General features: G+C 48.9%; 1 protein-coding gene across 1 annotated transcript; it reads right to left on the bottom strand.

Moving 5' to 3' along the window:
- Positions 1-794: 794 nt before the first annotated feature.
- On the bottom strand, positions 795-111,578 carry LOC140386465 (alpha-tectorin-like). Its single transcript, XM_072468834.1, has 20 exons — positions 111,536-111,578; positions 110,327-110,365; positions 104,069-104,199; positions 102,040-102,321; positions 86,018-86,155; positions 62,515-62,674; positions 61,537-61,946; positions 58,941-59,511; positions 54,224-54,822; positions 48,945-49,515; positions 29,144-29,742; positions 26,820-27,390; positions 25,433-25,632; positions 24,925-25,305; positions 16,373-16,659; positions 13,279-13,547; positions 12,360-12,479; positions 11,376-11,560; positions 2,639-2,799; positions 795-1,093 (listed from the first exon to the last, which is right to left on the bottom strand). The coding sequence occupies exons 1-20, from the start codon at positions 111,573-111,575 to the stop codon at positions 1,081-1,083; spliced, it is 5,727 nt and encodes a 1,908-aa protein (XP_072324935.1). The 5' UTR covers positions 111,576-111,578; the 3' UTR covers positions 795-1,080.
- Positions 111,579-121,896: the final 10,318 nt, after the last annotated feature.

Genomic DNA, 121,896 nt, shown 5'->3' with positions numbered 1-121,896 from the left:
AGATTCAAAAGCAGCTTCTTCCCCGCTGTTACCAGATTCCTGTATGACCCTCTTATGGACTGAACTGATCTCTTCACACATCTCTCCTGAGTGGTACTACACTCCGCATGCTTCACCTGTTGCCTGTGCCTATGTGTATTTATGTATGTCCTATGATTTTTATCATGTATGGAATGATCAGTCTGAACTGGACGCAGAACAATACTTCTCATTGTATCTCGGTACATGTGACAATAATAAAATTTAAACAAATCAAAGTAGGACTCGCATTGAATGTATACGGTGAATATCACACATATCACAATTGTATTGAAGAACCTCAGAGTGCAAATTGATCTGGGTAGATAACATAGATACTTTTGCACCATTTGTAATGACCATTTTGAATTGTCTGTAATGTTCCTTTGACTGTATCGAAGCACTTCAGAGAGCAACGTGACTTATGTAGAAAACCTGAATATAATTGCACTTTGTGTAACGGCCATTTTGAAATGTTTGTAATGCTCTTTCAGATACATGACGATTAAAGTATATTTTTTACAAAACAAAATAATTTCTGTTATTTACGACCAAAATGGAAACAAAATCACAATGACAGACATTGATTTTCATTCATTACTTTTATTCCCATCCTACCAATATCACCTTGTATTTCTGTTGCGAGAAGCATTGACTCTGACCTAGTTTTCTGTTGAATGTGATGAGTTTGAAAATCAATCATTTCCAGCGAATAACATTGAAAGTAAGTTGAAATGTCTGTAATCTGAGTGTTAATTCATAAAACGAAGACACAATTCTCTGGTTGAATTATATTTATTGAGGAGAATAATTATTCGAGAGGAAATCACAATAAAGTTTATACCATGTTTGAAACCACAAGCCTTTTTAACGATTATATCAATATGAAAACAAAGTGGATTGTTGCATTAATGATTGTTGCAGTAGTTGATCGTAACGACATGCAGTTTTGGTTTATTCGCAAAGAAGCCAATGGCATTGCAGCAACGTTACTGCAGTAATAGGGCACTCAGGAAAAAGCAGATGATTGTAACTGTAGAGATTGAAATCTGTTGGCTGGAATCAGAAACCTCCGCTGCAGAGGAGAGGAAAGTGAAATGTTAGGAGCTGCGCAGAGAGAAAGTCACCATAACAACACAGATGATTAATTAACTGGAGAATACATGAAGTATCAGCAGGGGAAGGTTATTCGGCCCCTCGATTCTTGTCGCCAGTGGAGGGGATTGTAGCTTCAGCATCATTTCCCCTCTGCACCCTCCCCACTTCCCTCCCATCAACCCTCGTTGATCAAAAATGTCGCTACTCCAGTCTCGAATGATCCAACATCCACTTTAATCTGGATACATGTGAGTTTGTCCATTTGGGTGACAAAAACAGGAATCATAGAATCCCTGCCGTGCAAGAGGCCTTTTGGCCCATCGAGTCTGCACCAACCCTCTGAACGAGCACTCTATCTAGGCACAACCCCCTCACCCTCCCACTGGCCCATCCCCTGATCCCCACCCAACCAGCACAACATTGGACACCAAAGGGTAATTTTACCACAGCCAATCCACTTAACGTGCACATCTTTGGACTGAGAGGGGAAATTGAAGCACCCGGGGAAAGCCCACATAGACGCGGGGGAATGTGCAAACTCCACAGCAAGTCACCCGAGGCCGGAATCAATCCAGGTCCCTGGCACTGTGAGGCAGCAATGCTAACCACTGTGACACCTTGCTTTGTTTTCTTTTCGCCAAGATATTTGTAATAAATATTCCATAAGGCCATAAGACATTGGAGTAGAAGTACACAAGGCGGCTCATCGAGTCTGTTCTGCCATTCAATGAGATCATGACTATCTGATACCATAATCCTATATCTGACCCATGAAACTCACAACAAACCCAATTTGCTTTAATGTTCACAACCAGTCGGTAGAAGTCAGATCAAGTTGGAACAGCAGACGTCAGAAGAGCAGCGATGTTTAGAAGGGTGGACCGGAGGGTAATGGAGGAAGAGACGGGAGAAACATACAATTTGGGCAATGTTTCTAGTGAATCAATGCAGTCGTCACTCATGCAGGCAGAAAAGCGATTCGCACCAGAAGGATCAAAGTGATGAACATGTGTCCAATCAATTTACCCATGGATATAGGGAGACCGTGCTCACACGTGCTACATACGTGTTCTTTAATCCTCAGGTAGTTAGAATCAACAATATGTCAAAAGTCCGCTCTGCCATTCAATGAGATCATGAACAATCCCATCTGATAACCCTCAACTCCCACTTTCCCACCTTATCCCTATAACCCTCTATTCCCTGACTGATTAAAAACCTGTCTATCTCAGCCTTGCAAATTTGATTTGATGTTTTCCATTGTCAAGGAGGAAAGCACCATTTACAGCTGATATCTGGCGGAGTGATATCATTCCTGCAGCATGTAATGGGGACTGGCTGCTCAAGCCTAGTGTGAGCTGGCTGAAGACAAGTCCACCTGGTTAGATGGGATTCTGCCTCCAGTCTGTATTATCCACCCTAATGGGGGAAAGTTATCTGATTTCATGCTGCTCTTACATAATGGGGTACCTATCAACATTTAGGTGATTTGTTTGTGGATTAAAGATGGTAAAGTCCTTACCTTTGCAGCACATTGTCCGAGGCAAAAAAGGATATGTTCGTAGTCAGAGGGAGCGCGCATGAGAATTCTAAAGAAATGGTCCGATTGCGAGAGACAATCCCATAACCTTCAATAATCGACGCTCGAATAGTGTTTGAATGATTAAAGTGGGTATTGTTCACCTAAATATAAAAAAATAACATTCATCAATCAGGTGAACGAGCATCGGAAAAAAGTCAGCACGGTAGCACAAGTGGATAGCACTGTGGCTTCACAGCGCCAGGGTCCCAGGTTCGATTCCCCGCTGGGTCACTGTCTGTGCGGAATCTTCACGTTCTCCCCGTGTCTGCGTGGGTTTCCTCCGGGTGCTCCGGTTTCTTCCCACAGTCCAAAGACGTGCAGGTAGGTGGATTGGTCATGATAAATTGCCCTTCGTGACCAAAAATGTTAGGAGAGGTTATTGAGTTACGGGGATAGGGTAGAAGTGAGGGCTTAAGTGGGTTGGTGCAGACTCGATGGGTCAAATGGCCTCCTTCTGCACTGTTTTTCTATGTAACTATGTCAGCTGTCATCAATTCCCTCAGATGGTGCACAAGGCATTTCTGGGAGGTAAGTTTTTCCTTTAAAAAACACTTCCCTTCACAGGAGCAGGCCGTTGGATTTCCGCGGGAGCAGTGCGCAAGGCATTTCTGGGAGGTAAGTTTTTCCTTTAAAAAACACTTACCTCCACAGGAGCAGGCTGTTGGATTTCGGCGGGAGCGGTGCGCAAGGCATTTCTGGGAGGTAAGTTTTTCCTTTAAAAAACACTTTTCTGTTTTATTTTTTTTGACCCGCGGACTTCTGGGAAGGCCCCCAAACCAATAAATTCTGGTGGCGAGGATACCCGAGGCACTACACGTGTAGTGTCTCCCACCCACCCTCCTCCTCTAACCTAATAATAAGATCCATTGGTGTGAGGTAAGTGCCATATTATATTATTATTAGCATTATTATATTTATATTATTAGCATTGCGCAGGTCAAGGAGACACAACCGGAGTGAGAGAGATACAGACAGTGAGAATTTGGTAGTTTGGTGCAGTAAGGTAACCAGGAAAGGTAAGTGGTTAATCTAATTGTGCTGTTTTTCAGTTAAAAGTGCAGGGTAGTGTCTGATTGGCTGAAGCTGCCCCCACCATAAACTTAAATTAAACTAATTAATTAGTGATGGCTGGTCAGGTGATGTGCTTGAGCTGCTTGATGTGGGAGCTGGCAGATCCCATTGCGAGCTGCAGCGACCACATCTGCAGTAAGTGTTGGCTGCTCGAAGAGCTCCGGCTCAGAGTTGATGAGCTGGTGTCTGAGCTTCAAACACTGCGGCACATCCGGGAGGGGGAGACTTACCTGGACACTGTGTTTCAGGAGGCAGTCACACCTGTCAGAGTAAGTAGTTTAAATCCTGCCAGTGGCCAGGGACAGCAGGGTGTGACTGCAAGTCAGGTAGGTAAAGGGAACCAGCAGTCAGGAACTCAGGAGCCTCAGCCCTTGACTCTGTCCAACAGGTATGAGGCACTTGCTCCCTGTGGATGGCGAACAGGGTTGCAGGAAGGAGGAGTCAGCTGACCAAGGCACCATGGTTCAGCAGGCCATTCAAGGGGAGGGAGTAAATAGGCAAGTTGTAGTTGTAGGGGATTCTATTATCAGGGGGATAGATAGTATCCTTTGTGAGCAGGATAAAGAGTCCCGCATGGTATGTTGCCTGCCCGGTGCAAGGGTGCAGGACATCGCTGACCGGCTTGAAAGGATACTGGAGAGGGAGGGGGAGGATCCAGTTGTTGTGGTCCATGTCGGTATCAACAACATAGGCAAGTCTAGGAAAGAGGACCTGTTTAGAGATTATAAAGAGCTAGGATTCAAATTAAAAAACAGGTCCTCAAGGGTCATAATCTCCGGATTACTGCCCGACCCACGTGCAAATTGGCATAGGGAGGCAAGAATAAGGGAAGTTAACACGTGGCTGAAAGAGTGGTGTGGGAATGAGGGGTTCCTTTTCATGGGACACTGGCATCAGTTTTGGGACAGGGGGGACCTATACCGTTGGGATGGTCTCCACCTGAACCGAGCTGGGACCAGTGTTCTGGCGAAAAGAGTAAATAGGGTGGTCAATAGGACTTTAAACTAAAGATTGGGGGGGAAGGGAAAGTCAGGGAACCAAGAGGTGAAGTAATCAGCGGGGAGCGTAGCTGCTTAGGAATACAAAAAAACACAAACAGACAAACTCAAGAGTGGTTACGATAGTCCCCATCCCACAAAATATGACACAGTGTATGGAAAGGCTCAGTAAACCAAGGTCCACCACACTAAGAAAACAAAAAGGGACGGTCAATAGAGAATTAATGGTGCTATATTTAAATGCGCGCAGTGTACGGAACAAGGTAGATGAGCTGTGGCCCAGATTGTGACTGGCAGGTATTATGTGGTAGGCATCACAGAGACATGGTTGCAGGGGGTTCAGGACTGGCATTTAAACATCCAGGGATTCACAACCTATCGAAAAGACAGAGAGGTGGGCAGAGGGGGCGGGGTTGCCTTGTTAATTAGGAATGAAATTAAATCAATAGCACTAAACGACATAGGGTCAGATGATGTGGAGTCTGTGTGGGTAGAGTTGAGGAACCACAAAGGCAAAAAAACCATAATGGGAGTTATGTACAGGCCTCCTAACAGTGGTCAGGACCAGGGGCACAAAATGCGCCACAAAATAGAAAGTGCATGTCAGAAAGGCAAGGTCACAGTGATCATGGGGGACTTTAATATGCAGGTGTACTGGGTAAATAATACTGCCAGTGGACCGAAGGAAAGGGAATTCATTGAATGTTTACAGGAGGGCTTTTGGAACAGCTTGTGATGGAGCTCACGAGGGAACAGGCCATTCTGGACTTAGTGTTATGTAATGAGCCAGACTTGATTAAAGATCTTAAAGTAAGGGAGCACTTAGGAGGCAGTGATCATAATATGGTAGAATTCAATCTCCAATTTGAAAGAAAGAAGGTAGAATCAGATGTAAAGGTGTTACAGTTAAATAAAGGTAACTACAGGGGCATGAGGGAGGAACTGATGAAAATCAACTGGGAGCAGAGCCTAGTGGGAAAGACAGTAGAACAGCAATGGCAGGAGTTTCTGGGAGTAATTGAGGACACAGTACAGAGGTTCATCCCAAAGAAAAGAAAGGTTATCAGAGGGGGGATTAAGCAGCCATGGCTGACAAAGGAAGTTAGGGAATGCATCAAAGCAAAAGAGAAAGCCTATAATGTGGCAAAGAGTAGTGGGAAGTCAGAAGATTTGGAAGGCTACAAAAACAAAACAAAAACAAAGAGAGAGATAAGGAAAGAGAGGATCAAATTTGAAGGTAGGCTAGCCAGCAACATTAGGAATGATAGTTAAAGTTTCTTTAAATACATTAAAAACAAACGGGAGGCAAAAGTTGACATTGGGCCGCTCCAAAATGACGCTGGTAATTTTGTGATGGGAGACAAGGAAATAGCTGAGGAACTGATTAAGTACTTTACGTCAGTCTTCACAGTAGAAGACATGAGTAATATCCCAACAATTCCAGAGAGTCAGGGGGCAGAGTTGAATATGGTAGCCATCACAAAGGAGAAAGTGCTAGAGAAACTAAGAGATCTAAAAATTGATAAATCTCCGGGCCCAGGTGGGCTACATCCTAGAGTTCTAAAGGTGATAGCTGAAGAAATAGTGGAGGCGTTAGTTATGATCTTTCAAAAGTCACTGGAGTCAGGGAAAGTCCCAGAGGATTGGAAAATCGCTGTTGTAACCCCCCTGTTCAAGAAGGGAACAAGGAAAAAGATGGAAAATCATAGGCCAATTAGCCTAACCTCGGTTGTTGGCAAGATTCTAGAATCCATTGTTAAGGATGAGATTTCTAAATTCTTGGAAGTGCAGGGTCGGATTAGGACAAGTCAGCATGGGTTTAGTAAGGGGAGGTCGTGCCTGACAGACCTGTTAGAGTTCTTTGAAGAGATAACAAATAGATTAGACCAAGGAGAGCCAATGGATGTTATCTATCTTGACTTCCAAAAGGCCTTTGATAAGGTGCCTCACGGGAGACTGCTGAGTAAAATAAGGGCCCATGGTATTCGAGGCAAGGTACTAACATGGATTGACGATTGGCTGTCAGGCAGAAGGCAGAGAGTTGGGATAAAAGGTTCTTTTTCGGAATGGCAACCGGTGACGAGTGGTGTCCCGCAGGGTTCAGTGTTGGGGCCACAGCTGTTCTCTTTATATATTAACGATCTAGATGACGGGACTGAGGGCATTCTGGCTAAGTTTGCCGATGATACAAAGATAGGTGGAGGGGCAGGTAGTATGGAGGAGGTGGGGAGGCTGCAGAAAGATTTAGACAGTTTAGGAGAGTGGTCCAAGAAATGGCTAATGAAATTCAACGTGGGCAAGTGCGAGGTCTTGCACTTTGGAAAAAAGAATAGAGGCATGGACTATTTTCTAAACGGTGACAAAATTCATAATGCTGAAGTGCAAAGGGACTTGGGAGTCCTAGTCCAGGATTCTCTAAAGGTAAACTTGCAGGTTGAGTCCGTAATTAAGAAAGCAAATGCAATGTTGTCATTTATCTCAAGAGGCTTGGAATATAAAAGCAGGGATGTACTTCTGAAGCTTTATAAAGCATTAGTTAGGCCCCATTTAGAATACTGTGAACAATTTTGGGCCCCACACCTCAGGAAGGACATACTGGCACTGGAGCGGGTCCAGCGGAGATTCACACGGATGATCCCAGGAATGGTAGGCCTAACATACAATGAACGTCTGAGGATCCTGGGATTATATTCATTGGAGTTTAGGAGGTTGAGGGGAGATCTAATAGAAGCTTACAAGATAATGCATGGCTTAGATAGGGTGGATGTAGGGAAGTTGTTTCCATTAGCAGGGGAGACTAGGACCCGGGGGCACAGCCTTAGAATAAAAGGGAGTCACTTTAGAACAGAGATGAGGAGAAATTTCTTCAGCCAGAGAGTGGTGGGTCTGTGGAATGCATTGCCACAGAGGGCGGTGGAGGCTGGGACGTTGAGTGTCTTTAAGACAGAAGTTGATAAATTCTTGATTTCTTAAGGAATTAAGGGCTATGGAGAGAGCGGGTAAATGGAGTTGAAATCAGCCATCATTGAATGGTGGAGTGGACTCGATGGGCCGAATGGCCTTACTTCCGCTCCTATGTCTTATGGTCTTATGGTTTAAGAAGCTAAAGGGGTGTGGTTTCCCCCTCCCAGGGAAAGGCTTCATTATCATTACACCCCCCACAAGGTCAGATGGAGGACAGTGAGCTGAACAATATAAGTGGCCCATCTTGGAGCAACAAGGAGGCTGTGGAAATTTGCCTCACGAGGAGCGTAAATCAGGTGCAGAGAGCATCGATGGTCTGTTGTTATACCCTCCATCCCTTTCCATTCATTTATAGAAACATATACATACACTGAAAATAACAGCAGCAGGAGGCCATTCGGCCCTTCGAGCCTGCTCTGTCATTCATTATGATTATGGCTGATTATCAAGTTCAGTACCCTGATCCCACCTTCCCCCCATATCCCTGGATCTCTTTAGCCTTAAGAGCTAAATCCAATTCCTACTTGAAATTACACAACATTTTGGCCTCAACTACTTTTTGTGGTAGTGAATTCCACAGATTTACCACTCTCTGGGTGAAGAAATTTCCCCTCATCTCAGTCCTAAAAGATTTACCCACTGTAGGACATCTGTGCATCCTCCTCACAGCTCATCCTCCCACCCAACTTTGTATCATCTGCAAATTTGGATCATAGAATCATAGAAGTTTACAGCATGGAAACAGGCCCTTCGGCCCAACCAGTCCATGCCGCCCAGTTTTTACCATTAAGCTAGTCCCAGTTGCCCGCACTTGGCCCATAACCCTCTATACCCATCTTACCCATGTAACTATCTAAATGTTTTTTAAAAGACACAATTGTACCCGCCTCTACTACTACCTCTGGCAGCCCATTCCAGACACACACTACCCTCTGAGTGAAGAAATTGCCCCTCTGGGCCCTTCTGAATCTCTCCCCTCTCACCTTAAACCTATGCCCTCTAGTTTTAGACTCCCCTACCTTTGGGAAAAGGTAGATAATACATTTAGTTCACTCGTCCAAAACATCAATATATAATGTGAACAGGTGTATTTTCCTTTCTGGGGACTAAGTCCCCACGCTGGCAGGAAAACCGGCGCCAATGACTCCGGCGTCAACGGGCCCCCAAGGTAAGGAATTCTCACCTGTCTCAGGGGCTAGGTGGACACCGGAGGGGTTGGTGCCGCTGCAGCCGGCACCGAAGGGACTGTGCGAGTTCGCGCATGCGCCAAACGGCCGGCGTGATCTCGCCCATGCGCGGAACTGCCGACATGTTTTGCTGCATGCATGGGGGGTTCGCTCCTCCATGCCAGCCATGGCGGAGCCCTACAGGGGCCGGCGCAGAAGGAAGGAGTGCCCCGACGGCAGAGACCCGCCCGCAGATCTGTGGGCCCCGATCGGAGGCCAGGCCACCATGCCCCCCCCCCCACACCCCGGGGTTGGATCCCCTCGCGCACCCCCGAGGACCGACCCAGCCGACTTACCTACCAGGTTCCGCCGTGTGGGACCATACATAACCCACGTCGGCGGGATTGGCCAAAAATGGACGGCTGCTCGGCCCATCGGGGCCCGCAGAAATGCCGGGGGGGCCGTCGCAAATGGCCCCCGACTGGCACGGCGTGAATCCCGTCCCTGCCCGAAAAACAGCGCCAGGGAATACGGCAGCCGGCGTCAGGGCGGAATTCGCGCTGCCCCCTGGGGATTCTCCGACCCGGCGGGGCGATGGAGAATTTGCCTCTCATCCCTGCGGTACCCCACTCGTCACTGCCTGCCAATCGGAAAAGAAACCATTTATTCCAACTTTCTGCTTCCTGTCTGCTAACTAGCTTTCTATCCATATAAAGGCACTACCCGCAATCCCACACATTTTAACTTTACTTGGTAACCTATTATGTGAGACCTTGTCGAAAGCCTTCTGAAAGTCTAAAGAAACCACATCCACCGGGTCTCCCTGGTCAACTCTACTTGTTCGATCTTTAAAGAATTCTAGTAGATTTGTCGAGCATGATTTCCCTTTGGTAAATCCATGCTGACTTTGTCTGATTATAGCACTGCTTTCCAAATCCTGCATGAGGAAATCCTCGATAATGGATTCCAGGAACTTCCCTACTACTGACGTTACGCTCACTGGTCTATACTCTCCAATCTGTAGGAACCATTCCACAGTCCAAATAAGTTTGGAAAATGACCACCAATGGATCCACTATTTCTAGGGCCACTTCTGTAAATACTCTGGAATGAAGATTATCAGGCCTTGGAGATTTGTCTGCCTTTAATCCCATTAATCGCCACAAAATCATTTCTCTACTGATGCTAATTTCCTTCAGCTCCTCGCCGAAACTTTTCCACCCCCATCCCCATGATCCCATCAGCATAAGATGTAGGAGCGGAAGTAGGCCACTAGGCCCATCGAGTCTGCTCCACCATTCAGTAAGACCATGACTAATCTGATGTGATAATCCTCAACTGAACTTTCCTGCCTTATCCCCACAAGCCTTGATGCCCTTACTGATTAAATATCTGTCTATCACAGCCTTGAACATAATTAGCGACCCAACCTCTGCACAGAAATATAGAAAATAGGAGTGGGAGGAGACCTTTCGAGGCTTCTCCGCCAATCATTATCATGGCTGATCACCCATCTCAATAGCCAAATCCCGCTTTCCCCCCACATCCTTTGATCCCCTTCGTCCCAAGAGCTAAATCTAACTGCTTCTTGAAAACACACAATGTTTTAGAGTCAACTACTTCCTGTGGTAACAAATTTCACGGACAACCAATCTCTGGGTGAAGAAATTTCTCCTAATCTCTGTCCTAAACCTGTTTACCCCGTATCATCAGAAGAGGGAGAAATTCCTCTTCATCTCTACCTTAAATGGGCTACTCTGAGATTATACCCTCTGGTCCTAGACTCTCCCACAAGGGGAGGAGACATCCTCTCAGCAACTATCCTGTTAAGCCCCCAGGTACACGATATGGCTCAATAAGGTTGCCTCTCATTTTTCTAAACTCCAATGAGTACAGGCCCAACCTACGTAATCTCTCCTCATCTCTCCATACCTGGGATCGATCCACTGAACCTTCTGTGGACTGCCTCCAATGTCAGTATATCTTTCCTTAGATAATGGGACCAGAACTGTTCACAGTATTCCAGGTGTGACCAACACTGTTCACATTATTCCAGATGTGACCAATAGTGTTCACAGTATTCCAGAAGTGCATTCTCCATCTGCCTGTGACTCCAGCTCCCTGTTCCCACCCAACGGGATCTCATTGGTTCATTTTGGGCGATGCTTCCGGAGTGAAATTGCAGCGTCATTGCAAGATGACGAACTGGCGTTAAGGTTAAACTCTCTGACTGAAAGGCTTTCAACATGAATATTCTCTGCAAATCAGTCCTGAAAAGGTTCAGAAAAACATTTCTTGCATCTTGTCTGACTGGTGAAATAAATGTACGAATTGAGAAGGAAGTGACACAAGGACAGCCTGCGCTTTGATTCTGGAGTTTTGGAAGACTGGTTTCACTTTACCCGATATGCGAGTAATAGACAAAATGTTTTTACAAAGTCTCCACTTTTCACTCTGAGCAGCTGCCCACATAGATACCTTGAGATTGGAGCCGCAAAATCGCCTGCTTGAATCAAAGTGAAAGACCAGCCTTCCATTGGTGACTTGTCCGACACAACTGGGGTCATTGAGATGGAAGTAACGGGAATGCCAGCCATCATTGAACAACAAGCAGCGCGATAACGAGATTTCACTGTTGTTGCCGTTACACGTCAGTCTGTAGTCTGTAATCAGAACACAATTGCCATCAACAAATTACAAATTGGAGCCGTGATCTGTAATAATTTTGTCCACATGGCAGGCGGGTTTCCCTTGGCTGAGACAGAGGGCAGACCAGACCAGAGTGATGGTGAGGATGGAACAAGAATTAATTACCGATCTCACACGGACAGGAACATCTTGAACAGAATGGCACAATGTGATTGAAGTCACTGTTTGACATTGGAGGAGGCAGAAAAGTTGTCATAGAATTTGAAAGCAACTTCCAAATTCGGTGCCTCCATGGCCGACAAATTGCACCTTTGGGTGACGAGGTACTATGTCAACTGCTACCCCTTTTTATCATCATTCTAATTTTAAAAATATGCACTAAAATATTGGACAAGGGATGGTGGAAGTTTTACCCCAAGCCGCACTCCATCCCGACTTGAAAATATATCGGCTGTTCCTTCGCTGTCGCTGGGACAAAATCTTGGAACTGTCTCCCTAACAGCACTGTGGATGTACCTATACCACAGGGATAGGTTCAAGAAAGCAGCTCACCACCACCTTCTAAAGGAGCAATTAGGGTTGGGCAATAAATGCTGTGCCAGCCATGGCTCCGACATCCCGCAAATAAATAAAAATAAAACAATAAGATTTAATGCAGAGTTTGATATGTTGTTAAATGACCTGTGGCAGGATTTTTGTCCATTGTATTAACCCATGGACATGGGAAAGTTTACCCATTTATTGTATAAAAAACCTGCTGTAGCAATAAAAGTGAGAGCGGTTTACAGGCCATGTTTGTTGCAATATTCTTACCGTAGATCTTGTCCTGCGTGGTGCCACTTCCATCCTCACAAAAACATCCGAAAACCCCTCTTTGTTCTCCGCACCACTCATGCCCCCGACACAACTGCTCTTCACATGGGTGCTGTGAGGCTGGAATAAAGAACAATCTGTATTGTTACGGCGGTGGAGGCCGGGACGTTGAGTGTCTTTAAGACAGAAGTTGATAAATTCTTGATTTCTCGAGGAATTAAGGGCTATGGAGAGAGAGTGGGTAAATGGAGTTGAAATCAGCCATGATTGAATGGTGGAGTGGACTCGATGGGCCGAATGGCCTTACTTCCGCTCCTATGTCTTATGGTCTTATTGTTACACAATCCATCCACTCGCCAGTGCGCTCATTCAAACAGATCAGGCAAGAGGGCTCTCGCCATTGGCCAAACACAAATTTTAATTGGAATTGTGCAATTAATATTAACCAAGACATTGTGCCTCCTGCTGCAGGTTGAGAGCTTTAATTGCTGACAAATGGGCAATGGATAATGGAGGTTCTGTTCCAGGTCACACACAATCCTGACTTGGAAATATATTGGCCGTTCCTTCACTGTCGTTTGGTCAAAATTTTGGAATCCTCTGGTGGCATGGTGGCACAGTGGTTAGCACTACTGCCTCACAGTACCAGGGATCCGAGTTTGATTCTGGCCTGGGTGACTATCTGTGTGGAGTTTGCACGTTCTCCCCGTGTCTGCGTGGGTTTCCCCCAGGTGCTCCGGTTTCCTCCCACAATCCATGTGCAGGTTAGCTGGGGTTACAGGGATAGGGCGGGAGTGTGGAACAAGGCAGGGTGCTCTTTCAGAGGGTTAGTGTAGACCCAATGGGCCAAATTGCCTCCTTCTGCACTGTAGGGGGTGCTATGATTCTATGAATATCAAGTCGCAAAATGTATCCTTACGACAGTTTTGGCTGGCCTGCCAGGAGGGGATTGACACCCCTTGAACATTGCAAGCCTTTTCATAAGCTTTGATGGCTCCACACAGCATCAGGTTGTTTGTCCCGTATAGATACAGATCATACACACAAGCTGTGTAATAATTCATGGGATCCAGGTGCAGGTGACAAACAGCAAAGGGTCCAGTCTGATTGAGGATTATTGAACAGAGCGATTGAAACTGGGCAGTCCGGGAACCATCGACTTCCACATTTCTATTGTCATCTTCACATCTACAAAGAGAAATCCAATAAACAAGATGACAATAAACAAAATGTCGCGGCATTTATCACACTCTCATTCAGACACTTACACTTTCTCGGAAATGTAACATTTACCAACTGTTACTAATAACGAGTATCTCCAGCACCATCAACAAGGACAATACCTGAACACAGTGTTCACCATTCCCACAGTGTCTGCGGCTCACTGCAAAGATTAGATGCTCAATTTAGAGGCAATATTACTCTGTATTTAACCCCGTGTTGTACCTGTCCTGGGAGTTTTTGATGGGGACAGTGTAGAGGGAGCTTTACTCTATATCTAACCCTGTGCTGTACCTGCACTGGAAATGTTTGATGGGAACAGTGTAGAGGGAGCTTTACTCTATATCTAACCCCGTGCTGTACATGACCAAGGAGTGTTTGATGGGGACAGTGCAGAGGGAGATTTACTCAGTATCTAATCCCGTGCCGTACCTGTCCTGTTTGTTGGATCGGGACAGTGCAGAGGGAGCTTTACTCTGTATCTAACCCTGTGCTATACCTGTCCTGGGAGTGTTTGATGGGGTAAGTATAGAGGGAGCTTCACTATGTATCTGACCCGGTATTGTACCTGTCCTGAGACTGTTTGACAGGGACAGTGTAGAGGGAGCTTTACTCTGTATCTAACCCCGTGCTGTACATGTCCTGGGAGTGTTTGATGGGGACTGTACTGAGGGAGCCTTACTCTGTATCTCATCCCGTGCTGTACTTGTCCTGGGAATGTTTGATGGAGACAGTGTAGAGGGCGATTTACTCTGTATCTAACCCCGTGCTGTACCTGTCCTGGGAGTGTTTGACAAACACAGGATTGTTTGGTTTATTATTGGGGCCACCCAGCTTTTTTAGGATTTGACGAACTAAACTGTGGTCCTGTATCCTGCTCTCAGTCAAGTATGAGGAAAGAATCCAATTAGGTTTGTTGCTCTTCTAACCGAATATTGCAGCCAAAGAACTCACCTCGGGTTTTGGTGACATGTTGTCCAATGGCAATGGAAGTCCTGCCCTTTTTTTACTCATTTACGGGATGTGGATGTCGCCGGCTGGGCCAGCATTTGTTGCCCATCCCTAATTGCCCCTTGAGAAGGTGGTGGTGAGCTGCCTACTTGAACCTCTGCAGTTCCTGTGGTGTAGGTACACCCACAGTGCTGTTAGGGAGGGAGTTCCAGGATTCTGACCTACCGCCAGTGAAGGAACAGCCAATTTATTTCCAAGTCAGGGTGGTGAGTGACTTGGAGGGGAATCTCTCGGTGGTGGGATTCCACCTATCTGCTGCTCGTGTCCTTCCAGATGGTAGTAGTCACAAGTTTGGAAGGCGCTGCCTAAGGAGCCTTGTGTATCTTGTAGATGGTACACATGGCTGCTACTGCTTTGTGGTGGAGGGTTTGAATGTTTGTGGAAGGGGTGCCAATGTACTGGGCTGCTTTGTCTTGGATGATAAGCACGGTAGCCTTGTGGATAGCACAATTGCTTCACAGCTCCAGGGTCCCAGGTTCGATTCTGGCTTGGGTCACTGTCTGTGCGGAGTCTGCACATCCTCCCCGTGTATGCGTGGGTTTCCTCCGGGGGCTCCGGTTTCCTCCCACAGTCCAAAGATGTGCAGGTTAGGTGGATTGGCCATGATAAATTGCCCTTAATGTCCAAAATTGCCCTTAGTGTTGGGTGGGGTTACTGGGTTATGGGGATAGGGTGGCGGTGTTGACCTTGGGTAGGGTGCTCTTTCCAAGAGCCGGTGCAGACTCGATGGGCTGAATGGCCTCCTTCTGCTCTGTAAATTCTATGATACTGTCCTTCTTGAGTATTGTTGGAGCTGCACTCATCCAGACAATTGGGAAAGTATTCCATTATACTCCTGATTGTGCCTTACAAATAAATGTTGGACAGGCTTTGGGGGGTCAGTAGTTGAGTTACTCGCCACAGGATTGCCAGCCTGTGACCTGCTTTGTGGCCACAGTATTTATATGGTTCGTCCAGTTCTAATCCCCAGGATGTTGATAGTGGGGGATTTAGCGATGGTAATACATTGAATGTCAAGGGACGATCATTTGATTCTCTCTGATTGAGATGGTCATTGCCTGGCACTTGTGTTGCGCAAATATTATGCACCACTGTCCAGCCCAAACCTGGATATTATCCAGGTCTTGCTGCATTTGGACATGGACTGTTTCTGAGGAGTCACGAATGGTGCTGCCCATTGCACGGACGTCCTCACTTATGACCTTACGATGAAGGAAGGTCATTGATGAAGCAGCTGAAGGTGATTGGACCTAGAACACGCCCCTGAGGAACTCCTGCAGTGATGTCATGGAACTGAGATGATTGACCTCTAAGCACCACAACCACCTTCCTTCGTGCCAGGTATGACTCCAACCAGCGGAGAATTTTCCCCCTGATTCCCATTGACTCCAGTTTTACTGGGGCGTCTTGATTTCATACTTGGTCAAATGCTGCCTTCTTGTCAAGGGCAGTCACTCTCGCCTCACCTCTGGAGTTCAGCTCTTTTGTCCATGTTTGAATCAAGGCTGTAATGAGGTGAGGAGCTGGGTGACCCTGGCGGAATATTGAGGTTGCCGATATTTGGGAAGCCTCCTCCGCCATTGAGTTGTTCAATTGTCCACCGCCATTTACTACTGGATGTGGCGGGACTGCAGAGCTTAGATCTGATGCGATGGCTGTGGGAATGTTTAGCCCAAAGCACTCTTCAAGCTAACAGGTAGGTCACAGCCTCCGATGAGTGTGCTCAAACATCCCTTGATCCCTGAGAATTGGGTATCTACTGGTGCACGCCAAACTCTTACCTCAAATCACTGTTTTCTGTTTTCCAAGAATTTCCAAATTCATTGTCGCTCCTCGCTCTTTGACCTGTGGGCAGGACCTTGTCATCCATCAGATTGCCATTAAAATTCCCACACATCCCACACAATCTGTTGGCGTACTCTGGCCCGACTCTCACCAGCACAGTGCTCCGTCCATCGTAATGCACCTCGACATTGTTCACTGCGTCGACCACAATAAAACCATCCACGTGGGAGATTGTGGCCAAAGAGGGGATATTGTGGGGGGTCAAAACAGTTGTTCCATTGACCTGATAACACAAAAGTGAGGCCAGCCTCGGTTGACTTGTGCTTTTCTGAAAACTGCAACAGACTTAATTCAAAGAGGCCATCACCTCCTGCCCAAACTGCAGCTAATCCCATGACAGTGGAGAAAATGTTTCTGCAACAAATTATAGTTAGTGGAGGATAGTTATGAAGAAATAATGGGCGGGATTCTCCGGTCTGCCAGCTGCATTTCCCTGCGGCATGCGCCCCCGCAGGCACCGGGATTCACCGGTCTGCCAGCTGCATTTCCCTGCGGCATGCGCCCCCGCCGGCACTCTCCGGTCTGCCAGCTGCATTTCCCTGCGGCATGCGCCCCCGCAGGCACCGGGATTCTCTGGTTTGCCAGCTGCATTTCCCTGCGGCATGCGCCCCCGCCGGCACTGGGATTCACCGGTCTGCCAGCTGCATTTCCCTGCGGCATGCGCCCCCGCAGGCACCGGGATTCACCGGTCTGCCAGCTGCATTTCCCTGCGCCCTGTGCCCCCGCAGACACCGGGATTCTCCGGTCTGCCAGCTGCATTTCCCTGCGGCATGCGCCCCCGCAGGCACCGGGATTCACCGGTCTGCCAGCTGCATTTCCCTGCGGCATGCGCCCCCGCCGGCACTCTCCGGTCTGCCAGCTGCATTTCCCTGCGGCATGCGCCCCCGCAGGCACTGGGATTCACCGGTCTGCCAGCTGCATTTCCCTGCGGCATGCGCCCCCGCCGGCACCGGGATTCTCCGGTCTGCCAGCTGCATTTCCCTGCGGCATGCGCCCCCGCAGGCACCGGGATTCACCGGTCTGCCAGCTGCATTTCCCTGCGGCATGCGCCCCCGCCGGCACTCTCCGGTCTGCCAGCTGCATTTCCCTGCGGCATGCGCCCCCGCAGGCACCGGGATTCTCCCTTCCTGCAGCCGGCCAATGGGATTTCCCATTGTGGCCACCCCACGACGTTGGGAAACCCCCGAGCAATGCCGGCGGATCAGAGGATCCCGCCGATGGAGAATATCGCTGAATGTATCCGGATATCTCTGACCCCGACACGTTTCCAACGATATTGTGACCTTGGAGAGAGCACACTGTCGATTAACCAGAGTGAAACCGGGACTGCAGGGGTTAATTCACATCAATGCCTTGCGAGGGAGATATTAGGAACTTGGGTATAGAAATCGGGTCCAAGATGTAGCAGGCAATTTAGAAGTTAAACAGAATTTTTTTTTTTTTTTTAAAAGGCTGCTCGCAGCAGAGATATGTCTAAAGCCTGAGTTACCTTGCCCCATTAAGACTTAACCTCATTAACCCTAACAGAGTGATTCACTTGAGATCCATTATTTCAGTCTGGACACTCCAGAAGAAAAAACTTTGTTGAAAGGGCTGGGTGGAGCTGTGGGAGAGAAGAAAGAGAGCAAGAGCGAGAGCCAATTTGGAACAGGAAAAAGGAAGAATGTTGTGAGCAACCATGGAACAGGTCATGAAAGCTGCCGCAGAGGGAAGGTGGTGAGAAAACGTATTCTAACAAAAGAAAGAGTCCTTCTTAAATGCAAGTATTTCCTTTACCTGTATGTGTAAATGGAACAAGAGCTGTATTTTCATGCACAAAGTATCATTTTGTTAAAAATAAATTTAGAGTACCCCATTCATTTTTTCCAATTAAGGGGCAATTTAGCGTGTTCAATCCACCTACCTTGCATATCTTTTGTGTTGTGGGGGCGAAATGCATGCAAACATGGGGAGAATGTGCAAACTCCACACGGACAGTGACCCAGAGCCGGGATCGAGCCTGGGATCTCGGCGCCGTGAGACTGCAGTGCTACCACTGCGCCACCGTGCTGCCCTCACGAAGTATCATTTTAATGGGAATTAGTAAATTAAGGTTAAGAAAATGCATGCAATCTGTTTGTGTTAGAATTTTAAAAGTTTAAATATTGTTTTCTTTTCTTTTGTCTGAATAAAGTTTGTTTATAAAATTACCACGCCTATTTCTTATATTCACACTCCTGGAACGATCTTTCTGCATAGTCTTAAAAATGTTATGCGTCTGGCTCAGCCTTTTAGCCATTGTTGAGGGCTGATCAGGCGTTCGTAACACTCGCCTCGTTTCCCAGGCTTTTTAGAAGCTTGGGAAGGGGAGGGAAACGGGAAAATAGATAGGGGTTGATAGACAAAAACGATTTACACTTGTTGCCAAGAGTTTCAGACCAGGGAGCGGAGTCTAAAAATGAGTGGCAGCTCTTTCAGCAGTGGAATCAGGAAACATTTCTGCACACACACAGGCAAGGGGAAAGGTTGGAGTTCTCTTCCACAAACAACTGATGGATTGTTAATTTTAAATCTGAGATTGAGAGATTTTTGTTTTCAAAGGTTCAAGTTGAATGGTAAACAGACAGGAGGGGCTAAAGGCGTCTCCTCCTGTTCCTGTGTAACATGCTCATGTGGGGGGGGGGGGGGGAGAATGAATGGGCCTCCTCATGTTCCTGTGTGACATGCTCGAGGGCCAACTGAATGGGACTCCTTCTGTTCCTGTGTAACAGGATCAAGGGGAGTTCAATGGTCTCCTCCTGTTCCTGTGTAACAGGTTCGAAGGGCTGAATGGGACTCCTCCTGTTACTGTGTACCAGGCTCATTGGGACTGAATGGGCCTCCTCCTGTTCCTGTGTAACAGGCTCGAGGGGGCTGAATGGGCCTCCTCTTGTACCTGTGTATCAGGCTCGAGGGGGAGCTGAATGGCCTCCTCCTGTTACTGTAGAACGGGTTTGAGGGGGCTGAATTGGCCTGTTCCTGTATAACAGGCTCAAGGGGGACTGAATGGGCCTCCTCCTATTCCTGTGTGTCAAGCTCGAGGGCGCTGAATGGGCCTCCTCCTGATCCTTTGTCCAATCTTGCAGGATTGGTAGAATTGCTGGTCATAAACCTGTTGGTAATCTGATGAATGTAGGAATTTCATATATGTTGTATCATATGTATTTAGTGTGGTAAAGGTTTAAAGCCTGGGTTAGTGTGTGTATGACTGCTGAAGTCATTTTTCCCCCCCCCCAAAAGTCCTGGTTTAAAAGAGACACATTGGCTGCGAGAGATAATTAAAGCAATGTAAAAATTGGAGCTAATGGAATCTTGGGTGGGATTTACCGGCTGTTCATGCCGGCGGAATATTCTGGTCCCATGGCATTGCATGGGTTTCCTGGCAATGAGGGGACCAGGGGGACCAGTCAATCCCGCTGGCGGGCCGCCTCCGCAACCAAAACACGTGTGGCGGGGTTGATCGGTAAATCCCGCCTACCCTTTGTTTATATAAAGAGGGTTCCCTAGGGAGTTGATCATTAAAGACATTGGGCGGGATTCTCTAAAACTGGGGGGATGTCCCCACGCCGACGGGAAAACCAGCGGCAACAACTCCGGCGTCAACGGTCCCCGAAAGTGAGGAAATCTCACCTATCTAAGGGGCTAGGTTGCCGCCGGAGTCATCCCCGCAGCTCCAGCTGCCGGGGAACGGCCCGCGCGAGTCTACGCATACGCGGAACGGCCGGCGTAATTCCACGCATGCGCGGGGGTTCTTTTCTCCACGCCGGCCCCCGAGCAATATGGCGGAGCCCTACAATGGTCTGGCGTGGAGTAAAGTAGGCCCCGATCGCGGGCCAGGCCACCATGGGGCCCCCTCCCCGGGGTCGGATCAACCCCGCCCCCCGCCCCCTCCCCAGGATGGCGTTCCTCGGGGCCCGGAGAATCGCCGGGGGGGGCCGCGATCAATGGCCCCTGACCGGCGTGTGGCGATCCCGCCGGCACCTGATAAACGGCGCCGGAGAATAGGGAGGCCGGTGTCGTGGCGATGGGGCGCGATTCTCACGCGACCCCGGGGATTCTCTGACCCCGGCGCCGGGTTGGAGAATCCCGGCCATTGTGTTTGATCTTAGTAAGGTGATATAGTTCATGGGAGGAACTAGGGTTGAAGGTGTTACGTTTCAGTTCAGTTAAACATTTGACTGTGGACAGACCAGCAGCTTTTCCCAAAGCAGTTTGTTAAAAACATCTTGCCTGTGAACAGAATGGCAATTTCTGAAAAGGTTGGCAGGTTAAACAGTAGTTTGACACTGGCAAGAATCTGCAGCTGGTTTCTGAAGGCTTGCTCTCTCTCTGTAAGTGATTTATACATCGAAACATACACATCGAGAATAGAACGAGGAGGCCATTCAGCCATTTGAGTCTTCTCCGCCATTCATTATGGTCATGGTTAATTATCAAGTTCAATACCCTGATCCAGCCTTCCCCCCATATCCCTTTAGCCCCAACAGCTGTATCAAATTTCATCCTGAAATTACACAACATTTTGGCCTCAACTACTTTCTGTGGTAGTGAATTCCACAGATTCACCACACTCTGGGGGAAGACATTTTTCTTCACCTCAGTCCTCAAAGGTTTACCCCTTATCGTCTTGGGTTGACTAACTGTATTTAAAAGTGGATTTTGACCAGAGATGGGTTTTGCTTGAGTGGAGATTAAAATATAGCCGTTAGGAGTTAGTGTTTCATCTTATTGGTCAGCATTGTTTAAGTGGTAATTGTAAGCTATTTTCTTTATGAGGTTAAAGTTAGTAATACTGTGTAAGTTGAAATGTTTGTATTAATACACCATGCCCCAGTTTGTGTGTGCAATCACTGCTAGAGCGAAGTATCTTGTAAATTAAATTATATATTGGGCTTTCTGCCCAGTATCCTAGCAACTGTTGGGGTCAGGACTGGGATCATAATAGTGCCCAAATGTCAAATCAAAGATTATTTGATTTGAACAAGATGACAGTTCTAAACTGGGGGAAGGGCTATTTTAATAAGATCCGATATAATTTGGCAAGAGTGGGCTGGCAGCAGACACATTTAGGTAAATCTGTGACAGAACAGGAGGATGCATTCAAGAAGGAATTAGGGAGAGTGCCTGGCCAATATGTTCCAATAAAGAAAAAGGGTGGGACCAGCAAATCGAGTGAACTCTTGTTAGGATACAGTTGTAAAACGTTTATCTCTTTGGTGTTTCCATTTAATTCCTGTGCTGCCGACTTCCTTTAATCTACAGTTCTTGCTGGCTGCTGCCACATTGAGATTTTTGCTTGAACTACAGACTTTAGGCAAACCAAATCACCCCTGGTGGAATGGACTAGACCAGGACTTCCCTTTTAGGTCTGTGGCAGAGCCCATGATGTCAGTTTGATAGACTTGGCAAGCAACCAACTGGCTCCATTGCAATCCTGGGACTAAGCAGATTCCCCATGCGGATTGGTCCGGATTATTATAGCCTGTCCTACCGGTCTCTGTGTTTTTGCTCTCAACTTTGCTTTGGGGACTGCAGAGCTCCGCTGAATCTTTTTGAGTCTCTCTCCCAGAAGAGGGTAATTCTGTCTCAAATCATAGCTGGAACTCCCTTCGGGTATACAGAGTAGTCTGTGGGTACTCAAAGCCTGAAGGCAGAGCTGGGAGAAGGGGAACATTCCGGATTCCTCTCCCATTAAAGGTACCAGACCCCACCCGAAGGCCTCATGAAAACTGCTGCACTGATATTCTGTTTAACTGAGACAAGCTGTTGGTGAGCTTGCTGAAGTTGACCACATCTCAGAAGCTGTGCAGTCCTGAAGTGCATCTTCTGAGTCGGTAAGGCTCAGCCCAACAAGTTAGAGGGGATCGCACAGTCTGAGAGTCTGGCCTGAGTGGTCCAGCCTGAAGATCCAAACAAAACCCATGGTTCAACATTGCGCCTTCTGAAGGGATCATCGCCACAAGGTCATCAATCCCAGCAGCAAAGATCCTCAAATCTCTCAAACCTGTTATTTTTTAAACCCCTCCTACACCTTTATCATGTGTCTGTCTTTGATGGGGAAGGGGAAAGGGGGCATGGTTTGGGGGAATAGGTAGCCTAGCAGACCATCGTTCTATTATATATTCACCTTTTACTCGTTATAAATAAAATTTGTTAACGCTTTACTTTCAATCTGATGCCTGTAACTCATTGGAGCAGTCAAGGGTTAAAGATCTCAGGAAAACACACATCACTTACTATGGGACTCCAGGGGTCCCAGGGTGGTGTAACCTGGATAAGAGAGCAAAAAAGGGAATGAAAGGATACTGGCAGGTCAAGCACATTAAGGCTAAAAGGATAACTACGGAAAGAGTCGGGCCCACTAAGGACCACGGGGTAATTTGTGTGTGGAGCCAGAGGATGTATAAAGGGTTCTAAATAAATTGTGTCCGTGTTCACTCATGAGAGGGACAGTGTGGGTATAGAAATCAGGGAGAAAGACTGTGATAACATTAAATAAATTAACAAAGGCAGAGAGAAGGTTCTGAGTGTTCTGGCAGGCTTAAAAGTAGACACATCTCTAGGACCAGATGAAATGTATCCCAGGCTGGCGAGTGAGGCAAGGGAGGAAGTAGCAGAGGGTCTGGCAATATTTTTCAATTCCTCTCTAGCCACAGAAGAGGTGCCAGAGGATTGGAGGATAGCCAATGTGGTACCATTATTCAAGAAGGAAGGCAGGGATAAACCAGGAAACTATAAGCCAATCAGTGATGGGGAAACTATTGGAAGCAACTCTGACAGACGCATTTGGAGAGGCAGGGATTAATCAGGAACAGTCAGCATGGATTTGTTAAGGGGAGGTCATGTCTGACCAACTTGATTGAATTTTGCAACAAGGTGGCCAGGTGTTTAGATGAGGGAAATATTTACTTGGACATTTGCAAGGCTTTTGATAAGGTTCCTGTGGGGAGACTAAAAGCGAAGGTAAGAGCCCATGTAATTCAAGCAAATTGTATCTAAATTTGGCTGAGTGGCAGGAAGCAGAGGGTGACAGTCAAGGGGTGTTATTCTGACTGGAAGCCTGTGTTGAATGGGGTCCAACATGGATCAGAGTTGGGGGCCCTTGCTGTTTGTGGTTTATATAAGTGATTTAGATATGAATGTAGGAGGGTTGATCAGTGAGGTGGTAAATAGTGAAGGGGATAGCCTTCGATTACGAGAGGATATAGATGGGCTGATCAGATGGGCTCATCAGTGGCAAATAGAATTCACCCCAGGTAAGTGTGAGGTGATGCACTTGGGCAGGACAAAGAAGGCAAGGGAACACATGATATCAGAGGGATCTTAATCTGCATGTACACCAGTCCCTTAAGGTAGCAGAGCAGGTGGATACAATAGTTAAGAAGGCATATGGTAATCTTGCCTTTATTAGCTGAAGCATAGAGTTTAAGAGCAGGGAGGTTATGGTGGAACTATACAAAATGTTGGTTAGGCCACAGCTAGAGTATTGTGTGCAGTTCTGGGATCCACATTATAGGAGGGATGTGATAGCACCGGAAAGGATGTAGAGGATGTTGCCTGGCTGGAGTGTTTTAGTTATGAAGAAAGATTAAATAGACTGGGGTTGTTTTCCTTGGGGCAGAGAAGACTGAGGGGGGACATGATTGAGAGACGTGCTTGTTAGGTGAATATGACATTCTGAATTCTGCCTCAGTGTATCCGAACAGGCGCCGAAATGTGGCAACTAGAGGCCTTTCACAGTAACTTTACTGCAGTGTTAATGGAAGCCTATTTGTGACAATAAAGATTAATATTATTAAAATTATGAGGGGTGTAGATAGAGTAGACGGGAAGAAATCTTTCCCCTTGGTGGAGGGATCAATGACCAAGGGACATGGATATTAAGCTAAGGGGCAGGGTGTTTAGAGGGGATGTCAGGAAAAACATTTTCACCCAGAGGGTGGTGGGAATTTGGAACACATTGCCTGAAAGGGTGGTGGAGGCAGAGACCCTCATAACATTTAAGTAGTATTTAGATGTGCACTTGCGATCCCAAGGCATACAAAGCTATGGATGAAGTGATGGGAATAGAATAGGTGCTTGTTTTTGACCGGCGCAGATGCGATGGGTCGAAGAGCCTTTTCCGTGCTGTGTGACTCTCTAACTCGATCACTCAATGACTCTAAATCTGCATCCCCTCCCCCTCACCCCACAGTCTCAGGCAGCGTCTTCCCAATCTTAACCATTTGCTGTGACAAAGTTTCTCCTCGTGTCACACATCATCTAAAATGTGTGTCCCTCTGGGTCCCCATCCTTCCACCAATGGGAAAAGATTCTCCCTCTATCCCGGACCCCCCTCGGGATGTTGAATACCTCGATCAAACCTCTTCTCGACCTTCTTGCCTCCAATTTGAACAACCCAGCTCCATCCCGAGAATTAATGTAAATTGTCATATCAATGAATAGTTACTGCAACTGGAACAAAACTCACCAGTACACCTCTTCCGTTCTCTATGGTGATATGAACACCCAGGAGGTAGACATGTACACGGGACACAAAGGACACCAGGTTCTTGCGGCGGTGCCGTTTCTCCACAGTCACTCGGAACCAGGGAACCGATGAAGGGTTAGAAACTTTGGCAATGTCATAGTCACCAGTTCCCTGGAAATGAGCCAACGCACCGTCAAAGGTCAGATAGTGCGGGTCACCAGTCACGGTGCAACTTCGGAAAGAGCTGAAGCAGCCTCGCTGACCCTTCCTGGTGGTACATTCCTCAGTCCGACCGCAGCCTGCAGGGACACATCTGACATCGCCCCTCGCAAAACACTGGCATCTGGATCTGCAGTTGTCTGTCAACACTGCCTCTCCTACCTGCAAAGGAAATCCAGCTCTCGGTTAAATATTCTCCAGTTTCGCATCATTCCCTCCCCCCCCCCCCCCCCCCCACCTCAGCTCCTCACCATCACCAGCGCCACCTTGCGGTCAGCTGTGAACCTACCTTCAGGTACACACCATTGTGGAAACATCCGCACTGGTTGGGGGAGACACAACTGTCTCCGCTCCTCAGGTAGCCATTGTTGCAGAAACAGCCCTCAGAACATCTCAGATCACAGGATGACGAGACAGAGACATTGACACAATTCCCATGACATGGATTCCCACAAACCTCGAAATGACTGTTTTCAGGGCACCGGACATCTGGAGATAAAGACGGGAAGAAGAAAACATGGACATGAGATCATAGACTTATTACGGTGCAGAAGGAGGCCATTCGGCCCATCGTGTCTGCATCAGCTTTCCAATTGAGCATCAAGTCTTAGTGCCAGTCTCCCGCCTTTTCCCCATACCCCTGCACATTGTTTGAAAAGAAACAATCATTCAAATCCCACTCGAATGCCTTGATTGAACCTCCCTCTACCACACTTCCAAGAAGCACAATCCAGAACCTAGCCACTCACTATTTGAAAATATCTATTCCCACATCACATTTGCTCCTCTTGCAAATTACTTTAAATCTGTGCCCCCTCATTCTTGATCCTTTTATGAGCGGGAACAGTTCTCCTACTCTGACCAGCATCCCCATGATTTTGAACATCTCTATCAAATCTCCTTTCGCCTCCTCTCCGCCTCCTTCTCTCCAAGGAGAATAGTCCCAACTGAGACAATATGTGTATTGTAAGAATAATGAAGGATTAACAATTTACTGTAACTACATCCAAACACTAGATGGCATTCGAGCACATACATGTGGACCATGCAATATTCTTGATTCGGGAAGTAGGTGGTTAGGCGAGATAGTGAATAGTCGTGTTCTCAGGAGCTATGTAGTTAGAATCAGAGTTTTAGTCAATCAGTTAGCTTTTATATCTTAGCAAGCAAGTCAAATCTATTTAGTTGTAGTGTAAATAAATTAGCTTTGTTCAATACATCACTTGATGTTCTTTGTGAGACACTACACTTCAAAGCCATTCTCATTCAGAAATAAAAGAACATCCCACCAACCTCTCCAATCTATCCTGATAGCTGAAGTTTCTCATCCCTGGAATCATTCTTGTAAACATTTTCTGAATTTTTTCCAATCCTATAGGGTGGAGCCCAGAACTGTGCACAATATTCCAGCTGAGGTCTAACTGGTGTCTTTTATAGATTCAGTATAACCTCCTTGGTCCTGTACTCTGTGTCCCTATTAATAAATCCCAGAATACTATCTGCTTCATCAATTGCTCTCTCCACCTTTCCTGCTACCATCAATAATCTGCAGATACACACAGGTCCCTCTGCACCTGCTCCATTTAAGGTTGTTACAGGCTGAATAGTGTTACCCGGACATTGAACAGAAACTTGTGACACTGATTAGGTTGATCTCTCCAAACATATTTTCTCACCACAGCCTGTTGCATTTCTCCAATCTTCGATTGAGACACCTCTTCTCTGACACTCAGCTACGTAAGATTCAATGGCCTGACAGAGTGTCTCGTGCTTTCCGGCCAATACGCACAGATCAAAGACACAGTTTTCAGAGTACGTTGTTGGGCTCAGCACCGAGTGACATTGGCGGAAAGGCCCACGGGTGTTGGTCAAAACCCCGCAGGAACGTTCTGAGGTGTAGCCACGGCGATCAGCTTCGGTGCACAAGGGGCTGGGCAAGCCGGGATCACCCCCACACGAAGCTCCAGAGGTTGCTGTTTTCCAGCTGTTCCCAAATGCCGAGGCTGTAGACATTGTGGTGCCATTGGGGGAGAGGAAATCATCAACCCCGTCTCCATTGAAGTTTCCGCATAGTCCACACAGAGAGCCGGAGTAGATGCCGGGAACCGACACCACCGCGTAATGGTTCCAGTCATAGGAGACACGGAGGCCAAAATCTGTCTGCAGTAACGCCGCTGATCCGCTTTGGGAAAGGGTAATTTTCCCAGATTCTAACCTCACTGGTAAATTAAAGGCCTCACCATTTACCTGTTAACATGGAGACACAATGAGAAACTGAGTCAGATATGGAAATATAAGATCAACTAATTAATCCCCTGCAGAGAAATGTCTGTGTCAATCATCCTGAAATCTACCATTTTCCTGGTCGGACTTTCAGACAGAACAATCTCTCCAAATCTATACTGCCTCATTTATAGACATAGAAACTGTACAAAGAAACATAGAAAATAGGAGCAGGAGGAGACCATTCTGCCCTTTGAGCCTGCTCCACCAATTAATGTGATCATGGCTGATAGGAGAGGCAGTGCGTAGTGGTATTATCGCAGGACCAGTAATCCAGAGACGCAGAGTCATGCTCTGGGGACCCGGGTTCGAATTCCGCCATGGCAGATGCTGAGATTTGAATTCAAATTAAATCTGCGTAAAAGTCTAAAAAAGGTGACCATGAAACCATTGTCGATTGTCGTAAAAACCGAACCGGTTCACCTATGACCTGGTTCACTAATGTCCATTCGGGGAAGAAATCTGCCGTCCTTACCTGGTCTGGCCTACATGTGACTCCAGATCCACAGCAATGTTGTTGACTCAAGTGCCCTCAGGGATGGTCAATGAATGCTGGCTCCTCCAACGACACCCACATCCCATTAATTGATAAAAAACAAATCCAACTCAATAGCCTAATCCTCGCCTTACACCCATACACTTTGATTCCCTTCATCCCAAGTGCTACATCTAGTTCCTTCTGGAAAACATGTTATGGTCTCAAGTGCTTTCGGAATTCCACAGGCTCACCACTCTCTGGTTGAAGAAATTTGTCTTCATCTCTGTCCTCAGGCGGTAACCCTTGTTCTAGGTCCCGGGAAAATCTTCTTGCATCTATCCTGTCTAGTCCTGTTAGAATTTTAGAAGTTTCTATGAAAGCCTTCAATGCATGAGTCACAAATGTCACCCTGCGCTTTCCATTCGAATAACCATGATCATGGGTACATCGAACATCGGGAAAGTCTCCATCGAGTTCTCTATGCCAAACCCACGTGCTCTCATTTCCTTACTATCACTTTGTGTGTGATCTTATTGGAAGACATGAGAAAATACAACTGCGCCGCATTCAGTATTAATATTATTTATACAGCCAGTTACATCCTCAAAAATCTCCAATTCAATCATAAATCCATGTTCACGCTATCCAATCGTACCATTATGTTCAAAGTGTTCATTTATCACATCCTTTGTTGTAGGTTCTGGGGTAGAGTCATGCCTGCTAATCCACATTTTCTTGTTTTTATAAATATTGGGATACATTGGGTTCCTCTCCATTTGTGACATGGGGGTCACTGACTGAGCTTGTGCTCATCACCCATCACCAATTACATTTGAATGCACTGATATGCTGGAACATTTCAGAGGGATCAGCCCCCATTAGAGCACGGTACGGGCAACATCCATCTGAAGAGAGTTGCAGGTCCCATGCCCTGCATGGGGCAAATGTTTAACACCCCGAGGCCCACACCTTGCTCATCTGCCTCTCTCCATGACTCTACCCCAGCAGCCAGGGCTGATCATGTTGTAATCAGGATTCAGGCTTCAGCTCAGCACCATCAAACTCACAAACCCAGAGAGCGACAGCACTGTGCAACCCCTGAACTAGGAACCTCTCACTCAGGTGAGGAGGTCCCCAAGGACATTTAATTCAACCTGTATATCGCCCAACCAGATTTTTCTCTACCAGCTCATTGTTATCGTCTAAAACTCAGGATTTACATATCTTGCTTCTATTTACCTGAACTCTGCCAGTTTGACCTCGCGACATCTGGATTTGGTATCCGTACACCTGGATCTCCACTAATCGTGTCCAGGACACGGCACTGGAGCCTCGGTGATCGTTCTCCACCTCAATGTTGAACATGGTGAGATTCCCAGCTGCTCCGCAGTACTTACTGAAGGTGTATTTACAAGTTCCTTGGAAATCAAATGCTCTCCTGTCAAAAGTGAAATAATGGGGGTCACCGGAGGCCGAGCAGGTGCCACGTTCTTTGGGATAGCAGCCACGCGCTCCGTCCACAAGGCGGCAGTCTTCATGGACACTGCACCTGAAATCTTCACAATTCATGCCAATGGTGGCGTTCCAGCAGGTACATTTCCTACTGCAGCTTTCCGTTAGGATGACACTCTCACCTTTGCTGTAATAATGACCTTGGAATGAGCAGCCACACTGACTCAGAGCCACGCACCTACTGCCGCTCAGGATGTAGCCATCATCGCACTGACAGCTCTCTGTACAAGGCTGGCTACAACGTAAATGTGCCGTTGTATCGGCGCAACTGGCGGGACAAGCGGAGCTACAGCTGTTATAGTGACTGTGCGACGGGCAGGAGATTTCTGAAACACACAAAGACAGGAGTGACTGTACCTTCCAACAGAGTGGCCAACGGAACAAGACACACGAGTTAATCAAAATGAAAATTGTGCGTACATTAAAACCTTACCGACCGCTATTGCCCTTCTTGCTCATCTAGATTGAACAGTAATTCACCCGTAACCTGTTTGTTTTTGGACCAATCCTTATTAAACTCATGAGCGTTTTAGATAACATTCCAATCACCCAACATACACACCTCAGACACTGGCCATTCAGCCCATCCTGTTACTACTTGTGTTCACGCTCCAAGCTTCCCCCCCCCAACCACCACCATATCCTTCTATTCCTTGCTCCCCCAGTAGTACTCTAATTGGTAGGATGTGACTAGCAGTGTACCACAGGGATCTGTGTTGGGGCCTCAATTATTCATTAATGACTTGGATGATGGCATAGAAAGTCATATATCCAAATTTGCTGATGATTAAAGTAAGCATGTAGACAGTCGAGATGATAGCATAAAATTGTAAGGAGATATTGGAAGACGAGGTGAATGGGCAAAATTGTGGCAGATGGAATTCAATGTAAGCAAGTGTGAGGTGATCCATTTTGGATGAAATAAGGATAGAGTAGATGAATTTCTAAATTGGAAGAGTACTGGTTTAGCTCAGTGGGCTATAAAGTGGGCTAGCTCAGTGGTATAAAGACACAGGGGTTATGCTGCAGCTTTACAAAACCCTGGTTGGACCCCACTTGGAGTCACTGTGAGAGGTTCTGGGCATCACACCTTAGGAAGGATATATTGGCCTTGGAGGGGGTGCAATGTAGGTTAGGTTATGAGGAGAGATTACACAAATTAGGCCTATTTTGACCAGAATTTAGATGGGTAAGGGGTGACCCGATCAAAGTATTCAAGATGTTAACAGGGCAAGACAGGGTAAATAAAGACAAAGATTGGGGTTCTTCTGGGCGGAGAATCAGTTTAGACTCCAAAATTGTGGCGGCCGCAGGTTTCACTCCAAATCGCAATTCTCCAGTGCCTCGACAGCGGACAATGCATTCCATAGCGCATCTCTATCAAATCTCCTCTCAGCCTCCTTCTCTCCAAGGAGAATAGTCCCAACTGAGACAATATGTATATTGTAAGAATAATGAAGGATTAACAATTTACTGTAACCACATCCAACCACTACATGGCGATCAAGAGCATACATGTGGGAGTAGGTTGTTCGGTGAGGGAGTGAATAGTCGTATTCCCAAGGGCTCTGTAGTTAGAATCATAGTTTCAGTCAATCTGTTATCTTTTATATCTTAGCAAGCAAATCAAATCTATTTAGTTGCAGTGTCAATAATTTAGCTTTGTTGAATACATCGCTTGATGTTCTTTGTGAGACACTACACTTCGAAGCCAACCTCATTCAGAAATCAAAGAACATCACATGATACCACGAGTAGACATTATGTTATTCTCTAAGTCTGAATAACGATTGTAGACTTCCAGTTAACACAAATACTTTATTCAATGGGTTTGTCCTGTTTCCAGTGCTTAACTAGATATAATACAGTCAAGAGGTATGACCAGTGAAGCTAAGGTAAGCTGCCTATGCTGAGCTGTCTCTGTCTGCTGCTACTTCCTAGCCCTGTGCTTCTGAAAGAAGCGGATCCTGCCTTGAGCTGGACCCTTTATACCCATTTCTGATGCCCTCTAGTGATGCTGTGGCTGTTACATCTGTCTGCAGTCCCTGGTGTATGGGCAGATGTATGTACAGATGTACAGATCACTACATCCCCCCCTTTTATTAGACATGTTTTCTAGATTGGCCTCAAGAAAACTGTACAAAACAAGTGGTGAGAATATGCAAACCTGCACACTGTGAAAATTATAAAAGTAATACAGAAACAATTAACTGTGTTGTGAGTCCATCGTGAGAAATGTCCATATCCGTCTTGTGCGCGTGTTGAAGTCTCATCACAAATCTAGCCGGTCGGGTGCCTTACGGCTTCTGCTGGAGCGTCTTAATGGTGGTAGTAGGGATGATGGTTTGATGTCATCAAGAGTACTGTCTGGCGTTATGTGGCGAGGAATGTCCTGTGGACAAATGGACTCGGTCAAGTCCAGTGTGGGAAATACTGGCGTTGTAGGTCGAATCTCTAATAGATCCTGGCGGTTACGGTGAAAAAGTACTCCCGCAGACGATTTGACAATGTAGGACCACGGTGCCTCCTGCCTGATCACCGCAGCTGACTCAGACCATCCGCCTTCCGGGTCCCTGATTCTGATGGCGTCACCTATTGTCAGTGGCTTGAGTGGGATAGCATGTTGGTCGTAGTATAGTTTTTGTTTGGAGCATAGTGCCCGCATGTCGTCGAGAACCGGTACGTTTCCGGGGTCTCGGAATTGCTTTGCCGGTAAGGTTGTCCGGATGTCGCTGCCGAAGAGCCTTTGCGCTGGCAACAGTCCTGAGCTCAATGGGGTTGCTCGGTAAGATAACAGCTAGGTTGATGTCGGAACGTGACTCGGCTGATTTACTGATGAGTTGTTTAATGATGTGGACACCTTTTTCCCCTGTTCCATTTGATTGCGGGTAGCGATTCTGTGTCGCACCGTTGTCTGACCTCGACTTTTTCCTGTGTTTGTGGTATTGATTCTGTATGTCATCGTTCGTGAAAGCTGTTTTGCTTGTTTGTTCTGGAGCAGATGTGAATTCGTGAGATTCTTTATCATGCCATGGCATGTTTGTAGTCTTGTCATTGTTTCGCAGTGTGCTGTGGCATTGTCCCTCACGTGCAGAGTTGTACAATGTTGTACAGGTCGTTGTTTCATTGTTGTTGTTTGTGTCGTTTCTGTCTTGGTTGTTTTCGTTGTCGTTCTTGTTGTTGTCGTTCTTGTTGTTCTTTTTGTCGCGCTTGTTGATTCCGTTGTTGTTGTTTTCACTTTTATTCTTGTTCTTGTTCTTGTCGTGCTTGTTGTTTCTGGAATGCTTCTTATTGCTTATTGTGCTGCATGTTGTTTTTGTTGTTGCTGTTGTTCTTGTTTCTGCTGTGCTTCTTGTGGTTTTTGTTGTTCTTGTTGCGCTCAATGAGTGTGCCATGTGGATGATTTGAGTCATTGTCACTGTTAGTGGTGTCAGTGTCCTTTGTGGTATCTGCTACATTGAACGTTTCTTCTTGAGAATTGTGAGAATGATCTGATGTTGCATTGATGTTGGTGACATCAGTCATTTGTGGTGGATTCGATTCCTCTTCTTTGCTTTCTTGGTACTCCTCTTCCCGAGTCATTTCTGGTTCACTTGAACCATCATTGATTTCTAGGTGCTCATCTTTTGGAGTCATTTCAGGGTCACTTGAATTATCATTGATTTCTTGGTGCTCCTCTTTTGGAGTCATTTCAGGTTCATTTGAATCATCTGTGATCTCTTTGTGCTCCTTTTCTGGAGTCAAAATCTTCAAGATTTCAATTGACGTGGTCTCTATGGACTCTTGGTGCTCCTCTTCTGGAGTCAAAATCTTCAAGATTTCAATTGACGTGGTCTCTCTGGATTCATGGGTGGCCGTCCTCTGATTGTTGAGTGCTTCTGTGCAGACGAGCTGAGATATGTCAGTCTCACTGTGATCCTGCACATCCTAAATGGGAATTGTGATTTCTTCGTCACTTGTCTCACATACAGTGTCTTCTTCTGTGACTCAAATAAGCTTGATAGATCTTCATGGTCTTGTACATGCATGGCGTTCGCTATGGAGTGTTTGCTTGCATCCATTTTTGAGTCTGTCACCTAGCTGTCTGTGGAGGCTTGCATCGCCCTCTTTGTGGAGGCTTGTGTCGCTCTCTTTGTGGAGTCCTTCATCGCTCTCTCTGTGGAGTCCTTCATCGCTCTCTCTGTGGAGTTTGTCATCGCTCTCTCTGTGGAGTCCTTCATCGCTCTCTCTGTGGAGTCCTTCATCGCTCTCCCTGTGGAGTCTGTCATCGCTCTCTTTGTGGAGTCGTGCAGTGTTCTTGCTGTAGAGTCGATCTGTGCTCTCTCAACGGATTAGTTCTGTGCTCTCTGTGTGGCATCGTCTTCATCTTGGGTATTGCTGTCATCCAATGTACCGACCTACTGCCATGGCACCATGGTATTGGATTCATCTACCATGAGAAGTGTCGTATTGAGCTTTTCAACCGTGTTGCTGATGCTGTGATCAGGATCGCCTAATAACTCCGCCATGTCTGAGTAGTATTATGTGTATTGCTTGATGGACAAATCATCGCTTTTTGTTTCGGAGTTGTGATCGTTCTCTTCATGGTTCAATGAACAAATCATCTTCTTGTGTGGAGGCTGGGACCCTTTGTGGTGCGTGGACCACTCTCTGTTTCTTGGCGTCAGGCCGCAGCATAATCCTTCACTCACGAATCGGGATGTCATATATGCTGGGCTGGAGATTCCCCATTCCGAAGAGCTCATGGTCGGGGTCTTCCCGGTACAACTCCTCTAGTTGCGGTTCGGATTTGGTACTGGGATAGCCGTCTCCCAAGATGAAATCTTCGTCTGAGTCGTAGTCTACAGAGACCATATCATCTTGTAGGGCGGTGCTATCTGCTTGTTCCAGGGTGTTGTGAAAGTTATTTTCAACTGCTGGTGTAAGTCCAGGCATTGTTCTGTCTTTTGAGGCAAGAAAATTGGGTTTTGCAGCTTTAAATTTATTTTTGTTCATTTTCGTGCATTTCCCTTTTAAGTGGGCGTGGTCCTGGTCCTCTGACGTCATGATGCTCGTGACATCATGCGTAGGACTTGATTACCCATGCGCACTCCGAGTTTCCTGTACTGTACCCTCTTTTCGCAACTGAGTATGTGCGGCTCCTTTCTCAAGATGGCTGCCGCTCAGAACTTCCTTTAGTCCTGCCTCTGCCTCGTGGTAAGTTTTGGCGCCGTTTTTTTCCGATTTTCTTTTCTAGACACTGATTCTGTGTTTGTAAAGACTGACAGGATTGATTTTGTTTTTGTTCATAAGCAAGGCATTTTTGTATAGCAGTTTCTAGAGTTAGATGCTTATTTTGTGATAGTTCTTCCCTCAAATGTTTATCAGATAGTCCAGAAATTAATTGATGCATTATCACAGTGTCTCTGAAATCAGCACAATCACAGCCTTGTGATATTAACTTGAGATTTGTAATAAAATCAGAGATGGGCCCTCCGTTTCTCTGACAAGAGTTAAATCATTCCAGCATCTCACCAGACAGACTCTTACTGTTCATCACATTTTTTGAGTACAACTTCTAATTTGGATTTGTCCCCACCTTCTTAGTAATTAAAGCAATTATAGATTTCTCTAGCTTCATGCCCTCCTGTTGAGAGTAGTAGGGCTATTTCCGTTGCGTCAGAGGCAGTGCTTAAATCATTAGCTGTAATAAATATTTGGAACAGCTGTTCAAACATTTTCCAGTTATAACTTAAATTACCGGCTGTTTCCAGCTGCCATGGAGTTCCAACAAGTTCCATCAAATCAGTTAGTCGTCGAGGATCCATTTCCTGTGAAGTCTTCCACAGTCGAATATCCGGTTTAAGTTTTTCTTCTCTTGCTGGTGTCTAGCTAACTTTCTGAAATCACTCCAGGTACTATATGTTATTCTCTAAGTCTGAATAAAGATTGTAGACTTCCAGTTAACACAAATACTTTATTCAATGGGTTTGTTCTGTTTCCAGAGCTTAACTAGATATAATACAGTCAAGAGGTATGACCAGTGAAGCTAAGGTAAGCTGCCTTTGCTGAACTGTCTGTGTGTGCTGCTGCTCCCTAGCCCTATGCTTCTGGACGAGACGGATCCTGCCATGGGCTGACCCTTTATACCCGTCTCTGATGCCCTCTATTGGTGCTGTGCCTGTTACATCTGTCTGCAGTCCCTGGTGGATGTGCAGATGTATGTACAGATGTACAGATCACTACAGACATCATAAGGTACCAGGTGTGCTTGCTAAAGATCAGTGGAAAGGTACAGAGGGAAAAGAGATGTTTGCAAGAAATATCCGTGAAACAAAACTAAGAAAACATTTCTAATCAGAGACAGACTTCAACGACGACGTTGAAGTAAATCCCAGTTGAGGCGAGATGGAAGGTCTACAAACTCCATGGCAATTTCGTTCTTCGGGTAAAGTGGACGTTACTTGGCCCAATTTCAAGAAACAATTTGAATTGAATATCTCTGACCTAGACCTAGAAGCGGCCAGCGCAAAATAGCACTGTTCTTAGCAGTGGCTGGCTCACAAGTCATTGAAATCTTTAACTCATTCCGGTTTGAGGATGAGGCAGATAAAAAAAAAATACAATAAAGTTATTAAGAAGTTTGACAAGCACTGCCAGTTGCAACAAAACAAAACCTTTGAACGGTATGTGTTCAGGCAAAGAGTGCAAAAAGCAGGTGAAATGCTTGACTGCTTCACAATGAATCTGAGACTAAAAGTGCAGACAAGTAATTTTTTGATTCTCCTAGACTCACTTTTGCAAGATCAGATAGTTTACGGAGTAAAAAGTGACAAACTGCGAGAAAGGCTATTGCGACAGTCTGATTTGACATTAGAAGGCATAATCAGTATGTGTAGAGCAAGCGAACTTGCTAGAATTCTATTTTCCAAAATGATTGTTGGAGAAAGTGATGCGGAAACTAACAACTTGGCAGATGCCATTAATGCAGTGACGCACCTAAAATAGAAACGTGCTCCAGATGGCAGCCATTTTAAGAATGACAGCAGCCATTTTACGCATTACATCCTGACGTGTAAAAGTTGTAGTAACACGCATAAGATTAAAAAATGCCCTGCATATGGAAAAACCTGTGCTAAATATCACAAGCTCAAACACTACACATCTTAATGTAGATTGGGAACAAATTCACAGCAGTTTAAAAAGCTTAGCACAGCAAACAAAGGAAGAGCTGTGCAAGAAGTAAGTATAAAATAAATTGCAAACAAGCGATCAAACCTGATTCAGAGGAAGATGAATTTGACTAGAGGATCCCTTCTTTGTTGAAATAGTGGAAAGCATAGAAAATGCACATCAAAAAATTACCAATTCGGAAGCTTTAAAACAAATTTTCATCGTTCAGAATGAGGAATTCAACAAAAGAGCATCGTGTTAGAACGGGATAAATAGCTATAAGTAGTTAGGCAAAGTTAGGAGCAGATCCTAATACAGGAGAATAGAGGATTAGGGTAGCGGACTTTTAAACATCTCCAGCTTAGGCTGGAGAAAATGGGTAGCAGTCTGTAATTGCATGTAACTGGGATTTCGCAAAGCATGAAGAAGGGGATGGGCAGCCACTGGGACCATTTCTTTGTTGCAGGGGATACTGGGAGAAAGGGGCCTCAAGGTTAAGGAATGTGAGATGAACCTATTGGGGTCAGTAATTGCAAAGATCATCTTATATGGCTGGGTCAAGGAATGTGGGAAAATCTATGAAAATCTTGCATTTGCCATCGTTACCTTATTTGGTTGTGTGTGTGTGTAACTTGATGCTACATTGACGTATATGAAACAAGATGCTTTGTGTCTTTGTTCTCACTTGCTCTGGGAATCTCAGGAACTCTGGTGTGGTGTCCTGCTGTTATCAGAGTGAGTCAGGCTTGCAAGCTGTTTAGAATAAAATAGATTTTACCTACAATCCGACTTGGTATATTTACTGAGACCAGACTGAGGGGAAAAACCCAAAATCATCATTTGGTGTCAGCGGTGGTATTTCAAGAGCGAATTCCAGACTATCCGCGAAATCAGAATCAAACGAGCCTTGGACGGAGAGAGGGGAAATAGGCCCCCGGTGTGAGTAGATGATAAAGGACCACATCGGTTTCCCCTGCCTCGTAGTCCAATGCGGGTTTGATCGCTCGCCTATGGGCGGGTAAGATCGTCTCGACAAAATCAAAGTTCTGTCTGGCGGATTAGAGAAATTAATTTTCAGTTGATTAGGTACGACTAGCACGGTAGCATTGTGGACAGCACAATTGCTTCACAGCTCCAGGGTCCCAGGTTCGATTCCGGCTTGGGTCACTGTCTGTGCGGAGTCTGCACATCCTCCCTGTGTGTGTGTGGGTTTCCTCCGGGTGCTCCGGTTTCCTCCCACAGTCCAAAGATGTGCAGGTTAGGTGGATTGGCCATGATAAATTGCCCTTAGTGTCCAAACTTGCCCATAGTGTTGGGTGGGGTTACTGGGTTATGGGGATAGGGTGGAGGTGTTGACCTTGGGTAGGGTGCTCTTTCCAAGAGCCGGTGCAGACTCGATGGGCCGAATGGCCTCCTTCTGCACTGTAAATTCTATGATAATCTATGATGACTGAGGGTTAAAAGAGAACTGAGGGAATATCGAGCGATAATTCAGTTACATGTGGGTTGAAAATTAAAATTGGCTACATTAAATTACACTGTAATTCGGTTAAGGTCTTTAACGGGCTGAGGGAATGTCGCAGCGATAATTCAGTTAAGACCGCTGATGGAATGTCCTGGAGATAATTCAGTTCCGTACAATTACAATTGGTTAAGTTAAATTTTGTTCTTGGACTGTAGGGACGAACACAGACCGAGGACTAGTTCGATTATGGGGAATTGTTCAGACCACACGAGTGACCCGGGTTGCTTGCTACAAGTATTATGTGATAGATATCCAGACAAAGGAAAAGATTCAGGCAGCTCTCAGCTGCACTAAATAAAAAGTTGGGAGATGAATGGCCACTAGGGGGAACCAAAGACTTGGAAAGGATTAGGAAATTTCAGGAAAGTATCTGGAAAAAGAGTGGAGCTAAATTAACAACTCAGAAATGGTTGGAATCAGCTTCTGACTGCATATGGGAAGTAAATTTGGGAATTATTAGTTTTAAGGAATATAAGGTTAAGGAGCAGGATAAGCTGTAAAGCAATTGTTCAAGTGCGAGCATGGTGATTCTGGGGTAGTGGAAAAGCACCTGTGGCTTCAGGAGAGTTTAAATTTACTTTATATTTTTGGGAGAGAATTTACCTTTTCTTTGAGTTTTATTTACAGTTTTGAAGAAAGGAAAATGGAGACCACCGTCCTTTACAATTTCTTTGCAAATTCAAACTTTTATTGTCCGGTTGGTTGAGATGAATGAAAGTATAATGCTTTGAATTCCTTTTGTTTGAGTGGAGATCTTGGTGGATGAATGAGTGTGTGTGTGTTTAATAAAAAGTTGTGAACTTCCTCTGGTGTTTCTAGTTTTAAAAAAGTTGCGTTTTGCAAAACAAAGTTGCACAGGAGGTATACACGGCAGTTAAAGTGAGATTTAAAACGGGGTAAGTATTTGAAAGTTCTTTAAAAAATCAGTAATAATGATTAATATTGTGGAAGTTATTTAAAACACAATTCTCAGGAAGTAAACAAAAAGTAAAATCAAAATGTATAAATTGGGATTTGTAAATGGTTAGTTGAACTCGGCATAGTCTTGGCTGCTCTTAAGAAAAAAGGAGAGAACAAAGGAATCTAAATGGAAATGCGAAGACTAGGCATTCGGTGTGGACTGAGCCCATGTGCTCCTTTGTTAGAGGCAGCCATGATGTACCTACATTTAAAAACTTTGATCTGTGTGTTCCAAATTTGTAGAGATTTCAGTATTTTCTCTGTAAACTCACTACACATCAAATTTACTGATCGGGATTTTCATATAGCGAAGACTATTGATTATTAACTTTATTTTAAGATTAAGGAAGATCCAGTAGAAAGGAAGAAAGCCATTTTAGAGATGCCCAAACCCCAGACCGTAAGAGGGGTTAGGCAAGCACTAGGGACTATTTGACTACTGTAGGGCCTTTGTGTACAAGTACTCAGAACGTGAGGTTGATGCTGCAAGCACTGACCCCAGGGGGGGGTAGGCAGTCCCGGGAGCAGGTAGAATAGGGACCATAGCAGGATACCACTTTCAAGAAAAAATGTATTAAAACATGCCCTCACGTTATATTGGGATAGTGGAGAGGGGCATTGCGGCAGTAAGGGGCCAGAAACACGGCGACCGAATGTGACCAGTATTAAGAGGTAGTCGGTGGAATTGACACGGCAGAGCTCCACCGGGGTCCTAGTGCCCGAAGACTCACAAAATAGTCACTCGTGGGAAAAATGATGTTGAAATATTTTAGATGAAGTAAATAAGAACTGTATTTGGAGGGGAAAATCTGGTGTAAAGAAAAACCATTCGGTAGCTCCACAATGTATAAAACAAACCATAGTAAAAGCCTTAGGATAGCGCCGATCAAGGGAGATAACAAGATTAAGCAAATGTGAAAGGTGTATGGTCTGTGGAGGACAGCGAGGGGATAAAGCATATGGGAGCATAAAAACTAAGAAACCAATGCAAGAATGGTCATTAGATTATGCAGGACCTCTTTTTCCTAGAAGCAGCAAAGGTAATTTGTACTTTTTAGTCAAAACTGATAGCTGCACAGAAGAAATTGACCTTAGAGCAACCAGCAAAGCGAATGGAGCCACTACCAAAAAGGTATTGGCAGAGATGGTGACCTCAGAATCAATCCGGATGGACAATGCGTCGCACTTTAGAAATAATACCGTTATTAACTTTTGTGCTGACAGAGGCCTAAAAATCAATTGGGCCGTGAAATATGCGCCTGAAAGTAATGGGGTGGCTGAGAGATCAGTGAGAAGAGTGAAAGATTAGATTTTTTTTAAAAATCAGAATGATAAAGGCTGGGATAAAGACATTGAGAGGATAGTTTTGATCTTAATAGTAATCTCGGAGCCTCTGTCTCCCAGGAACAAGGAGACCCTAGTGTATCTGGTAATTATCGAGTAGGAGAGGAAGTGTGGGTGAAGCTACCAACTAAAACTGCAGGCAAAATAATCAGTGAAGCTGTGAAATGTAAAGATAAGATCATTCAGAATCTGGGTAAACATACAGTTGAATTAGAGAAGCATGGTGTCTGGAGCAAAATAAATTATATCTCAATTAAAACACATGACCCAATTGGTGGGAGGACAGTGAATTAAAACCTGTTAGCAGCATTGATTGGACAGATGATAAAGTTACAATGTCATGGTTGGAAATTACCTTCATAAAAATCCGGTCGTAATCAAAAATAAAGAAATTAAAGTAAATGCGGTAGCAATACCCGGAATGTATCGGGGTAAGGTTTCGACCTGCTTGGATCACTGAGTGAGCAAAAGAGGAGGAGTTTGAGATTCTTCAAATCTCACTCAGGGGTGCAATGACAGATGGAGGAGGCTTAACAGGCCTTAATTGTATGATGTACATCAAGGATAAGGAAAAGAAACCAGTTAAAAAAAAAAAAGGAACAGTGGCAACGGAAATCCGGAAGTCCTGGAGAGGGCACTTCTGGAGTATCCAAACAAAAATAGTAAGTATAAATTAAAGAATAGGGCCCTCTCCACCTTTGACCTGTTCATTTGGTTTTCAGATGAAGCAAAAATAATACAGACGAAGAACGAGAACTACACTCCAGAGAAGAATGTTTTCGACGGAATGGGGTGAAAACTAATGATACAATTGGCTACATATTTGAAGGAATTAAATGACAAAGCCCAGAGAAAAAACCTTACGGGTTAGAAACAAATCAAAATATCAAATTATTACTGAACAGTGAAACCTCCGGTCAGACATCTCTAACTGGACATCAGCTGATGGATGACCTGTCGTCTCCATGGGGTATGTACTAAGCGGTGGAGTTATTAAGGGTCTCGGCAAACAGCAGCGACTGACGAGGAACCCCCACATTCTAAATGACAATAGTTTAAGAATCTTGGTAGCTTGATGGCACAGCGTGAAATTTGTAACCAATGCAGCAAACAATATTGCATTGGAGAGTTACATAGTTATTACGGACGAAATGTCCTGTAAATTGTTAGGGGCTGTTATGTATGGACTGAATTGGGTTGTAACCCCAAAAGTTGATTGTATTAAATGTGCAAGTGGTGTTATTGCAAAGTTAAAAAAAGAATAATGGCAAGTATACACTTCATGCTGTAAGGGAAATGATAACGGATAAAAGGGATTTGAAAAAAACTGAGTTTTTGTCTCATGTAAGCCAGGGCTGGCAGACTACATGTATAATGTTAGACGTTAGTGTGAGGAAGTCAGGAATAGAAACAGGATCGATTGAAGCTTCTGAAATTAATGAAGCAAGATAATCAGTGGATAGTACATGACATCATAATTTACCATTCCAATGAGAAACGGAAAGCAATTTGAATGACGGAAAAATGCGACACTAAACAGCCAGTGATGGACAAACGACCTTTTTGGTCGCTGATGGACTGAGTTGTGTGCTGTTTCTAAGGGACATGAGGAAGCTTCTACTGTGCTGCTATCCCAAGGCAGTCAGATGCTTTGGTGGTAGTGGAACACACGGATATAGCTATTGCATTACCTTCCTGAGCAGCGACAGCTATGGTTCACGGTGATTGGACTTGAGGAAAGAACAATAAAAAGAGTCTACCAACACTGGTCTGTGAGGTGAATACATTTACAATTATTTCCGTGCACAGTTTACAAATCACGACATGTACATACAAATGCCAAGGATCATGGATATTTGCTAGTCAGTACAACTAGAAGGGGAATATAAACCCTAAAGCAGGATTCAGCTCAGAGTCATCTCTCCTAGCTCTCATAGCTCGGTCATGGGGTTTTACCTGATGCCTTATTATGATTGTATACTGTATAATCATTGGATGCCTTAATATGTGTTGTAAGATGACTATGGCTCGGATGATGCCGATAGACTCGGCCCATCACCAATCACCAAGATGACATCCCGTTACTAGCGACCATCAAACCAAAAGGAACCCGGACGGAGAGCCAGTGGCTGTAAAAGTGTGATGAGGTGTTTATGTACGAAATGTATTGAATTGCAGGACGGTCTTTCAGACCAGACATCGATACAGGTTATTAACCCGGGGATGTTTATAACGGGCACTGGAAGTTGTATGCCTAACCAAAATCCAAATTTGGACCAAGACAGCAACAGGACTATTGTTGGTCTGGCGAATTGTTAGCACACTTTTTGACCATCAGGGGGAATACCTACCCAAACATTTCTCTACCAATGGAGACCCCCGTGGCAGAGGTGAAAGAAAATATAACATGTCTGTTCTCCACCTGCACTGAACGGAGGTGTAGCGTCACCCAGACGTCAGGCTAATGCATCTGCCACAACGCCACCTGTGTCCCGTTGTCAGCAGGTAGCAAAAGGGAATGTTGGTTAGGAGGTGGAATAGTTACAATAAAATGATAAAAGGAGGGAATGAGGAATTGAACAAAAGAGCATGGTGTTAGAATGGGATAAGTAGTTAGGCAAAGTTAGGAGCAGATCCTAATACAGGAGAATAGAGGATTAGGGTAGCGGACTTTTAAACATCTCTAGCTTAGGCTGGAGAAAATGGGTAGCAGTCTGTAATTGCATGTAACTGGGATTTTGCAAAGCATGAAGAGGGGGATAGGCAGCCACTGGGACCATTTCTTTGTTGCAGGGGATACTGGGAGAAAGGGGCCTCAAGTTTAAGGAATGTGAGATGAACCTATTGTGGTCAGTAATTGCAAAGATCACCTTATATGGCTAGGTCAAGGAATGTGGGAAAGCCTATAAAAACCTTACATTTGCCATCGTTACCTTATTTGGTTGCGTGTGTGTGTGTAACTTGATGCTACATTGATGTATATGAAATGAGATGCTTTGTGTCTTTGTTCTCACTTGCTCTGGGAATCTCAGAAACTCTGGTGTGGTGTCCTGCTGTTATCAGAGTGAGTCAGGCTTGCAAGCTGTTTAGAATAAAATAGATTTTACCTACAATCCGACTTGGTATATTTACTGAGACCAGACTGAGGGGAAAACCACAAAATCATCAAGAATACAGATGAATGGACGATTCCTTTAATAATAAATGGAACCAACACCAAGGTTAAATTGGATACTGGAGCAAAAGCCAATCGTATTAATCAAATAGATATAATCAGATTAAGGATAAAAACATTGATTGACGAAAATGATTGTCAACTGCGAGATTATAATGGCAACTTGATAACCACAATGGGTACCTGCTATTTAACTGTCGAAGTTAAAGAGAAAACAATTCCAATTAAATTCTAGATTGTTGAACCAAAGAGATTATCGTTACTTGGTGTTCAGGCATGTGAGATTCTGCAGCTCGTGAAATGCTTTTAAACTTGGACAGGGTTTCATCCAATTGCAATGACCAGATTGAGGAGATTATTCAGAAATATCCTCATGTCTTTCATGGTATGGGAACACTACCATTTGAATACAAAATCCAAACCAGCAATTCATCCATCTAGGAGGATACCGGCTCCTTTGAGGGAACGTTTAAAAGTGGAACTTGATCGTATGCAGCAGTTGGGAACAATCACCAAAGTGGGAAAACCAACTGACTGGGTTAGTTCTCTGGTTTCTGTGAAGAACGCCAATGGTGACCTGAGAATCTGTATCAATCCCAAGGTTCTGAATCAGAATATTAAACAGGAACACTACCCGATTCCTAAAAGGGAGGAAATTACCAGGGAAATGTCAGGTACCAAGATCTTTACCAAGCTAGACGCGTCCAGGGGCTTCTGGCAACTAAAATTAGATGTTGCAAGTAAAAAAACTCTGCACGTTTAAGACACCATACGGGAGAGACTGTTTCAACAGAATGCCTTTCGGGATTATTTCAGCTTCCAAAATCTTTCATCGGGCTATGGAACAGATGGTTGAAGGTATCACAGGCGTACGAGTGTACATAGATGACACAATCATTTGGTCATCCAATGAAGAGGAACAGATTGCATGACTGCTGCAAGTCATGAAGCACATTGAAAAGTTTGAAAGGTCTCAAACTGAACAGAGCCAAATGCAAATTTGGCATCTCCAGGCTAATTTTCTTGGGTGATCAACTATCAGCTTAAGGAGTCCAGCCAGACAGTGAAAATATAGCAGCCATTACCAGAATGTCAAATCCAAAAGACAAAAAGGCAGTCGTAAGGATGCTAGGTGTGGTCACTTTTTTTGGAAAATTCATTTCAAACTTGGCATCACGCACCACGGCACTAAGACAGCTTATCTGAAAGAATGTGACGTTCAATTGGTCTGATGAACACAACAGAGAGTGGTCTGATCTGAAAAGAGCATTCACTATAGCACCTGTCTGTCGTTCTTCGATCCCAAAAGCAATACGAAGATCCTGACAGATGTCAGCAAAGACGGCATAGACGCAGTGCTATTACAACAGACAAGTGAAGGGCTATGGCAACCAGTTGCATTTGCCTCGAGAGCGATGACACCAACTGAGCAGCGCTACGTGAGAATTGAAAAGGAGTGTTTGGGTGTACTCATGGGTATGGACAGATTCCATGACTACGTGTCTGGGTTACCCACATTCACAGTCAAAATCGATCATCATCCTCTTGTCTCAATTATAGAAAGGAATTTAAACGAGATGTCTCCACGACTACAGAGAATGGTCATGAAACTTCAAAGGTACGATTTTGAGTTAGTCTACACATCAGGAAAGGAAGTAGTTATAGCTGATGTGCTATCACGCGCAACTGATGATCCAGGGACGACAGATATCGTGCAGATCATTGAAGCTCAAGCAACCCTCATTGAAGAACCTACCTGTGTCTGACAACAAGTCGAAATTAATCAAAGAGGAAACAAGGAAGGGCAAAACTATCCAACGAATGTTAAAATACAGGCGGGATGGTGGCACAAAGTAACATGTTCCAACTACCAAAACATACAAACAGAGTTAAGCAGTGTCAATGGGTTCCTGCTCAGGCAAAATCGTACCGTAATATTGACTTCTTTACGACAAATGATCTTCAGCAAGGTGCACGAAGTGCATGTGGGGATGACAAAATGTAAAGGAAGAGCTCGTGAGTCCGTGTACTGGCTGGGAATCAACAACGACATTAGCATGGGCAGCACGGGCACATTGTGGTTAGCACAATTGCTCACAGCTCCAGGGTCCCAGGTTCGATTCCCGGCTTGGGTCACTGTCTGTGCGGAGTCTGCACATTCTCCCCGTGTGTGCGTGGGTTTTCTCCGGGTGCTCCGGTTTCCTCCCACAGTCCAAAGATGTGTAGGTTAGGTGAATTGGCCATGCTAAATTGCCCTTAGTGTCAAAAATTGCCCTTAGTGTTGGGTGAGGGTACTGGGTTATGGGGATTGGGTGGAGGTGTGAACCTTGGGTAGGGTGCTTTTCCAAGAGCCGGTGCAGACTCGATGGGCCGAATGGCCTCCTTTTGCACTGTAAATTCTATGAACCTAGTTGCACAATGTGAAATGTGTCTGAAGAACCAGTCCCATCAACAGAAGGAAGCACTGACTATGCACAAAGTCATCACAACTCTGTGGTCGAAAGTAGGCATTGATCTGTTTTCTTTCAAGGCAGTAAATACTTGTTAGTCAGTGACTATTTTTCGAATTATCCTGAGGTAATCAAGCTACCCAACTCAAGTTTGAAGGCAGTCATCAAGGCTACAAAATAAATATTCGCCAGACATGGTATCCCATTCACCGTAATGAGTGACAATGGACCATGTTTTGATAGCATCAAATGGACTGAGTTTTCCAGACAGTATGGCTTCCATCATGTAACCTACACTCTGCATCATCCATAGTGCAATGGAAAGGCGAAGAAGGGAGTGCATATTGGCAAGAATTTACCAATGAAAGCTTGGGATTCAAACAAAGACCCAAACTTAGCTTTGTTAAGCTACAGAGCGGCACCACTTGCGACCGGATACTCACTAGCACAATTGCTGATGAATCGAAAGATACGTACCACGTTACCGTGTCTTACAACAAACCCTGAAAACGAAGACGAAATCAAAGCAATCAAACGGAAACAATAAAAGTACTGTGATAGAACAGCAAAATATCTATCACCGTTAGAGCAAGGTGATACTGTCAGAGTACAACTGCCAAATGGATGGTCGAGCATGGCACATCTCATACGCCAGGCAGCTCGACAATCCTAGGTGGTAGTAACGGAAGAGGGTTCTATCTTAAGGAGAAACCGCAGAGCACTTCTGAAGGTAAAGATGACTCAACCCACATTTCCAAACATTACAATAGATACAGAGCTACTCAAAGCAACTCCAACAGTATGTCAGGAAGCCATCAGTCCAGCAGAGAACACAATAACAGCACCATTGGAATAACACCAAGGAGAAGCTTTGCAGGATAGCCAAACACAACTGCAAGACCAAGGTTGCACTGAGAAGATCTACACGTCTCAGGAAAAAAACAGAGAGACTTAATTTGTAAAAAAAGGGATAAATTGTTAACCAGATGGATAATAATATTGTGAAATCATGTATCGCCTCAACAAGCATCATGTACTGTAAATATGTTTGAATGCATATCGAAACAACTTCAAAGAATGGGGAATGTGACAATATGAGTATTGTAAGAATAATGAAGGGTTAACAATTTACTGTAACTAAATCCAACCATTAGATGGCGATCAAGGGCATACACGTGGATCACGTGATGCTCTTGATTCGAGGAGTAGGTTGTCAGGCGGGATAGTGAACAGCCGTGTTTTCAGGAGCTATGTAGTTAGAATCAGAGTTTTAGTCAACCTGTTATCTTTTATACCTTAGCAAGCAAGTCAAATCTATTTAGTTGTCGTGTAAATAAATTAGCTTTGTTCAATACATCACTTGATGTTCTTTGTGAGACACTACATTTCAAAGCCATCCTCATTCAGGAATAAAAGAACATCCCACCAACCTCTCCAATCTATCCTCATAACTGAAGTTTCTCATCCCTGGAATCATTCTTGTAAACGTCCTCTAAACACTCTCCAATCAACGTCCTACCTATAGGGTGGAGCCCAGAACTGTACATAATATTCCAGCTGACGTCACTTATAGGTTCAGTACAACCTCCTTGCTCCTGTACTCTGTGTCCCTATTAGTACATCCCAGAATACTATCTGCTTCATCAAAATCTTGGAAAGGTTTATAAGAGATAGGATGTATAATCATCTGGAAAGGAATAATTTGATTAGAGATAGTCAACACGGTTTTGTGAAGGGTAGGATGTGCCTCACAAACCTTATTGAGTTCTTTGAGAAGGTGACCAAACAGGTGGATGACCTGGAGGAGGGCGTAGAAGGATGGGTGAGTAAATTTGCAGATGACACTAAAGTCGGTGGAGTTGTGGACAGTGCGGAAGGATGTTACAAGTTATAGAGGGACATAGATAAGCTGCAGCGCTGGGCTGAGAGGTGGCAAATGGAGTTTAATGCAGAAAAGTGTGAGGTGATTCATTTTGGAAGGAATAACAGGAAGATAGAGTACTGGGCTAATGGTAAGATTTTTGGCAGTGTGGATGAGCAGAGAGATCTCGGTGTCCATGTACATACATCCCTGAAAGTTGCCACCCAGGTTGAGAGGGTTGTTAAGAAGGCGTACGGTGTGTTAGCTTTTATTGGTAGAGGGATTGAGTATCGGAGCCATGAGGTCATGTTGCAGCTGTACAAAACTCTGGTGCGGCCGCATTTGGAGTATTGCGTGCAATTCTGGTCGCCGCATTATAGGAAGGATGTGGAAGCATTGGAAAGGGAGCAGAGGAGATTTACCAGAATGTTGCCTGGTATGGAGGGAAGATCTTATGAGAAAAGGCTGAAGGACTTATGAGAAAAGGCTGAGGGACTTGAGGCTGTTTTCGTTAGAGAGAAGAAGGTTATGAGGTGACGTAATTGAGGCATACAAGATGATCAGAGGATTGGATAGGGTAGACAGTGAGAGCCTTTTTCCTTGGATGGTGATGTCTAGCACGAGGGGACATAGCTTTAAATTGAGGGGAGATAGATATAAGACAGATGTCAGAGGTAGGTTCTTTACTCAGAGAGTAGTAACGGCGTGGAATACCCTGCCTGCAACAGCAGTGGACTCGCCAATACTAAGGGCATTCAAATGGTCATTGGATAGACATATGGACGATAAGGGAATAGTGTAGATGGGCTTCAGAGTGGTTTCACTGGTCGGCGCAACATCGAGGGCCGAAGGGCCTGTACTGCGCTGTAATGTTCTATGTTCTATGTTCTAACTGCTCTCTCCACCTTTCCTGCCACCATCAATAATCTCTGCACAGATGCACCCAGGTTCCTCTGCTCCTGCGCCATTTAAGGATGTTACAGGCTGAATAGTGTTACCAAGACATTGAACAGAAACTTGTGACACTGATTAGGTTGATCTCTCCAAACACATTTTCTCACCACAGCCTGTTGCATTTCTCCAATCTTCGATTGATACATCTCTTCTCTGACACTCGGCTACGTAAGATTCAATGGCCTGACAGAGTGTCTCGTGCTTTCCGGCCAATGCGCACAGATCAAAGACACAGTTTTCAGAGTACGTTGTTGGGCTCAGCACCGAGTGACATTGGCGGAAAGGCCCACGGGTGTTGGTTAAAACCCCACAGGAACTTTCCGTGGTGTAGACACGGCGATCAGCTTCGGTGCACAAGGGGCTGGGCAAGCCGGGATCATCCCCACACGAAGCTCCAGAGGTTGTGGTTTTCCAGCTGTTCCCAAATGCCGAGGCTGTAGACAATGTGGTGCCATTGGGGGAGAGGAAGTCGTCAACCCCGTCTCCGTTGAAGTTTCCGCATAGTCCACACAGAGAGCCGGAGTAGATGCCGGGTACCGACACCACCACGTAATGGTTCCAGTCATAGGAGACACGGAGGCCAAAATCTGTCTGCAGTAACGCCGCTGATCCACTTTGGGAAAGGGTAATTTTCCCAGATTCTAACCTCACTGGTAAATTAAAGGCCTCACCATTTACCTGTTAACATGGAGACACAATGAGAAACTGAGTCAGATATGGAAATACAAGATCAACTAATTAATCCCCTGCAGAGAAATGTCTGTGCAAATCATCCTGAAATCTACCATTAGCCTGGTCAGAGATTCAGACAGAACAATCTCTCCAAACCTATACTGCAGTGAGGAGAGGCAGTGCATAATGTATTATCGCAGGACCAGTAATCCGGAGACCAAGAGAGGGGGGGTTAGTGGCCCTGATTAGCAAAAGAGTACGGTTCTAGTTGGAGAAAGTGATGCAGACTAGAGAGGCAGGTAGTGACAGGGGCATTGGAGGGGAGGCTGCTGGTGCCAGTAAGCGTGTATGGTCCCAACTGGGATGATGTAGGATTTATAAAGATGTGCAAAGAATCCCTGACTTGGATTCACAAGAATTGTTAATGGGTGGAGACTGGAACTTGGTGCAGGAGCCGAGGTTGGACATGTCACGGCCGCGCTTGCTTGTCCTGTCAGGGAGGTGCCAAAGGTGTTGACTGGGCTAATGGCGGAAATGGGAGGGCTGGACCCTTGGAGGTCTCTGCACCCGGGGGAACGGGAGTATTCTTTTTTCTCCTCGGTCCATAAAGTTTATTCGCGGATTGACTCTTTTATGGTGCGGAAGGCGCTGTTGGCTGGGGTCAAGGAATATTTGGCAATTGCGATATCGGATCATGCGCTGCATTGGGTGGATATGGTGTTGGAGAGGGGGCAGTGCAGGGGCCGGGGTGGAGATTAGATGTGGAGCTGTTGGGGGACCCAGGGTTCTGTGATAAGATTGGGAAAGTACTTGAGGAATACGTGGGGTTTAATTGTATGGGGGAGGTTTTGCAGGCGGTTGTTTGGAAAGCTCTAAAGGCTGTGGTGAGGGGGGAGATCATCTTGTTTAAGACAAAGCTGGGTAAGGAGGAGAGGGTGGAGTGCCAAAGGGTAATAGATGAGATGTTGGAGGTACACAGGAGGTATGCAAAAGACAGGGACCCAGCGAAGTTGGAAAAGAGGAAGGAGTTACAGGCGAGTTTTGACCGGCTGCCCACAGGGAAGGCGATTTGCCAACTGAGGCAAGCAAGGGGAGCAGTTTACGAATATGGAGAGAATTCTCCATATTCGCATGTTGGCAGGCCAGCTTCGGAGGGAGGCTGCGGCGAGGGAAATTGTTCAGCTGCAGGATAGGGCAGGGACGTTGGTGGTGGCTCTGGATCAGACCAATAGCGTGTTTGAGGAGTTCTACGAGAGATTGTATAGGTCGGAGCCACCGGGGGAGGAGCGGGAGATGCAGGAATTCCTGTATGGTTTGGAATACCCGAGGTTGAGGGATGGGTATAGGGCCATGTTGGAGGGGGCAACAGTAGAGCAGGAGATAAAAGATGTGATTGGGAGGATGCAGGCGGGGAAGGTAGCAGGGCCAGATGGGTTTCCGCTGGAGTACTATCAAGAAATTTAATGATAAGTTGGCGCCGCTGATGGTGGGGATGTTTGAGGAGGCGATAGAGAAGGGGGTGTTGCCACAGACTTGGGGCAGGCATTGATCTCCCTGTTGCTCAAGAAGGACAAGGATCAGACAGAATGCGGGTCGTATAGACCCATATCACTTTTGAATGTGGACGCAAAAGTGTTGGCCAAGTTATTAGCGGGTAGGTTGGAGGAGTGCCTCCCGAAGGTGACAGGGGAAGATCAGACAGTGTTTGTGAAGGGGAGGGAGCTCTTTTTGAACATTAGGAGGGTATTAAACGTGGTTATGGTGCCGGCAGAGGGGAGGGAGACAAAAGGTGGTTGTGGCGTTGGACGCTGACAAGGCGTTTGACTGAGTAGAGTGGGGGTATTTAATGGCAGTTTTGGAGTGGTTTGGGATTGGGTCACGATTTGTAAATTGGGTAAGACTGCTGCAGAGGGAGCCGAGGGCACGAAAAACATGAATTTGGGATATTATGTTCTGCACCGTGGGACCAGGCGGGGATGTCCTATTCCCCCCTGTTGTTCGTGCTTGTGATTGAGCCTTTGGCCATCACGTTGAGGAGTTGAGAGGTGTGGAGAGGGATAGTGCAGCTATGTGCGGGGGCGGGGGGGAGGGGGGGGTAGAGCATAGGGTCTCTTTGTATGCGGACGACTTGCTGTTGTATGTATTGGGACTGAGTATGTCGCTGGGTGGCATATAGCAGCTGCTTCGCTGGTGTTTGGTTTTTTTTTCGGGGTATAAACTAAATTTCGATAAAAGTGAATATTTTGTGGTGTCTCAGCCAGGGGTGGGGGCAGGGGTGGTGGTTCTACCATTCCGTAGGGCGATGACACACTTTAGATATCTGGGGGGGGCAGGTGGCACGGGATTGAGGTGGGCTCCATAGGTACAATGTTACCAGTTTGGTGGGGAGGGTGAACGCAGACCTGACAAGGTGGGATGATCTCCGCTGTATCTGTCGCTGGCAGGTCGGGTACAGGCAATTAAAATTAATGTGTTTCCGCGATTTTTGTTTATTTTTCAGTGCCTGCCGATCTTCCTGCCAAAAGGTATTTTTCAAGGAGGTTGAAAAGATGATTACCTCGTTTATATGGGGGGGGGGGGGGCAGGATTAGGAAGGTGCTGTTGCAGAGAGGACGGCAGTCAGGGGGGTTGGGTCTCTCCAATTTACTGTATTATTACTGGGCGGTGAATACTGGGGGTGGGGGGGACTCCCAGTGGATTAGAATGGAGGAGAGTCTATGCAGGGGGTCAGGGCTGAGGACGCTGGCAACAACGCCGCTCCCAATGGCCCCGGGAAAATACTCGGGGAGTCAGGTGGTAGTAGAGGCGTTGAAACTCTGGAGGCAGTTGCGCCAGCACTTTAAGCTGGGGCGGGGTCAAGGGAAATGCCGATTTGGGGGGGATCATAGATTTGAGCCAAGGAAGTGGGATGGGAGTTTTCGGAGATGGGAATCAAGGCACTAAAGGATTTGTTTCTGGGGGGCCGGCTTGCGGGACTGGAGGAGCTGGGGGCGAAATATGGATTGTGGCAGAGGGAGATGTTTATGTATATGCAGGTCCGGGATTTTGCTAAGAAGGAGATACAGAGCTTTCTGGTGGCGCCGGCCTCCATAATGTTGGAGGAGGTGCTGACGACAGGAGTAGGAGAGGGGGTGGTGTCACCGATTTATGGGGTAATTCTGGGAGAAGAGAAGGCACTGCTGGAGGGGATTAAGACAAAATGCGAGGAAGGGTTGGGAGAGGGCATGGAGGAGGGGTTGTGGTGTGAGGTGCTCCGGAGGGTGAATGCTTCAATTTTGCGCGCGAGGTTGGGGCTGATGCAGCTGAAGGTTATGCATAGGGCGCAGCTCACAAAGGTGAGGATGAGACGATTCTTTGAGGGGTAGAGGATGTTTCTGGACGTTGTGGGGCGGCCCCGCAAATCATGTTCATATGTTTTGGTCCGCTCCAAAGCTGGAGGGGTATTGGAGGGAGGTGTTCAGGGTAATTCTGAAGGTGGTACATGTAAGACTTGAGCCGGGTCCTCTGGAGGCCATATCCGGGGTATCGGATTGGCCGGGGTTGGAAGCAGGTGCGGAGGCAGATGTTTTAGCCTTCGCCTCATTGATCGCCCAAAGGCGGGTCATGTTGGGGTGGAGGTCAGTCTCTCCACCCTGTGCCCTGGTGTGGCGGGGGGATCTGTTGGAGTTTTTAAACACTTGAGAAAGTGAAGTTTGAGTTGCGGGGAAGGATGGAAGAGTTCTACAATTCATGGGCTTTGTTCATTATGCACTTTCAAGAATTGGATGACACCGAACAATGGGCGGGGGGGTGCATTGGGGAGTGGGGTTTGGACTGTATATGTTGGTGACTATGTACAGGGTGATGGTTGATTCCAGATTCTTTTTCTTTGATGTTTGTATTTAAAATGTTGAGGGTTGTTTGGGGGTTGGTGTGAGGAAGGGATTGTTGGCCAGGGGGGTTGACATTGTAATTGTTACCGTTAATTGTTTGTTGGTGGGTGTAGACTTGGATGAAAATGTGAAAAAGGAGAATAAAAATATTTTTTAAAAATTATATTATCTATACAGCCTAGTTACATCCTCAAAAATCTCCAATCAATCCATGTTTGCTCTATCCAATTGTACCATTATGTTCAAAGTGTTAATTTATCACATCCTTTGTTGTAAGTTCTGGGGGAGAGTCATGCCTGCTATTGAGGTCAGGCTAACAGGTCTGTTGTTTCACATTTTCTTGTTTTATAAATATTGGGATACATTGGGTTCCTCTTCACTTGTGACATGGGTGACACTGACTCAGCCTGTGCTCATCACCCATCACTAATTAGACTTGAATCCACTGATATGCTGGACCATTTCAGAGGGATCATCCCCATTAGAGCACGGTACGGGCAACATCCATCTGAAGAGAGTTGCAGGGCCCATGCCCTGCATGGGGCAAATGTTTAACACCCCGAGGCCCACACCTTGCTCATCTGCCTCTCTCCATGACTCTACCCCAGCAGCCAGAGCTGATCATGTTGTAATCAGGATTCAGGCTTCAGCTCAGCACCATCAAACTCACAAACCCAGAGAGCATCAACACTGTGCAGCCCCTGAACTAGGAGCCTCTCACTCAGGTGAGGAGGTCCTCGAGGACATTTATTTCAACCTGCATATCGCCCAACCAGATCTTAGTTCACCAGCTCAGTTTAATCGTCTAAAACTCAGGATTTACAGATGTTGCTTCTATTTACCTGAACTCTGCCAGTTTGACCTCTCGACACCTGGATCTGGTATCCGTACACCTGGATCTCAACTAGACGTGTCCAGGATACCACGTTGGAACCGCGGTGATCGTTCTCCACCTCAATGTTGAACATGGTGAGATTCCCAGCTGCTCCGCAGTACTTACTGAAGGTGTATTTACAAGTTCCTTGGAAATCAAATGCTCTCCTGTCAAAAGTGAAATAATGGGGGTCACCGGAGGCCGAGCAGGTGCCACGTTCTTTGGGATAGCAGCCACGCACTCCGTCCACAAGGCGGCAGTCTTCATGGACACTGCACCTGAAATCTTCACAATTCATGCCAATGGTGGCGTTCCAGCAGGTACATTTCCTACTGCAGCTTTCCGTTAGGATGACACTCTCACCTTTGCTGTAATAATGACCTTGGAATGAGCAGCCACACTGACTCAGAGCCACACACCGACTGCCGCTCAGGATGTAGCCATCATCGCATTTGCAGCTTTCTGTACAAGGCTGGCTACAATATAGCGGGGCTGTTGTATCGGCGCAACTGGCGGGACAAGCGGAGCTACAGCTGTCAAAGTGGCTGTGCGACGGGCAGGAGATTTCTGAAACACACAAAGACAGGAGTGGCTGTACCTTCCAACCGAGTGGCCAACGGAACAAGACAGACACGAGTTAATCAAAATGAAAATTATGCATACATTAAAACCTTACCGACCACTATTGCCCTTCCTGCTCATCTGGTTCGAAAAGCAATTCACCCATAACCTGTTTGTTTTTGGCCCAATCCTTATTAAACTCATGAGCGCTTTAGATAACATTCCAATCACACGGCATACGCTCCTCAGACACTGGCCATTCAGCCCATCCTGTTACTTGTGTTCACGCTCCACAGCTTCTTCCCACCACCATATCCTTCCGCTCCTTGCTCCCCCAGTAGTACTCTAATCGGCAGGATGTGACTAGCAGTGTACTACAGGGATCTGTGTTGGGGCCTCAATTATTCATTAATGACTTGGATGAATACATAGAAAGTCATATATTCAAATTTGCGGATGGTTAACATTAGGAACATGGTAGACAGTCGAGATGATAGCATAAAATTGTAAGGAGATATTGAAAGACGAGGTGAATGGGCAAAATTGTGGCAGATGGAATTCAATGTGAGGTGATCCATTTTGGACCAATAAAGGTTGGAGCAGATTAATTTCTAAATGGGAAGAGTACAGTGTGTCCAAAGAGACTTGGGGGTTCATGTGCATAGATCCTTAAAATACCAGGAACAAGTGAAGGAAATAATCAACAAGGCTAATGGAATGCAACCTTTATATCTAGTGGATTGGAATATAAAGAATATAAGCTGCAGCTTTACAAAGCCCTGGTCAGACCCCATTTGGAGTCACTGTGAGCAGTTCTGGGCGCAACACCTCAGGAAGTATATATTGGCCATGGAGGGGGTGCAATGTAGGTTTACAAAAATGATATCTGGTCTACAGGTGTTAGGTTATGAGGAAAGACAATACAAATTAGACTATTTTCACCAGAATTTAGATGGGTAAGGGGGTGACCTGATCGAAGTATTCAAGATATTAACAGGGCAAGACAGGATAGATAAATACAAAGGTTGGGATTCTATGTCGGCTGACGCTGGAATTGGGAAACGCGATTGGGCGGAGAATCAGTTTTGACGCCAAAACCGTGGCGGCCGCAGGTTTCACTCCAAATCGCAATTCTCCAATGCCGACAGCAGCGCCATTGCGTTCCAGAGCACACGTACAGTAAACGGCACTGGCATATTATTAACGGGCCTGTCCCGATATTCTCTGGGGCCTCCGCTATGCTCCGCCTCCTGTGGGGTGAATTCCCAATGGCGAGGACAACTTGTGCTTTTACAAAATTGTGAAACAGGCGCAGTGGCTGCTGATGGAGAGAGAGGAGGTACGGAAAGTGTCCAACATCGCCATAGTTTGCTGACAGTCATGCTGCTGGTCGGGGGTCTTCTGCCAGAGCCGGGGGAAGTAGTGGTGGGTGGCTAGCAGGTGGACTGTGGGGTCTGGGTGAGTGGGCATGGAGCACCATTGCAAGGCAGCCATGCAGGTGCGCACACCGCTGACTGCCCACTGGTGAACTTAGGGCCACAGGTCATATGAGTGTACCCCAGTGCATCCCCCTGGGTGCAGCTAGTCAGCTTCCCGAGAGTCAGTCACGGACCCAGCGAATCCTGCACCATTTCTCATTGGAATCGATCGTGTTCCACATGGTGCCAGTGCTAGCCCCTTCACGGTCGCTGAATCGGTCCAGGTGCGGCTCCAGTTTTGCTGTCATGGAAGTCCATGAAACCTGCCCCAGCGTCAACACTTAGTCTCGGAATGGAGAATCCTGCCTGAACTATTTCCCCTGGTTGGAGATTCTAAAACTAGGTGGCATAGTCTAAAAATTAGGGCTTGACCGTCCAGGAGAGATTTCCGGAAGAACCTCTTCATTCAAAGAGTGGTAGAGGTGTGGAACTCTCTACCACAAACCGCAGTTGAAGCTAGAACAGTTGTTAATTTTAAAACAGAGATAGATTTCTGTTCAGCAAACATATCAAGGGAAATAGGCCAAAGACAGGTATATTGAGTTCGGTCATGGCTCAGCCATGATCTCACTCAATTACAAGATAGGCTTGAGGGGCTGATTGGTCACCTCTTGTTATTATAATCTTTATTATTGTCACAAGTAGGCTTACATGCAATGAAGTTACTGTGAAAATCCCCTAGTCGCCACACTCCAGCGCCTGTTCAGGTACAGTGACGGAGAATTCAGAATGTCCAAATTACCTAACAGCACATCTTTCGGGACTTTGTGGGAGGAAACCGGAGCACCCGGAGGAAACCCACGCAGACACGGGGAGAACGCACAGGCTCCACACAGACAGTGACCCAAGCCAGAAATCGAACTTGGGACACTGGCACTATGAAGCAACAGTGCTAACCACTGTGCTACCATGCCACCCATACCTATGTTCCATGTATTTATCCAGCTTCCCCTGAAATGCATCAATATTATTCACCTCAACCAGACCCTGTGGGGGCGAGTCCCACATTCTCCCCACTCCCTGTGGAGGTGGGTCCCACATTCCCCCCTCTCTGTGGGGGTGAGTCCCACATTATCCCCACTTCCTGTGGGGGCAAGTCCCACATTCCCCCCCTCTCTGTGGGGGTGAGTCCCACATTCCCCATGCTCTCTGCGCGGGCGAGTCCCACATTCTCCCCATTCCCTGTGGGGGCGATTCCCACATTCCCCATGCTCTCTGCGCGGGGGAGTCCCATATTCCCCCCACTCCCTGTGGGGGCGAGTCCTACATTCTCCTAATTTTGGGTAAAGAAGTTTCTTTTCATTCATTTCTCACTGTCGGATAGACACTGACTCTCAATTTGATCTTAGATACAACTGAAACTCTATCAAAACCTTTCCTTGTTTATATATCTCCAACGTAATCTTTTCTTTTTGATATCCTGTTAATCTCTGCGGGTAGACACCAGCTCGCAATCCCGAAATTAATAAATCTCTGATGCACCTTCTCCGATGTCACCTCACCGTATTCATAATCCAGAGACCAGGACAGTTCAAAGTGCTCCAAGCCTTGTCAACGCAAGGTTTCACACTATTTTAACATTATCTCTGTTATTTTTTCATCTCTGCCTCCGGAAATGAGATGCAGTGTTGTTGATATGAGGTGGGGTGTGTGTGGGGGTCAAAAGGGATGGGCAGGAAAGGGAGGTGAGGCCACAATCTTATCAAAGGGCAGGCGTGGGGCGCGGGGGGCAGAATGGCCGAATCCTGTCCCTGATTCGCTTGTTCTTCAGTGTGATTTTTATTGCCTTGCTAATCTGCCTCCCAGATTCCTCTGTCTCACTACTCCATTTACACCTTCAATCTCCCGATCAGTTTATGCCACCTCGCACTGATCAATATTGAGGCCCATTTCCCAATTACATTTGCCCATTCCGCCGGCTCCCATTTGCCAATTCCAAGCCCATTCCGCCGGCTCCCATTTGCCAATTCCAAGCCCATTCCGCCGGCTCCCATTTGCCAATTCCAAGCCCATTCCGCCGGCTCCCATTTCCCAATTACAAGCCCATTCCGCCGGCTCCCATTTGCCAATTCCAAGACCATTCCGCCGGCTCCCATTTCCCAATTCCAAGCCCATTCCGCCGGCTCCCATTTCCCAATTCCAAGCCCATTCCGCCAGCTCCCATTTCCCAATTCCAAGCCCACTCTGCCGGCTCTTCCTGTATTTTGTCGCAACCCCTGTTTGTGAAGTACATTCCCAGCCCACCCAACCCCACCCACCCTCCAACACAGAAAATTTGAAATTGATTTGAAATCCAGCGAGTGAGTTGGACAATAAGAGAAAAGGAAAGACAAAGACAGGTAGATAGTGAAGGGTCGTCATGCTGTTGGCCTCAGAGAATGGCTGGAAATATCTGTCCATTGAGACTCTCTTTACCCGCCAGCAGAGACAACCCCCCGCCCCCCATGGGTTTCCTGGCAGCATTGGGGGAGGTCTTCAATGGGAAATCCCATTGACAGGCGGCGGGAAGAGAGAATCCAACCACTCGTGAACGGTGCGTCACCAAGAAAAGCACGGCTGGGGGTCCGTAGAATCCCACCCAATATTATAATCTGCAATGTTAACTGTTGCACCAATAAGTTTACCACATCAGTTATGGTGACATACCACATAATCCTGACCTCCTCCACGCTATTGTGGGCACTCCTTGGACCCTACATCTTGCTGAATAGGTGCTCAATGCCTGGCATAGGCTCAATGTAGATCCTTCATTGGCACAGAGGTCATATGTACAACTCTGGATGAAATCTTGCGGCGGGAGGGCACTGCGGCAGGTACTGAAGGGGCCGTCCGCCTTGTCCATGAGGCCGCAGTAGCCCTCACCGCCATACAGCGTCACCTGCTCTTGTGTACAGAGGCGGCATTCATTGCCGCACTCGTCTGCACACAATAGGTCATCGTCAAAAACCTTCCAACTCTTCCCAAACTCAACATCCGAAGTGACGATTGTTCCATTCGGCAGCTGAAATTCGTCCGATGATTCGCCATTCATATTCCCACACAGTCCGCAAGTGGCATTTTGGTAATTGGCAGGGAGCGAGATGGTGACTTGATGTGACCCATCAAAACTGAGATCCAGTCCGAAATCTGTCCTGGCGATAATTGTAAACCCGCTGGCGTAGATGTGGATCTGGCCACCTCCGATAACAATTGGGAGAGAGAATCGAGTCCCATTCAGCTGTAAGTAAAGACAAAGTGAAGAATATAGGGTGTGTTCTTTGTCCCGGCGCGCCTTCGCCAGCAGCAAGATACTCCGTCCCGGCAGCCGGCCAGTGGGGTTTCCCATTATGGGCACGCCCATGCTGTTGGGAAATCCGCGGACACGGGTACGCTACCGGCGAAATGGAGGATCCCGCCAATGGAGAATCCAGCCTATAATCTCTATCAATAAGATCAAAGTCACCTACAGTAAAAATGAAATGATTTAGAAATTGCACTGTGCGTGGCCGGTGGAAGCAGAGTCAACAGGCATTTCAGAAGGGGGGGGGGGGAGTTGGATTATAACTGAATTGGGAAGGGAGGGAAAATACAGGACTGTGGGGGACGTGGGAAGTTGGGATTTCTTGGATAAATCTTTCAAAGAGCCAGCAGGCACGATGGGCCAAATGATCTCCACTGTGTTGTATCATTCTGACGTTCGAGTAGTTTTTGCCAATAGTGCCAATCATCACTCCAGATTCAGGTGCCTACCTCCCACTGGAGTGAATTGAGGGAAATAATAAATCTGCTCATCTGTGGATTGGAAATAGATTCAGGCAAATTGCTTGTCATTGATGCCTGTCTGCTATACTCCAACTCCAAACGCATAACAACAGGGTGGCACAGTGGTTAGCACTACTGCTTCACAGCATCAGGGACCTGGGTATGATTCGGGCCTTGGATGACTGTTGATGTGTTCATACTCCCCATGCCTACATGGGTTCCCTCTGAGTGTTCCAGTTTCCTCCCACAGTTCAAAGAAGTGAAGGTTAGGTGGGATGATGGAGTTATGGGGATAGGGCAGAGTGGAGGACCCAGGTAGGGAGCTCTTTCGAAGGGCCAGTGCAGAATCGATGGGTCAAATGGTCTCTTTCTGCACTGAACAGATTTTATAGATCACACAGCAGCTGAGGACAGTGTCACTGAAATCCCAACAACAAATGAACAAACAATTGCACAAAGAGGTTTGTGTACGACATGAGCATGGGGGCCTGGGGGGGGGGGGGGAGAGGGGGGGGTATTTTCTTTCCTGCAACAGCCCATTTCCCCGCTCCCTACCCATTGCCCAATCCACAGCATGGGGGGGGGGGGGTATTCTCTTTCCTTTAACAGCCCAAAGGTATTCCCATTTCCCCGTTCCCTCCCCACAGCCCAGTCCCAATCCACAAACTGGTCTCACTGCCTCACGCCCTCATAGCCCAGTCCCAATCCACAAACTGCTCCCACTGCCCTCTCCCTCCCCTCACCCAGTCCCCACCCACAAATTGATCCCACTGCCCCTCTCCCACCCCATAGCTCAGTCGTAATCCACAAACTGATCCACTGCCCTGCTCCTTCTCCATAGCCCAGTCCAGATCCACAAACTGCTCAGCTCCTTCCTCATCGCCCAGTCCCGATGCATAAACTGATCCCACTGCTCCGCCCCCTCCCATAGCCCAGTCCCAATCCACAAACTGATCCCATTGTCCTGCTCCCTCCCCATATCCCAGTCCCAATTTTCAATCTGATCCCACAGTTCTCTCTCCTTATCACTGTATCAATCCCTGATCTAATGCGACTGCCATACTCTCTCCTCAAGGTCTTCCATCTTTATTTCAAATACAAACCACTAATTAATATCATGGCCCTAATCTTCTGTACAACTCTTACAATTGCTAAAACAAGAGATAATCCAGCAAATATTTTCCTCTTATACTCCTTAGGACAGTTTACTCAAAAACTTCACCCCAACACATAACCCCAAAGCCATAAATGGCGAGCAACAATTTCTACTGCAGGGGATGAGTGTGCTAGTTGGTTGGCAAGGGACCCTGATTATTGGAAGTGTTACCATAGTGAATGTACCATAGAACATTTAACTGCCCATCTTTCTCTAAATTCAAAACAGGCAGGTTGATTCTGGCTCTTACCCTGTGCATGTTGTGTCTGTTATATATTAGAAAGGGGCAGAAAACTAACCTGTATTAAAGAATCAGAGAGAGATGCTCCGTTTCCATTCACTTACCAGGACTTGATCAGTGGCTCCTTTGGCCATAGTAATTTCAGACCCATAGACTAAGAGACGAACAAATCTGACCCAGGACACCGCTCTGCTTCCACGGTTTTCATTCTTTGCCTCTATCCTATAAAAATGTAATCTGTCTTCAGCACTGCACAACTGAGACAGGATGTAGGTGCATGTGCCTTGAAAATGGAACAGTTTTCCATCAAAGGTGTGGTAATGTGGATCGCCAAAAATAGTGCAGGTCTTTATGGAGACGGGCCTGCAGGCGTAAAAGGCAGATGAGGAGAGGCAGGTTTCATGAGGGGCACACGGTTCAGGTTGGCATTCCAGAGAGTTATTACTGACACATTTACATTTGGTTTCACAGGTGTTGCTTGTCCAAAACGTGTCATCTTGCCGAATAAATCTCCCTGTAAGAGTAACATTCAGGGCGTTAAGGATAAACCGTAAACGATCTTCCTGGCTTATTCCTGAAGGCTATGGGCCAAGTGTTGCTAAATGGGATTAGTATAGATTAGTATTTGATGGTCAGCATTGACATAGTGGGCAGAAGGGCCTATTTGTGTCCTGTGTGACTATGAATGCATTGATATTTAATAACTCCCCCACAATAACTGCTTTGTTTGTATTGGTTAGTGGGATGTGGGTGTTATTGACCAAGGACAGCATTTATTTCCTATTCCAGTCAACTGAGTGGCTTGCTGGGCTAATTCAGACCACTGAAGGGTCAAGCACCTGCTGTGTGGGTTTGGAGACACATGTAGGCCAGACCACACAGAGAAATTCCGTTACCCAAAGGACGTTGTTGCCAGCACTTCGAGATGAGCTGAACCCGGACATTCAGTTACTGTTGGAGGTCCTGGCCAATTAGCTGACAATTCTGTATAAGTACCGCGCGCTAACCGATTGTGCCACTGGAGCACACAGCTGACAATTCTGTCTAATGTTGTACTTCAATCAGTACCTTACAATAATTACCATTGTAGATGCAGCCTCCTACCACACTGAACGTGTCTGTTCTAAAGACCCAGCGGCCCGGTTCTTGCACGTTGCTTGTGGACTCGATGTCAACTATTTCTGGTGTTTGCGATCCTGGAATGCTGAAATAATGCGTGGAGCCTCCGCTGTTAAAGCCAGCCTGAAATGGCAAGACAATAACAGCATTACATAAAATTGTTAGTTATATATGAAAGTCAGGTGCTCGGTTGCAACTGTACTTACCCGCATTGCCAGAAATATCTATCATGTTGTCGTCTACTGTGAAGGCAATTGATTACATGGAAACCACATCAAAACAGAGAAACTCAGAGCAGGAGGAGGCCATTCAGCCCTTTGAGCTGCTCTACCATTCAATATGATCATGGTTGATCCTCGATATTCCCACTTTCTCCCCCTACACCCTGACGCCATTAAAATCTTTTAGAAATCTATTCTTTCTTGAATGCATTCAGTGACTTCATGGAATCTTGGAATTTACAGTGTAGGAGGCCATTCGGCCCATTGAGTCTGCACCGGCCCTTGTAAAGAGAATCCTACTTAAGCCCACACCTCCATCCCATCCCCGTAACCCAGCAACCCCACCCAACCTTTTTTGGACACTAAGGGCAATTTTAGCATGGCCAATCCACCTAACCTGCACATCTTTGGACTGTGAGAGGAAACCCACGCAGACACGGGGGAACGTGCAGACTCCACACAGAGTGACCCAAGCCGGGAACCGAACCCGGGTTCCTGGGGCTGTGAAGCAACAGTGCTAATCGCTGTGCTACTGTGCCACCCATTGACGTCCACAGCTTCTGTGGTAGATAATTTCACAGGTTCACTACCCTTTGAGCGAAGACATTTTTTGTCATCAGAGTCCTAAATGGTCTATCCCGTATTCCAAGACTGTCTCCGCTGGTTCTAGATTCCTCAACCAGGGAAAATATCCTCCCTGCATCTAGTCTGTTCAGTACAATCGAACCAGTTTCGCCCTCATAGGACAGTCCATCCAACCCCGCTAATTGCTTACTGCACTTGCCTCTCCACCTTCATTGACTGGTGTGCCAAGACACCCAGATCCCTCTGTACAGCCACACTTCCCAATACCTTCCCCTCTGTATCACCTAAAACAGCTATATCCCGGAATATTTAACTGCCAGTCCTGTCCCTTTTTAACCAACTCTCCGATACCGCAACCATGTCCAAGTTCCATGAATCAAGGTTCCAAGTTCATCTGTTATACTACGTGCATTGAAGCAGATACACTCCAGACCTGTAGGCCCACTGAGTTTGACCTCCCCCAGCCTGCCCTTCCTCTTAGCCAGCTGGCCTTGTACCATGCTGATCCCCAGTCTCTACCATTGCTGGCTTATTGTTCTGATTCCCACTGTCATAATATCCATTCATGTATATAATGAGATGCAGACAGGCAGTGATCGACACACAGGATGACCAGTAAGCACACAGCACAGTGCAGCCAATCACCAGACAGGACACTACCACTATAAAGCCAGAGGGCACTAGGTTTCCCGCTCCCTCGGGACCCAGCCACTGAGACAGTCAGAGTCCACGAGCTAGCAAGTGCAAACACCATGCGGTAGCTAGTAAGTCTGGTCAGGCTACTACAAGGTCTCCAGTCAGTTCAGTATAGTGTCAACCCACAGCTGAATATGTATATGAGTTCTATCGTTGAATAAAACAGTGTTGGATCTTCTCCAGTGTTAGATGTCTGTTTCTAGCTTCCCTGCATCGGGTGCAGTCCACATCGAACCTACCTGCCTAACACATCATGGTACCAGAGTGATACTGATCTTGACGGACCTACCTCAAGTGAATCAGCATTGACCAGCAAGCAGCCATCCGGTGGAATGGAAAACATCCAGCCTCCTCCGCAGCTCCGCATCTCCGGCAACCTCGGCGCCAATTGGAAAATCTTCAAGCAAAAGTTCCTCTTGTACATCGAGGCCTCCGACCTCGAAGCAGCATCGGATGCCAGGAAGATTGCGCTATTTCTCTCCACCACGGGGGACCATGCCATCCACACCTACAGCTCCCTTACGTTCGCTGACGGTGAAGACGAAACAAAATTCAAAACAGTCCCGCTGAAGTTTGACAGCCACTGCGACATTGACGTGAATGAGAGCTCTGAACGGTACGTTTTCCAGCAGAGGCTTCAGGGTAAGGATGAACCTTTTCAGTCCTTCGTGACCCATCTCCGCATCCTAGCGCAGTCATGTAACTATGACTCGACGGCTGATTCCATGATCCGGGATCAGATCATTTTCGGGGTCCACTCAGACTCCCTTCGGCAGCAGCTCCTGAAAGTCAAACAGTTGACCCTCTCTGTCGCTATCGAGACGTGCGTTGTCCATGAGCATGCTAAGAATCGTTACTCCCACATCAGGGCGGCAGAAACTGCAAAGCTGGCCTCCCACGAGGTGGAACGGGTGCAGGCCATTGCACAAATGCAGGGCCTGAGCATCGAGGAGAGTGGCCGTTTCGCGTGCTTTTCCCGGGTCCCTGCGCATGAGTGGACCGAGTGGACGACGAGCCCGACAACCCGACTGTGCAGGTGCGTACATCGACCAACCGCACTGCACATGCGCGATGGCGCATGGAACGCGCTGACATCTGCGTCATGACGTGTCCAAATTGTGGCTCCGCCCATTTAAAGCGGCAATGTCCGGCAAAAGGACGCCGGTGTCTACAGTGTGGCAAGCTTGGCCACTATGCAGCCCTTTGCAGATCTGCTCCACCGCTCAGCAGCCAGCGATCCCAGCTGCGGCGCAGAAGTGTCCGCTCAATACAAGGCATGCCAGATTCCGATCCCGACAGCCCAACAGACCCTAATGCTGAGTGCCTCAAGTCCCCGTACCGGGTGGGCATCATAACTACACATGCGCTGCCTACCACCACAATGGCGAAACGCCTCTCGATCCTCAGTGTGGATCCCGACGACGAGTGGTGTGCTGTCCTCACAGTTAACAAGGCTCGCATACAATTTAAACTGGACACTGGCGCATCAGTGAACATCATTTCTAAATCCGACCTCAACACCATCCACGCCAGACCAAGCATTCTTCCACCGGCCTGCCAGCTCCTTGAGTACAATGGCAATGCCATAGCTGCCAGTGGCTCCTGTCAACTAGGGGTATCCAACAAGGCGATCAAGGCAACACTGCGGTTTGAAATCGTTGGGCCTGACAGAGCATCGCTGCTCGAGCCTGCAAGCTCCTGAACCTGGTTCAGCGAGTCCACACCATGTCATCATCACCGGAGACGGCCTCGCCTGATGGAAACTTGCAAGCCGACATAGATGACATTATCACGCAGTACCACAGTGTATTCGATGGAATGGGCACGCTCCCATACCGATATAAAATCCTGCTCAAGCCGAACGCCACTCCTGTAATTCATGCATCACGCCGGGTGCCTGCACCCCTCAAGGAATGTCTGAAGAAGCAATTACAGGACCTCCTAGACCAGGGCATCGTATCGAAGGTCACTGAGCCAACAGACTGGGTCAGCTCCATGGTCTGCATTAAGAAGCCGTCAGGGGAGCTTCGCATTTGCATTGACCCTAAGGATCTAAACCGCAACATCATGCGGGAGCATTACCCGATATCAAAACATGAAGAGTTGACCAGTGAGATGGCTTATGCCAGATTCTTTACTGAGCTGGACGCTTCCAAGGGTTTTTGGCAAATGCAGCTGGACGCGTCTAGTCGCAAGCTGTGCACATTCAACACCCCGTTCGGTCGCTACTGCTACAACCGGATGCCTTTTGTATCATATCTGCCTCCAAAGTATTTCACTGCATCATGGAGCAGATGATGGAGGGCATCGAGGGGGTGTGAGTATACGTTAACGACGTAATTATCTGGTCCACAACACCCCAGGAACACATCGCTCGCCTCAAGAAGGTATTCCAGAGAATTCATGAACATGGTCTCCAGCTCAACAGGGCCAAGTGCTCATTTGGTCAATCGGATCTTAAGTTTCTAGGTGACCACATCTCGTGGCAAGGTGTGCGGCCAGACGCCAACAAGGTCTTGGCGATCAACGCCATGAAGACCCCGGAGGACAAGAAAGTGGTCCTCCGCTTCCTCGGGATGGTCAACTTCCTCGGGAAATTCATTCCCAATATGGCATCCCACACCACGGCCCTCCGCCATCTCGTCAAGAAGTCGACGGAATTCCAGTGGCTGCCCACGCATGAAGAGGAATGGCGTGAGCTGAAAGCAAAGCTCACCACAGCCCCGGTTCTAGCGTTCTTCAACCCAACCAAGGAAACCAAGATATCGACTGATGCAATCCAGGAAGGCATTGGGGCGGTGCTCCTTCAGCGAGATGACCCCTCATCCTGGGCTCCAGTGGCATATGCCTCCACATGGCGCCCACTGAGCAATGGTACGCTCAGATTGAGAAGGAGTGTCTGGGCCTCCTGACAGGGATAGTCAAGTTTCACGACTACGTTTACGGCCTGCCAAAATTCACTGTAGAAACGGACCACAGGCCTCTAGTCCATATAATCAAGAAGGATTTAAATGGTATGACACATCGGTTACAGCGAATTCTTCTTAAGCTACGCCGCTGCGACTTCGAACTTGTCTACACGCCAGGCAAAGAACTGGTCGTTGCAGATGCCCTATCCAGGTCCATTACCACACCGTGTGAACAAAGTTACTTCATCTGCCACATAGAAGCGCAAGTGCAGTTGTGTGCCACCAACCTTCCGGCCTCTGACAAACGGGTGGTCCAAATTCGTGAGGAGACAGCCAAGGATCCTCTGCTGCAGCGCGTGATGCAGCATCTCAGCAATGGCTGGCAGAAGGGACAATGTCCCCAGTTCTATAACGTAAAAGACGACCTGACGGTGGTGGAGGGAATCCTTCTGAAACTCGACAGGATCGTAATTCCTCAGAGCTTGCGGGCTATGGTGCTGGGCCAACTCCATGAGGGTCACCTTGGGGTCGAGAAATGCCGACGCAGAGCTCGGGAGGTGGTCTATTGGCCGGGCATCAGCCAGGACATTGCCGACACAGTCCTCAACTGTCCTACCTGTCAGAGGTTTCAGCCAGCTCAACCCAAGGAAAAGTAGGTGTAGACCTTTTCCACACCAAGGGGTGTGACTACATACTCGTGGTCGACTACTTCTCCAGTTACCCAGAAGTGATGAAACTGTCCGACCTCACGTCAAAGCTGGTAATCAAAGCCAGCAAAGAAACGTTGGCCAGGAATGGGATTCCGCTCACGGTAATGAGCGACAACGGTCCTTGCTTTTACAGCCAGGAATGGTCTGATTTTGCACAGTCCTACAACTTCCGTCACATAACCTCCAGTCCCCACTACCCGCAGTCAAACGGGAAGGCAGAGCAAGGGGTCCATATTGTAAAGTGGTTGCTGTGCAAAGCTGCAGACTCAGGCTCCGACTTCAACCTGGCGATGCTGGCATACAGGGCAACCCCACTGTCCACTGGATTGTCTCCAGCGCAGATGCTCATGAATCGCACTCTGAGGACCACAGTTCCAGCCATCCATGTTCCAGACCTTGACCACCTCACGGTCTTACAGAAAATGCAGCAGTCACGGGCCCAACAAAAGGCCACATACGACGCTCATGCCACGGATCTACCCAAGCTGACCCCAACTGATCATGTTCGTGTCCAGTTGCCTGAGGGTGGCTGGTCAGCCACAGCTGTTGTGATCAAACAAGTGACTCCAAGATCGTTCCTTGTCTGCATGGCTGATGGCTCCCTGCTACGGCGCAACAGACCGGCACTGCGAAGAGTTCCACGCCCACTACCTGACCGAAGTGCCCCGCCGCCTACAATGCTTCCTCCGGACGTACCCTGCCACGAGGCCACCCATCTACCAACAATCCTGCCGGCCCATGCGACCACCGCGATGGCAGCAATCCCACCTATCCACGTGCAGGCGGCTCCTGATCCACCTCTGCGGCGATCAACAAGAATTCGCCGCCCACCACAAAGACTGAATCTGTAGACTGAACTTTTGTACATTTTGTGACTTCATCGATTTAACCTCTGTAAATATTGTTTTGTTTGCCATGTATATGCACCTTCCTATGTATATACGTTCATTTAGACACCTTTTGTATATAGTCAGGCATATATATATATATATATATATATATACGCACGCACACCTTAGTTTTTCTTTAAAGTGGGAGATGTCATAATATCCACTCATGTATATAAGGAGATGCAGACAGGCAGTGATTGACACACAGGATGACCAATAAGCACACAACACAGTGCAGCCAATCACCAGATAGGACACTACCACTATAAAGCCAGAGGGCACTAGGTTTCCCGCTCTCTCGGGACCCAGCACTGAGACAGTCAGAGTCCACGAGTTAGCAAATGTAAACACCATGTGATAGCTAGTAAGTCTGGTCAGGCTACTACAAGGTCTCCAGTCAGTTCAGTATAGTGTCAACCCACAGCTGAATATGTATATGAGTTCTATCGTTGAATAAAACAGTGTTGTATCTTCTCCAGTGTTAGACGTCTGTTTCTAGCTTCCCTGCATCGAATGCAGTCCACATTGAACCTACATGCCTAACACATCACCCCCCTCCCCACCCCACATTAGTTTAAACCCACTCAGCCTCAGTCTGACGCTGTGCCCTCAGGTTCTAGTCTCTCCTCCGAGTGGAAACATCTTCTCCACATCCATTCTATCTAGGCCTCTCGGCATTCTAAAGTTCCAATGAGATTCCTACTCATCCTTCTAAACTCCATCAAGTACGGAATCACAGAAAATACAGTGAAGAGGGCTTTTGGCCCTTCAAAGTCTGCACTGACGCATGAAAGACACCCGAACTGCCTACCTAATCCCATTTGCCAGCACTTGGCCTATAGCTTTGAATGTTATGATGGCCCAAGAGCTCATCCAGGTACTTTTTAAAGGATGTGAGGAACCTGCCTCGACCACCCTCCCAGGTAGTGCATTCCAGACCGTCACCACTCTGGGTAAAAAGGTTTTCCTCAAATCCCCTCTAAACTTCCTGTCCCTCACCTTGAACTTGTGTCCCCTTGTAACTGACCCTTCAATGAAGGGGAACAGCTGCTCCCTATCCACCCTGTCCATGCCCCTTATCATCTTTTACACCTTGATTAGGTCGCCCCTCAGTCTTCTCTTCTCCAGCGAAAATATCCCAAGCCAATCCAACCTCTCTTCATAAATGTTCCATCCCAGGCAACATCCTGGTGAATCGCCTCTGCCACCTCTTCAGTGCAATCACATCCTTCCTATAATATGATGACCAGAATTGCACACAGTACTCCAGCTATGGTCTCACCAATGTTCAATACAACTCCAACATGACCTCCCTGCTTTTGTAATCTATGCTTAGATTGATCAACGCAAATGTCCCATATGCCTTTTTTCACCAGCCTATTAACCTGCCCATCTGCTTGCAGAGATCTATGGACAAACACGTCAAGGTCTCTTTGTCCCTCAGAGCTTCCCAGTGTCAGGCCATTCATTGTCAAATTCATCCTTCCAAAGTGTATTACCTCTCACTTTTCAGCCTTAAATTCCACTTTCCTGCCAATTTGACCATCCCGTTTATATCTTCCTGTAACCCAAGACACTCAACCTCACTGTTAACCACCCGGCCAATCATTGTGTCATCCGGAAACTTACTGATCCTACCCCCCACAGTGCCATTTTTGTTGTTTATATTAATTACAATAATAATAATAATCTTTATTAGTTTCACAAGTAGGGCTAAATTAACGCTGCAATGAAGTTACTGTGAAAATGCCCTCGTTGCCACACTCCGATGCCTGCTCGGGTACACTCAGAATTCAGAATGTCCAATTCACCTAACAAGCACATCTATCGGGACTTGTGGGAGGAAACTGGAGCACCCGGAGGAAACCCACTCAGACTGGGGAGAACATGTAGACTCCGCACAGACAGACAAGCTGGGAATCAAACCCAGGTTCCTGACGCTGTGAAGCAACAGTGCTAACCATTGTGCTACCGTGCCACCCCAAACAAGAGGGGACCCAACACAGATCACTTTGATACACCACTGGACACTGGCTTCCAGGCAATAAAGCAACTTATTTGCTTTTTTGTCTGTCATCATCCTCTGTCTCCTCCAGCTAAGCTAATTTTGAATCCACTTTATCAAGTTACGCTCTATCCCATGTGCATTTGCCTTCTTTATAAATCTCCCATGTAGGACCTTGTCAAAGGCTTTGCTGAAATCCATGTAAACACTATCAACTGCACGATGCTCATCTATGTTCAAACAAATTTTTTAGGCATGACCTTCCTCTGACAAAGCCATGCTGACTCTTCCTGATCAAACCTTGTCTCTCCAAGTGGAGATAGATCCTCTCCTTCAGAATTTTCTCCAATAGCTGCCTTACCACTGACATGAAACTCACTGGTCTGTAGTTCCCTGGCTAATCTTTACAACCCTCGTTAGATAGTGGGACCACATTAGCTGTTCTCCAGCCCTCTGGCACCTTCCCCATGGCCAGAGAGAAATTAGAAATTTGGGTCAGAGCCCCTGCAATCTCGTCCCGCAAGACCCACAGCATCCTGGGACACAATTCGTCCGGACCTGGAGGTTTGTCCACTTTTAAGCCTGCCGATATCTTCAATACCGTGTCCCCCCCCCCCCCCCAGTTTCCATATCTACCTCCTCATTCTCTTGGGCGAAAACAGATGTAAAATATTTGTTCAACACCCTACCAATGTCCTCTGGCTCCACCCACAGATTTCCCCCTTTGGTCCCTAATGGGCCCTATTCTTTCCCTGGTTATCCTCTTCCCATTGATAAACTTATAGAATATCTTGGAATTTTCCCTACTTTTACCAGCCAGGGCTTTCTCTTTGCTTTCTTAAACACCATCCTGCATCTCCTGTACTCCACTAATGCATCCGTTGATTTGTTCCCCTTGTACTTGCTAAAAGTCTCTTTTCCTTCTCATCATATCCTGAATGTTTTGGGTCATCCATGGTTCTCTGAGCTTGTTACTCATTCCTATTACCATAGAGGGAACATTTTGGGCCTGTACCCTCCCCATTTCCTTTTTGAATCCCCCCCACTGCTCTTCTATAGATTTCCCCACAAGTAACTGTTTCCAGACTACCTTGGCCAGATCCTGCCTTATTTTACTAAAACTCGCTCTCTCTCAATCCAAAAGCTTTTTTTGCCATGTTGTGGTTGTTACCACCAAATGATCCCCACCAACACCTCAACCACCTGTCCGGCTTATTCACGAAAATTAGGTCCAGCATTGCACCGTCCCTTGTTGGAGCCTCTACATATTGGGCTAAAAGGTTCCCCTGAAAACATTTTAAGAACTCCACTCCATCTAAGTCTTTAACATAGTGGCTATCCCAACTAATGATGGGAAAGTTGAAATCACCTAATATAATTACCCTATTATTATTTTTGCACACCCCTGCAAATTGTGCACTATTGGCTCCTCAATCTGGGGGTCTATAATAAACACTGAGCTTCATTTTGTGCCCCCTCCAAGATATCATCTCTCCTTACTGCAGTAACTGACTCCTGAACAAATAATGCAATGCCCCCTCCTCTGTCTTGCCTGAAGATTTGATATTTCCAGTGATGTTGAGCTGCCAATCCTGCCCCTCCCTCAACCACATCTCTGTGATGGCTACTATATCACAATTCCACATGTCAATCCTCCCTCTTGACTCATCCGTTTTACCTGTTATAATCCTGGCATTAATGTAGAGGCCATCCAACATTGTTTGACTCCCGTGAAACTTAGTACCGCTGTATCCCTCTGACTCGAATGCTTTTCTGTGTTATGCTGTGACCCTATTCTACTAACAGTCTGCGCCCCTCCCCCTCCCAAATTAGTTTAAACTCCTCCCAACAGCACTAGCAAACCCTCCAGCAAGGAATCCCAGAGACCAAGACTCCTCAATCACTGCTCGTCTGACAAGCTCGTAGAACCATGCAGGTACAGGAGGCAGTAAAGAGGGCAAATGGTATGTTGGCCTTCATAGCGAGATGATTGCAGAATAGGAATAGCGATGTTTTACTGCAATTGTATAGGGCAGTGGTGAGGCCACACCTGGAGTATTGCATGCAATTTTGGTATCCTTATCTGAGGAAGGATGTTCTTGCTCTGGAGGGAGTGCAGCGAAGGTTCACCAGACTGATTCCTGGGGTGGCGGTACTGTCATATGAGGAGAGACTAAGTCGATTAGGATTATATTCATTGGAGGTTAGCAGAGTGATTGAGGAGTCCAGAACTAGGGGTCATAGTTTGAGGATAAGGGGATAAACCTTTTCCGACTGAGGTGAGGAGAAATTTCCCCACTCAGAGAGTAGTTGGGGCCAAAACGTTATTTAAAGAAGGAATTAGATATAGCTCTTGGGACTAATGGGATCAAGGGATGTGGGGTGGGAGTGGGAGGGGGGGTGGGGGGGGGAGGCAGGGTCAGGGTGTTGAACTTGATGATCAGACATGATCATGATGAATAGCGGAACAGGCTCGAAGAGCCAAATGGCCCCCTCCTGCTTCTGTTTTGTATGTTTCTAAGCCCTCATTCTGGGGTCATTCTTGGGAACCTCCTCTGGACCCTCTCCAAGGCCAGCACATTCTTCTGAGATGAGGGGCTCAGAACTGCTCACAATATTCAAAATGGGCTGTGGCCAGAGCCTTATGCAGCCTCAGCAGTACATCCTTGACCTTGTATTCTTGTCCTCTCAATGTGAATTCTAACATTGCATTTGCCTTCCGAACTGCCAACTGACCCTGCATGTTAACCTGTAGAGAATCCTGAACAGGACTCATTTTGGGACATCAGGGGCGGGATTCTCCAACCCCCTGCCGGTCAGAGAATCCCCGGGGGGGCGGCGCAAATCCCACCCCGCTGCCCCGACGCCGACTGCTGTATTCTCCGGCGGGAGCGGGGTTCACGCCACGCCGGTCGGGGGCCATTGGCAGCGGCCCCCCCGGCAATTCTCCAGGCCCTGATGGGCTGAGCGGACGTCCGTTTTTGGCCAGTCCCGCCGGCGTGGTATACGCATGGTCCTACACAGCGGGACCTGGCAGGTAAGTTGGCTGGGGAGGGCCTCGGAGGGGGTGCGGGGGGATCCGACCTGGAGCAGCGCCAACCCCTCCGCCATCCACCTAGCCCCCGAGACAGGTGAGAATTCCTCACCTTGGGGGTGCCGGTTTTCCCGCCGGAAAGGAGAATCCCGGCCCAGATTCCCGAAGCCTTTTCCCATTTAGAAAATAGTCTATGCCTCTATTGTTTCCAGTAAGAAGTCTTACACACCAGGTTAAAGTCCAACAGGTTTGTTTCCACCAATTCTTTCCACCAACGTGCATAATCTCACATGTTTCTGCACTGTATTCCATCTGCCATTTCTTTGCGCACGCTCCCAGCCTGTCCAAATCCCTCTGCAGCCTCCCCGCCAGTATTTTCTGCTGATGCCATTAATGGGTGGGTTGTTTTATGAGGAAAGGTTGGAGAGGTTAGTGTTGATTCCACTAGTGCTTTGGAAGAGTAAGAGGCAACTTGATTGAAACCTTTAAGATCCCGAGGGATATTAACAGGGTGGATGCGAAGAGAATGTTTCCTCTTGTGGGAGAATCTAGTACTAGGTGTCACTGTTCAAAAGTAAGGGGTCAGCCATTTAAGACCGAGATGAGGAGAATATTTTTCTCTCAGAGGTTTGAGAGTCTCTGGAACTCTCTTCCTCAAAAGGCAGTGGAAGCAGAATCTTTGAATATCTTTAAGGCAGAGCTGGATAGATTCTTGATGGTCAAGGGGGTGAAATGTTGAAGGTGTTGTCCAGCGATGAGATCTCTTAAAACTGAATAGCTAGGATGCCACTAGAATAGTTTTACATAAATAAGGATTGAGATTAATAATAGAAAGTGTACTGGGTAATCATTATTTTTATTTTTTTTAATAAAATATTTTTATTCTCCTCCTTTTTCACATTTTCTCCCACATTTACACCCATCAACAATAAACAATAATCAGCAAGATATGTCAATCCCCATAATAACAACGATCCCATCCACCCACCAACCCCCAAACCTCAGCCCACATGTTTACATAAACAAATGACAAAAAAGGAATCAGGGATTACCCATAGTCACCCTTAATCTACACAGCCCCCCTCCCCCCCACCCCACCCCCCCAACTAATGTCCGGTGTTATCCAGTTCTTGAAAGTGCATAATAAATAGTGCCCATGACTTGTAGAACCCCTCCGAGCTTCCCCTCAGTTCGAACTTAACCTTCTCAAGGGTCAAGTATTCCAACAGGTCCCCCCGCCACGCCAGGGCACTGGGTGGAGAGGCTGCTCTCCATCCCAGCAGGATCCGCCTTCGGGCGATCAACGAGGCGAAGGCTATGATATCTGCCTCCGCTCCCGTTTCCAACCCTGGCTGGCCCAACACCCAGAATATGGCCTCCTGGGGACCCGGGTCCAGTTTCACACGCACCACCTTGGAAATTACCCGAAACACCTCCTTCCAGTACTCCCCTAGCTTTGGACAGGACCAAAACATATGAACGTGATTCGCAGGCCCCCTCCCGCAACGCTCACACACATCCTCTACTCCTTCAAAAAATCGGCTCATCCTCGTCCTCGTGAGGTGCGCTCTATATACCACCTTCAGCTGTATCAGCCCCAACCTCACAGATGAGGTGGAGGCATTCACTCTCCGGAGCACCTCACACCAGACCCCCTCCTCTATAACCTCTCCCAGCTCTTCCTCCCACTTTGCTTTGATCCCTTCCAGTGGTGCCTTATCCTCTTCCAGAATAGCTCCGTACACCGCTGACACTGCCCCCTTGTCGTCAACACCTCCTCCAGCAATGTGGAGGCCGGCTCCACCGGGAAGCTCTGTATCTCCTTCCTGGCAAAATCCCGAACCTGCATGTACCTAAACCCTTCTCCCTGCTCTAGCCCATACTTCGCTTCCAGCTCCCTCAATCCTGCAAACCGACCCCGAAGAAACAAATCTTTTAGCGTTTTAATCCCCTTCTCATCCCATTTCCGAAAACTTCCATCCCACCTCCCTGGCTCAAATCTGTGGTTCCCCCGAATTGGCATTTCCCTTGACCCTAAACCCAACCCGAAGTGTTGGCGAAACTGCCTCCAGATTTTCAATGAAACTATTATTACCGGACTCCCTGAATATTTCCCCGGAGCTATCGGGAGCAGCGCTGTTGCAAGTGCCTTCAGCCCCGACCCCCTGCACAAACTCTCCTCCATTCTGACCCACTGAGAATCCACCCCTCTGACCCAGCTCCGCACTTTCTCCACATTCGCCGCCCAGTAGTAGTACAACAGGTTCGGGAGACCCAAACCCCCTGCCTGCCTTCCCCTCTGTAGCAGCACCTTTCTCACTCTGGCCACCTTCCCTCCCCATATGAATGAGGTAATCCTTCCCTCAATCTCCCTGAAAAAAGTCTTTGGCAGGAAAATCGGTAGGCATTGAAAAATAAACAGGAATCGCGGCAACACATTCATTTTAACCGCCTGTACCCGACCTGCCAGCGACAGAGGAAGGCCGTCCCACCTTGCCAGATCGGCTTTCACTCTCCCCACCAAACTAGTGATGTTGTACCTACGAAGCCTCCCCCACTCCCGGGCAACCTGCACCCCCAGATACCTAAAAGAGTCCCTGCTCTACGGAATGGCAGCCCCCCCACCCCTGCCCCCACCCCCGGCCGAGACACCACAAAGTACTCACTCTTGTCCAGGTTCAACTTGTACCCCGAGAAAGACCCAAATACCCGCAGTAGCTCCAATATTCCTCCTATCGACGCACTCGGCTCCGACACATACAGCAGCAAGTCGTCGGCATACAAGGACACCCTGTGCTCTATCCACCCCCCCCCCCCCGCACTATTCCTTTCCATGCTCCTGAACTTCTCAATGCGATGGCCAACGGCTCAATCGCAAATGCAAACAGCAGGGGGGACATAGGACATCCCTGTCTCGTCCTACGGTGGAGAGAGAAATATCTCAAACTGATATTATTTGTGCGGACACTCGCCTTCGGTTCCTTATATAATAGCTTTACCCAGTTCACAAACCTTGGTCCAATCCCAAACCGCTCCAGCACTGCCATCAGGTACCCCCATTCTACCCGATCAAACGCCTTCTCAGCGTCCAATGCCACAACTACCTCTGTTTCCTTTCTTTCCGCCGGTGCCATAACAACGTTCAAAACCCTCCTAATGTTCGAAAACAGCTCCCTCCCTTTCACGAACCCCATCTGATCCTCCCCTATCACCTTCGGGAGGCACTCCTCCAGCCTACCCGCCAGTACCTTCGCCAACACTTTTACGTCCACATTCAGAAGTGATATGGGCCGATACGACCCACATTCCGTCGGATCCTTATTTTTTTTAGTAACAGGGAAATCGATGCCCGCCCCAAGGTTTGCGGCAACAGCCCCTTCCCTATCGCCTCCTCAAACATCCCCACCATCAGGGGTGCCAACCTATCCTTAAATTTTTTATAATATTCCACCGGAAACCCATCCGGCCCTGCTACCTTCCCCGACTGCATCCTCCCAATCGCATCCTTTATCTCCTGCTCCACTATTGCTCCTTCTAATGTAGCCCTGTCCCCCTCCTCTAGCCTCGGGTACTCCAACCCATCGAGAAATTCCTGCATCTCACGGTCTCCTCCGAGTGGCTCTGACTTGTACAACCTCTCATAAAACTCCTCAAAAACCTTGTTAATCAGCACAGGGGTCACCACCAACTTCCCTGCCCTATCCTTCACCTGAAGAATTTCCTTTGCCACTGCCTCCCTCCGGAGCTGACCTGCTTATCTCCATGTTCATAAACTGCACCCCTTGCTCGTCTCAGTTGGCGCACCGCCTTCCTGGTGGACAGCCGGTCGAAGCTCGCCTGTAGTTCCTTCCTCTTTTCCAGCTTCGCCGGGTCCCCATCCTCTGCATACCTCCTATCTACCTCCAACATCTCATCTATTACCCTCTGCCGCTCCAACCTCTCCTCCTTATCCACCCTGGCCTTAAACAAAATTACCTCACCTCTCACCACCGCCTTTAGAGCCTCCCAGACGACTGCCTTCGACACCTCACCCGTACAATTGAAACCTACATATTCCTTAATTACCTTTTCAATTTTCTCACAGAATACTTGGTTCTCCAAAAGCCCCACATCCAGTTTCCACCCCGGTCTCTGCGCTGCCCCCTTCTCTAGCACCATATCCACCCAATGTGGAGTGTGATCTGACACTGCAATTGCAGAGTATTCCGACCCCTTGACTCCAGCCAGCAAAGCCTTCCCCACCACAAAAAAGTCAATCCGCGAGTATACCTTATGGACCGCTGAGAAAAACGAATACTCCCGTTCCCTTGGATGCAGGAACCTCCAAGGGTCCACCCCTCCCATTTCCACCATTAGCCCAGCCAGCGCCTTCGCCCCCCTTGATGGGACCAGCGAGCGCGGCCGTGATCTGTCCAACCTTGGCTCCTGCACCAGGTTCCAGTCCCCCCCCCACAATCAGCTCATGCGTGTCTAAGTCGGGAATAGCCCCAACCACCTTCCTCGCGAATCCCGCATCGTCCCAATTGGGACCGCATACACTTAACAGCGCCACTAATCTCCCCTCCAATGCTCCGGTCACAATCACATATCTACCCCCCTGATCTGCCACCACCTTCTCCATCTGGAAGCGTACCCTTTTACTGACCAGCACCGCTACCCCTCGAGCCCTTCCATCAAATCCGGAGTGAAACACTTGGCTAACCCAGCCCTTTTTAAGTCTCACCTGGTCCTTCACCCTCAAGTGAGTCTCCTGCAGCATTACTACATCGGCTTTCAAACTTTTAAGATGTGCAAGCACCCTTGACCTCTTGACCGGACCTCCTAGCCCTCTCACGTTCCACGTGATTATCCTTACTGGGGGTCTCTCACCCCCCCCCCACCTTTCTTATCCACCATCACCATACCAACGGGCCCTGCCCCATAAGCCTGACCCGCCCCTGTCCATTGTTAACATCGAACCCCTTCCCCCCTCCCAAGAAACCCCCCCTACAAAAACATCCCCCAAGATCCCTCCCTCCACCCCCTCTTGCTCACCTCGTAGGCCCATTGAAGCCTGCTACCCAGGCTCCAACGTCCGCAGTCCTCCTCTCACCTCACCCCCGTTCACTAACTGACTCTAGTTAGCTAGCGCGGATGGCTCCCCCCCCCCCGCCAATACCTCTCGCCCCCTTCCGCCCAGTCCCAGAGAAAGAAACACCAAAATAAACCCAACAACCCAACCCCTACAATTCACTAACATAACATTTAACCGTCGCAACACAGAACACCATTAACTTGAACTCTGCAACAATGCAAAGAGAAGTAAATTTCAAATTTCAATACAAATCAGTAAAAAGAAAGTTGTAACATTTGTACATTTTCCAGCCGCTCAAACACAGTCCACAGTCTTTCTTCCAGTTCCGCTCTTCACGTCTGTCCCAAGCCTTCTGCCCTCACGAACGCCTCAGCCGCCTCCGCTGTCTCAAAATAAAAGTCTTTGGCTTTATATGTTGCTCTCAACTTCGCCGGGTACACCACACCAAATCGCACCCCCTTCTTGTACAAAGCCGCCTTCACTCGCCCAAACGCCGCTCGTCTTTTTGCCAACTCCACCGTCCAGTCCTGGTAGATCCGAACCGCAGTACCATCCCACAGCACCTCACGCTTCTGCTTCGCCAAGTTTAATACTTTCTCCTTCATGCAAAACTTATGGAAGCAGATAATTATTGCCCTTGGCGGCTCGTTCACTTTGGGCTTCGGCCTTAATGACCGATGAGCTCGGTCTAGCTCGTACAGGGTGGGGTTCCCCACCCTCCCCATCAGCTCCGCCAACTTCTTAGCGAAGTATTGCGTTGGCCTTGGGCCCTCTGTCCCTTCGGGCAAAACCACAATTCTCAAATTGTGCCGCCTTGAGCGGTTTTCCAAGTCTTCCAGCTTTGCTCGGAGCCCTCTGTTAACCTCCACCACCCTCCGCAGCTCGTCTCCCATCGAGGTGACCTGGTCGCTGTGTCGTGTCACGGCCTCCTCCACCTCCTTCATCTTCTCGCCCTGCTCTCTCACCTCGGCCAATGCCTTTGCCACCTCCACCCTGATCGGGCCGATTGCCTCCTCCAACAATGACCTCACCATGACCACCATCTCTTTCCTCAGGATCTCCATGTGCCTCACCAAACGTTTTTCCAGCTCCACCACCATCACCTCGGTCATCTTCTCCACCGTAGGTAGTGTGGTGCCGCCTTGCAGTTCGGCTTCCGCCATCCTGTCAACACTTTTGCTTTTGCTCGTCTTCTCCTTCGGCGGCGAACCCGCGTTTCCTCCTTTCTTTGACGCTGCTTTTCGCATCTTTTAGCGGCTTATTGTTTTTTACCTTCTTTCCTTTCTCCTCTCTCCCCCTTCACCCTCCTGCCCTTCATCATTCTGACATTCTTCTTTATTGAAAAAAAAACTTTTACCAAACTTCCATGAATCTTCTTTCTTTCTCCTCTACATTCACCTGGGACCAGGCTTCAAACCTTCTTCTTCCTAGGTGGGAGCCATCCGACATGGAGCATCCTCACTACATGGCGCTCGGGCCTGCCGCCTCGACCTCTTCGTAGCTCCGCCCCCGCTGCTCCGACCTGCCGGGCCCGGCGCCTCAGCCTCCGCCGCCCGACACCCGCGCGGGGTTCTTCGCCGGCTTTTAAACCGGCCCCGCTGGCTGCTCGTGGCGGCCCAAAAGGCCGACGATAGTCGGGGAGTGCGTGGGGTCTCGGGGATTTCCCCGAAATCGCCGCGAATCGCGGCCACCGGCGGGAGCTCTTTTTTTGCGGCCGCCCTGCTAGCCCACCCCACCGGAAGCCCCATGTACTGTATTTATGACCCTGGGTAATCATTATTAACCATTAATCCTGTATTTTAGGACATAGCAGTGATAGTCATGTAAACTCTAGCGCAAGCAGTGGCAACAATGCATGATGGGATTTAGGCTAGCTACCTTATCCATGTTTTTGAGCCACAGGAGATGTGTGGTGAGCAGATTACATAGTGGACGTAAACACGTTTTATCAGTGGCCTCCAATATCCTCTGGAACAATCTATGAAGGGAAAAGGAAGCCACTTCTGATATCTTGTCCCTCTTAAAGAATCCATGGAGTAAAGAGAGCCAGTTCTGTCATCCTGTCCATAATGAAAAATGGGTTAGCAGGATGTTAGGATGGGGAAAACAACTTAAAATTGACATAAAACTTTTGGTAAACAACAAGTGACAGGATGAGGCTCAATCAGGAGTTGATCGCAATTTTATTGGATAGGTTTAGACATGACAGCTTCAGGGATTGGATCGAGTGCAACTGGGGCGGGCTATTGATTTTGGAAATTGTATAATTGATGTGTTTTTATCAGTGTTCAGCAGATCGATCTTGGCACCATCCAGGTCCATCTCTCATGTACACAAAATCAAGCTTGGGTTAATAAAGCCATCTTAACCATGTTGTGTGCCTGCTCTGTTTATTAAGTTAAGGCCTAACAATGAGGGACGAACTCCACGTTAAGGCTGGTTCAATACTCAGGCCTTGGAAAACGCTCCTACAAAGGTTATCAGGGGTCGGCAGAAATGTGGGGCTGGGGTTACAATCAGGTCAGCCATGATCTTATTGAATGGGGTCACAGGCTCAAGGAGCCGAGAGGCCCACTCCTGCTCATAATTCATATAGACGAATAGAATTTACAGTGCATAAGGAGGCTGATCGGCCCATCGAGTCTGGACCGGCCCTTGGAAAGAGCACCCTTCTTAAGCCCATCCCCGTAATCCAGTATCCCCAAATAACATTTTGGATACTAAGGGGCAATTTAGCATGGCTAATCCACCAAATCTGCACATTTTTGGACTGTGGTAGGTAAATGCAGCACCCGGAGGAAACCCAGTTACCCAAGGCCGGAATTGATCCTGGGTCCCTGGAGCTGTGAGGCAGCAGTGCTTACCACTGTGCCACCCTGTTCCTGTGTTTGTATATTCAAGTGATTATCCATTATAGATTCTGCGGACTGTTTTGATGTGTATGTACTTTGAGTGCTATCTTCTCCTATCACGTTAGAACCTAAGAAACCAAGATGTAATCAACCCAAATAAAACAAAATAATTCTTGAACGAGTAACTTGTTGGAAAGACCAATGTTAACAACCTCATCAGTTCAATTTAAAGAGGTTGTGAAGTGAGGGGACAGACAGTTGTTGAATGTTTGTATCAGCGTGACTCCTGTTGTTGCAATTGTGAACAAAATCCTGAATATCTGCTCGAGCGAAGAAACTTTTTCAATTCTCTGGGGAACAAAAAATTATTATAATAATTGGGTTGGTTAGATAAGTTGACACAGGCAGAGAAAGGATGGGGAGACAGACTGACTCCAGGCACACATACAGACAAACTACAGGCTGAGAAACAACAGCCAAATGACAGACAGACAAGCAATAGACACACGACAGACAGACAGCAGCCGAACTACAGGCAGATGGATGTCAGACAAACGATACACAGACAGAGATGACCAAGATCAGATGAAAGACGCAGGCAGACAAGCATTTTGACGAATGGTGGGTGGATACGAAACACCAACAGGCGATGAACAGTCGAGCCGATAGACAAATGACACCGACAAACTGCAACAATTGTTCAACCTTGAAAATCAGGGGCGGGACTCTCCTGTACCCGGCGGGATGGGGGTTCCCGGCGGGACGGAGTGGCGTGAACCACTCCTGCGTCGGGCCACCCCAAAGGTGCGGAATCCTCTGCACCTTCAGGGGCTAGGCCCGCCCCGGAGTGGTTGGCGCCCCGCCGGCCGGGTGGGGTCTGGCCCCACGCCAACCGGCGCCGAAGGGCCTTCGCCGGCCGATGCGAGTTGGCGCATGTGCGGGAGCGCAGCACGTGCTGGCGTCATCCCCGCGCGTGCGCGGGAAGGTTCGTCTCTGCATAGGCCGCCGCGGAGGACCACAACGGCCTATGCGGAGTAATAGAGTGCCCTACGGCACAGGCCCGCCCACGGATTGGTGGGCCCCGATCACGGGCCAAGCCACCGTGGGGGCACCTCCCGGGGCTAGATCCCCCCGCGACCCCCCAGGACCCCGGAGCCGGCTTGCGCCGCCAGGTCCCGCCGGTAAGGGACCTACTCTGATTTACATCGGCGGGACCGGCTACAGACGGGCGGGACTTCGGCCCATCGCGGGCCGGAGAATTCAGGCGGCCCCGGGGCCCAAAGAGTCGCGCCGGACCCCACCATTCTCCGAGGTGGGCGGCGCGACACACGCCTGCCCACATTTTGGGGGGTCGGAGACTTCGGAGGACGGCAGGGGCGGGATTCACGCCGGTCCCCGGCGATTCTCCGACCCGATTGGGGGGGGGGGGGGGGGGGGGGGGGGTCGGAGAATCCCGCCCCACATCTCTGAGGAGATTCAGCTGGGAAAGGTTTACTGAGCATCGTGGTGAGGAAGCTGCTCAGAAGAACTTTCCAATAACCTTGTACCATCTTTTTTATTTCCTATCGCTAATTGTTCTTGAACTTAGTCACTTGCAAGTCCATTTTAGAGATAATCTGGTGTCACATGTAGGCCAGACCTGGTAAAGATATCAGATTTCCTTCCCTAAAGGACACCAGTGAACCAGATGTGTTGCTATCACAATCGACAATAGTCATCATTAGACTTAAACTCCAGATTTTTATTGAATTGACATTTCACCATCTGCCGTGGTGGGATTCAAACTCGGGTCCCCAAATCACTACCCAGGGTCTCTGGATTACTAGTCCAGCGACAGTGCCACTATGCCACCTCTGAATTAACGGGCAATTTAGCGTGGCCAATTCACCGACCCTGTACATAACAAAGAACAAAGAACAAAGAAACGTACAGCATAGGAACAGGCCCTTCAGCCCTCCAAGCCCGTGCCAACCATGCTGGCCGACTAAACTACAATCTTCTACACTTCCTGGGTCCCTCTATTCCTATCCTCTTCATGTATTTGTCAAGATGCCCCTTAAATGTCACTATCGTCCCTGCTTCCACCACCTCCTCCGGCAGCAAGTTCCAGGCACACCCAACCCTCTGTGTAAAAAACGAGCCTCGTCCATCTATTCTATACGTTGCCCCTTGCACCTTAAACCTATGCCCCCTAGTAATTGACCCCTCTACCCTGGGGAAAAGCCTCTGACTATCCACTCTGTCTATGCCCCTCATAATTTTGTAGACCTCTATCAGGTCGCCCCTCAACCTCCATCGTTCCAGTGAGAACAAACCGAGTTTATTCAACCGCTCCTCTTTCACCTCCACAGAAGTGCATATCTGTGCCCCTGACTATAGAGTCCCCTATGACTATTGCTCTTCTGCGCTTTGACCCTCCCTTCTGAACATCAGAGCTAGCCATGGTGCCACTGCTCTGGCTGCTGCTGTTTTCCCCTGATAGGCTATCTCCCCCAACAGTATCCAAAGGGGTATACCTGTTCGAGAGGGGACAACCACAGGGGATTCCTGCACTGACTGCCTGCCCTTTCTGGATGGTCACCCATTTCTCTGCCTGCACCTTGGGTGTGACCACATTTATATAACTGCTATCTGTGATGTTTTCCGCCACCTGCATGCTTCTAAGTGCATCCAACTGCTGTGCCAACCGAACCATGCGGTCTGTGAGGAGCTCCAGTTGGGTGCACTTTCTGCAGATGAAGCCATCCGGGACGCTGGAAGCCTCCCGGACCTGCCACATCTCACAGTCAGAGCACTGCACCCCTCTAATTGACATTGCGCCAATTAATTAGTAAATTAAATTTTAAAGTTTTTAAAAACGTTACTCTTAACTATATGTTTCCTTGCACTAGATTTCTACTATAAATGTGAAAACTAAATACAGTACTCTCCGATCTCTGGCTTAGATACACTTCTAAATTATAATTAAGTAATTATGTTTAATTAGTTTAACAATGCTTAATTTTTAAATTTAGTGTAGCTTCCCAACCAGCCAATCAGGTCACAGCTTTACTGTGATGTCACTTCAGTCCCGCCCCCTGTCAAGTCCGGCGGGGAGAGAGTGGCTGGCAGAAGGGAAGGAGAAAAAGGAGGGAATAGCAGGGGGGAGAGCGGGGGGGGGGGGGGAAAAGAGGCTGTGGGGGGCAAGACATGCAGAAGCGTGGTGGGGGGGGGGGGGGGTTGCGGGCATGCCCAGGAGAGAAGTGAAGGGATGGGGGTAGAATGCTGGCTATGACAGTGTAGCGCACAAAGACTCCGTGAGACGAATAGAGAGAAGTCGATGAGGCTTTATTAAGCGTGTCTGTTCCCCCACAGCTCAATAGTAGACTGGCCTGCGGGGGAGGACTCCGGCTTCTTATACTTATACTCCGCCTTCAGGGCGGAGCAAGAGGTCAACGGCCAACCAGGACCCGGGATCTGTCAGCCAATGACATTAGGGCTTCCAGTCCCACATGACCCCCAATACATACTACCACATTCACCCCTTGTCAAAAATGAACCCGGCGGGGTGATGCTTCGTATGGTGGTAAGGGTTTACAGGGCTGGTCCTGGGAGGAAAAAAACATTCACATGGCAATACAGTATTGTACAATTTTGTCCTGTTTCAACTATTTACAGAGGGTATAGAGAGAAAAGCAAAATGTTCTTGTGAAAAGTCCCCCCACACACAATTTGAAAAGGTAATAAAAATAAATAAAAATCACTTACATTTCCAGGTTCTCAGATGCTCTCTGGTTCTCTCCCTGCAGATTAAAAGTTACAGGCCAGAAGAAAGAGAGAGAACAAAACAGTAGGGAAAAAGCACCTTCTCCCACTCTGCACCGAATTACCTCACTGTACCAAATTACCAAGTTCCAAATTCCCATTCTGGGTGTGTCTCACTCCGGCTGTATCTCCTTGACTTGTGCAAACATCTTTGGGTTTTGGGGCTGAGACCCACGCAGACACAGGGAGGATATGCAAACTCCACACGGACAGTGATCCGGGGCCGGGATCGAACCTGATTCCTCAACGCTGTGAGGCAGCAGTGCTAACCAGTGCGCCACCGTGCCGCCCCATGGAAGGTCCGGTTCTATCAGTTTCCTGTTCACCCAGATTCAAATTGCAAAACACTTCAGGTCACTGAAGATTTAAGATTAAAGGTCAGGAGCAGGACGCTTAAGGGATTTGAGGAAAAGCTTTTGCTCCCAGGGGGTGGTGGGGAATCTGGAACTCACTGCCTGAAAGGATGGTAGAGGCGGGACCCTCTCACAATGCTTAAGAAGCATTTAGATGAGCACTTAAACGCCATAGCCATACAAGGCTAAGGACCAAGTGCTGGAAAATGGGATTAGAATAGATTGGTGCTTGATGGTCGGCACAACACGATGGGCTGAAGGGCCTTTTTCTGTGGTGTAAAACTCAATGGCTCTCCGAAAAGCACAAAACGAATAATTTAAATTTGCATTTACCTGTGCCGGCGTGCCCCCAAGTCCGGTCAGAGCGTTACCACCACTTCCCATCCCAGTTGTCCATTGAATGTCTCCATAGTTGAGAATAATGAACGATTGAGGTCCATTCGTGATTAGTACTGCTTGAAAACTGTTAACCTAGAATATGAAATGTTTCTGGTCTTGAATAAACAGTAGTTCAATTTCAACTAAATGTGAGGCACTCACACACCATGGTGTTACCTGAGGTTGAACATATCAAGAAAGTTTGAACTTGTATGAGAAGTGAAAGACAGCGACTGCTATAGCTGCAAAGATTGAACTCACTGATAACAGGGAAAGCCAACGGGTCAATGTGCAGTGATCTTGTCCCCGCTCTGGTTCCGTGAGTGGCACTCTCCACCTTGAGTCAGAGATTTCTGGATTCAGGTCCAACTCCACAACCTGAACACAGCAAATAGGCTGACACCCAGATCAGACCCCATGCGCATTGTTATAAGTGCCATCTTCTAAAAGAGATAGCTGAGGAGATTGTGTAGGCATTGGTGATGATCTTTCAGGAATCACTGGAGGCAGGAAGGGTCCCAGAGGACTGGAAAGTGGCTAATGTAACACCCCTGTTTAAGAAGGGAGGGAGGCTGAAGACGGGAAATTATAGGCCGGTTAGCCTGACTTCGGTCATTGGTAAGATTTTAGAGTCTGTTATTAAAGATGAGATCGCGGAGTACTTGGAAGTGCATGGTAAAATAGGACTGAGTCAGCACGGCTTCATCAGGGGGAGGACATGTCTGACAAATCTGTGAGAGTTCTTTGAAGAAGTAACTAGGAAGTTAGACAAAGGAGAACCAGTGGACGTGATTTATTTAGATTTCCAGAAGGCCTTTGACAAGGTGCCACATAGGAGACTGTTAAATAAGTTAAGAGCCCATGGTGTTAAGGGTAAGATCCTGGCATGGATAGAGGATTGGCTGACTGGCAGAAGGCGGAGAGTGGGAATAAAGGGGTCTTTTTCAGGATGGCAGCCGGTGTCTAGTTGTGTACCTCAGGGGTCGGTGCTGGGACCACAACTTTTCACAATATACATTAATGATTTGGAGGAAGGAACTGAAGGCACTGTTGCTAAGTTTACAGTTGATACAAAGATCTGTAGAGGGGCAGGTAGTATTGAGGAAGCAGGCGGACTGCAGAAGTACTTGGACAGGCTAGGAGAGTGGGCAATTAAGTGGCAGATGGAATATCATGTGGAAAAGTGTGAGGTTATGCACTTTGGAAGGAGAAATGGAGGTATAGACTATTTTCTAAATGGGAAGATGCTTAGGAAATCAGAAGCACAAAGGGACTTGGTAGTTCTTGTTCGCGATTCTCTTAAGGTTAATGTGCAGGTTCAGTAGGCAGTTAGGAAGCCAAATACAATGTCAGCATTCATGTTGAGAGGGCTAGAATACAAGACCAGGGATGTACTTCTGAGGCTGTATAAGACTCTGGTCAGACCCCATTTGGAGTATTGTGAGCAGTTTTGGGCCCTGTATCTAAGGAAGGATGTGCTGGCCTTGGAAAGGGTACAGAGGAGGCCTGGATAGAGTGGATGTGGAGAGGATGTTTCCACTTGTAGGAAAAACTAGAAGCAGAGGGGATTTGATAGATCCTGAAGTGTATAGATAAGGTAAAGTGTGATACATTATTCCCACTCAAAAACGATAGGATGTGCTGAGTGGGTGCAGGAAAGAGGGCTCTCCTGCTCGAAGCTTGAAATTAGGCACTTCTAGCCCCCAAATAGGTTGCTAAACCTGGGAAACCCCCTCCCACACCCTCCTCCAACATCAGCACAACGAATGAGAAATGCAAGACAACAATTTGAGGAGCTGAAAGGACAGCAGGATCAATAAAAGCGTGGAGAGGAAGAATGAGGCGATGATGAACATGTGGGTGACGAGGAGTCGGCTGCAGCCAAATGGGTTGGTGCACCAGGGGATATGCCAGGCTACCACCCCCCTCCCTCCCCCAGCCCCCTATAAATGAATTGATGGACCTCCTAACACAGGGGCTCCAATTGCACAGAGACAGCATCAAATTAGAAATGATGGCGGTGATAACGGAGGCACTGGTCCCCTTTCAATTGGTGCCAGAAAAGGCGGAGTGGCGACTGGAGACACAGGAGGCGACAATCAGGGAGCTGGAGGAGCCGGCGATCGACCAGAGCAACCAGATCCCCCCACTGGAGATGGAGACGGCAAGGTTGGTGTCGACGCAAGGGACGTTGAAGGGAAAAGTTAAGGACCAGGAAAATTGGTTGCGCCATCAAAACATCCGCATTGGGGGCCTATTGGAGGATACCGAGGGCAGGACGCCACAGAGTATGTGACCCAGATGCTGGGCAAGCTGGTTGGAGGGGAAAGCTTCCCCGGCCCACAGAGGTGGTCAGAGCCCACAGGGCACTCTGGCCAAAGCCCAAAACCGGGGAGCAGCCACAGGCCATCATCGTGAAACCGCACTGGCACCAAGACCAGGAAAAGATCGGAATTGGGCATGGGAAGGCACACACGGTCCTGTAAGTGGGAGGGAAACACCGATCGGTGTGCAGCAAGACATTGGGGCAGACCTGGCCAAGCACCGGGTGGAATTCAATGCAGCCAAGGTGGTCCTACAAAAAAGCCAGCTGTGGTTTGGATGCTGTACCTGCCAAACTCTGGGTGACTTTCCAGAGTAGGGGGCACGACACCACCGCACCGGCAGAAGCAGATGGTTTTGTGCGTAGACGCGGGCTGGGAAGGCAATGACACCAGTAATGAACTCAAACTCTCATTTCTTCGGTTTAAAAAGTGATTAATTGCGCAGCATAGATCTGCCTCGTCTTCAAGTTTCAGGAAGGAGGGGGCAAGAGTGGTACCGTTCAGAAGGGGAAAAGGGGTGAGGACCACATTAGAGAGTTGAGCTAATGCACAGGAAGCACGGGTGACACAGGGCCGCGACACAACTCCCGGCGGGGAGAGAGTGGCTGGCAGAAGGGAAGGAGAAAAAGGAGGGAATAGCAGGGGGGAGAGCGGGGGGGGAAAGAGGCTGTGGGGGGCAAGACACGCAGAAGCGTGGTGGGGGGGGGGGGGGGGTTGCGGGCATGCCCAGGAGAGAAGTGAAGGGATGGGGGTAGAATGCTGGCTATGACAGATTGCACATGGCAGCAAAGGAAACAATAGCACTGCAAACAGCCATCTTGGAGGGCTGCCAAACAAAAGGGGAATCCCAGAGTGCAGCGGCACATCCATATGGAGTACACAATGATGGCGGCCATCTTGGCTGTCCCCTGGACAAAAAGAAACCCTGGAGTGCAGGGGCACATCCAGGTTGTGTTTATGGCAACAGCGGCCATTTTGGATGGCCCCCAAACAAAGGGAAACCCCGGAGTGCTGGGGCGCATTCACTTGGTAAGTATGGTTGACACTGCAGGAGGGGCAGAGACAGAAACCCCACCCATCAGAATAGTCACCTGGAACTTCAGGAGATTTAATGGTCCAGCGAAAAAATCCAGAGTCTTCACCCATGTGAAAAGTCTGAGTGCCGACATAGTCTTTCACCAGGAAACCCACCTGAGGGAGAAGGACCTACTGCGGGCAAGAAAGAGCTGGGTGGGACAGACCTACCATTCGTGCTACAGGACGAGGGCTAGGGGTTGGCCATATTGCTCAATAAGAGACATAGAATTAGACATAGAATTTACACTGCAGAAGGAGGCCATTTGGCCCATCGAGTCTGCACTGGCCCTTGGATAGAGCACGCCATTTAAGCCCACACCTCTGCCCCATACCTGTAACCCAGTAACTCCACCCAAGCCCTTTGGACACTAAGGGCAGTTTAGCATGGCCAATCCACCTAACCTGCACATCTTTGGACTGTGGGAGGAAACCGGAGCTCCTGGAGGAAACCCACGCAGACACGAGGAGAACGTGCAGACTCCGCACAGACAGTGCCCTAAGCCAGGAATCGAACCTGGGACCCTGGAACTGTGAAGCGACAGTGCTACCCACTGTGCTACCGTGCTGCCCAGGCAGCATTCACAGCGATGAGGATGGTTACGGACCCGGTGGCATGGTATGTCATGGTTAGTGGTGTTCTGGAAGGAACACCAGTGGTCCTCGTAAACGTGTACGCTCCCAACTGGGATGATGCGGAATTCATAAAGAGAACCATGGCGGAAATCCCCGACACATTGGGCGTGATTCTCCGCTCCCGCGCCGGTTGGGAGCGCGCCATTTTTCCACGCGATACCGGTCCGCCGCCCTCCCACGATTCACCCAAGCGGTGAGAACGGCCCCGTCGTGTTCTACGCGGCGCAGGCCGGAGAATCGCCCGAGACACCCAAAATGGCGATTCTCCGCTAACCCCGCTATTCTCCAGCCCGGATTGGGCCGAGCGGCCTGCCCAATACGACGGGTTCCCACCGGCGCCGTCCACACCTGGTCGCTGCCAGCGGAAACGCTGGGGGGACGACCTGTGGGGGGGGGGGGGGGGGGGGGTTCCTGCACCGGGGGGGGGCCTCAAATGGGGTCTGGCACGCGATTGGTGCCTACCGATGACGGCCTCTCTAAAGGAGGACCTCCTTTCCTCCGCAACCCGCAAGATCCATCCGACATCTTCTTGCGGGGCGGCCTCGGGAAGGACGTCAACCACGCATGCACGGGTGACGCCAGTTACGCGGCGCCGGCCGCGTCATTTACGCAGTGCCGCTTTTACGCGGCGCCAATGCCCGGCGCGCACTGACGACGCTGCTTTCGCAGCCCGCCCCCCGAGTTCCTCGCGGCCCCGCTCCTAGCCCATTTTCGGGCCTTGAATCGATTGCGATCGGGGCTGTTTCGTGCTGTCGTGAAACTCGACGGCGTTCACGGCGGCGTGGGCACTTTGTTGCGGGAGCGGAGAATCTCGCCCATTGTGTGGGAGGGAGGCCGGGGGTGGGGGGAGGACTTAACTGTGTACAGAACCCACGGACAGACGGATCCAACCCCAAATCAGGGAAAAGATCAAAGATGGCAAAGGAATTGAATGCTTTCATGGACCAGAAGCGGACAGTGAACCCGTGGAGGTTCACACACCCAGGGGAGGAGTTCCCCTTCTCCTCCCAGGTACACAGGGTATATACCACGATTGACTTCTTTGTTGTGGGGAAAGCGGTGCTTCCAGGGATAGGAGGAGCAAAATACTCCGCAATCGTATCCTCCGATCATGCTCCTCACTATGCGGATATGAAGTTGGAGACGGGCCGGGCATAAGGCCCCCCTATGGAGGCTGAACATGGCCCTCCTGGTCGATGAGGCATTCTGTGAACGGATATCACAGGCCATATACGGGTATGTTACTAACAACCACGATGGGGGGGTCTCACACTCCACATTCTGTCAGGCACTGAAGGCTCTGATAAGGGAGGAAATTATTGTGTACATGGCGCGCAAAGATAGGAAGGAGAGAGCGATGAAGCAACAGCTAGGGGCGGCACAGTGGTTAGCACTATTGCTTCACAGCTCAATGGTCCCAGGTCCGATTCCCGGCTTGGGTCACTGTCTCTGCTGAGTCTGCACATCCTCCCAGTGTGTGCGTGGGTTTCCTCCGGGTACTCCGGTTTCTTCCCACAGTCCAAAGATGTGCAGGTTAGGTGGATTGGCCATGATAAATTGCCCTTAGTGTCCACAAAGGTTAGGAGTGAGGTTAAGGGGATAGAGTGGAGCTTACATAGCGTGCTCTTTACATGGGTCGGTGCGGACTCGATGGGCTGAATGGCCTCCTTCTGCACTTTAAATTCTATGAATAGCTGACCGCCTCCATACTGGAGGTGGATCGGTGGTATTCTTCGACCCCAACCGTGGCAGAGGGTTGGTCTCATCGAAATGTCCCCCATGGCCCCCATCTGCAACCACAAGTTCACTCCTGCTATAATGGACGCCACCTTCAAAACGTGGAGATAGGACGTGGGAGACTCAGATGGTTACGGACATGTACACGGAGGATAGAGTAGCGATCCTGAGGGAAGCTCACGGAGAGGTTCCAGTTACCAAGAGGAAATGACCTGAGATTCATTCGGGTTAAAAGCTTCCTCCGCAAGGAAATAACAGCGTGCCCCCAGATACTGGGACACTCATTCACTGAAGAACTGCTGGACGCAGGTGACATAGGGAAGGGAAATTGTACGGGTGATTGTTGGAGGAAGTACGCTCCCGCCCTTGAATGAGACAAGGAACAAATGGGAGGAGGAACTTGGCACAGAGTTAGTGGGAGGACTCTGGATCGAAGCACTGCACAGGGCAAACTTCACCTCCACATGCGCAGGGCTGAGTCTAACGCAGCTACAGAGCGCACTTAACCAGACCGCGAATGAGTGGGTTCTTTCCCGAGGTGGAGGACAAATTCGAACGGTGCCACGGAGGCCCAGCCAACCACACCCACATGTTCTGGGCATACCCCAGACATGTCGGGTACTGGACGACTTTGTTTGAGGCCATGTCCAAGTTTGTGGGAGCAAGGGTCGAGCCATGCCCAAAAGTGAGGGTCTTTGGGGTATCAGATCAGCCAGAATTCTTCATGGGGAGGGGGGTCGATTTGACTCCCTGATTTCCTGCTGGAGAATCCTGCTCGACTGGCGAGCAGTAACACCATCCAAGGCTGCAGACTGGCTGTCCGACCTGGCGGCATTTCTCAGGCTGGAGAAAATAAAGTTCGCCATCCGTGGGTCGGAAGAAGGTTTCTGCAGGACGTGGAAGCCATTCACCAACTTATTTCAAAACCTGTTGGTAGCCAGCAACGAGTAAGGGGGGATTGGGGGGGGGGGGGGGGGGAAGAGAGAAAGAGACATGGGCCACAAGACAGAAAGGAAAAAGAAGTGGGGGGGGGCAGAGGCAAGGGGGGTTTTTTGGATATGAAATATGAAAACTCAATGACAAAAAAAAGAGATTCTCAAAAACTAGAGGGCACCGATTCAAAATACTGCCAGAAGGAGTAAAAGTCATGCAAACAATATTTTTACACCCATAGGGGGATTTGAGACTGGGACAAACTTCCTGAGAGGGTGGCGGAGGCAGGTTTGATTGTGGCATTCAAAAGGGACTTGGGTTTCTCCCAGGATCGACCTGGCTAGCAACGCCTCACGTGGCAACACGGTTTTGTTAAGGGTAGGTCGTGCCTCACAAACCTTATTGAGTTCTTTGAGAAGGTGACCAAACAGGTGGACGAGGATAATGCAGTTGACGTGGTGTATATGGATTTCAGTAAAGCGTTTGATAAGGTTCCCCACGATAGGCTATTGCAGAAAATACAGAGGCATGGGATTGAGGGTGATTTAGCCGTTTGGATCAGAAGTGGACCAGCTGGAAGAAGGCAAAGGGTGGTGGTTGATGGGGAACGTTCAGCCTGGAGTTCAGTTGCTAAGTGGTGTACCACAAGGATCTGTTTTGGGGCCATTGCGGTTTGTCATTTTTATAAACGACCTGGAGGAGGGCGTAGAAGGATGGGTGAGTAAATTTGCGGATGACACTAAAGTCGGTGGAGTTGTGGGCAGTGCGGAAGGATGCTGTAGGTTACAGAGGGACATAGATAAGCTGCAGAGCTGGGCTGAGAGGTGGCAAATGGAGTTTAATACAGAAAAGTGTGAGGTGATTCATTTTGGAAGGAGTAATAGGAATACAGAGTACTGGGCTAATGGTAAGATCCTTGGAGTGTGGATGAGCAGAGAGATCTCGGTGTCCATGTACATAGATCCCTGAAAGTTGCCACCCAGGTTGAGAGGGTTGTTAAGAAGGCGTACGGTGTGTTAGCTTTTATTGGGATATGAGTTTCGGAGCCATGAGGTCATGTTGCAGCTGTACAAAACTCTGGTGCGGCCGCATTTGGAGTATTGCGTGCAGTTCTGGTCGCCACATTGTAGGAAGGATGTGGAAGCATTGGAAAGGGTGCAGAGGAGATTTACAGGTGTTGCCTGGTATGGAGGAAGATCTTATGAGGAAAGGCTGAGGGACATGAGGCTGTTTTCGTCAGAGAGAAGAGAGGTGACTTAATTGAGGCATACAAGATGATCAGAGAATTAGGTACGGTGGACAGTGAGAGCATTTGTCCTCGGATGGTGATGGCTAGCATGAGGGGCATAGCTTTAAATTGAGGGGAGATAGATAGGACAGATGTCAGAAGTGGGTTCTTTACTCAGAGAGTAGTGAGGGAGTGAAATGCCCTGCCTGCAACAATAGTGGACTCGCCAACATTAAGGGCATTTAAATGGTAATTGGATAAACACATGGATGATGAGGGAATAGTGTAAATGGGCTTTAGATTGGTTTCACAGGTCGGCACAACATCGAGGGCCGAAGGGCCTGTACTGCGCTGTAATGCCCTATGTTCTATGTTCTAGGATTCAATGCAATCTTGCAAGGCGTTGCAATGCGAATCCCGCAGACAATGGGTGGGATCACCTTTTGACAAATCTGCATCTTAGAGCGAGGCAGTAAGCCTCACTCTAATGTACAGATTCCAGAGGTACCTGAGGCTTTGGGATTCATCCCCTTAAACATGGACCAGATGGAACTGCACTCGTGTTGGCCTCCCAGGGATTCGGAGGCCTCCAGCTGCATGCCATTTGGGCAGGGTGGTGCCCTGGCAGTGCTGAGCTGGCATTGATAGTGCTAGGTTGGCACTGCCCAGGTGGAAAGCTGGCATTTTCTTGCACGCATTATCAGGCCGAAGTTGCCTGTTGGGGAAGGGGAGGTGAGGGAAGGTCGGGGATTGTTTCGATGGCTTCGGAGATCGGGATGCCATTTTGGGGAGTTCTGGTGAGCGGAGCTCCTTACTGTATAAAACTGGGAAATTTGGTCAAGCTTGAACATAGACAGGCTGCAGCCTGCAAATATACAAAACTGAAGCTCGGACTTATGCAGAAATTAACACAGGAGAAAGGCCATTTGGCCTTCCCGGGACAATGGACTCCAGGTAGAAACTAACAATAAGTGGCAGACTCAACGGAGCCTGCTTTCCTTATTTGGGAAGGCCTACGTGCCTTGGACACTAACTGCCATGGCCAATCGGGACCCGCACAGCCATCGAGGTGTCCGCCCCCAATTGGTCAGGATCGATCAGGGTGATTGAGACCCTATCGATCCATTGGACCTTCACCAGGGACCGCCCCTAAAGCGCGCAAAAGCTAGAAGAATAAAAGGTACTGCGCAAGCCACCACTCGCTCTCTCGACTGCAGCATCGACAGCCAACAACAACGGTGAATTCATCACCAGCCAAGAAATGTCCACGCCATCCACAGAGGGATCAGAACAGAGGACATCAAACTACCTACAAGAATTGCCAGAAATCAGATAAGGCCATATCTGTTCTGTATTTGCCGGTCAACTGGAAGTTAAGTTAAGGTTGTTTCAGTGTATTAGTTTATAGTCCAATGTGCATGAACGTGTGATTGATTAAGTAAATAACCTTGTGTATGTTAACAAACTATTATTGTACTGAAGAACTTGTGTGATCCTTTGTCCACCATATACGGGTTAAACACACACTGATGGTTAGATAAAGAAAAGAGCAACAGCAGCCTCGGCCAAACGTTCCCCAATCAGGTCCCTTATTCAACGTGAGTCATGTTAAATAGCCATGTGTTTCTTAGCAATGCAAGTGCTGGGAAACATGCAGCTAAACACGCTCGCTCAGAGACTTTGTTCCCTTTTGGGAGGATCCCGCCCTCAATTTCTGCCTGAGCCAACCATTTTCACTCATCGTTGTGGGAAATAGTTCAGGAGTGTGTTTTTTCCCCCGTTGTCAATGGGCAGCCATTGAGAATATTGGGGCTTGTATCATTTGTAAACAGAGAATGCTTCCAGTCCTTGGAGCATGACTTGATTTGAACTAAAAACAGAAAATGCTGGAAAAACTCAGCGGCGGGATTCTCTGTTCCCACCGGCAGCGCACCCCTGCCCGTGGGTGACTTCAATGGGAAATTCTATTGACAAGCGGCCGGAAGAGGGAATCCCGACACCAGTGAACGGTGCGTCGCTGAGAAACACGCAGCTGGGGGACTGGAGGATCCTGCCCAGCAGGTCTGGCAGCATCTGTGGAGAGAGTAACAGAGTCAACATTTCAGTCAGTGGCCATCTGGTGCGACATGTCGGAGAGAGGACGCACAAAAAGTGGCCCACTAAGGTCCTTGTATTTCGATCATTTTTGTCATTAAACTTTGGATTCTAACCCAGTAGTTTGTGGGGAAGACAGATAAGATGCTGAGGGGATATCGAGAGTGGCGTCGAAAAAGGCTGCAGGAAAAAAATCCTAGGCGTGAGGTTGGTAAAGGAATTTGAGGGAGACACGATGGCGGATGTTGGAAACCTTTTTTTTTAAATTAAGGGGAAATTTAGCGTGACCAATCCACCTTCCCTCCACATCTTTGGGATGTGACGGTGTGACCCATGCAGACACGGGGAGAATGTGCAAACAGCACATGGGCAGTGACCAGGATCGGTCCTCGGTGCCGTGAGGCAGCAGTCCTAACCACTGCACCATCATGTCTCCCCCATCACGCTGGATACCTTGATGAGGGAGATGGCGCAGGAGCTGAAAAACTGCAGAAGACAGATGGATGGTAGATTGAGGAGGCCCTGTCGAACCACGAGGACCGACTGGTTTCGTTGGAGGCTGCAATGCAGATTCTGGTCTACAAACAAGGGCCTGAAAGCCAAGGTTGACGATATGGAGAACAGGTCGAGGTGTACTAACCTCAGAATTGTGGAACTGCCGGAGGGAGTGGAGGGCGCGAAGCCAATCGACTACTTTTCGTCAATGTTTTCTCGGCCGGTGGGCGGAGATGCGGTGTTCGTTCTGCCGGTTTTACATAGGGAGCACCGGGCCTTTCGACAGAAGCCGATGTTGAACGAGCCACCACGTGCAGTGATCGTCCAGTTTCACAACTACCGGAGGAAGGAATGGGTCCTGGAGTGGGCTAAGCAGCGATGGAATATCGGCTGGGATGGCAACGTGGTGTGCATACACCAAGATATCGTTATCGAGTTGGCAAAACAGAGGGCAGACCTTAACAGGGTGAAGGTGGTGCTGTACAAAAGGGTGTGTGATTCGGAGTGGTGTATCCGGTGAAGCTGAGGGTCACATTGAGTTCGAAGGACCATTATTTTGACTGACCAGTGCAGGCTAAGACCTTTGTCAAGGAAGAAAGAGAGTGAATGGTTTGAGGAGGGCTAGCAGTGACCAGACGTTTTTCTTTGTCTCATCTTCGGGATGGGGCAGGTTGTCATCTATGGTGGTCCAAGGGCCTGGGTATTGATGAGGAATGTATCACCCACCATGGCGGTGATGGCTGACTTGAGGTTGCTGGGGTGGGGGGAGGGCGGGTGAGACGCCCCAAACATGGCTGGTCACCTGGAACGTGCGGGGCCTGGGGGGGGATGGGCAGTCAAAAGAGTGAGGGTTTTTTTGCCTTTGGGAGCCGACGTGGTGTTTTTACAAGACACACACATGCAGGAACGAGACCCGGTCAGGCTCCGGAAGGCCTGGGTAAGGCAAGTGTTCCACTCGGGCTGTGACAGTAGGGACAAGGGATGATGACCCTCATCAACAAATGGGTTAGGTTCCACATGATGGCAGATCCGGGAGGGCGATATGTGATAGTGGTAGGAGCAGTGGAGGGGAAATCAGTGGTTCTGTGAACCTATATGGCCTAAATTATGACGATGTGTCATTCATGACACGGTTGGTGGTGGCGATGCCAGACCTGGACTTTCACCAGCTTATCATGGGGGTGATATGACCTTTGTGCTGGACCTGAAGGTGGATCGGTTCAGACCGAGATCAACGTCCATGGTTGGGATGGCAAGAGTATTGTCTGCATTCATAGAGGAGGTGGGAGTGGCGGGCCTGTGGAGGTTCACTCATCCGGGGAAGAAGGAGTTCTTGTTTTTCTTTGCAATACACAAAGTATATTTACAGATTGATTACTTTCTTAGGAGTCAAACCCAGCTGGCTGGGGTTAGGTTGGCCAAATATTCGGCTGTGCTCCGCAGTCGGTGGATCAGGCACTGGGAGTGGGTCAGGAGCGCCACAGGGGGTGGCAGTTAGATATAGGGTTGTTGTCAGACTTGTGGGTGTGTGTGAGGATTTCGATGGCCACGCAGGAATACATGCTTGAACATGAAAAAGAATTAAAGCAGCTTGAATTTGAAATGAGGAAAAAGGAAAGAATAGCACAAGCAGAACAAAAAGCGAGAGAAAGGGAGGTACAGATCAGGGGAAAAGGAAAGGAGAGAGAGGAAAGGGAAAAAGAAAAAGAGAGAGACTTTGAACTTTGGAAACTGGCCATGAAAAATGAACGTCGGTTAAAATGGTCGGAGGTAAAGAGAAAAGTACAATTTGAGGATAGGGATGAAGATAGTGAGAAAGAGCAAGAGCTTCGTAGTCGAAGGCTTGGTGGGGATCTATTTAAATATGTCCAAGCATTGCCAAGGTTTGATGAGAAGGTAGTAGAAGCCTTTTTCATTTCATTTGTTTTCAACATTTGGCGTGGTCTCAGGACATGTGGGAATTACTGATTCAAACAAAGTTGGTAGGTAGAGCTGGTGAAGTGTTTGCATCACTGTCAGAGGAGGTATCTGGGACATATGAGGAGGTGAAAAAATCCATCTTTGGTGCATATGAACTAGTGCCTGAAGCCTACAGACAAAGGTTTAGAAATTTAAGGAAAGAATCTGGTCAAACATACATGGAGTTTGAAAGGATCAAACAGAGTAATTTTGATAGATGGACAAGGGCTTTGAAAATAGACCAAACGTATGAGGCTCTTAGAGAAATGATCATTTTGGAGGAGTTTAAAAATTCAATTCCTGATGTAGTGAGAACTCATGTAGAAGAGCAGAGGGTTAAAACTGTGAGATTAGCCGCAGAAATGACAGATGGTTATGAATTAGTTCATAAATCAAAGTTTGGTTTCCAACATCAGTTTCAGCCTGTGAGGGATAGAAACTGGGGAAAAGAGAAATACACAAGTGGTAAAGGTAAAGTGGATCTGAGGGAAGATCATAAGGACAGTATACCTCAGATTAAAAAATAATCTAGGAGGGTGGAAGAAAAATCAAAAGTTTCAGATGTTTTTACTGCAATAAACTAGGCCATGTAAAGTCACAGTGTTGGGGATTGAAGAAAAGCACTGACAAGGCTGATGTGGTAAAACAGGATAAGCCAGCGGGGTTTGGTAAAGTGGTAGAGGAAAGCCCAATTGAAACAAAGGAGGTGTAAAAGAATATATAACCTGATCAAGAGGTGATTGATAAGAAGGTGCCAGATCTCTTTAAAGAATTTACTTGCGTAGGTAAAGTTTATTCATGTGTGCCAGAAGGAGTAGGTAAAGAAGTCAAAGTTTTAAGAGATACGGGAGCTAGTCAATCTTTGATGGTAAGAGATGAGAGTTATGTAGTTTGGGAGGAATATTGCCAGGAAAGGTGGTAATATGTGGAATTCAGAGTGAGAAGAGTAGAGTTCTGTTATATAAGGTGAGGCTGGAGATCCAGTGAAGATAAAGTTGAAGTTCAATTATCAGAAATGTTTTTGCTCTAAAGGTCCCATGGGATGTGACAACAAAAGTTATTGGGGAGTTCCCAATACCCTCAACATGAAGGGAAGTAATGAAAACCACATGAATGGTTTTTACCCTAAATATGTGCCGGATTTTAGCAGCGTAGTTGCTCCACTGACGGACTTGCTGAAGAAGGGTCGCAAATTTCAGTGGATGGCAGAGTGTCAACAGGCATTTGACGGCCTGAAGGCTGTGTTAACCATCGCTCCTGTGTTGGCCACCCAAAATTACACAAAACCATTCAAGGTGGCTATCGATGCAAGTGATGTGGCAGTACGTGCCGTGCTGTTGCAAGAAGATGATGAAGGAATAGAGCGGCCTATTGGGTCATTGGGTTAATTGATTAAAAAATGTTGCTGTCTATATATAAAACCTTGTTTTGATTAAAGCACCTAGGAAATCTAATGAATCATACCTGATGTGAAGGCTTTTGTGCTCATCCTAGCCAAATTCAACATAAAGGTTATCGGTCAGGTGAACTTCATGATTCACTTTGGAGTTTCTAAGCCCTGGCCCATAATAAATGGGATAGTTAGGGGGGGGGGGGGGAGCACAGGGTATTGTCATATGCTGACGATTTCCAGAGGCATTTATTGGGAGCATTATGGGGATTTTGTGATGATTTGGGGGCTTTCTCTGGCTATAAGCAGTATATAGGGAAGAGTGAATATTTTATGCAAGGGACGTTTTGGAGGGGGAGGGGGCAGAAACAGAAACTGGTTTGAGCAGGTTGCTTTTTGTTGGACAGAGGCTAGATTCCAGTACTTAGGGGTACAGGTGGCAGGGTTGTAGAGACGCTTCAGAAGCTGAACTATAGAAACTTGGTGGGGACGGTCAAGGCAGATCTGCAGAGGTTGGATAGTCTCCCGCTATCACTGGCAGGTAGAGTTCAGTTGGTTAGAATGAATATCTTGCTGAAATTCCTCTTCCTATTCCAGTGCCTCCCAAGGTTCCTGCCCAAGTCATTTTTTTAAAGATGTGGAGCAGCTGAGAATTTGAAGCGGGGTGCTCCAGATGGACAAACAGGTAGGGAGCCTGGTGTTGCCAAATTTGTTATATTATTATTGGGCGGCTAATGCAGAGAAGGTTTTGAGGTGGTGTGGGTCCCGAGGGCCATCTGGGTCCGGATGGAATCGGAGTCAGTTAGGGAGACGGGCTTGGGAGTGTTGATAGAAGCGCCACTTCCAATGACACCAACGGAATATTCAACAAATCCAGTCGTGGTGGCCATGGTAAAAATCTGGAGGCAGCTCCACCAACAATTTGAATTGGGGACAGCCTCACGATTGGCTCCCATTTGTACCAATCACCTATTTGAACCTGTGAGGCTCGATGCCACATTTAGTGCATAGAGGGAGAGAGGGTTGGAGAATGTGGGGAATCTATTCTTGGAGAGGTGGTTTGCTAGCTTGGAGGAGTTACTGGAGCAATATAGACTTACGGACGTGGGTGGGTTCAGGTACCTCCAGGTGGGGAGCTGGATTAAGCGATTGTTGTCGGCCTACCCGGTGGTTCAGTCATCTACCTTGCTGGAGCGGATCTTACTCTGCGCGGGATTGGTGGAGGGTAGTACATCCGGAATGTATCAGTGAATTGCGGGAGTGGAATGGAGTTCGTCTGAGGGCTGAAGGCGAAATGGGAGGAGGAGTTGGGGCCGTTACTGGAAGGGGTGTGGAGCGAGGCATTGAGGAGGACAAGCGCAACATCGTCTTGCGCGAGGCTGAACCTCATTCATTTAAAGGTGATTTTTTGGAGCACACCTCACTAAGGCAAGAATGACTCATTTTAAGAAAGGGATTGTGGACAGCTGTGATCGCTGTTTGAGGGGGCCCATGCACCACACTTACACATTCTGATCATGCCACAAGCTGGAGGGTCCTTTTTTGACATCGTCGGCGATCCGGAATGTGGAGGTGGAACCCTGCCCTCTGGCGGTGATTTCTGGAGTCTTTGATATGCCAGGACTGTGAGCGGGGGTAGGGGTGGATGCCCTGGCCTTTGCCTCGTTGGTGGCACAGAGGCACATCCTGTTAGACTGGAGGCTGGCAACACTGCCAAAGGCTTTGGCGTGGATAGGGGATTTAATGGAGTTTCTGTACCTCGAGAAGGTTAAATACATCGTACGGGGGTCAATTGAGGGGTTTAATCATGGATGGCAACCGTTTATAGTATACTTTAAAGAATTGGCCACTGCTAGATATTAGGGGGGAGATTTACTCCTTTTGGGCAGGAGGTTGGGTGTAAAAAACGTTAGCCATCTTTTGTATGAAACGTTAAAAATTTAATTAAAATCATTTCCCCAAAAAACCATTTCAGTCAATGTGACGCCTCTTCAGAACCCTGGCCTCACGCGTAAAAAGAAACACTTAAGTGAGATCTCCAGTCGAGTTCAGTGCAACAATGTGCTGGATTTCGGTGCCAAGAGGTTATTGACAGTCGAATTCTTACCTTTGATGTTTGAGATCCATAGAATGCAACCCTGTCCCAAGTGGCCACAAAGATCCACTGTGCTTCAAAATGGAGTTCAGGTGCATACTTATTGATGTCAGCAGTGGCTCGCTGTAATAGACTTGCATCCCTGATTTGTCGGTAAGAGACGTTTCCTGCAATTCTATTGTCCACATCAGCCCAGAATGGAGCAATGAAGGCGCGGCCATCTGAGAGAGGAAACGAGTTGGGTGTAAACTGTGTGACAGCTGTCTCGAATGAGACAACGCCGTTGTTGTTCACCTAGGGACGGACAGAGAGAATTAACAGCTGAACGATATGTTAAACCACCTCAACGTCAGAACCTGCCAAGTGGATATTTCTTATAATTAGTCTGTGCTAAAACAATCACCGCTTGTTACAGAAACTGGGCAAGTGCCATTTGAATGGAACATTTCCGTCATGTGTGGCCGATCCACAATGCCAGATTTTATTGCTGGTGGCGAGGGCAAGGGGGGGGCAAGGGAAAATGGGACAAAGCAAGGCAGGAGACTGGAGAGAAGTCTCCTGTTTTAAGGAGGACGGGGTGTTGTGGAAACTATTGATCACAAAATAGTGTAAACCCAAGTCTCAAGATTCCTTTGACACATTGAATCGAATTGAACTAGGATCATTCTATCTATTAGAGGTTGAAATGTTCCTGAATTACACAATTCGATTCATCCTGATGTTCAGGTTGCCTCGTTAATTGTAATTGAATTATTTCCCCAGGTCCATTTTTCGCTCAGTTTTATTTACATGACATTCCGTTCAGGGTACCCTATCTAAACCAAAACATTGATTGATGATGTGGAACGTGATACTAATAAACACTAATTTGTGAACCGCTTCACCCTTCAAAGTAGCACTTCAGTGTTCAAAAATTCACCCATAGAATCCCTACAGTGCAGAAGGAGGCCATTCAGCCCATCAAGTCTGCACAACCCACTGGACGAGCCTAGTTAGGCCGACTCCCCTATCCTCAAAACATTTTGGACGCTAAGAGGCAATTTTGCATGGCCACTCCACCTAACCACATGTTTGGACTGTGGGAGCAAACCAGAGCACCCAGAGGAATCCCACACAAACATGGGGAAAAGTGCAAACTCCACACAGGCACCCAAATCTGGAATTGAACCAAGGTCTCTGGCACTGTGAAGCCACAGTGCTAACCACTATGCCACCGTGCTGCCTCAAGCTAATCACTGAGATTTCTGCCCATATCAACCTTTCAAATCACACACACCTCTGACCCACAACCAATCCATTAGCCCCTCAAACACTCACAACCCCCCAAGTACACCAAAATACCAACCCCTAAACACCAACCCCACTACATACCCCATCAACACCTCTAACACCCCCCACAAATCTCCCCAAATACCAAACCTCCAAACACCAACCCCCCCACACCAACCCCCCAAACACCCATCCCCCCCACACCAACCACCCCCACACCAACCCCCCCACACCAACTCCCCACAACCATCCACCCCACACCAACCCCCCAGACACCCATCCACCCCACAAACCAACCCCCAGCACACCAGCCCCCCCACACCAACCCCCCAAACACCCATCCCCCCCACACCAACCCCCCCACACACCAACCCCCCGCCACACCAACCCCCCCCGCCACACCAACCCCCCCCACACCAACCCCCCCCACACACCCATCCCCCCACACACACCCCCCACACCAACCCCCCCCCACACCAACCCCCCAAACACCCATCCCCCCAAACACCCATCCCCCCCACACCAAACCCCCCACACCAACCCCCCCCAAACACCAACCCCCCCCACACCAACCCCCCCCCCACACCAACCTCCCAAACACCAACCTCCCAAACACCAATACCCCCAAAACCACACCCCCCCAAACACCAACCCCCTAAACACCAACCCCCAAAAACCAAACCCATGCAAACCCCAACCCAACCCCCCAAACACCAGTCCCCAGAACATCACCCACCTCCCCGGTCTCCACAAGTATATGAATCATACGTACGTATAAGGAGTTGTAAGCTGATGAGAAGAAGGGGAAACTGGTTGAAATGTTGATTTGTGGGGATCCACCGTCATCCACCTTGGGGTTGGTGACGTCTCCGTTTGCGGTTCCAAATGGATAGAAGTGATCATCTGCAACACCGGAAACATGTCTGTCGATATTTCCTTCAATCTTTTTGTAAGGGCAACGAAGAGCCCAAACTGAGTTGATAAACAAAACTTACTTTATTCACACTTAGCTATTATAGACAGCTCCAGTAGATCCCTATTGGGTCTTCTCTATAGCCAGTGCCTAAACTGGCCAGTTTTATATGTGGTACAACGATATATTGTTCAGCGGTCCCCCGCCCCCTTAACGGGGAAGATCATGGGGCGGGATTCTCTCAGCCCGCGCCGGTTCGGAGAATCTCCGTTCCCAACAGTATTTTGCGCGACGACGGTCCAAGGCCATTTCGCGATTCTGCCAATAAGCAAATCTGGCGTGGTGGTGCTCAGCGCCGAGCGGAGGGGATCCGTTTCGCGATTCTCCGGGGCCCGGCGATTCTGCGGCCCGGATGGGCCAAAGCCCCGACCGCATGACCCCAGATCACGCCGGCGTTGTTCTAACCTGCTTTTAAAAATCGTGAGCCAGTTGTGTTGGCTCACGATCCGGAAGCAGGAGGTGAGGGGTCAGCGTGGGTGTACCTATGGGTGGCGGGATAGGCACAGCCGTGGCTGGGGACCGAGGGGGTGATGGGGGGAGGGCCTCCATGTTCGTGTGAGGATGTGGGGAGGACAGCCCCGCCGGCAAGGAACGGCCTGCCATGGCAGGGCGGTGCCTAAGCCCCGGCCACCATTACGGCGGCCAGGCTGATGGGCACCGACCCTGAGTGCTGGCTGAGCGCTAGCCCCCGGCCGTGCAGATGTGTGCCAGACCCCCCCAAGAGGGGTGGGCCAGCCAGCCAGCGGCACCCACCGGCGGGTAGGTGCCACGCCCATGGCATCCCCCAGTGAGGGCCCTGCCATCCAACGGTGGCGCTATTAGGAGGGGCTGTCAACAGCAGTCAGGGCACAGAGGTTGCGCCCAGGGTTGGGTGTGCATGCGTGTGTGTGGCGCATGCGTGGCGCAACCGGCAACCAGGGCGGCCATGTAGCCCATGGCATTCGAGGACCTGCCGGACGGGCATGCAGGAGGAGACTACTCCATGAACATTCAGGTGGTCTGCGACCACCAGATGACCATCCTGCACATCTGCGCCCGGTACCTGGGCAATGTACATGACGCGTTTATCCTGGCACAATCGTTCATTCCCGCCATGCTAGAGAGACACTCGAGCGAGCACTTGAGGCGTTGATCGCGACACGTTTCACCAACTAGGTGGTAGCGGCTCATTGAGCATGGGCACTGACCCCACTGTACAGCACCACCTCACCACCCCGCACCCCCATCTCTCACAAGACCCATGAGATGCAGATCCCCCCACCACTCACCACCCTTAGCTCCCATACGACCTGATGTACCACGCCCCTCCATTACACATCCACCTGTGGCATAACGGGCTGGGCTCACACGGTTGCTTGTGGAAGCGGGTGTGGTCGATGCCATGGAGAATGATAACAACCCGCTCTGCGATGAGCTGTCAGCTCCAAGCCGTTAGACAATGTCTGACCCATGGCCACAGTTACACCCTCCACTTGGGTGGTCTCTGGCTGCGTGCTGGACACTCCATCACATGGACCTGTCAAATTGTTGGGGGCGGGGTGGCATGGATATCTGGAGCACATTATACCCATCGGGGCTCAACGCTCCTTCACCCCTCGACTACAGTGGCACTCAGTCCCCTACCTGACCCCGCAAGCATTGGACAGAGCACAGAGGCTGCTTGCAATGGTGTAACAGTGAGTTTAATTAGAAAGGTTATATTCACATGCCCTAGCCCTTTTAACTAAACTGTGCCCTGCACCCGTGCCAACTTACTTGCTGTCCAACTTCCTGGCCTTACGGGCCCTACCACTACATCTCTCTGCCTCCCCAGATGGTACAGCAAGAGCGGACTGCTGAGACTCCTGCTCTGCAACTTGGCTCCCAGTCGGCGCTCATTTCCTGGGGTGGCCCAGCTTGGATGCTCCAGGCTGCTCCTCGTGCGTCCTCGATGGCGTGATGCCACCCTGTTCTGCCCGCTGCCCACAAGATGCACTAGGGACGGAACGGGGGGAGGCCAAGGTGCTGCGGTGTTCTGGGACCTCCCCTGCCGGAGTCACCGGCACGGGCCCTAGCCCCTCCCCCTCCCTCGGGGTGCCCGTGGACCCCGGGCCTCTCTATGGTATGAGGGTGCGAGCGGAGACAAACCCCGAGGCACCACCATCACCTGGCACTGCCAGTCCTGGAGGCCCGCTGTGGTATCGACCAAGGTCTGAACATTAGCAGCGATGGAGCTCAGGGAGTGGGCCATCCCTGTCTGGGACTGTGCCACCTCCCTCTGGGCCTGTGCGACGCCATCCAGCATCTGTGCCAGGCCACCGATGCTCTCAGCGATGGCCTGCTGAGACTGGGCCATCATCTGGGCAATGCCGCCGATGCTCTCAGCAATGGCCTGCTGAGATTGGGCCATTGTCATGATATGCAAACATGCAACCAATGAACACTCAGAGTAGGACACAGCCAATGGGCAGTCAGTACACTCAAGGGTGGCATCTCACTATAAAAGGCACGAGGCACTCTCACCCCACCTCTTTCCACAGACCGACACCTAGAGAGTGAGATAGGGTTCTCAACAGCATCACACCCCAGCACGTGGCTTAGAGCAAGCTAGTACACCTTAGGCTGAGTTACTGCAGTTAGATAAGCAGAGAGTCAAACTCATTTGAGAACTGTGTTAATAGTTCAATAAACACATTGAACTCACATAAGACTGCATCAGACAGCAGCCTGTGTTAAGCCGAAGCAGCATAACACAACAGGCCATCACCTGGGCAATGCCACCGGTGCTCTGAGCGATGGTCTGCTGAGACTCGACCAGACTGCGGAGCGCGGCTGCAATGTCCAGCTGGCTCTGGCACATGGCTGCCTGTGAGAGGGCAGCCCTGTCCTGGGCCATGGATGACGCATGCACATGAAGCCCCACGCCTTGCATAACCTGACCCATGGCCGACACCAATGCCCCCATTGCCTCCACCGCGAACGCCACCCGTGCGGTGTTGGCCTGGATGGCAGCCATGACCGGCACCACTCCCCGCTCCTGGATGCAGATGGACTCCTCCACCGCCACCTGCAGCTGCTGGAAGCCGGTCGTCATCCCGTTGTCTAGTCCCTGGGTGTCTGATTGCATCGGGTCTAGAGGTGGGCCTGGTAAGTCCAGGAACCTGGAAACTGTCTGGGCGGCAACTGGTTGCTGGGGCTGGGCTGCCTTCCGACCATCCGGCCCCTCGGCTGCTCCTACCTCCACCTGCTGTACCGGTACGGCTCTGTGGTGCGCACCAGTCAGTGTCCCAGAAGCCTCATCACTAAAGTGCTCAACCGAGGTGATAGTCTCTGTGATGGTGGGGAGTGTCGGAGATAGCAGTGCCGAGAAGTCAAGGTCGTCGTCCGAGCCAAAGTCCGGGGTGTCCTGCGTCGATCCCTGGCCCGATGGTCCCCGAGTCGCCCCCGTCTGTGTGCCACTTCCGGTCTGTCAGTCCTCTGGGTTGCCGTCCTCTGTGTGTCAGTCCTCTGTGTGTCAGTGTCCTCGGTGTCATGTGCATCTGGGTCCTGGGTGTCTGTATCCTGGCTTTCGGTGTCCTAGGTGTCCGTCCTCTGGGTCTCAGTGTCCTGGGTCTCTGTGTCAGTGAAAGAGTTCCATGGCGTCTGGCCTCCCCGCCGTGGCCTGCGACCCTGGGGCCACTGGGCCGGGCACTGGCCGTGGGCCTGCAACGCCAGACGGGCCGGGACCACTGGCGGCTGGTCCTGTGAGACACAAGACAGCACATATCGTTAGACAGATGGCCGACGGTGGGGAGTGGGGTGGGGGGGGGGGGGGGGGGGGGGGGGGGGGGGTGAAGTGGGCCGTGGGGTGAGGGGGTTGCAGTGGGGCACCGGTCTGTGGCCTCCGTATAGGCGTCATCAGCCATGGCCGCAACAGGTAACCCTTGTCGTTCAGCAACCGGCCCATCAGCCAAGTGGGGTGTCCCTCGATCATGGCAGGGATGAACAATTGTGCCAGGACAAACGAGTCATGCACACTGCCCGGGTACCGGGCGCAGACGTGCAGGATGTTCATCTGGTGGTCGCAGACCACCTGAATGTTCATGGAGTAGGTCCCCTTCCTGTTCATGAACACATCCCTGTTCTCCGCTGGTGGCCGCATGGTGACGTGAGCCCCATCAATCGCCCCCTGGACCATGGGTATCCTGGCCACGGCTGCGAATCCCGCTACCCGGGCATTCTGGTGGGCCTGGTCCACAGGGAACTGGATGTAGCGGACCACGATGTCGTACAGAGTGTCAGTCACTGCACGGATGCAGCTGTGCACCGATGCCTGGGAGATGCCAGACAGGTCCCCACTCGGCGACTGGAACGACCCCGTCGCGTAGAAGTTCACGATGACCGTACCCTAGATGGCCACCGGGATAGCATGTCCTCCCCCTGTTCCACGGTCACCTGACTCATCCCGGAGTCTCCTCCTGCATGCCTTGTCCGGCAGGTCCTAGAAGGACATGCGGCGCCGGTAGACACAAGGCCTCATCGGGTGCCTCCGGTGCCGTGGCACCTCCTCCTCCACCTCCTCCCCCCCCCAATCCACATCAGTATCCTCATCCTGTGCCTCACCCCTGTCATTGTCCTCCTCCTCCTCCTATGCCTGTCGGTCAGGCGGCCCTGCAGCCTGAGCGGCTGCCACCCGGCCCTCTGCAGCCCGTCCCTCTACTGCAGCAGCCGCTGCCACCGCCTCTCTGAGCCGCCTGCGCCGATGTTGCCACAGGGCTGCATTCAGGGCAGCGGCCCCTACCACGGTGGCTAACATCACTGGCTGGTGCCCAAACATTATGATCTGCAGGGGGTGGGGGGTGGACAATAGGTTTAACTATGGCGCATGGCCCCCTCCACAACCATATGCCATGGGCTTCATGGCCGCCCTGGTTGGCCGGTTGTGCCATGCTTGTGCCACACACATGCACGCACACCCCACCTGGCCGCACCCTCTGTGCCCCGGCTCCTGTTGCCCGGCCCTCATGATGGCGCCACCGACGGATGGCAGTGCCCTCACTGGGGGATGCCGTGGGTGCGGCCCTGCAGCTTCCATCCCGGGGGGTTGGGGGGGTCCGGCACCCATCCGCACGGCCAGGGGCTCATGCCCAGCCAGCGCCCAGGGTCGGTGCCCATCAGCTTGGCCGCCGTAATGGTGGCCGTGGCTTAGGCACCGCCCTGCCATGGCGGGCCGTTCCCGGCTGGCGGGGCTGTCGTCCCCACGCCCCCCCGATCTTGGAGGCCCTCCCCCCATCACCCCCTAGACCCCAGCCACGCCCTTGCCCGTCCCGCCACCAGTAGGCCCCCCCACACCGACCCCCTCACCTCCTGGCTTACAATTTCTAAAAGCAGGTTAGAATTGGAGCTTGTTTAGCACATTGCTTGGGGCTGGTTTAGCACAGGGCTAAATAGCTGGCTTTGAAAGCAGACCAAGACAGGCCAGCAGCACAGTTCAATTCCCGTACCAGCCTCCCCGAACAGGCGCCGGAATGTGGGGACTAGGAGCTTTTCACTGTAACTTCATTTGAAGCCGACTTGTGACAATAAGCGATTTTCATTTCATTTCATTTTAACGGCGCCGGCGTGACCTGGGGTCATGCGGTCAGGACTTCAGCCCATCTGGGCCGCAGAATCGCTGGGGCCCCGGAGAATCGCTAAACAGACCCCCTCTGGCGATTCTCCGGGACACTCGACGCCGATCACGACCGTGCCCATTTGGCTTGTTGGGAGAATCGCGAAACGGCGTCGCACCTGCATCGTGCAAAAAAAACAGCGGGAACGGGGATTCTCCCAACCGGCGCGGGCTGAGAGAATCCCACCCTCTGATTCTATCTCGTTATCCCGCTCTCTCTCCACCTCTGTCTCTCTCTATATGTTTCGCTCTCTATCTGTCTCTCCCTCTATCTGTCTCTCCCTCTCTGTCCTCTTCCTCTTTGTTCCTCTCCCTCCTCCCAAATGAGATAGATTTTAAGTTGCTCAAAGCCAACTCACTGAAACAGATTTCAGATCGGATCCAATAGTATTTTCTTTAAAAAAAGGTTCAATATAAAAGCCTCTTACCAGTACCGTGTGTCAACATTGCCACTTCAGAAAGGAGAGCTGTGGAACAGTAGGAAATATATCAAACAGATGTAATTAGTTTATGTGGGACATAGAGTCAGAGTCCTTGAGTTTACAGCAAAGAAAGAGGCCCTTCGGCCCATCGTGTCTGTGCCGGCCATTAAGTACCCTTATGACATCCTACTTTTCAACACTTGTGTCCCTCTAATAAAATAGTTATGCCCAATTTTCCTTTCCATTGAAGTTTGTGGGCTGGGATTCTCCATTTTGAGTCTGCCCCATGACCGCTGCTGATGAGGACTGAGAATTTAGCGCTCAACTAAATCTCCCATTCACTGAGAAGGGACTGGAAAATCCCGACCAGCAGAGTTCAAAACGTTGCACCGACTGGCCGGCGAATGTTTCACTGTGGGAGATGAATCCTTTGGGGATATCTGGGTTTTCACATCCAGAGTCAGACCCCTGTCACCTGATAAAAACCAACCCAGAAATCCCTGGGCCGGGAGAAGGGGTGAGATTGACGCCAGTATTTCCCCCCCCCAGGATTCTCCAGTCCCGCCATGCAGCTCACCCCCGCCCATGGTTTTCCCGGCGGCGTGGAGTGGCTTTGATGGGAAATCCCTTTGACAAGCAGTGAGAGTGGAGAAACCCCGCCGGTAGAAAACGGTGCACTCTCCTACCGCTGCTAGCAAGGACGGAGAGTTTGGCGCTTGGTCAAATCTCCCAATGTCTGTCGCGGGACTGGAAAAACCCGCTGCGTTGAACGGACAGGGTGTCTCGCCCTTGGTCTGGCGAAGTTGTATCACGGAATGAGCTGAGTGGCAGTGAGTTCTGCACCAAACTCCGGGATAAATGTGACAGCTCAAAGTGGGTAGATTGGAAAATGAATTGGAAATAAACCCACTTTGGGTCATTGAAGCAGCAACCTACCCACTCTCAAATATTAACCGTGTTCGACAGTTTTGCAATCTTCATTCAAGAATGGAGACATGGAGAACAGGAGGGGGAGGATGGCGGGGGGGGGGGGGGGGGGGGGGGGATATCTGCGGGTCAGCGCACCCCAACAGCAGCTCCAAACTGGAGGAACCCAGGATTTTCTGCCCATTTATTCATGGGGAAATATTAAACTCACCATTCGAAGATCAGTGGTGATATTTGCAATGGCCGTAACACAGCGCACAGTGAAATATTACATTTTGAAATACTCACCATAATATATCATTATGAATTTCATTCCTATTGTTCCCATTGTTGCTCTATAATAGAAAACAGGAAAGTCAAAATATTAAATTGTACCTGATGCACATCATTCCCCCCCAAAAAAAACAGTCCCCCGTTAAAGCCTGAAGAAGGTCAATGACAATTTGGACAGATTCTCCGCTTTCCCAGCCGTGTGTTTCTCGGTGACGTGCCATTCATAAGAACATAAGAACTAGGAGCAGGAGTAGGCCATCTGGCCCCTCGAGCCTGCTCCGCCATTCAATGAGATCATGGCTGATCTTTTGTGGACTCAGCTCCACTTTCTGGCCCGTACACCATAACCCTTAATCCCTTTATTCTTCAAAAAACTATCTACCTTTATCTTAAAAACATTTAATGAAGGAGCCTCTACTGCTTCACTGGGCAAGAATTCCATAGATTCACAACCCTTTGGGTGAAGAGGTTCCTCCTAAACTCAGTCCTAAATCTACTGCCCCTTATTTTGAGGCTATGCCCCCTAGTTCTGCTTTCACCCGCCAGTGGAAACAACCTGCCCACATCTATCCTATCTATTCCCTTCATAATTCTCTTTGTTTCTATAAGATCCTCCCTCATCCTTCTAAATTCCAATGAGTACAGTCCCAGTCTACTCAACCTCTCCTCGTAATCCAACCCCTTCAGCTCTGGGAGTAACCTAGTGAATCTCCTCTGCACACCCTCCAGTGCTAATACGTCCTTTCTCAGGTAAGGAGACCAAAACTGAACACAATACTCCAGGTGTGGCCTCAATAACACCTTATACAATTGCAGCATAACCTCCGTAGTCTTAAACTCCATCTCCATCAGCAATGAAGGACAAAATTCCATTTGCCTTCTTAATCACCTGTTGCATCTGTAAACCAACTTTTTGCGACTCACGCAGTAGCACACCCAGGTCTCTCTGCACAGTAGCATGTTTTAATATTTTATCATTTAAATAATAATCCTTTTTGCTGTTATTCCTACCAAAATGGATAACCTCACATTTGTCAACATTGTATTCCATCTGCCAGACCCTAGCACATTCACTTAACCTATCCAAATCCCTTTGCAGACTTCCGGTATCCTCTGCACTTTTTGCTTTACCACTCATCTTAGTGTCGTTTGCAAACTTGGACACATTGCCCTTGGTCTCCAACTCCAAATCATCAATGTAAATTGTGAACAATTGTGGGCCCAGCACTGATCCCTGAGGGACACCACTAGCTACTGATTGCCAACCAGAGAAACACCCATTAATCCCCACTCTATCCATGCTATTACTTTACCCTTAATGCCATGCATCTTTATCTTATGCAACCTTTTGTGTGGCACCTTGTCAAAGGCTTTCTGGAAATCCAGATATATCACATCCGGAGACATGGATAGAGCAGGGACTGGAATGGTTGTTGCAGGAGCCGGGGTTTCGATATTTCAGTAAGCTCAGGGAAGGTGGTAAAAAAGGGGGAGGGGTGGCATTGTTAGTCAAGGACAGTATTACGGTGGCAGAAAGGACGTTTGATGAGGACTCGTCTACTGAGGTAGTATGGGCTGAGGTTAGAAACAGGAAAGGAGAGGTCACCCTGTTAGGGGTTTTCTATAGGCTTCCGAAAAGTTCCAGAGATATAGAGGAAAGGATTGCAAAGATGATTCTGGATAGGAGCGAAAGCAACAGGGTAGATGTTATGGGAGACTTTAACTTTCCAAATATTGACTGGAAACACTATAGTTTGAGTACTTTAGATGGGTCCGTTTTTGTCCAATGTGTGCAGGAGGGTTTCCTGACACAGTATGTAGATAGACCAACGAGAGGCGAGGCCATATTGGATTTGGTACTGGGTAATGAACCAGGACAGTTGTTAGATTTGGAGGTAGGTGAGCACTTTGGTGATAGTGACCACAATTCGATTACGTTTATTTTAGTGATGGAAAGGGATAGGTATATACCGCAGGGCAAGAGTTATATCTGGGGGAAAGGCAATTATGATGCGATGAGGCATGACTTAGGATGCATCGGATGGAGAGGAAAACTGCAGGGGATGGGCACAATGGAAATGTGGAGCTTGTTCAAGAAACAGCTACTGCATGTCCTTGATAAGTAGGTACCTGTCAGGCAGGGAGGAAGTGGTCGAGCAAGGGAACTGTGGTTTACTAAGGCAGTCGAAACACTTGTCAAGAGGAAGCAGGAGGCTTATGTAAAGATGAGACATGAAGGTTCAGTTAGGGCGCTCGAGAGTTACAAGTTAGCTAGGAAGGACCTAAAGAGAGAGCTAAGAAGAGCCAAGAGGGGACATGAGAAGTCTTTGGCAGGTAGGATCAAGGATAACCCTAAAGCTTTCTATAGATATGTCAGGAATAAATGAATGACTAGGATAAGAGTAGGGCCAGTCAAGGACAGTAGTGGGAAGTTGTGCTTGGAGTCCGAGGAGATAGGAGAGGTGCTAAATGAATATTTTTCGTCAGTATTCACACAGGAAAAAGACAATGTTGTCGAGGAGAATACTGAGATTCAGGCTACTAGACTAAGAGAGCTTGAGGTTCATAAGGAGGAGGTGTTAGCAATTCTGGAAAGGGTGAAAATAGATAAGTCCCCTGGGCCGGATGGGATTTATCCTAGGATTCTCTGGGAAGCTAGGGAGGAGATTGCTGAGCCTTTGGCTTTGATCTTTATGTCATCTTTGTTTACAGGAATAGTGCCAGAAGACTGGAGGATAGCAAATGTTGTCCCCTTGTTCAAGAAGGGTAGTAGAGACAACCCCGGTAACTATAGACCAGTGAGCCTTACTTCTGTTGTGGGCAAAACCTTGGAAAGGTTTATAAGAGATAGGATGTATAATCATCTGGAAAGGAATAATTTGATTAGAGATAGTCAACACGGTTTTGTGAAGGGTAGGTTGTGCCTCACAAACCTTATTGAGTTCTTTGAGAAGGTGACCAAACAGGTGGATGAGGGTAAAGCAGTTGGTGTGGTGTATCTGGATTTCAGTAAAGCGTTTGATAAGGTTCCCCACGGTAGGCTACTGCAGAAAATACGGAGGCATGGGATTCAGGGTGATTTAGCAGTTTGGATCAGAAATTGGCTAGCTGGAAGAAGGCAAAGGGTGGTGGTTGATGGGAAATGTTCAGACTGGAGTCCAGTTACTAGTGGTGTACCACAAGGATCTGTTTTGGGGCCACTGCTGTTTGTCATATTTATAAATGACCTGGAGGAGGGCGTAGAAGGATGGGTGAGTAAATTTGCAGATGACACTAAAGTCGGTAGAGTTGTGGACAGTGCGGAAGGATGTTACAAGTTATAGAGGGACATAGATAAGCTGCAGCGCTGGGCTGAGAGGTGGCAAATGGAGTTTAATGCAGAAAAGTGTGAGGTGATTCATTTTGGAAGGAATAACAGGAAGACAGAGTACTGGACTAATGGTAAGATTCTTGGCAGTGTGGATGAGCAGAGAGATCTCGGTGTCCATGTACATAGATCCCTGAAAGTTGCCACCCAGGTTGAGAGGGTTATTAAGAAGGCGTACGGTGTGTTAGCTTTTATTGGTAGAGGGATTGAGTTTCGGAGCCATGAGGTCATGTTGCAGCTGTACAAAACTCTGGTGTGGCCGCATTTGGAGTATTGCGTGCAATTCTGGTCACCGCATTATAGGAAGGATGTGGAAGCATTGGAAAGGGTGCAGAGGAGATTTACCAGAATGTTGCCTGGTATGGAGTGAAGATCTTATGAGGAAAGGCTGAGGGACTTGAGGCTGTTTTCGTTAGAGAGAAGAAGGTTAAGAGGTGACTTAATTGAGGCATACAAGATGATCAGAGGATTGGATAGGGTGGACAGTGAGAGCCTTTTTCCTCGGATGGTGATGTCTAGCACGAGGGGACATAGCTTTAAATTGAGGGGAGATAGATATAAGACAGATGTCAGAGGTAGGTTCTTTACTCAGAGAGTAGTAAGGGCGTGGAATTCCCTGCCTGCAACAGTAGTGGACTCGCCACCAATAAGGGCATTCAAATGGTCATTGGATAGACATATGGACGATAAGGGAATAGTGTAGATGGGCTTCAGAGTGGTTTCACAGGTCGGCGCAACATCGAGGGCCGAAGGGCCTGTACTGCACTGTAATGTTCTATGTTCCATGTTATCTACCGCACTGGTAATGTCCTCAAAAGATTTCCACTAAATTAGTTAGGCACGACCTGCCCTTTATGAACCCATGCTGCGTCTGCCCAATGGGACAATTTCCATCCAGATGCCTCGCTATTTCTTCCTTGATGATAGATTCCAGCATCTTCCCTACTACCGAAGTTAAGCTAACTGGCCTATAATTACCCGCTTTCTACCTACCTCCTTTTTTAAACAATGGTGTCACGTTTGCTAATTTCCAATCTGCCGGGACCACCCCAGAGTCTAGTGAATTTTGGTAAATTATCACTAGTGGATTTGCAATTTCCCTAGCCATCTCTTTTAGCATTCTAGGATGCATTGCATCAGGGCCAGGAGACTTGTCTACCTTTAGCCCTATTAGCTTGCCCATCACTACCTCCTTTGGTGATAACAATCATCTCAAGGTCCTCGCCTGTCATTGCCTCATTTCCATCAGTCACTGGCATGTTATTTGTGTCTTCCACTGTGAAGACCGACCCAAAAAAACTGTTCAGTTCCTCAGCCATTTCCTCATCTCCCATTATTAAATCTCCCTTCTCATCCTCTAAAGGACCAATATTTACCTTCGCCATTCTTTTTTGTTTTATATATTTGTTGAAACTTTTACTATCTGTTTTTATATTCTGAGCAAATTTACTCTCATAATCTATCTTACTCTTCTTTATAGCTTTTTTAGTAGCTTTCTGTTGCCCCCTAAAGATTTCCCAGTCCTCTAGTCTCCCACTAATTTTTGCCACTTTGTATGCTTTTTCCTTCAATTTGATACTCTCCCTTATTTCCTTAGATATCCACGGTCGATTTTCCCTCTTTCTACCGTCCTTCCTTTTTGTTGGTATAAACCTTTGCTGAGCACTGTGAAAAATCGCTTGGAAGGTTCTCCACTGTTCCTCACCTGTTTCACCATAAAGTCTTTGCTCCCAGTCTACCTTAGCTAGCTCTTCTCTCATCCCATTGTAATCCCCTTTGTTTAAGCACAAAACACTAGTGTTTGATTTTACCTTCTCACCCATCATCTGTATTTTAAATTCCACCATTTTGTGATCGCTCCTTCTGAGAGGATCCCTAACTATGAGATCATTAATCAATCCTGTCTTATTACACAGGACCAGATCTAGGATCGCTTGTTCCCTCGTAGGTTCCATTACATACTGTTCTAGGAAACTATCGCGGATATATTCTATAAACTCCTCCTCAAGGCTGCCTTGACCGACCTGGTTAAACCAATCGACATGTAGATTAAAATCCCCCATGCTAACTGCTGTACCATTTCTACATGCATCCGTTATTTCTTTGCTTATTGCCTTCCCCATCATCATGTTACTATTCACTGGCAGCAGGATTCTCTCTTCCCGCCATTTGTCAATGGGATTTCCACGGGAAACCCGGAGGCAAGGAAACGCTGCCAATGGGAAGAGAGATTCCCAACAGCTGGAGAATTCGAGCCCCCAACTCCCTTATTCTTAAAGTCTCTCCCAGAAGAGGCATCATCCTTTCGGCTAAGATAAAAGCAAGTTACTGTGGATGCAGGAATCTGAAACAAAAAATACTGGACAATCTCAGCAGGCCTGACAGCCTCTGTGGAGAGGGAAACGGAGCTGGCGTTTCGAGTCTGGATGACTTTGACAAAGAGACATCCAGACTCAAAACCCACCCTGACCTCCCAACGAACTGTGATTCTGTGACTGCGCTGGGGCCTGCAAGGACCCTTTCGATGCAGACCCGAAGCAGCTTTGGCCATCAGGCGTTTCAGCGCACTTTTGAAAAGCAGGTAAGTGCCCATTAAATTCTTCTAATTCCTGTCATCCATCTCTTTCCGACACTCGTTGGAAGCTATGAGAACAATGCTTCTATTTTCTCATAAATTACTGCAAGAGATAGGCGGGCACTCTTTCCCTCCGTGCCAGCCTCTGTAAGGCTCTGCCATGGCCGTCGCAGATAAGGACCCCTAGCGCATGCTCAGGAACACGCCGGCGGTTCTGCACATGCGCCAACCCGCGCCGGCCCTTCGCCACCAGTTGGCGTGGCGCCAACACCGTGGGCGCCTGACTAGCCCCCGGATGTGCGGAGGATTCCACAACTTCTGCGCGGCCCGACGCCGGAGTTGTTCGTGCAGTTCTTGGCGTCGGGCCGTCCCGCCAACTGAGGGAGAATCCCGGCACTTGTTTTTAAATTTGTCCCCCAATTCCAGTCTCTCCCACAGGGGGAAACATCTCGGTGGATTCTACCCTGTCAAACCCCTCAGGTCATACAGGTTTCAATAAAATCACCTCTCAATCTGCTAAACTCCACTGGATGCGAAGAAAATTAATTTTAAAAAATACAGGGGGATTACCTCATTACAGAAACTAGAATGAAGAGCTAGGGGGTGGGATTATCTGGACCCCCAGCCCCGTGTTTCTCGGTGGATCACCGTTCACTGCCGGCCGGATTCTCCGCTCTCCCAGCCCCGTGTTTCTCGGTGGATCACTATTCACTGCCGGCCGGGTTCTCCGCTCTCCCAGCCCCGTGTTTCTCGGTGGATTACCGTTCACTGCCGGCGGGTTTCTCTGCTCTCCCAGCCCCGTGTTTCTCGGTGGATCAGCGTTCACTGCCGGCCGGATTCTCCGCTCTCCCAGCCCCGTGTTTCTCAGTGGATCACTGTTCACTGCCGGCCGGATTCTCCGCTCTCCCAGCCCCGTGTTTCTCGGTGGATCACTGTTCACTGCCGGCGGGATTCTCCGCTGTCCCAGCCCCGTGTTTCTCGGTGGATCACCGTTCACTGCCGGAGGGATTCTCCGCTCTCCCAGCCCCGTGTTTCTCGGTGGATCACTGTTCACTGCCGGCCGGATTCTCCGCTCTCCCAGCCCCGTGTTTCTCGGTGGATCACCGTTCACTGCCGGAGGGATTCTCCGCTCTCCCAGCCCCAGGTTTCTCGGTGGATCACCGTTCACTGCCGGCGGGATTCTCCGCTGTCCCAGCCCCGTGTTTCTCGGTGGATCACCGTTCACTGCCGGCCGGATTCTCCGCTCTCCCAGTCCCGTGTTTCTCGGTGGATCACCGTTTACTGCCGGCGGGTTTCTCCGCTCTCCCAGCCCCGTGTTTCTCAGTGGATCACCGTTCACTGCCGGCCGGATTCTCCGCTCTCCCAGTCCCGTGTTTCTCGGTGGATCACCGTTTACTGCCGGCGGGTTTCTCCGCTCTCCCAGCCCCGTGTTTCTCGGTGGATTACCGTTCACTGCCGGCGGGTTTCTCCGCTCTCCCAGCCCCGTGTTTCTCGGTGGATCACCGTTCACTGCCGGCCGGGTTCCCCGCTGTCCCAGCCGCGTGTTTCTCGGTGGATCACCGTTCACTGCCGGCGGGTTTCTCCGCTCTCCCAGCCCCGTGTTTCTCGGTGGATCACCGTTCACTGCCGGCCGGGTTCTCCGCTCTCCCAGCCCCGTGTTTCTCGGTGGATCACCGTTCACTGCCAGCCGGATTCTCCGCTCTCCCAGCCCCGTGTTTCTCGGTGGATCACCGTTCACTGCCGGCGGGATTCTCCGCTGTCCGAGCCCCGTGTTTGTCGGTGGATCACCGTTCACTGCCGGCGGGTTTCTCCGCTGTCCCAGCCCCGTGTTTCTCGGTGGATCACCGTTCACTGCCGGCGGGATTCTCCGCTCTCCCAGCCCCGTGTTTCTCGGTGGATCAGCGTTCACTGCCGGCGGGTTTCTCCGCTCTCCCAGCCCCGTGTTTCTCGGTGGATCACCGTTCACTGCCGGCCGGATTCTCCGCTGTCCGAGCCCCGTGTTTGTCGGTGGATCACCGTTCACTGCCGGCGGGTTTCTCCGCTGTCCGAGCCCCGTGTTTGTCGGTGGATCACCGTTCACTGCCAGCCGGATTCTCCGCTCTCCCAGCCCCGTGTTTCTCGGTGGATCACCGTTCACTGCCGGCGGGATTCTCCGCTCTCCCAGCCGCGTGTTTCTCGGTGGATCACCGTTCACTGCCGGCCGGATTCTCCGCTCTCCCAGCCCCGTGTTTCTCGGTGGATCACCGTTCACTGCCGGCGGGATTCTCCGCTCTCCCAGCCCCGTGTTTCTCGGTGGATCACCGTTCACTGCCGGCGGGATTCTCCGCTCTCCCAGCCCCGTGATTCTTGGTGGATCACCGTTCACTGCCGGCTGGTTTCTCCGCTGTCCCAGCCGCGTGTTTCTCGGTGGATCACCGTTCACTGCCGGCCGGATTCTCCGCTCTCCCAGCCGCGTGTTTCTCGGTGGATCACCGTTCACTGCCGGCGCGATTCTCCGCTCTCCCAGCCGCGTGTTTCTCGGTGGATCACCGTTCACTGCCGGCGGGATTCTCCGCTGTCCCAGCCGCGTGTTTCTCGGTGGATCACCGTTCACTGCCGGCGGGATTCTCCGCTCTCCCAGCCGCGTGTTTCTCGGTGGATCACCGTTCACTGCCGGCGGGATTCTCCGCTGTCCCAGCCGCGTGTTTCTCGGTGGATCACCGTTCACTGCCGGCCGGATTCTCCGCTCTCCCAGCCCCAGGTTTCTCGGTGGATCACCGTTCACTGCCGGCCGGATTCTCCGCTCTCCCAGCCCCGTGTTTCTCGGTGGATCACCGTTCACTGCCGGCGGGATTCTCCGCTCTCCCAGCCCCGTGTTTCTCGGTGGATCACCGTTCACTGCCGGCGGGATTCTCCGCTCTCCCAGCCCCGTGTTTCTCGGTGGATCACCGTTCACTGCCGGCCGGATTCTCCGCTGTCCCAGCCCCAGGTTTCTCGGTGGATCACCGTTCACTGCCGGCCGGATTCTCCGCTCTCCCAGCCCCGTGTTTCTCGGTGGATCACCGTTCACTGCCGGCCGGATTCTCCGCTGTCCCAGCCCCGTGATTCTCGGTGGATCACCGTTCACTGCCGGCGGGATTCTCCGCTCTCCCAGCCGTGTGTTTCTCGGTGGATCACCGTTCACTGCCGGCGGGATTCTCCGCTCTCCCAGCCGCGTGTTTCTCGGTGGATCACTGTTCACTGCCGGCCGGATTCTCCGCTGTCCCAGCCCCGTGTTTCTCGGTGGATCACCGTTCACTGCCGGCGGGATTCTCCGCTGTCCGAGCCCCGTGATTCTCGGTGGATCACCGTTCACTGCCGGCCGGATTCTCCGCTCTCCCAGCCCCGTGTTTCTCGGTGGATCACCGTTCACTGCCGGCGGGATTCTCCGCTCTCCCAGCCGCGTGTTTCTCGGTGGATCACCGTTCACTGCCGGCGGGATTCTCCGCTGTCCCAGCCCCGTGTTTCTCGGTGGATCACCGTTCACTGCCGGCCGGATTCTCCGCTCTCCCAGCCGTGTGATTCTCGGAGGATCACCGTTCACTGCCGGCCGGATTCTCCGCTCTCCCAGCCCCGTGTTTCTCGGTGGATCACCGTTCACTGCCGGCTGGTTTCTCCGCTGTCCCAGCCCCGTGTTTCTCGGTGGATCACTGTTCACTGCCGGCCGGATTCTCCGCTCTCCCAGCCCCGTGATTCTCGGTGGATCACCGTTCACTGCCGGCGGGATTCTCCGCTGTCCGAGCCCCGTGATTCTCGGTGGATCACCGTTCACTGCCGGCCGGATTCTCCGCTCTCCCAGCCGCGTGTTTCTCGGTGGATCACCGTTCACTGCCGGCCGGATTCTCCGCTGTCCCAGCCCCGTGTTTCTCGGTGGATCACCGTTCACTGCCGGCGGGATTCTCCGCTGTCCCAGCCCCGTGTTTCTCGGTGGATCACCGTTCACTGCCGGCGGGTTTCTCCGCTGTCCCAGCCCCGTGTTTCTCGGTGGATCACCGTTCACTGCCGGCCGGATTCTCCGCTCTCCCAGCCCCAGGTTTCTCGGTGGATCACCGTTCACTGCCGGCGGGATTCTCCGCTGTCCCAGCCCCGTGTTTCTCGGTGGATCACCGTTCACTGCCGGCGGGATTCTCCGCTGTCCGAGCCCCGTGATTCTCGGTGGATCACCGTTCACTGCCGGCCGGATTCTCCGCTCTCCCAGCCGCGTGTTTCTCGGTGGATCACCGTTCACTGCCGGCCGGATTCTCCGCTGTCCCAGCCCCGTGTTTCTCGGTGGATCACCGTTCACTGCCGGCGGGTTTCTCCGCTGTCCCAGCCCCGTGTTTCTCGGTGGATCACCGTTCACTGCCGGCCGGATTCTCCGCTCTCCCAGCCCCAGGTTTCTCGGTGGATCACCGTTCACTGCCGGCCGGATTCTCC

This window comes from Scyliorhinus torazame, chromosome 12 (assembly GCF_047496885.1).
Source record: "Scyliorhinus torazame isolate Kashiwa2021f chromosome 12, sScyTor2.1, whole genome shotgun sequence".
NCBI classification, from domain to species: domain Eukaryota; kingdom Metazoa; phylum Chordata; class Chondrichthyes; order Carcharhiniformes; family Scyliorhinidae; genus Scyliorhinus; species Scyliorhinus torazame.
This window is presented reverse-complemented; position numbering and strand designations above follow the sequence as displayed.

Coding starts and splice junctions, on each gene's coding strand:
- LOC140386465 (XM_072468834.1), bottom strand. CDS start 111,575: ATGGGAACAATAGGAATGAAATTCATAATGATATATTATG. Junction 110,366..111,535: donor ATTCATAATGATATATTATG/GTGAGTATTTCA, acceptor ACTGTTCCACAG/CTCTCCTTTCTGAAGTGGCA. Junction 49,516..54,223: donor GTCAAACTGGCAGAGTTCAG/GTAAATAGAAGC, acceptor CCATGTTAACAG/GTAAATGGTGAGGCCTTTAA.